Raw genomic sequence first — 143,515 nt, 5'->3', positions numbered from 1 at the left:
TATCAAGTTACTACTCGTTCCAAGTCAGGGATTCATAAACCCAATCCTAAATATGCCATGCATTTAACTGTTGACACGTTACCTGTTGAACCAACGTGTTTCAGTCAAGCTGTTAAGTATCCGGAGTGGAGAAATGCGATGAGTCAAGAATTTAATGCATTGCAGCGATGTGGAACTTGGAGTTTGGTTCCCCATCATTCCAACATGAATTTGCTTCCTAACAAGTGGGTGTTTAAGTTGAAGAGACGTGCAGATGGTACGATTGAACGACATAAAGCAAGGCTTGTCGCCAATGGGTTTCATCAACAGGCTGGAGTGGATTACAGTGAGACCTTTAGTCCTGTTGTCAAGCACAGTACGATCAGGCTTGTTTTAAGTCTTGCTGTGTCTAACAAATGGCATGTCAGGCAGCTTGACGTGCAAAATGCGTTTCTGCATGGGTTTCTGAAGGAAGAAGTTTACATGCGCCAGCCGCGGGGGTTTGTTGATCAGCAATTCCCAAATCATGTGTGTAAACTTCAACGTAGTCTTTATGGTTTGAAGCAAGCGCCCAGGGCTTGGTTTCAGAGGTTCTCCGATTTTTTGCTCGAACTAGGGTTCCAGGAATCCACATGCGACTACAGTTTATTTGTGTTCAGACACAACGGTGTGTATTTGCTTCTCCTAATCTATGTGGATGACATACTCATCACAGGCAATAGTTCTCACCAAATATCCCGATTGATTCAGCGCTTGGGTACGTTGTTCTCCATGAAAGACTTAGGAACCCTTCATTATTTTTTAGGGGTTGAAGTCAACTATTATGGGACTGCTATGCATCTCTGTCAATCTAAATATGCATTGGACTTGCTATCTCGCACCAAATTCACGGAAGCCAAGCCTATATCTACTCCCGTCTCATCCGGTCAAAAGCTCAGTGCGCATGGGGGCGAACTGTATGACAAACCAGATGTGTATCGTAGTGTGGTTGGAGCACTACAATACCTGACAATTACACGCCCAGATTTGTCCTATGCTGTCAACCAAGTATGCCAGTTTATGCATGCTCCCCAAACAACTCACTGGATGGCCGTCAAACGGATTTTACGATATTTGAAGGCCACGCATACTCATGGTCTACTCTATAAACCTGGACCTACTCAACTCAGTGCTTTCTCTGATGCGGATTATGCAGGGAATCCGGATACTCGTCATTCAACTGGAGGCTTTTGTATATATCTTGGTTCCAACCTTATATCCTGGAGTTCAAAGAAGCAGAAGACTGTTTCTCGGTCTAGTGCTGAAGCCGAGTACAGGCAGTTGGCATACACTGCGGCTGAGCTCTCTTGGTTAAGATCATTATTCAAAGATCTGCATTTGTATTTGGTTCGTCCTCAAATCTGGTGTGACAATATATCTTCCATCGCTCTCGCGTCTAATCCAGTTTTTCATGCACGAACTAAACACTTGGAAGTTGACTATCACTATGTACGGGAGCAGGTGGTTCGTGGGCAATTATTGGTTAATTATCTTTGTTCGCAAGATCAACTTGCTGACTTGTTTACCAAAGGTCTGTCTTCGTCTCGGTTTAAGTTCCTTGTCTCCAAGCTTCCTGTTGTTCCACAACCTGTCAGCTTGCGGGGGGCTGTTAAATGAGATCAGTGCATCAGTATGCACATGCAGTGCAGATTCCTTGTCGGCAAGCATGGGATGACATGCAGTGCAGATTCCTTGTCGACAAGCATGGGTTGAGATCAGTATGCACATGTAGTGCAGAATCCTAGTCCGCAAGCATGGGTGTATATAAAACTAGAGTCATCATTGTCATAAAGGAATGACAGCAAGGAGGACATGTGATTGCTGTCTCAAGGACAGCAGGAGGACATTTTATTATTGCTTGGTATTGCATCCGAGTGCTGCTGCATGTGTAGCGTGCAATTACTTGTAGTTTTAAATTGTAAAGTTTGTATGTTGTAGTGTATATAAAAAGCCTTCCCATAAGGCCTGCCGAAGTAGGATTGATTATTGAAATCAGAAACTTTACAGAAGGTTGACGGAAATGGGAATATGGGTAAGTACGATTATTTTCCCTTTTGTTCTGTCGTAGCGTTCTGTTAGGAACTTAGAATATAGGTTAGTGTATAACAGTAATTTCAAGTTTGCCTCATGATCATGACGACCCACCACCGGAGTGCTTCTGTTCAGGTGATCCAACGGCACCACAAAATCGTCACGATCCACCCCTCCTTGAGGGAGGCTGTGTATCCGTCCATCATCATCTCCCAGAATAGAAATAATATCCTCATCATCAATGGAAACATTTTCGTGATCACCACGGCCATCGTCTTTGTCTGACGGACGGTGGACTCCCTCGGCAAGACTGGACTCTCGGATATCAGGAGTTGGAGGATCGAGATTTTGCTGACTGGCGTCATTAGGCATGACTTCATCATAAACGAGGATGATGATCATCATGAATGAATCCATGATGTGATTGTTTGAAGTGGATTGGAGAAGTTGGATGGTGAAAGAACAATGAAATAATTGAGTTCGAAACTCAATTACATAAACCATGAGAGTTGCGCAAGCTACACAGGGTAAATGACTTGAATGGTCGATATGTTTGTTCGTCTTAGCTTTCACCATGTTGGGTTATATAGGGAGGTTGGGATGAATTCTTGCTTGGGAAGTGACGACGGTAATTTCACGAGTTTTGTCACGAAGAATACTGATTGGACCAACGAAAGAAGCCAAAAGCGGGAAGACCATTATGTTTTGATAAGACCAAATCCGTGCGTTATTGAGTTCATAAGGAAAAAGAGTAATTGAAAAATTAAAATCAGGTCATTATGTTTCGATAAGACCGAATCTATACGTTTTCTTGAGATGCCGGTACAACAACAGTGTCACGAGTTTTGTGCAGAGAATAAAGATTGAATCAATGAAAGATGCCAAAAGAGGGAGGGCCATTATGTTTTGATAAGGCCAAATCCGTGGGCTTTAAGTTCATAAGGAAAAAGAGTAACAAAAAAATTAAATTTTGATGCAATTTTGTTTCGATAAAACCAAATCTATGCGTTTTTTCAAGAGGGGTTCACGAGTTTTATCAATTAATACCTACTAGTCCAACGAAAGATGCCAAAATACATAATGGTCCAACGAAAGATGGCAAAATACATAATGGACCACATAAAATGTCAAAAGAGGGAAGACGTTTTGATAAGAATAAATTTGTGCGTTATGAGTTCATAAGGAGAAAGAGTAACTGAAAAATTAAAATAGGAGGCTATTATGTTTCGATAAGATCACTAAATATGTGCGTTTTTTGGGAGGGTACAGTAGTAAATTCACAAGTTATATTCCATATACAATAGAGATTGAACCAACGAAAGATGCAAAAAGAGGGAACGCCACTATGCTTTGATAAGATAAAATCCGTGCCTTTTGAGTTTATAAGGAAAAATAGTAACTGAAAAATAAAACTTGAGGCCATTTCAATAAGACCAAATTTGTGTATTTTTTCAAGAGCATAACTGTAATTTCATGTGTTTTACTACGGAGAATAGAGATTGAACCAACAAAAAAATGCCAAAAGAGGGAAGATCATTATGTTTTGATAAGACCAAATCCGTGTGTTATTGAGTTCATAAGGAAAAAGAGTAACCGAAAAATTAAAATTAGGTCATTATGTTTCGATAAAACCGAATCTGTGCGTTTTCTTGGGATGCTGATACAAGGGTAGTGTCACGAGTTTTGTGCAAAGAATAAAGATTTAACCAATGAAAGATGCCTAAAGAGGGAGGGCCATTATATTTTGATAAGACCAAATCCGTGGGCTTTCAGTTCATAAGGAAAAAAAGTAACAAAAAAATTAAAATGTGATGCAATTTTGTCTTGATAACACCAAATCTATGTGTTTTTCAAGAGGGGTTCACAAGTTTTTTCAATTAATACCTACTGGTCCAACAAAAGATGCCAAAATACACAATGGTCCAACGAAAGATGGCAAAATACATAATGGACCACATAAGATGTCGAATGAGGGAAGATGTTTCGAAAAGAATAAGATTATGAGTTATGAGTTCATATGGAGAAAGAATAACTGAAAATTTCAAATATGAGGCTATTATGTTTCGATAAGATCACTAAATTTGTGCATTTTTTGGGAGGGTACAATAGTAAATTCACAAGTTATTTTCCAGAATAGAGATTGAACCAATGAAAGATGCCAAAAGAGGAAATGCCACTATGTTTTGATAAGATAAAATCCGTGCCTTTTGAGTTTACAAGGAAAAATAGTAACTGAAAAATAAAACTTGAGGCCATTTCATTAAGACCAAATTTGTGTGTTTTTTCAAGAGCGTAACTGTAATTTCACGTGTTTTACCACAAAGAATAGAGATTGAACCAATGAAAGATGTCAAAAGAGGGAAGAACAAATCCCTGTGTTATTGAGTTCATAAGGAAAAAGAGTAACTAAAAAAAAAAATTTGACATCATTATGTGTCAATAAGACCGAATATGTGTGTTTTCTTGGGATATTGGTACATTAGTTTCATGATTTTTGCGCGAAGAATAAAGATTGAAGCAATGAAAGATGCCAAAAGAAAGGAGGCCATAATGTTTTGATAAGACCAAACCTGTGGGATTTGAGTTCATAAGGAAAAAGAGTAACTAAAAAATTAACTTATTGTTTTTCCACAGATAATACCTACTGATCTAACGATAGATGCCAATTACATAATGAACCACAAAAATGTGAAAAGAGGGAAGACGTTTCGATAAGAATTAATCAGTGGATTATGAGTTCATAAGGAGAAAGAGTAACTGAAAATTTAAAATATGAGGCCATTATGTTTCGATAAGACCAATTTGTGCATTTTCGGGAGGGTACAATAGTAAATTCATGAGTTATTTTCCACATAGAATAGAGATTGAACCAACAAAAGATGCCAAAAGAGGGAACAACACTTTCTTTTGATAAGATGAAATTTGTGCATCTTGAGTTTACAAGGAGAAAGAGTAACTGAAAAATAGAACTTGAGGCCATTATGTTTCAATAAGACCAAATTTGTGTGTTTTTTCATGAGTGTAATTGTAATTTCACGTGGTTTACCACAGAGAATAAAGATTGAATAAACGAAAGATGCCAAAAGAGGGAAGACCATTATGCTTTGCTAAGACCAAATCGTGTGTTTTGAGTTCATAAGAAAAAAGAGTAACTGAAAAATGAAAATCTAAGGCCATTATGTTACCATAAGACCAAATCTGTGTGTATTTTCAGTAGGTTACTACAATAATTTCACGAGTTTTCCATAGAGAATAAAGATTGAACCAACAAAAGATGCCAAAAGAGGGTATACCATTATGTTTTGACAAAACTAAATATGTGTACGTTTTGAGTTCGTAAGGAAAAAAAAAAAGTAACTAAAAATTAAATATGATGCCATTATGTTTTGATAACATCAAATTTTTGTGTTTTTGAGTTCCTAAGGAAAAAAACTAACTAAAAAATCAAAATTCAGATGCCATTATATTTCGATAAGACCAAAGTTGTGCGTTTGTAGTAGTATATTTTGATACCATATGGCAAGCAAGAAGAGATCACTGTTAAGTATTCGAAACCCGAACGCAAAATCACTGTAAGTTGAAAACCACCAAGCAGGCTCTTCACCTGCAGTGAGAATACTTTCCATTCTGGAATTGTTATTGGCAGAAGCAAAAGCCATGGCCATTGTATTCACAGCAGTGAAGACAAGGTCGTCACAGACTGCAGATGTTCATTTTGAATTCTAACCAATGTGGATGGAGTCGCGCTCGCGGCTAAAAACTATATTCAACAAGTTCTTGCCAATAAACATGATCATAATTCAGGCCCTCCCTACAAAGAGAAGACAAAGGAGTAGGGAGGGTAGCGATAAGTCCAATTCGTACAAGATAAGCCACAAACTTCATCAGCACCAACAGACTAAGCAAACGAAAATGTTTTCATAACAAACTTTATCATTCATAACAAGAGTTACATACATAAAGCATTTACCGTTTTATCTAAATCATTGCCTTACAAAACCAAAAATTGGTAAACTAAACACAGACTGACAAACAGGAAACAAGCTAGCTACTACTGTGACAATAAATACACCTTCGCTGCAATACAAATAACGGCGGTTCAACCTTATCTGGTATATGGGGATGGACTTGGTGGAACAGGCACTTCGACAACTCCTTCAAGCATCTGCACAACCTTCTTCATAGTAGGCCTAAGAGATGGATCTTCCTGAATACACCAAATCGCAACCATCACAAACTTTTCCAGTGTCGTTCGATCACCCAAGGCCTCAACTTCACAATCTACAACAGCATCTAGTCCTCCTTCAACGTAGCAATCATAAACCCAGTACGTTAAAATTGCTCTCTCTTCACAGTTACCTTCCATGTCAACGCTTCTCCTACAACAAATGATTTCCAGCAGCACAACACCAAAGCTGTACACATCAACTTTGGTAGTGATTGGCAAGTTCCTGAACCACTCAGGTGCAACATAACCTTTTGTTCCTCGGATGGCGGTATGAGTCTGGCTCTGATTCATCAGCAAAAGTTTTGCCAAGCCAAAATCAGAGATCCGAGCAGTGTAATAATCATCGAGAAGTATGTTCTGCGGCTTTATGTCACAATGGATAATCTGCGTGCCGCACTCTTCATGCAAGTATAAAAGCCCCTGCGCAACGCCATAAGCGATTTCAATTCGCTGTCTCCAACTTGGTTTGATATCAGAAAAAAGAAAGCTTGCCAATGTGCCATTTCTTAAGAACTCATAAACTAGTAATCTCTGTTGCCCCTCGTCACAATATCCAAAAAGACGAACCAGATTCTTGTGATGCGTCTGACCAATTACTTTCAGTTCTGTTTTAAACTCCTTCTCGACATCTTGCATAACATAGTTTAGCTTCTTCACCGCCACTTCGACACCAGAACCAATTTGCATCACCCCTTTGAAAACCACTCCAAAAGCACCCTTTCCTAATTCTTCATTGAACCCATTTGTAGCTTCTCGTAGCTCTTCATAGCTAAAAGAGCGCAAATTCGAGTCCAAAACAATATCGGTACTAGGTCTTACAGGTTTCTTCCGGAAAATGAAGAAAAACCCAAGACAGAGAGCAGAACTTAAGACAAAATTAACAAAGATAGAGGTACCTAATAATACTGATTCCACGCGTATCACAGATTTCCGTCTCTTCTCTTTATCATCTGGAATTGGCTTTGGAAGAGACTGCAGAGTGGCATTATCCTTTCGGACTTTTATGAAGGTCTGTGAATTAAGACTGACATCCACTCTCCCATTCGAGAGAGGTAACTTCTTTTTCCAGCAGGTTTCAGACCGGAAAACAGCAACAGCGCACAAACAATCTTGATAGCAGGACTCGTTGCACTCGTCTGAGGTAAAAGAGTTTAGCTGCACATAATCTGAGTTTGGCCAATCAGTATTTGTCAGCACTTCGACATCATACAAATCTTTTCTGGGACTTTGTAGCTCATCTTCTTCACAGCCTTGTATAAAATCGGGTTTGCAGCCTCGGTATATATCATTCGGATCAAGAAAAGAAAACCCTTTTGGGCATTCGCAGGTTGGCCTATTATCTGGTTTGAGCTTACAGACACTGTTATATCCGCAAACACCAACGCCGCTGTCTTCAAGAAGTGTTCGGCAAATATCATCCGGCCTATACCACAGAGGATTACTCCAGCTTGCATTTCCAGTGAAATTTTTCGGGTGAGAATATAAAGCGAAAATCCCATCAAAATCAAGAGTTGCCCTTATGTAGTTGTCCCTCACCGAAACTCCCTGTGTCCCTGGAAGAGTGAATCTTCCACCATTTTCTCTCAGAACAAACATGTCCCCTGAGCTGTTGAGCACCAATTGTTTACCTTGACTACCTTCTACAGTCCCTGCGGTGGTGCCCGTGGCGAAGTAAGGGTTGTTGGCATAATCTGTTGGCAAGTTGACGGTGTTGAGCACGAGGTTTCCATCATCTTGCAAGCGCAGCTGGAACCGCCCTTTTGTGTAGTTTGTCTCCGATTGTCTACACGAAAGCTTCCCATTTTTCTCAATTGTCTGTCCAGGCAAAACGGTGTCTGTAGGATTGCTGAAGGTCTCCCACAAGCTCCCCGAGTTTTGGTCTTGAAGGACAAAGTTTCCGGTGTCATTCATGACCCCGTTCTCAACAATCCCGAAAGTTGTTTCGGATTTCCATATCTCTCCACCCTGAGGATTGTTAAGAACTAGTCCATTGTTGGCAGTCAAGTTCAAAACTGATCCCCTAGGTGCAACGATGGGGTTGTTACCGTCATATGCATACCAAACTACGGTTTCGTCTGGGATTTTCGCATACCATATCGAAAGCAAGAAAAGATCATCGCTTCCGAGGGGTGAAAATCCAAACGCGAAATCACCGGATGGAGAAAGCCATGATGAGGAGTTGCCTGTAGTTGCAGTTAGAGAACTCCCAACTGCTACTCTTCCATTATTTTGGGAAAACACATAAATTGGTAGCAAAAACAATGAGGAGAACAAAAGCATCCGTACAGAAAAAGCCATTGCCATTGCAAAGCACCAATTCTTCAACCTAGCTTAATTAACTATATATCTTAATTAGGCTTGACTAATCTCCATGCCTGTCAATGTCTTAAGTTTTTTCCTGCAAGTAAATGCGTGTACCACATTTCTTTACGTAAATATTAGCTGTCAACCACGACATGGCCTCCCCTCGCTAGAGTCACACACAACAATTTCTCCGAACCTACACATATATTACACATTTAATCCTTGTTCAAAATACAAGAATTCCACTTTTTGAGAAAATAATATAATGAATAGTTCTATATGTAATGACACTGATACCTACTCCGTAATTATTTTGCTAACCGGTGGTAAGAGAATGCAAGTTGGGGCAATATTGATGTGATCAGCAATGGTCTGCTGACTTGTCTCTCTTAAATCTTTTTTCATCATATTCTCGTCTCTCACTCATTTTACAACTCTACTTACTTAAGCACTTATGGATGTTTCAAACTAGCAAATGACTTGTAGCTTAAGTAGTTAAGAATATTTACCACTGTACTCGTAGTTTTAGGTTTGACTATACAATATTATATTAATATATATGTGTGAATGTTTCAAACCAAAAATACTATAGTGTGTGTGTGTATATATATACGTTTCAAACCAAAAAACTATAATAAATATAAGCATGACTGACACATATGCTGACCATTCAAACCTACCAGAACAAAAGACAAGCAGCAAAATTCAGAGATTGGTAAGAAGACTTTGAGTTCGGGTGGTTGAAAGCATTTACCCTTGCGTTCGAGATCAGAGTTTGAATCCCGTCTTCACTCTACCTTCCATCGTAGCCGAAAAATGTGAAAAGTAAATGCAAATTAGAGGACGGAAAGAGGTGGTGTCAAAGCTGAAGTTCATGTTTTCAGTGGGGCAGGAGTAGGACATAACTGGGGAAAACTTGGAAAACAGACCTCCATGATCGAACAAAAACTACCAAGTCTTCAAGTGATAAGACTTTTGAAAAATGCAAAACATCTCTGTTCATTTATGTATTCACCAAAAACTAAGTACTAACTAAAGTTTTTAAACTTGTATGATATACGCTGCCGTCGGGGTAATACACCGGATGCCGAGCTGAGATATCACCGGTTTCAGGCATGGTTCGACGAGCATTCGAAGCCTGTATAGATCAAGACAAGGCTGATATGCCATTTCATCTCATCAGGTCGGGCCAGCCATTTCGTACCAGGTTAGACATTGCCTACCACTCGACCCATATTCGATACTACAGAGGAAGGTAAGAGATGAGGTAAAGGTAGAGTAAGCTCCAAGTCATGTGGAGGTCACTCAAGATTGAACACTCGTGCATAGAATCATGGTATGAAATTCAAGTCCAAATCAGAAAACCAAATTTTAACAAATCTCAGACAAACGATGACACTACGAAACCGAAAAACATGAAACTCAGAAAAAGCATTGTTTTAGTTTAACAGCCCAAACCTCCTCAAAAAACTAAGACGAAAACAACAACACTAGGAAACGGAAAAACATGCAACTCAGAAAACCATTGCTCTATTCCAAATGAGCTTCCTCACTGCCTCAAGCTTTTTCTAAACACCATAGAATTCGCTTAGAAGCCTGAACCTTTTCCTTTGTGCATTCTTTGCTTCACCATTAACGTTCTTAATGAGCTCCTCTTCAAATCTGGGACGAGAAGGCATTAGGTTCAGGTTGCGCATAAGGCTGTGCATGCCCCTAGCTCTTGCCACACCTGAGGTGTGTACACGTGCATGTCCCGCCTGAGTCATCTCATTGCGTGCGCAGTTAGATCTTCCCATATTGACATCCCTGCTGCCTATTCTCCTGCGAATCCTTCTGCTGGTGACTTCATCCGGGTCTACCTTCTCGCTCCTCAGTGCAGGTTCATCTGCTTTTCCATGTTAATAAATTAAGAATCCAACAAGAAACGGCATATGACGAAACAGAACCTAATAATAACAAACACTTGGCTAATTTTCTTGCAATTTCACATCTCGCGGCCTTTGAGAATCAGATCACAAGAAGCTAAAGTATTTACTTCTTAAATAAGTTTCGAGTGGATGACACATAATAAAGCAAGAACAAAACTCTAGAAGAAGAATAGGCGGACCGTCTATATGCATCATTATTATTAGCAAAGACACTAAGTAGTCTGGTAATATGCATATTTGATCCACAAAATCATTTCAATATATGAAAATGGTGCGATGGTATTATAATACGTGAATGTCATGAAGTACAAAGCAAGCCAACACCAATAATCTTCCTCCTCAAGACTAAGCAAAGTACATCCTAGATACAGTACAGTATCTTATAACAACAAAACAATCTGCAGAAGTTATTAGAAAAGAAACGATACGTTGGGAAAAGGCTTAAATATCAATAAAATGTGTTTTCTTGACAAAGTTCATCCATTGAATAAGATATCATATCTGACCTTTATTTCCATGCTTCTTTTACTTTGGGAGCTAAGGGAATCTGTATCTAACCTGATTTGCAAATCACCATTGTAACATATATACGCTGGTTCGTGGCGGGTTGTGGAAGTTTCCCAACGACATGGCTTTCTTTTTGGCTGTTGCATTTTGAGAATATCCTAAAAAGGAATGCTAAAAATAGTACTGATAGCGGGTAGGCTATTCTTTGGAGGAGCTAACTGATGCTTTGAAGGGTTTTACAGAAAGAAAGGAAAAAAAAACAGTTTTCGATAATCTGAAGAATTTCTTTTCAATATTCCGAAGAATTATCACATCTTTATAATGCTACTAAATGACGCAGACAAGTTCACGTAGTTTACCAGTCATTAATCCTCTCTGCATTGAGAATTTTGTACAAAGATGTTCCCAAAAGCATTCTCTATATCTATAGTGCTTGATACAAAATTTATTAATTTCCTGATAACCATTATTTGAACTCTTTAAAGAAAGTGAAAAAGGCGTACCATCATCAGAAGATATTACGATTACATTCTGTCGGGCAGGTACAGCTGCATTGTAGATGTTTCCCCTCCTTCATGATCACCAAAAAGGAAATCCATTTAACAATGTGTACAGAGTCATTCAAATGTTCTCACAATCATGATAAAACAACTAGTTTCCTTCAAAGTATCAGTTTGAATTTACTACTTATGCAATTTAAATTTTAGGCGCGTACTGCAGGAGTACGCGGGAACCTTATTTTGATATTTTATGAAACACATTGAGTAGAGATGACCCCCTCTTATTAAATCAGATGGACACATGAAAGATGACGATACTGTGTAAGATGACGATACTGTGTCTCCTGTCAACTTCAAGCCTACAAAACATGGTGATGTCGCCCTGCTCAATTAATCCATGTAATTACATTAAGAAAATAACTTACCTTTGAGCAGCACAGGAATCTGAGATCACCTTATCTTCAGATACGCATCCTGCAGTGTTCTATAAAAAAGATTGTGGAACAGAATTAGTGCATAGCAACAAAAAACAGATGAGACTACGGGTGTTACACCAGCCCGAACTTCAGAAAATATAGCGTTGCCTGGATCTGAAGATGCAGGCAAGGATACCTAGATCTGGGATTGTGGAGCAGAATTTGTTGCATGATAACAACAAACTGAGTGGATTTTGATTTAGAATTTTAAGTTACACCTAGATCTGAGATTCCAAAGAACAATGAATTGTAGAACCAGTGAATAAAATTGGAGATGCAGTAGGAGGTAGTAGAAAACAATTAACATAAAAAGAACTTAAAATCGCAATAGTTTGCACATCCTGAATCCTTCTTTACCTGTGATTTGATGTTTGGTTTATTCAATTAACATACACTAAATTTAAATCGCAACGGATTTTCACATCCTGAATCCTCTCTTTACCTATGATTCGATGTTTGGTTTATTCAATTAACATAAAAATAACTTAAAATCGCAACAGATTTGCACATCCTGAACCCCTCTTTACCTCTTTAATGGACTGATCATGCAGATATCTTTGGTAGGACAGAAAAATCGCACCATTGAAGGGCAATGATGAAACCTCTTGCTCATCTTGCTGTGCTGGAGGATCTTCTGATGAACCAACTGAGCTAGTTAGAGGAGGAGGTGGTTTGACGATCCGTCTGCCCCTGATTCTCATTTTCAAAATTATCCAAGAGTACCAAAATATGACCTCGTTGTATACACTCAATTCCTAAAAGATCGTTGTTTGAACTAATGAATCTGAAGGAAAAATCAATGTCTAGCAAGAGATGAGTAAAAGGGAAAAACCTAGAAACTCATGTACAGACAGAAAGAAACAGAAAGATTGGACTTATTAGACTGCATTTTAAGCTAAAATTTCTCCATGACTTACACCTGGTGGATGGTCTGACGGCTGGCTCTCACCTTACTAGGTCACACGGTGCCCCTCAACCCGTAAAGAGCAAAAGAGTAAAAGTTAAATGTGAGACTAGATGTCATTAAATTTTGATATTTCTAATTTCCATTGAGAACATAGAAGAAAATCCTAGCACATATAGTCATAAATTTCATATGAAATGGCAATTCTACATATTAGGTAACCTAATAAGGGTAGCATGTAACTTCCCTGTAAGAAAATCAGGCTGTTTCAATGAAAATGTCTACGCAGAAAACAAGGGACAAGTCATACAGGAGTTCAATGCAGCAAAACTAAACAATTTTGATGCCTAAATTGGCCATACAGGTAAACACGAGATTGCTTACACAAAGAAGACCTGTGGATTAGTAATGCTTTTGCTGGAAAAAATGTACATGGATATATAACTGACATGACGCTAATTTTCTGGTAAAAAAAATGTTCTTGAATATATTCAGGATATAAAAAATATAGCAGCTTTTTTTTTTTTTTTTTTTTTTTTTTTTTTTTTTTTTTTTGTTATATGAATATCCCGATATACTCAAAAACATTGTTTTGATCTATGCCTACCATGTATCATAGGTCACAGGTATACAAATGAAACTGAAAAATGTGAGGCACAATCTGTCAATTATAACAAAACGAAACTGAAGGTGATGCATTAAATTCCCACCAACAATATTTTGTTACTTTTATAATCAGGATAGAGATATAATGATAATAGCCTATTGCATTGACACATTGGTAAATACGCACTACAAATACAAGTTTTCAGCTTTCACTTTGGTCTCTTCTGTTATAGACCATAAAACATAAATCCTAAAAGTTTTAAGGCATAGAAATATACTTGCAGACTATGGAGTCATTTATTGCAAGAGAAACTCTACCAAAGTCTTACAATGATATACGACATCGGAGTCTCTATGTTTTACTTTAACTGGCTGGCTGGTTAATCCTTCACCCTCTTTGGCCTCCCCCTCTTAGGCTTTGGCATTTCAGCATTCCTGTTTTATTAAATCTTTAGCTACAGATTTCTAACCCACATAGAGAGAGAGAGAGAGAGAGAGAGAGAGAGAGAGAGAGAGAGAGAGAGAGTACCTATTGTTTGAATCAGGTGATTCCTCTGTGCTCCTCCTGGGGTGACCCCTTCTTGTCTTCCTATTGTTTGAAGAAGACGACTCCTCTGCATCAAGAGAGTACCTAGTGTTTGAATGAGGTGATTCCTCTGTGCTCCTCTTGGAGCGACCCCTTCTTGGCTTCCTTTTGTTTGAATAAAAGGACTCCTCTGAGTCCTTCTTGGAACGACCTCTTCTTGGGTACCTATTGTATGAATGAAATGATGCCTCTGTATCCCCCTTGGAGCGACCTCTTCTTATGGCAATATCTACACACCTTCGTAGTGAAAGTGTTGTTTATTATGTCCATAGGCAGAGGATATATGCATGCACACAACACACATAAATTGGATCCGAAACACATGTTCAAATACACATACAGAGCATATGGGGAGGGAGGGATGTGAATATACCCTTGATTTGCCTCAACTGGATCTTGCATCCTCTTTGGCCTTCCTCTCTTTAGTTCCCGCCTTCCCCTGTGTGTTCATGGTCAGATTTATTAATTTTCTCCAAACCCACTAGAAAACCATACACATAGATCTTTGGCCTTCCTCTCTTTAGTTCCCGCCTTCCCCTGTGTGTTCATGGTCAGATTTATTAATTTTCTCCAAACCCACTAGAAAACCATACACATAGATGACCATGTTTTTGTAGATGCACATACACAGCGTGAGAGTATCATGAGCAAAATATAATTAAATAGACGGAGATGAAGGAGCAAGTGAACATCTCATGGATATACATGGTCGCCTTTGCATTTCAAAATGTACTGTCTCAGAACATTTGAAAATACAACAATGTCCTTAAGTGAACGCATTGCAGTAGATAAAACCATAGATGATATTATATATGAGCTCTTTTTAGACTCTCTTAAAGGATTGGAAGAACTTTATGTGGCGATTATATACCTACATACGAGTCCATCAAAGAAAAGGTCAAGAACATAAGCTCTGTGAACCATCAGGGGAAAAAACAGAACATCCATAGCAGTGAAAGTCATACCATTTCTCATGCTAGAAAGCATTAATGGGAGTATTTTGTAGTCATCCGGGGTACTTACATACGAGGCTCATCGCTGCTAGAGCTAGCACCAGATCTGCGCCTCTTCCTTCCCGTTCTTGGCTTCTCATTTGGTTCACCTGCTGTCTCTTCTAGACCAAGTTCTTCTTTTTTGCTGTCCTGCTGGTTCTCATCAATGGCCAGATGAGGTACATACGACCCACAGGTAACAGTGCGGATAATGCTCCGAGTCCTCTGGAAATCTTCATCTTCATTGAAGAGTTCAAGCCCACCCATTTTTTTTGTCTCCTCCTCAGTTTCCTCTCTCAGTTCCCCCTCCTCGAGTGATTCATTTTCCTTGTCAGCTGTTGCATCGTCAGCCTCCACTTCTTTTGGCTCATCTTCCTTAACTTCTGCTAACTGATTTTCCATTTCAACTTCTACAAGCACCCATCTTTCTTTTGCCTCCATTACCGCATCTTCCACTTTTACTTCTAGCAAGCCATCTTCTACTTTCTCTCTTTCCATCTCTACTTCAGTCTCTGTGTAGTTATAAGGTCTTCTTTTCTTAAACGGAAGTTTGTTACCTGATTCAGAACATCAATCAATAATTCAATAGATAAAGTTAGAACAACAAATTTTCCATGTCAACGAAACAAGAAAATCTTAGAGCCAAAAAGACATGTAACGAGATGCAGCTTCAGTCTCAGAACCTTTTCTGTTAGTCCCTTGCACATGTCACCTCTAAGGGTTATAATCGATTTTGATTGATACCTATATAAACTATAAATGCAACAAGAACAGTTGAACTGAAATACATCACATGCCGACTGATGTAAGAAAATAGAAAACCTCATGTTTACCTAGTAATTACACACACAAGATGGCTTTAGCTATCATTACATTTCCCATATGCTGGCATCATATGACTCTATATATTAGATGTATAATCATTTACTCCACGGTGAACCCCTAGTACTGGGATTCCTTTCAATTCAACCCAATCATAAGAACTGATATGACCACCAAATCTCTTAAATCAACAAGAAATTCACTGAAAAATTACCCTCAAGACTTGGTCTCCATGAGGAATCTAATTTAAGGGTAGCTTACCTAGGTAAGAAAAAGAAAAAGGATGAGCGATCCCAGCTGTAACTGGAGAAGTTACGCCTTCTCCACCCCTGCAGCAAAAACATAGTTATTTCAATTTTATAGATCTCAAGTTGCACTTCTGTGTAGAAATCAATGAGTAAATGGAAAATTTTACTTTTACCATCAATTTATGACTATTTAAATTACAAATAAACAGATCTGGAATTTTTGTTCTATCACAAGAGAATGTGAAAAGGGATGTGTAAAATAACTATGTATCCATCACAGATCTCAAAATTGCAGATTAGAAAAGAATATATATTTCCCCATTAGAATGTATAAATGGCGATTATAAATTTCAGCAGGTTCAAGAGATGAGAAAGGACAAGAAATAGTTACCCCTGAGAACCAGCACATGCAGTAAATTGTTTCCCTTTATCTGCTTTTCCTTCACTCTGCCCTTCTGAGGCCTAAATGCATAATAACATTTAAATCTCAAGTGTCATGAACCTTGAACAAGAATACACTAATTAAACAATAACAAAATTGATCTTCAGCAAATTCAACAAATCGCAAATTCCTAAAGTGAAAATGGGATGAGTAAAAGATTAATTACCGGATTTGTATTCATTTGCATGCAATGTTTCGCATCTTTCCCCTTATCAAGACAGTTCAAAGGCCCAATTTCTGTACTGCTTGCTGCCTCCAACTCATCGTGCAATTGATCCTTACTAGAAACTTGAGCAGGGAATTCTTTTTTTGTATAGCCGGACCATCCAATGTGCCGATTCTCTTCTTCAATTACAAAGCGATCATCTGAACCATGTTGTGAACGAAGATGAGTAGCCGCAGGTGTGGTGTCAGGTGGAGTCATCTGAGAGAAATTTGACCAGCTATTTCGAATTCTCATCTTTATCTAGGAAATTTCAAAGGAGAAGCAAGAAATTAGAGCTAAGGCTGAAGTTTGCAGAGGAATTCTACAGGGCGAATACTACGAGGGTAAGGGTATATAATCCTCAGGAAGAATTGGTGAAAATCAGTGTAACCGGCGGATTTTCTTGTTCATTCGTAACGTGTACATTACTGAAACGCATTTACTACACGTGTAGAACCATCTTTATTTCCAGTAATGCTTCATATAGACGCCGTGTACAAGAGATGACCAGATTAGATAGTGTTTTTCATATAATCAGAGCGAATGGTCAAACTGTAGTACGTAGAGTTTGCTTTTCATTGTCGAGTTTGGGACCTGGAGTAAGATTTTCCAATTTTGTAAATAATTAACACACTGACAAGTACAGCATTAATCTTAAAAACAGTGACAGCAAAAACTCAGCAATAAACAAAGTATGCTAAAAATGAACAAGTGCATTAGCGAAAAAGGTAGAACATGAAAATAATATTGTTAAAATTAAAATAAAGCCACACATTCAGACTCATGTTAACATGGAAGAATTTTGTTTGACATAAAACACATTTTGAGATACAATATGTGCTGAAAATTATGTAATTTCTAACATAAATGTATTCACTAAATCTTTAACCATAACAAGACTTTAATTAAAATTCTTTGAAAAACTGAGTTATTGATTAATTAAATAAAAGATTTAATTCTGAAAAATCTTCAATGCGTTTGAAAAGAACACGACTTAGACTTAACAGCAATTGTACTTCAATAGTCAAACTACAATAGCAAACTACTAAAAGAAATACCATGTCAATTCAAAGAGCTAATGACGCATCAAGACATTTTCCAAACCAAACAAAGCAAGGGTGCTCAAGGGACAGAACTAGCAGAACATTAGACATTTAGGATTTCAATGGTTAAAAAATTAGTTAAAATACTTACCATGTTAGGACCTGTATTGTGTAAAAAGTGTGGTACATGGAAAACTATTACACACTTGTTACTATCTGCCTAATTTAGCTGCATTCGTCGGTGTTTTATTTCATTAGAAGTAAGGAAATTTACATTATTCAGAATATACATACAGGTATGATCATGGATTCCTTAAACCAGTGGTAGAGTTAAACTGAATGGTTGTCAGCGGTTAGCATTAGTAACTCAACAATTGCAGTTGCAGTACATTTCCATTTTTATATGTTTATGCAGGGTTGAAGGTTGAGTTTGGAGTTTCAGGTTATTGTGCAACTAACGTCCAAATATGGTAAGTATTTTAACTAGTTTTTTAACCATTGAAATCCTCAATGTCGAATGTTCTACTAGTTCTGTCCCTTGAGCACCCTTACTTGCTTCGTTTGGTCTGGAAAATGTCTCGATGTGTCACTAGCTCTTCGAATTGACATGGTATTTCTTTTAGTAGTCTGCTATTGTAGTTCGACTATTGAGGTACAATTGATGTTAAGTCTAAGGCGTGTTCTTTTCAAACGCATTGAAGATTTTTCAGAATTAAATCTTTTATTTAATTAATCAATAACTCAGTTTTTCAAAGAATATTAATTAAAGTCTTGTTATGGTTAAAGATTTAGTGAACACATTGATGTCAGAAATTACATAATTTTCAGCAAGATATACAAATCCAGCAATTTTCAAATCAATTGGTTCAACAAACAAATGAATGGAAGAGTATAACACTTACATTGTTTAATCGTCTTTGGCATACATTTGTAACCTCATTCAGTTTCCCCATTGTCTGACGATACTGAAGCAGCATCCTTCCACACAAGATCACTATAACCAAATTGTCTTGCAAAACAAGAAATCAACTGGTCCTGAACTACTTCTTCCGAAGGAAGCGCCAAGCCCGTCTCCCTTCTCAATGATGTAACGTCTTTATTTGCAATTCCACAAGGCACAATATGCTTAAAGTAGCTCAAATCTGGATCAATGTTGAATGCCAACCCATGAGAGGTGACTCCATATGAAATCCGTACACCAATGGCTCCGATTTTTCTCTCTCCAACCCAAACCCCTGTTTCACATTTATTTCCAGGGCAAGCTTTCACACCATACAGAGACACCAAGTCAATCATAGTCGACTCAAGTTTCTCCACATATTTACGAGCACCAAGCCCCATATCACGAAGAGCAATAATGGGATACAAGATGGCTTGATGTGGACCATGAAATGTAATGTCTCCTCCTCTTTGTGTGTAGTGCAGTTCAGCTCCTATTCTTTTGAGTTCAGTCTCCGGACTCAACAGATTGTGATCAGTTCGTTGTTTGCCAAGGGTATATGTAGGTGGATGTTACAGGGACACAAGGGTATCTGGAATCTTATGACTTTTTCTATCAGCTACCAGCTTTTCCTGCAGCTTAAGTGCTTCCAGATAGCCGATAATGCCCATTTTCAAGACCTCAAGATTTCGCGAAACCCTCATTTCCTGCAAACCACTGTATAACCAATTATGCATCTTAGTTTTATCATCGCACGGAATTAACTCAGCATAACATGTTCCGACTTCATATCACATGATGTATATAGACTCCAAAGAAATTATTGGCATGTTACAAATTCATAGATCAGAAAAACACAAGAGAAGGGTGAAGTCACTCGGGACAAAGAGCAATCATTCCAAGTCACGAACTTTACAGTTAAAGCATGATATAAGTCGATAAGAACTCAACTTCCAGGTATAAGCTGATAAGGCATGATATAAGTTTTCCAAAGAAAAGTGAAAAGACAATTAACTTCAGAGTATACTGAAGAGACGATATACGAATTTGAGCACACTTGTTCTCTACCTTTCTATAAATGGGAGAATAAGTGTTGGCACATTGTAAGATACTGGAGAAATAAATTTAAATCACTCGAAGTTTGGCGCTATAAACGGAAATTCACGATGGTTATCGATGCATTTCCCAGAATATCGATACATGTCCATTCTCCGCACATAGAAATCCTGTTTAAACATACACAGACAGACTAAAGCTTGACTATCGGGGTGCCATGGCAGCTCAATTTGGATAGAGCTACAACCAAAATGCAAACTGGATTAAACCCAATACGCTTCAAAGGCCATTGTGTAAGCGGCATTTCATCAAACAGCTGATGGGCATTAAATGTTAAGCTTGAGTTCACAGATTCAACGTGGCCAAAGATTCAAAATTTACACTACCAAATACCAATGATACCAAGTTCAAAGAAGCATTTCATCGAACGGTTATGGGCATCGAATGTTAAGCGTGGATTCATTGATTCAAGCAATAAAAAGAACAAAATTTAACAACAAAATTAAGAGTCTTAAGAAAGCTGAACCAGTCACTGCAGAATAAGAGAGAGAGCGGTTCCGAGGCACCCGGACTTTGCTGGCTGTGACAGCACTGTGCGCAATCTAATCTGCTAAAGTTGAACGCTGCGTGTTACTGGTGCGTAATGGTATGGAAGTGATTTTAAAATGACTAAGTGTTTTATTAAAAAATGCTTTTAGGATCTAAAAACACTTAAATGCTCTCTCTTTTATGAAGCACTTCAAGTAATTTTTCAGGATTCACTTGTGTTTTAACTATAAAATGGTTCCAAAAACATTTTCACAAGTAGTGATTTTGATTATTTTAAAAGCACTTCTTAACGAACAGTCATACATGTTTTTTTCTTAAGGGATAATCGATTTTAATGTGAAACTCACTTATTTTCTTTACTCCTGGTGTGTTAATGAACCCATGATTGGTCAAAAATCAGTATGAGCAAGAATACGCATTCTTAGAAAGTATCCATGCTCGGGAGATTTGAATACAAAAGTACAGATAAAATAACCGTTCTTTAAGTCTTAACCACTTGAGCTACAAGCACAAGCTGCTTCGCAATAGTTTGAAATCTTAATCAAGGAAGTTTATTCCGCTTTTAAGTTTTTGGTTGATTTAGTAACCGCCGATCATGAAATTTGAACTGACACCAATACAAATTGTATCTTCAATAGTTCTTTCCTATTGAAAAACTCATAGCCAATCTTTCAGGAACATGTTCCCTTTGAGCTGGTTCTTCTTGCATTTCTATAAGCTGTATCAATTGTATAGAAACATGAATCGTACAACATCGTCACTTTTTTTTACTGTCCGAGGTAAACGAAAGAGAAAAAACCCAAATCTGACTATTATATACGATAACTTACTAAGACATGACGAACGATAAAACTGTCGAGGAAAAACAAAACAAAAATCTCTGTGCCATCTATATAACATGGTAATCAGATAACCATACTCATGAAGAGCAGGACAGCATGCAAACTCCAGGCCTATAAGCCCACGCAGGGGGCAAGCGAGCGTATTTCTCCATTCCCGGTTGCTCATCATATGGTCGTTCCATTACTTTAAGCACCCTCCGAACCTCCTCAAAATCACCTTGTTCAGCTGCATCGATGGCACTCTGGCACAAGTAGTTTCTGAGAACATATTTAGGGTTCACCGCATTCATTGATGACTTCCTCTCCTCATTTGAGATGCCGCTAGAGGCCAGCTGCACAAGCAACAACCATAATGTGTAAGAAAATCATATGATATATGTTGCTTTTGATGAGACTAGCCACTGGACGAGTTAAATAAATCTTCTGAGCAAAACAATTTTTATGATGAATACAATGTTGGTAGCAAACCAATATACTTTTCCGAGATAGAAATCATAAGAAAACCAGAGTTCAGCGTACCTCCTCTATGTAGATTTTCACCCATCTGATCCATGCCTCCTTTCGCTCCTGCCCAATATCTAATAGAACAGCCTTTAGTGGGTTCAACAACTCATCTTCGGGAATGTTAGGATCAGCTTTGATATTGGATAGCAACCGAAAAAAGTTTGTGTAATCCACTTTGTCGATAGCCATGTTATTCAGAAGTTTACTGATCAGCTGTTTAATGTACTTGGGGAGACCAAGTTTTTTGGTCATTATAGCTTGATAGTCATCCATGAATTTGGTTCCATATCTGCAAATGATCCCCCAAAAATAAAAAATTTAGGTAACTCCTACTTCAACATACATTTAATTAGGATAAAGTGTAGGAACGACAATTACCTTTCCATTGCATAATTCGCCTCCTTATCATCTATCAACTTGGCAGCTACAAGAGTTCTAGTGAATTGTGCAATATTCCACAAGCCAATATCAGGCTGATTTGCAAAACAATATCTCCTCCCAGGAAGATCCGTGGTATTCGGCGTGTAACTTGGATCAAATGCATCCAGAAATCCAAAAGGACCATAATCGATGGTAAGACCCAAAATGCTCATATTGTCAGTGTTCAACACACCGTGGGTAAAACCTACCCCCTGCCATCTGGCAACCAAGGAAGCCGTACGCTACGCAACCTCCACCGCCCAAGCTGTTAAAAAAACCATGATCAGAGCAAAGCTCAGAAAAAAAAACTAATTAAGTATGCCCGAGTGTAAAACTTCTATCAGAAACTATTTTCGGAGTGGCAGCAAGGGTAGATGAGAGAAAAGACCAAGGTTCAGCAAATGTGAGATTGCCAATCTCAATAGTAGTAACCACATTGGCAGAAATCTTGCACTAACAAATCTATCACTAAAAACTATATAAGCCAGATAGAAAATGGCAATGCATCAAATCATCACATTCTGTGATACACAATGACACCAACACCTTTACTCTAAAGGAAAATTAGAAAAAAGATTACCTGCATACTTGTTAGATGTCAGATCAAGAACTTCTTCATTGCCTGTGTTGAAAGATAAACTCTCGCTTCTACTCATGTTCTCTATATGAGGAAAGTGATGCCTAATGGCATAGTCTGCAAGAGTACGAACAATTTCAAGGTCCTCTTTTTCTCTAGCAGCGTGTATTTGGTATGACCCAAAACGCAGAAATGATGGAGAAACCCTGCAAACAATTGCACCGGGCTCCTCTTTTGGATTGCCACTGCAAATGAAGACATGAGGAATTTCTTTTCATAAGAGAACATGAGAAACATATATTCCTAAAATTTATTCCTTTTCAAGCAAATAGTGATAGTTTAGCATAAGATCAAACCAACAAGCCTAATATATCTCAAAAAACAAAATGGTGTGTGTGGTTCTCACAGTAAAACATGATTGGGTAGAAAAATACTCGTTGCATAGAAATTTAATTAACATACTCATAGAACATGTCACGCGTGACAAATTTTCCTGTGGTCACAAGACAGAGAGCTCGAGTTGTTGGAATTCCAAGATTATGCATTGCTTCACTGCAGAGGAATTCCCGGATGCTACTGCGAAGCACAGCAAGGCCATCTGCAAACCGACTGTAAGGAGTCTTCCCAGCACCTTTAAGCTGAAGTTCCCATCTCTCAGACTTAGAATTAAGAACCTCCCCAAGAGTAATAGCCCGCCCATCTCCCAACTGCCCAGCCCACATGCCAAATTGATGTCCACCATAGCACTGAGCATAAGGCAACCTGCATAAATAAAGCATCCATCTAGGATGCATGAAAAAAAAAAAGACAACAAGCCCAAATTCGAGTCTCCTAACATAATATTCAGAGAAGAACTTACGATCCCACTAAAGGAGACGCCCCAGAGAATAAAAGAGGGAAGTCTGGCCTTTCAAATCTGTAACTCCAAACAAGGTGGCTAATTAGTCCCATGAAACATGGCATACCACACGTGCAAAACATACTTACTCGTGCATCATTCATCAAAGTGAAGTACTATGGTATATCAGTCAATGGTTCAAGGCACAGCAGTAAACCAAAGCAATCATCTGATACACAAGATGAAAAACACATGTGCATAGGAAACAATAATCTCAGGAAAATATCAGAACTCGAAGAAAAGGAAATTTCAATCAATAACAGGAATCTTGGCAAACCATGTGAAAATGTGGTGACTCCATATGTATAAATATCTGGAGACCAATTTACCATATTTCGACATACGGGTTATAATAGTAGGTCATGTTATTTACACAATGATCTAATTTCCTAAAGCTCTATTCACAAGGTTCTTGTGCACAGGTAAAAACAGGTCCACATTCGAACATCAAAGGACCATCAAAACCATTATCCATAATATATGCTGTCAAACACAATTTTTCCCTCTTTCTTATTCTACTAAACTCACTCTTAAGATGAAGTTTATTTTCTCATCCATGTTCTAGAAAAGCATTAACACTTCCTGGGAGCACAAGAAACAAATACTCACTCTTTAGGATCCAAATCAAGAAACTCGGCGACTGATTCTGACCATGCAACAAGCTGAGGATTTTCGACTTCAGCTGATGGGGACACTTTCGTATAACAAGCATGCAACACCTGATAATCAAAACCCAGAATGCATAACATCAGATTGCAACATAACACCCCTCAGCTAGAAAAAATTTCAAAGTATAGCTCAGAGCAAGAGTCCTATCAATAGCACAGTTCCATAGCCAAATTACGGGAGCTCAATAAGGATCTATCTGTCTTTCAGGATTCTAATCACAACATAACACCCCCCTCAGCTAGTTATCATCAAACTGGAGCTTATCATCAAACTGGAATTCAAAGCAAGAAATCAAATCACAATCAAACCTATCAATGGCACAGTTCCATAGCCAAATCAAGCTAACCCAACTAACAACACTCAACCTGTAAGCCACTCAGCAATTTCTTGAATGAGTAGGTACAAATTTCTAGATTGAGTATGTACAAATTTCTAAGCAGTTATGTATAAATTTAACAACTTTTCCAATTTGGGGCGAAACAATAGCGCAAGTGAAAGCCTTTAACGAGTTCACAAACATACACGCCACATATGTTTCATTTTCATTTTGGTTTTTCTCCACTTTCTCAGCAACCAAACAGAACCCAATTCACAACACACAAATCGTAAGTCACTTGGCCATTTCTCGATTGAGTAACTACAATTTTCAAAGAATTTATGATTAAATTTAACAAATTTTCCAAGTTGGCACAAATCAAAAACGCAAGTCGAAGCCTTGAGCTAGTACCACTTTCTCAGAAACCAAACAGAAAATACCAATTCCTAATACACAGAAAAAATCAAACTAACCTCTCGTGGAATCGTATCAGTCCGGGGATCGCCAGGTAGCTCTCTGGTAAACGAGTTATCCCAATTTAGATCTTCGAGCTTCAACCTTACCCTGTGAGTGTTACTTACACCATTGCTCTCGCTCTTGCGAATCTTCTCATCGCCGGCCAAGCTCTGATTCTGCAAATCGTGCGTCACGGAGTCGACCGACGCGGCGGTGGCCTCCGGCGGGGGTGAGTCCATGGGAACTTGCTGTTGGCTGCGGCCGGAGCTGAGGTTGCATGCGAGGAGGGGCAGCCTGGGAATTCCAAAGTTGTTGGAGGGGTAAAATGGGAATTTGGAAGGGCGACGGCGGAAGTTGAGGGCGGTAGACAGAGAGGGGCGTGGGAGGGAAAGTGAGGAGAGTGTGGAGGAGGCTTTAGAGGAGAAATGCGAAAGGATTTGCATTTTCTTCTGTCTGGCTTTTTCGTCTATCTAAATAAAATTTGAGTAAAATTGATATAACCATTGTTCTAAAAAATTTGTACTAACGCCACATAGGTCTCGTGTAGGTGTTAAGTGATTGGCACCATTTGATTAATTTATTGGCGTTTAAAAATTAAGAAAAAGCGTTTAAATCTGCCTAGACGTCTGTCTAAACTCTCTTCGGTCATGATTTTTAGTTTGACAGAACATTGATAACTTTCATTTTGCATGTTATTTTTACAATAAATTGTAAAAAACTTGTTGAATATTTAGATGAACACTCATTGTATGTTTGTTTCACATGTTTTCAATATGCTCTTATACTTTATAATCTTTATGTCATTTTATTTTACAATTTATATATCGAATACAATTATGTATTTTTTTTAATATAAATAGATATTTATTTGTATATTATATGATAAATTTAATTCAAAATTTAAAAAAAATAACTGTCTTGGCTGCCCCGCCTAGACTCTTAAACGTTATATCATTACTCACCGCCTGACTAGCGCTTAACACCTTTTAGAACTTTGAATATAACTACAATTTTGTGAGCCAATTTTATAAATAATCCACTTTATTTGTTACGATTGAAATAGGTCCGATGAGCCCCCACATCTTTATTTCTATACCAAATTTATCACACAAGTATTTAATCTCCTGATTTCAGGATTATTTTTCTTTTTCTTTTCTGAAACATTTAAAGAATAAAATAATACAAGTGTAAAAATTTAATCTCCTAAATCATTGCAACGTTGATGGATTCGCAGTGGCCTTAGAAGCAAAAAATTCCTGGGCTCCCATCGTCTGCATATATACAAGGATTTGATATTTCAAGTTAATTGGGGCTATTCATCTCCTAATTCTTTTTCTTTTTCATATTTTCCTTCTTTATTTCTAATTATTTATTGTCTCGATTGATTAAGGTTTCTTGCATATAGGAATAGTAGAAAAATGCTAAGCAGATTCTCTGAAAGTGGGACTCTCCATGTATTTTCTGTCATTTCATAGTTTAACGTCAATTATAGTGACCACATTATAAAACACTGTGCAAAAAAAATGAGATGACAGAGAGTCTATGGAGAGTTTCACTTTTGAGAAAGTCTATTTAGCATTTCTCGCATAGTAATCTGATTAGTGTATTGTTCGCCGTGGAAATTTGCATATGCATTTCCATGTCGTTTTTCTTGATGGCAAACTCATGCTATTACCACCATAAGTTTTACGAGAGTGTTGGTAAATTTAACCTAGTTCATTATTATGTAAGGATATTTTATGAGTAAGCTTGCAAGATTAGGATTTGGATTCATTGCCTATAAAAATAAGAGTTTGCTTTAGATTTCTATATTTATACGAGTGATTTTTATTTTTTTAGTCAATGCTTAATTGTGACCTTTTTTTTTGTCAAAGGATAAATTTCATTACCACAACCATATGTACAACCAACGCTCAAAACAAGTTAAGCACAAACAAAAATGGGCCACAAACACACAAAAGACAAAGCCCCAAGACCACCTTTAGAGCCCAACACACACAAACTAAACAAATAGAAAAACTACTAGAAAACTAGTCTTCATGCTGCTGCTAGAGAACCACCCAACAATCTTCATGAACCGCCTCCCAACACGATCACCTTAGATCACACCATCAAGAACCCCAGAATTGGTGAAGCAAGAGGCCGCAACATCCTCAAAGAACCAACAAGAATCGCCGCCACGAGAACAATGAAGCACGCTGGGAGAGTCCATGAGCAACATCACCAACAAGGGTGAACAACAAGTAGGACCAATAATGGTCAACAAGGGTGGTAGTTCGAGCACCCAAGCAAAATCTCTAGACACCCTACTAAAGATGCGTGACAACTCGCAGTAAACGAAAACGATAATCGACCGAAATTGAAGATAGAGGTGGCGGAACCAAAAGATGAAGATGATGGAGGGGGATGGGTCAAAGAGTACGGAGGAAATAGGGGGATATAGTTTAAGTCTCAAAAAGGTGAAATCAAAGGCAAAAGGAGAAAATATAGGATGAGATTGTGAAAATTGTAGGGGATGGGAGGAAAATTTGCAAGCAACATGAAGAGCAAGAAAGAACTTAACCAAGCAAACCATTGAAACAAAACACGCATAAAAAACATGGGACTAGTACCAACCCTAACCAAAGTTAAGGCTGGCACCAACGCAGATTAAAGAAAACGAAGATCATTCACACAACGGTGAAAAAGTCTCTCACGAGGAAGAGAAAAGCTCTCACAGAGGAGACCGTGGCCCGCTATTTCTTATATTTGTATGAGTGTTTGTATCGTTATTCCAGCTCTAATACCAGCACTTGTGAGCAATGGAAGGTTGCAATGCTAAGTTCTTCTGTGGAAAATTGGTCATATGAACACATTTTTCAATTTCTTGCAATTGGAAATTGTCAAAATATTAAGATTATGGAAAATAGGAGATAAGCCAAAACTAAAATATTATGAATGAAGATCCTCTTCAAATCCTCTTTGTGAGGATCTCGAAGATCCCCCAATTGTGTCCGTTTATCGTACATCGTGTGGCCAGTTTTCATCAGATACTGTTTATATTCGATTTTAAATAAAAGTATTTACAATGACTTCTGATTGCACGATGTACGATAAACAGACATGATTAGATGATCCCCCAAGATCCTCACAAATAGGATCCAGTGAGGATCCTCATTCAAATATTACAACTTAAACATTAACTTTTAACACTATCGTCATTAAATAATTGATTTTTTTATATAAATAATATTAAGTGAGAAAATTCCTACGTACGACCTAGATAAGGCGCGCTCGTAACCATTTGAGCTACAAGCTCAAACTGCTTAGTCAACTTATACATTAAATTATTCTTATGTAAAAGAAGAATTATTAAAGGTGTCACATCTCAGTCCGCATAGTAAGATATTGTCCGCTTTGGGCTATGCCCTCACGGGTTTATTCTTGGGCTTCCACCCAAAACGCTTCTCTTTATATGGAGGTGGGCATGTACATATAAGGCATATCACCTCCTCTCCCTCGGGCGATGTGGGATCTTACAATCCACCCCCCTTAGGGGCCCGACGCCCTTGTCATCACACTTACGCCCGGGGAGTGGCTCTGATACCAAATTGTCACATTCCAGTCTGCATAGTAAGATATTGTCCGCTTTGGGCCACGCCCTCACGGGTTTGTTCTTGGGCTTGCACCCAAAACACATCTCTATATAGGAAGGTGGGCATGTACATATAAGGCACATCACCTCCTCTCATCCGGGCGATGTGGGATCCTACATAAGGTGCTTATGATGTAAATTTGAGTTACCCTAAATTAATAGATACTAGCCTTCATGCACGCACTCAGCAGAAGATATTTTTTGAATCACAGCGTGCTACGCGCGACTTACATATTTAAATGTATTTATATGTGTAAATTGACAAAAGGAAAGTCAAATATTTGAAGTAAATGAATAATCTTAGATCATACTAGAAGAAACCCCTCATAAACCAATCAAAGTAGCTGAATTCAAATAATAAAATCGATCTCTATTGAATTTACATTAAGAATAGAAAAAAATAATATTTAATAAACAACTGATTGAATCACATTATTGCTAGCCCGTTGTGAGGCTAAGCACACCCCCTCATTCTTAGTGTAGATAATATCGTTTGTTCAGAAGAAGAAAAAATATATCATTTGACAACTAATTTAATCACATTATTATGCGCATGCGAAATACCTTTTTATAACCGGTATTACACATATCTTAAGATGTTTTGAATGTGTTTAAAATATAGAAAATAATACTTAAAGAACAACTGATTGAATCACATTATTTTTAGCCTATTGTGAGGTACTAATTATTAAAAAAAATTATACAAACAAAATTAATTATTTAAAAAATACTATTAAAATGACAAAAATACCCTTGCCACATTTGATGCATTATTTTGGGCTGCTTTTGAAATTTTTTGTTTGAGGGGCATTTTTACCCACTTTTTTTTGTGAAGCTTATGACCCCAAAAGGGGTTGTTACCTTTATATATAATTAGCCTTTATGCACGCACTCACATGCGTGCGTAAGATATTTTTTGAATCGCAGCATACTACACGCAACTTACAAGTTTTAAATGTATTTATATGCGTAAATTAACAAAAGGAAAGTCAAGTATTTGAAGTAAATGAATAATCTTAGATCATGCTAGAAGAAACCCCTCATAAACCAATTAAATCAGCTGAATTCACATAATAAAATCGGTCTCTATAGAATTTACATTAAGAATAGAGAAAATAATATTTGATAAACAACTGATTGAATCAGATTATTGCTAGTACATTGTGAGGCTAAGCCCACCATCTCCTCCTTAGTGTAGATAATATCATTTGTTACACTAAAAAAAAAAAAAACAATCATTTGACAACTAATTTAATCACATTATTATTCGTGTGCGGAAAACCTTTTTTTATAACCAGCATTATACGCCTCTTAAGATGTTTCGAACGTGTTTAAAAATAGAAAAAACAATATTTAATGAACAGATGATTGATCACATGATTACTAGCCTATTGTGAGGTACAAATTAAAAAAAATTGTACAAAAAATTAATTATTAAAAAATACTGTTAAAATGACGAAGATACTCCTGCCACATTTGATGCATTATTTTGGGTTGTTTTAAAAGTTTTTTATTTGAGAGGCATTTTTATCCAATTGTTTTTTGTGAAGCTTGTAACACCACAAAACATTATTGCTCCATTGTGAGGCTAAGCTCACCCCTCCCCTTAATGTAGATAATATTGTTTGTTAAAAAAAAAATCATTTGACAACTAATTTAATCACATTATTATCCGCGTGCCAAAGACCTTTTGTATAACTGGCATTACATGTCTCTTAAGATGTTTTGAACATGTTTAAAAATAGAGCAAATAATATTTAATGAACAATTGAGTGAATCACATTATTGCTAGCCTATTGTGAGGTATTAATTAAAAATAAAAAATAAAAAAAAGCTGTACAAAAAAAATTGATTACTAAAAAACACTGTTAAAATGACAATGTATAGAACAAAAGTAAATAAAATCTTTCAATAAAATCTTATTTCAACAAACTTCTCTGTGCACATGGCGTTTTATTGTATTTGTAATGCCCATCCCCAAAAATTATGATTTTTATAATTTTAATACGTGAATTTACGAAAATGTCTTTCGAGGAAAATATGACTTATGTTGACCACCTTGTCATGTCAGGTAAAATTTATTTTCTTGGTGTATTCTCGTAATATTTGTTGCTACTAACGCGTGAGCGAAAATGGAATGTGATTTGGAGTTCTAACGAATGAGATATTAACGTTTAAAGTTAGGGGCATTTTAGTAAATTGATCATTTTCTAGAAGGCTCCAAATTTTTGGAGCAAATTTTGGAAAGCCACGTATATGGCTGAGATTAAAAGAAAGGAGAAATGGACGATTGGGAAAGAAGATAAATGAAAGAAATGAGGGAGTGGTGTGAACCAATCAGGAAATATGAGAGAGAGAATGACCAATGAGAAGTGAGAAAAAGGAGGGAAATGAGGGAAGAGAGAGGGAAAGGAACCCAGACCTCCCTTGATCCGTGCTTTATTTTCGACCCAACCCTGTGTATCTTCCAATTCCGACCACCGTCAACGATAGGACCGGTGCCAAAATGATCCTTACTTCGAACCCATTCGTTCTCTCTCTCATTCCCACCCAAAAAAACTGATAAAATTAGATTGGTTTTAAGAGAAACCGCACAGTGGGTGCGGCGAGTTTGGCTTCGATTCATCAAAACCTGAAGCTAACTCTATCCATCTCCACCACCATTAGACTCCACTTGAGGCCTGGAACAAAGACCAAACGATTTTAGAGGCGGCGGAGCCTAGGGGTGACGGATCGAAGCCACCCATTTCTAGGGTTTCTGGTGGTTTCATGGCAAATTGAGGCTTTTTCCGGCTAAATTGGCCTTAATCGTATGAAAGTTGTTCCTTTCATCGAGATATTCATTCCTGTAAAATTTGGGAATTTTGGAGTTGTTCAATTTTCCGGTGAGTCATGGTGGCCGGCCACCACGCGCGGCGGTGCGTGAGAGAAAAACCCGAGGTCCCTCCTTAGGTTTTTCAATGTGCCAAATCCGAATCTACCATTTGTTTTCCCAAATTATAACATTTTAGTAGAGTCTTATTAAAAGGTTCCTAATTGTGTTTAAGCGCTTTGGTGGGGAGTGATCACATTCTCGATAGTTTGAGCGGCTTTCGGGCAATAGAAAACTAGTGAGTGGACCCCTTCCTAACTTATATGTTTTTATTAAATATTTGCCTAGCAATCATCTCATATTTCATGCATAGAATATGATTTATAATATGTTTTACAGAGTTACATTCTTATAATTTATTAAAATAGCTAGCTTTTACAAAATAATTATGATTTATCGGATTTACATATTACTAAAGGTCATGAATCGTTGGATTTCGTTCATGAATTTATGAATTCACGCATAAGTTTAGATTGGATTTCTATAATGATGGTTTACAAAATAAAATATTCATGTTTTATAGAATTATGTTTTACTAAAGGATTTCAAATATGCATTGTTGGATTCTCGTATATGAAATTCTATGACTTTAGAATATGATTTATTTATGGATTTACGGATGTGCATTATTATGGTTTACGAAATGAGATTTTAAACTCTTGAGCTTTGGTGATTTGACTTGAGATTTCGAGATATGTTTTTGGTACGTATTTAGTGGGTTATCATACAGCACATCCACACAACACTGGTATAAATGTCTATAGCCATAGGACACATATGATGGAGGAGTGAGATATGATGTATGTTATACCCCCTAGCTTCATCGCCGAAAGCGGTGTTAAACATCTTCACTAGCCACGGCTAGTGTGGGTGTGGATGTTATGTTATTTGATTCAGCTTCACCTACGGGTGATAGACAAGATATTCAGCTTCACCTACGGGTGATGAACAGGTTATTCAATTCACCTTTGGGTGATAGACAGGTTATTCAGCTTCACCTTTGGATGATAGACATGTACTGCCTTCGAGCGATTATGATACCCCTAAAGAGTATAGTATCGATGAGATTTACGGATTTACCTTCGGACGACGTTTTCACCATTACTGAGCAAGTTTTACACATACTTGTTTTACAAATGTTTTTCATGGCATGCTAGGGTTTTTAGAAAATCTATTATGTAGTATTATATGTGTTTTCAAAATAGGGAGTTATTATGTTCATAAAGCAAATGGTTTCCTATTATTAGTACTATTATTATAAAATTGGTCCACTCACCTTTTTTGTTTTGCACCCCTTCAGGAGTTAGGATTTGAGGCACACGATCCCGACATCAGGACTCTACAACATAAGTATCCTTGTGTCTTCTTAGTATAGGTATCAATTCCTTGTTAGTATCTTTTCATAGTCATTCTTTCATATTATTCTTAGTTAATTGTATACTCTGAACACGTTTCTGCTTTGACATATTCCATTCTAATATCACACCTTTTATTGGTAAGCATGTTTAAAATGGCTTCATCACCCTCGGGTGTCGGCCAGCACGTGCCTACCTCGGTATGTGGGGATATTGGGATTGGGGCGTGTCAGCATTGACGGAAAGTAATAATGCCTATGCACTCTAGTGTGGTTTCGACCTCCACTGGTTGCCCTCTTTCTTAACAATTAACAATTTAACTCACTTACGGTATATGTGATTTGAGAAGTTATATTGTGTTGGGAATCTAATTGCTATAAAAATACCCCTTAAAATTCATAAATTGTCATGCAAGTAAATACACAATTTAAAACACGCACATGATCAAACAAATGTTAAATAAAAATATTAGACTTTGTCCTTAAAACAAGTCATTTATATGTGCGCGACGTGTATTGATACAGGAAAAATGCTCTTACGTATTAATATATCTTATATCATGTTTAGAGACTAATAAAAATGCGGTTCTCTACTATGATATTTCATGTCTTGAAACTTTAAAACCATCAAATTATAAAGCAATATAAAATCCCAATTATGATTAGTTTACGATTTACTACACCTAATACATGTCCACCTCGCACAAGTTGTTTATTACGGAAAACTAAACGTTGAAATCTATGTGCTACATTAAAATAAAATTTGAACATCACTCTCAACAAGGTTTAAATATGCTTTGGCACCCCTGTTACACATAACTGACACTTTTGTTTTTGTTTTTTTTTTTTTTAAATAACTGGATTGATCATTTTTTGACATTTGATTGCAGAAATAATAAATTTTTAGCATGCAGTTATTATATCATCGTTTGATGGTCGTAAAAAGTAAAGAGATGATTTGAGATAGTTTTTTTTATTAAATTTGAATTCATTATGTTAGTTTTATGTCATTCATATATGATTAACATGTCACCGTATCTTGTTTTTCAACTAAATGTCAAAAAGTAATCAATTCAGCTAATTGGGCATTTTTCTGCAGCTTGTGCGGCTGCCCATAATTTCAGTTTGCGGGGTTACGATTTTAGTTCACTCAGGAGCTGCGATCCAGCAAACTTTCCACGTCAAAGAGTCAAATTAAAACTTGTAAAAACATACAAAGTGAAAGTAAATTTGCCTTTTCGACTTCATAGGCACCATTGATGACGATTTCTTCCTCCATTGTACTTTTTCGTCAAAATAAAAGATAAAAAGGGTAAGTGCAGGTGTAGGTGTGAGATTAACTTAATAACACCCTAGTAAGTGTTTTGCGATAATCATATATATATATATATGAGTATAAGTTTTATTTTATTTTATAGAAAATTGAAGACTTGGGTGTTAAACAAAAAAACATTCTGAAAAATTAGAGGGGTCGGTCCTGGGCCAAGTCCAAATGATGAGCCTAAATAGAACCAGACCGAATATAATGGTGGGCCTGATCCAAATACAACTAGACCGACCGTGATCAGAGCCTAAATAAAAACTAAAACAAAATACTACATGGAATAAAGATGTAGAAGGGAGTCCCGCTTAAGGGCCTCAGGCCATGGAATATAAGTAAAACTTGGTGCTGCAATAGGATGCTTACTGAAATATAAGTCCCGGTTTACCTCTAACAAGGTCGTTTGTATTCACTTTGATCTGAGGACATAGAAGAGGATGCTAATGAACAATAACTATGACAGGAGTTTATCCCAAGATAGACTAAAAGTTGCTTACCCAAAACACCACGAATACGACTAGGAGTGAAAACTTCAACTGTCTAATCCAGACTAAAGTAGAACGAAAAATGCACAAAATAATAAGGGCTTACTTTTAAACTTCACATGTATTACTCTAGGTGATTTTGACACGACCGGGAGATTTATATTTTTCTAGACAATCTTGCATTTCTACTTTGTCTTTCAAGATGACTACGGAGGGGCACACTCTTATCATGATCCCTTCAACATATTGCACGAAATTAAGCCTATCATGATAGCGTGAGTTCAAATTTCGTCGGTGGCTAATTTAATATCTAATCTAACAAAATATGTTGTTTGACAAAAAAAAAAAAAAAAGCCTAGTATGAGCCTTTTTGCTCCATAACTATGGTGTATTGTTACCATATGCCTAATCAATTGACATGGGTCCTTTAACCTAATTCTAATTAAGTTTCACATTAAATGTTACTTTTTCAATTTTGAAAAAAAAAAAAACCCAAGATTAAGTGAAATGATTGATTATGTGTATTGTGAGCATACATCATAGTTCTATCAGAGCTTCTCAAAAAAAGATGTCAAAATCCTAGGTGGAATGTCACTATGCATATTGACATCAAAAGTCTCTCTAGCCGAAGTGTTATTTGCTGACTGGATTTGAAGACTTTGTGATTTGAGATCAAATTATCAATGTCAAATTTATTTTTAATTCATTTTAATAGTAGATCTCTTATTCCACTAATATTTTAACCAATAAAAATTTTGTTTCAACATTTTTTTAATAGTTAAAACCATATAAAGTTCTATTTAAATAATAAAATAACATTTGATAATTTGATTAGTGAAGTACAAAATTTAACACAAAACTTAATTGACACATTAGCCATCAATTATAATTTGAATCTTAAATTTGAAATTTTCTTTAAAAATGATCTCAGATATCTTATTAAACCAGGTGACTAATTGGAGCCAGATGGCAGGTAACTACATAAGTCACCTGTGCTGAGTCCTCTCACAAACGATTTGAAAAAGGATCAATCATGGCAGATATTACACTTGGAGATTTGCCATTTGAGTAATGGATGCTATCTTTTTAAATCTTAAAAAAGAAACCACAATTCGATGCATCATTCCCACAGTGTCGTAGGCTGTGGCCTTTCGATAAAATATATAAACAAAGCACCTTAAAAACAATGCTCATAGGATTCATCATGTACCGTTAGATTTTTATCCAACGATTATAATCATTATAACTTTAAAAGGACTTTCCTGTTTGTAACCATTGAATAAAGTAAATAAAGCACATCATGGACCGTTAGATTTTTATCCAACGATTATAATCATTATAACTTTAAAATGACTTTACTGTTTGTAACAATTGAATAAAGTAAATAAAGCACATGAAGCTTGAAGGAGTCAAACAAGACGGTTTCCAAGTAAAGCCACCGAAATTCAATCAGTCACCAAAATGAGCTCATTGCTGACGTTGTTGTGGTTTGATCCTGTAATTTAAATACGAAGAAATCACCTGGTCGTCCAGCAACTAAGTTTTTTATTTCATACTTGAAGAGGATGAAATAAAAAATTGCGAGTGATTGAAACAGAAAATATAGTTTATTTGAAAACCTTTGTAATTTTGCCATGGCCTGTCCACTGAAAAATCTTCTCTTCTTCTTCCTTTTCACGTTTCTACCATTCCCCACCACTGCTCAAACTTATAGAAACATATCTTTAGGCTCATCCCTCACTGCACTGAAAGATGATAACTCGTCCTGGCTATCACCATCTGCTGAATTTGCTTTCGGTTTTCGACAAATCGCAAAAGATGGGTTCCTGCTAGCCATTTGGTTCGATAAGATACCAAATCAAACCATTGTCTGGTCAGCCAATGGGGATAATCTAGTGCCAAAGGGATCAAAAGTGGAGCTTACGGTCGATGGCGAGTTTATTCTCAATGATGCAACTGGCAAGCGAATATGGTACACTCAATCTGCCGGTAGTGGAGTTGCCTATGCATCCATGCTAGACACCGGAAATTTTGTGTTGGCGAATGGAAATTCATCCAATGTGTGGGAGAGCTTTAGTTATCCAACCGATACAATTCTACCCTCACAAACTCTAAATCAGAATGGCATACTCTATGCGCGCTACACGGCAACAAATTACTCGACTGGTAGATTCCTGTTTTCACTAAAACCTGATGGGAATCTTGTACTTGCGACTACAAGGTTCCCACAAAATACGCCCAATCAGGCGTATTGGTCGGTGAAAAATCCAAATATTGGATTTCGATTCATCTTCAACGAGTCTGGCTTTATGTACGTCACATCCAAGAACGGAAGCTTACTCAGTACCATATCATCCAATACGGTTTCAATGCAAGATTTCTACCAGAGAGCAACACTAGAGTATGATGGAGTATTTAGGCACTATGTTTTCCCAAAAAGCACTAGCTCGAGCGCCCGAAGATGGCCTAAGGTTTGGTCCACTTCCTCATCCCCATTCGTACCTCCAAACATCTGCACGTCGATTATGGAATCAACCGGCGGTGGGGCATGTGGCTTAAACAGCTTTTGCACGATTGAAGATCAAGGACCGACTTGCCAGTGCCCAAATGGTTACTCCTTTATTGATCCGGAGGATGAGCGCAGAGGATGCAAGCAAAACTTTGCTCCACAGAGTTGTGGTGAAACGTCAAAGGAGGAGACGGATCTATTCGAATTTCAAGAGCTGAATTACGCAAATTGCTGGGGCGGAGACTACACGCTTTTTGAGGGGGTACCTGAGGATTGGTGCCGACAAAATTGCCTAGATGATTGTTTTTGTGCTGTGGCAGTTTACAACAGCCGTGGACAGTGTTATAAGAAGAGACTCCCTTTCTCGAATGGGGCAATTGACCCCAATATTACTGGAAAAACTCTGATAAAAGTTGGGAAACAAAATTTGACTGTGAAATGGGGTGGAGGTTCCAACACAGAAAAGAAAGACAATAAAACTTTGATCCTTTTCGGATCAATCATCCTGAGTGGCTCTGGGGTTCTAAACTTCCTCCTACCATTGATAACCTATTTGGTTGTTTCCCGAGCCTATTCGAGAAAAGCGAGGGTGTGTCAACCTTATCCAGTCATCTCTGGTATGAATTTGAAGCATTTCACTTATGAGGAGCTAAACAACGCTACGAACCAATTCGAGGAAGAGCTAGGACGCGGTGCTTCTGCAATAGTCTTCACAGGAGTTCTAGCCTCTGATAATGGGAAGAGCGTTGCTGTCAAAAGCTTAGACACTAGGGTCAGAGAAAATGATTTGGAATTCAAAGCGGAAGTGAGTGCTATTGGCCGAACAAACCACAGAAATTTAGTCCAGCTACTTGGATTTTGTTATGAGGGAGAGCACCGAATTCTTGTGTATGAGTTTATGAGCAACGGATCTTTAGCGGGCTTCCTTTTTGGAGAGCCGATGCCAAACTGGTATCAAAGGAGGAAAATCGCCTTGGAAATTGCAAGAGGGCTGTTGTATTTGCACGAGGAGTGTAGCAGCCAAATCGTACATTGCGACATCAAGCCTCAAAACATTCTTCTTGATGACTCTCTCACTGCAAGAATTTCTGACTTCGGTTTAGCAAAGCTTTTGAGAATCGACCAGACTCTAACCACAACCGGAATCAGGGGAACGAAAGGTTATGTGGCCCCTGAATGGTGGAAAAGGTTGCCTATCACGGCAAAGGTTGATATTTACAGCTACGGAATTTTGTTGTTAGAGATTATTTTCTGCAGGAAGCATTTCGAGGCAGAGGTAGAGGATGAAGGTCAAATGATACTAGCTGATTGGGCGTATGATTGCTATAAGCAGAATAAGCTGCACGAGCTATTCAAGAATAACGATGAGGCAATGCATGACATGAAGATGGTGGAGAAGTATGTGATGATTGCAATATGGTGCATTCTGGAGGATCCATCGCTTAGACCTACCATGAAGAAAGTCACATTGATGCTCGAAGGAACTGTCGAAGTCTCAGCTCCACCCGATCCATCTTCTTTCATAAGTTCAGTACTTTAAGTTCTTCCAATAATAATCCATTTCTTATGTATATCAAAATTTGTGTATTTTTATTTTCCAGTAGTCTTTAGCTCTTAACATACTATACGGTATTGAATGTATGATAATTCTCTTGAACTGTCCGAATAAATAGAGGAATTATCAATGGTATAAAACCTGATCCGTCATTTTCCATGTCTTAATAAATAGAGGAATTATTGATGGAGGAACCTTAACCATTTTTATGAGCAGGTTGGCCTATGTGTTAAGCCTAACGACAGCACGTACTCCACGCCACACAATTTGTGTTGTCTGCGTGCTTGACTTGAAAATTCGCCATACATAAGGGAGCATGTGAGGATGTAAAGGTAAAAGAGTCACATCGGTGAAAAGATAAACCTTGAAATTGTCACATCCTAGTCTGCATGGTAAGATATTGTCTGCTTTGGACCAAACCTTGAAATTGTCACATCCTAGTCTGCATGGTAAGATATTGTCCGCTTTGGACCATGCCCTCACGGGTTTGTTCTTGGGCTTCCACCCAAAACGTGTCTCTCTATAGGGAGGTGGGCATGTACATATAAAGCACATCACCTCCTCCCCCAGAGCGATGTGGGATCTTACAATCCACCCCCTTAAGGGCCCAACGCCCTCGTTGGCACGCTTTCGGCCGGAGAGTGGCTTTGATATTAAATTGTCACATCCCAGTCCGCATGGTTTAGGGTTTAGTCCGCTCTGGGCCACACCCTCATGGGTTTGTTCTTGGGCATGTACATATAAGGCACATCACCTCCTCTCCTTCGGACGATGTGGGATCTTATAAAAGGATGGAATCCACATTCCTATTTTTACCTATCACACATCTTTCTTAATTTTTGACCATTAGATCAAATGAATTGAAGAAAATCAACAGACATAAATCAACAAGTGTGTGAAAAGTAAAAAAATGTGTATGAATAATAGTACTCTTATTAAAATTAAAACTTAACACTTTACAAGTCTTCATCAACACGTCTTTGTTTATCAATTATAGCTTGTTCACTTATAAAATAGGAAAATTTGGAAAAATAACTAAAATTTAGACCGCATTTAGAATTATAACCACTCTTCTAAGTTTATGATAATTATAATCAAAATTTGATATGAAATTACTAATTTACCCTTAAAGGACTAAAAACCTATGCGTTATGCTCCTAACCGTGAAAAAAGTTGTTGGCAGACGTCGCCTCGCAAGCCACTGAATGCAGACCACGGCTGCTGCCATGACTACGACGTCAAGCCCAGTTTCCGTCTAATTAAGTCTCGCGGTTCTTCTTCGCTGCTACCTCCCCAACGTTGAGCTTCCTCCCTGCCATGACCACCATGCAGGTTCTGCAAGCTCGACCTCTCTGTCTTCGACACTTACTGTAGCTCCACCCTACCCCACTTTCCTCCATTTTTTCTCCAACGCACACTGTAGCTTCGCCCCCCACCCCACCATGTTCCAGATGGCCACATGCCCCCTAAAATCATCCCAAAAAAGTGGCCACACTTGAATTATTCTTCACCCAGCTGGAAAAATTGATCAGAAGTCCTCACCCAAAATTATAAATTAAAGCAAACTAAAAAAGTTTGGAGACAAAAGGAAGAAGATGGTGATGAAGAAGCAAGTCCAGCAGCTATCCAATGCCAGAAATGATATCAGAGACAAAACCCAATTGGAAAAATTTGAAAGATTTAGAAGAAAACCCAATACAACTCAACAATCATTTAATTCACATAGGAGATAATGAAGTTAAATTGATAATCTTATGTTCTAATTGTACCTATTTCTTCTTCCTCCTCCTCCTTCTTCCTTTGAATACCCAGAAGCCAAAAGTTTGAAGCTTTTTAAGACTAGAGAGAGAGAGGAAAAAAGGCAGAGAGAAAGAGAGAAAGGCAAAAACGCATGTGTAAAGTGAATGAACCAACAATCGAGGGGAGTCATTCTCTCCCTGAGTGAGAACAGCAACAAAACTAAGCTTTCTCTTCTGCCGCAAAGCCTATTTCCGTTTAGGGTCGGTGCCAATCCCTGCTTTTTCTCTTTGCGTTCTATTTCTGCTTTTTGTTGCTTTTTCCCTACTCTCCTTCTTGTTCTCTTTACCTATGCACCCCAATTGCCAATGATCTTGCTGCCCTCAGGTCAGATCTTCCTTTTCCCTATCCATCTATCTGCATATCGCATCGGTGGCACTCTGGCACAAGTAGTTTCTGAGAACATATTTAGGGTTCACCGCATTCATTGATGCCTTCCTCTCCTCATCTGAGATGCCGCTTGTGGCCAGCTGCACAAGTAGCAACCATAATGTGTGAGAAAATCAAATGACATGTTCGCTTTTGACGAGACTCTAGCCACTGGATGAGTTTAATAAATATTCTGAGCGAAATAACGTCTATGATGAATACAGTATCGGTATCAAACCAATATACTTTTCCTAGATAGAAATCATAAGAAAACCAGAGTTCATCTTACCTCCTCTACGTAGATTTTCACCCAGCTGATCCATACCTCCTTTCACTACTGCCCAATGTCTAATAGAACAGCCTTTAGTGGGTTCAACAACTCCTCTTCGGGAATGTTAGGATCAGCTTTGATATTGGATAGCAACCAAAAAAAGTTTGTGTAATCCACTTTGGGGATCAGCTGTTTAATATACTTGGGGAGATCAAGTTTTTTGGTCATTTTAGCTTGATAGTCATCCATGAATTTGGTTCCATATCCGTAAAAGATCCCCAGAAAATAAAAAATTTAATTAATTCCCACTTCAACATACATTTAATTACGATAAAGGTGTAGGAATGAAAAGTACCCTTACACTGCATAATTCACCTCCATATCATCTATCAACTTGACAGCTACAAGAGTTCTGGTGAATTGTGCAATATTCCACAACCCAATATCAGGCTGATTTGCAAAACAATATCTCCTCCCAGGAAGATCCGTGGTATTTGGCGTGTAACTTGGATCAAATACATCCAGAAGTCCAAATGGACCATAATCGATGGTAAGACCCAAAATGCTCATAATGTCAGTGTTCAACACATCATGAGTAAAACCAACCCCCTGCCATCTGGCAACCAAGGAAGCAGTACTCTCAGCAACCTCCACCACCCAAGCTGTTAAAAAATCATGATGGGAGCAAAGTTCAGAAAAACAGCTAATTAAGTAAGCCCGAGTGTAGAACTTCTATCAGAAACTATTTTCAGAGTGGCGGCAAAGGTAGATGAGAGAAAAGACCAAGGTTCATCATAAAGTGAGATTGCCATTCTCAATTGTAGCAACCACATTGGCAGAAATCTTGCACTAACAAATCTTGAGAAAACATGTGGAAATTTGGTGACTCCATATGTACAAATATTTGGGGGACTAATTTAGCATATTTCCACGTACGAGTTATAATAGTGTCATGTTATTTACAAACTGATCTAATTTCCTAAAGTGCCAACCACAAGGTTCTTGTGCAGAGGTAAAAACAGATCCACATTCGAACATCAAAGGACCATCAAAATCATTACCCATAATATATGCTGTCAAACACATTTTTTTTCTTCTTCTTTCTGATTCTACTAAACTCACTCTTAAGATGAAGTTTATTTTCTCATCCATGTTCACAAAAAGCATTAACACTTGATGTTTCCGGGAGCACAAGAAACAAGAATACTCGCTCTTTAGGAGGCTTTATCCACCTTTGGCACAGTTCCATCAAAGCAAGAGATCTATCACAATCAACCCTACCAATGGCACATTTCCATAGCCAAATTACGGGAGCTCGATAAGGATCTATCTGTCTTTCACAATTCTAATCACAACATAACACCCCCCTCAGCTAGTCATCATCAAACTGGAGCTCAAAGCAAGAAATCAAATCACAATCAAACCTATCAATGGCACAGTTCCATAGCCAAATCAAGCTAACCCAACTAACAACACTCTGTAAGCCACTCAGCAACTTCTAGATTGAGTAAGTACAAATTTCTAAGCAGTTATGTATAAATTTAACAACTTTTCCGATTTGGGCACGAAACAATAGCGCAAGTGAAAGCCTTTAACTAGCCCAATGGCTCGGACCGTCGGTGTTGGGCCCATAAGATCGCCTAACTGATGGGCGTGGGCTACTGATGCTTTTGTTGATTTGCGGAATTGAGTCACCCAATAACTCCATTTGGGAGGGGTGGAATTGCTCTAACAGATGAACCACCGTTAACTTATACATTGAATAATTTTTGTTATACAAAAGAAAAATTATTAAAATTAAATATATACCGACCATTTGACTGGTTGACTTATAAAAGTCTGAGAAAGGAGCAGAGACATGGTGAACAAAAATTATAGAATGGCAAGGGTAGTGGGAAGGAAAGATGAGAGAATTCTGACAAGGCTGGCAGATGAATTTGAACAACTGGGCGCTCAGCTGAATTCTCCGGTACCAACCATGGAAATTGACAAGTTCACTCAATCCTGCCATCTCGTTTCTCCTCTCATTCGACACTTAGGCGTCGCTATGAAGTTCGCCGACATCGAGTACTCTGCTAAGGTATTATTCATCTCTTACACTTGATGAGGAGTTTGATGCTTTTTGGCGATGGGTAGATTTGGCTTGATACCTTGTCATTTTCTTCTACATTAATTTGAATCAAATTTCTAAAGTTTCATACAAAATTTGGGTGTACTTTAGGGTTTTGGTGGATTGTGATTGATGAGGGGTTTGATTTCTTAAGTGTTTTTAAAACATCTGAAATCGTTTTTGATGAAAATATTTTTAGAATAAATCCTTAGCAAAAACGCAACTGAATTCGGAAAAATCACTTCAACTGCTTGTTAGAAGAGTGTTCATTCCAGAAAGTACTTCAAGTACTTCTAGAACTCAAAAATATTTTCTCTAAAAACAATTTTTGTCATTTTAAAAGCACTTTCAAACCAGCTCTTAAGTTATATAACGCTCATTTTAAGACATTTTACATATTTCAAAGATGATTTTATTCATAATTTTCTTTTGATTTTGTTCAATACTTCCCTTTGATGTGAGTGTTTCTTTGGGTTTTGTAGTTATATTTTGATTAATGTGGATGTGGTTATCAGGTTAGTGGGGTTGTAAAGGCAGGAAAGTCAGTTAATACTCTAGAAGACTTGCTTGACCATGACATACAGAAGAATACCATTAAGCACTTTAGTAGTAGCTCGAGAATGCTCATCAGAGTGAAGCGTTCACTTGAGATGCTTAAGATAATATTCGAGAAAATTATGGCCTCAAGGTTTTACTTATCTCAACCCTAGCCTCGATCTTCTCTTAGTTCATTGCTTCATTGACATGTCTTATAAGATCATTTTCATTTGCAAATACAATTTCATCCGTAGTTGTGCTGCTACGTCCACTCATATGTTATATTTTCTCATATCCACTTGATTTATATTTCCGTTCACATGTTCTTCTTCTTTTTTCACTTGGACAGCGAAAATACTCTCATGGATCCGGTTAACACAGCATATAAACAAGTTTTTTACCCCTACTACGGATGGGCTAGTAGAAAGACTGTTGCGGGTGCACTGCAAAACCTTCCTACAAAGTCACTGTTCTTCAAAAGGCTAAAAGTAGATGGTAAGACTATTCTAGTATGTAACTCATCATTGTCGTCATACTATCTGCTCCCAAACTGGGTTTCGATAGCTACCGTGGCCAGTTGCAGGTTCTTTCTTTCATATCCAATATAGAGAGGGAAAAAAAAAAAAAAAAAAAAAATCTTAGGTTGAGATATTGAGCATAATTAACATGAACTTACTATGAATGCTATATATGTAAATTCTAATATCAATGACAATAAATTATGCCGAGAATATTTAGTAGGCTAGATGACTGGTTTACAAGACATTAGACTCTCAAGGATTCTCGGTGCCCTAATGAAGTAAATATATTGGAGCCTTAACCCTATACAATCGATGAGGACCCTTCTTACGTAAACACAAGATATAGAATCATTATGGGACTCTAATTGATTTAACAGAGTTTGGGCTGAAGTCTTTTTCGTTAATAGGCTGGATTTGATGAAAGCCCTAGCTATAAAACAAGGTAGCAGTCCCTGCTTCCATACCAGTCGAATCTCACAAAACTACAAACCTATTTCGTTACTAGAGTTCATAAAGGATATAGGAAGTAGAAGGCTACTTCTGTTTGTACCGAGAATGGCCATGCCTGCATGTAAGTGCTTCTGCTTTGCACTGCATGCATGTCTTGGTATACTTGTTGCTTATTTGCTATAACTGTAACCCTAGTTCTATATTGATCCATGAGGGTTGGACTTGATTGGTAACACAGTTTGTTTGGTATTCTATTTTGTCAGAGGTATCGGCTTTTGTTCAGATGCAAAGGACAGTTACTGCGTTGGATCCTCTGATACACTACATTGATAACTTATTCCATTCAAGGGAGTCAGTTCAAGAGCTGCTACGCTTGCTTTGATCGATTTCATTCTTTCGCACTTTATGCATTTTTACAAATATGCTTTGATTTCCGTATTTCATGTGTATTGTATGATTGAATATTAGTGTGATGAATCTTATAAGGAATCAGATTGTTATTTGATTTTGTTGTAATTATGATATTTTTCTTATCTTCATTGCCCTGCCATTCCATTCCATTCCATACTTCGTGTACTGTTGGTCAACTTTTTTGAACTAGAAGGTCTGGCCACAGTTCAAAGCGTGGTAAAAAGTCACATTTTCATATTGGCCACGGGTTCTTTACCTTATTTTCCCTTTTCTTGTAGTGCACTTACACATCACATCTTAGGTATATGGGCTAGATTATTTGTTTTAAGTATAGGCTAAATTGGATGAATAATTTTTGTGGTTATAGAGTATTTAGAAGATAACCTTGTATAAAATAATTAGAAATTAAGCTCTTATGGATAAGTCCGTAAGAATTCAAACCCAAAATTAAAAATTTCATTAATAGCTCCCATCTAAGTTTCACGTGTGAAGCTAAAATTGTTACTTCATTTTCCCTTTCAATTTTGGGTTGAGTTAGTGTTATGACTGGTTGTTAAGGGTTGACGTTTGATAAAAGAAAAAAAGGTTAAGGGTTGGCTGTGTGCGGAAAGCAGGGAAGGTTCATGTCCCTGGTCCCATATCGTCGGGTTTTGCAGCAAAAAGGAAAGAAAATAACAAATCCAACGTTGAAGCATGGGATTATAGATATTAGCCCACACTCTTTTCAAATTCTATCCGCCGCCCTTATATAATGACAAACGCTACGTCAATTCACGGCATGTTTTCATGGACGTTTGTGTTCAACTTGATAATTGGAAAAAGTTGTCGCTCTTTCATATCAAAGCACACCCGGAACGACCAATCAAAACAAGGACGACGCAAAACAGGGGGAAGCCCTCAACAGCCGCCAAGCGGGTTGGCAAGTTTTGCATGCACCCCTCGGGAAACTACGTGGCGTCTTGATCCAATATAGACTGATATGTGTAAATATCTCTTTATATGGTACTGCATTATTGAGTTAAAATGTTAACATAGCGACGAACTCGGTATAAATAAGTTCTTGTCAATTATAGGAGTAAGAAGGGATGCCATTGGATGTGGTTTTGTTCAGACAACATGTCTTGTATTTTCTCCCAATTGTGTCAACCATTTACGACGTGATCCTGTGGATGACGTAGTTAGCCTTTCTACCACATCTTTGAATTTCAGAGTAGAATTTCATGAATTTCCCCTTCTGCCCAGGCCATGTCCCCAAATCGGTTGTCCTGTCTTCTGGGCCAATAGGGTCTATATTCCAGAAGTTTTTGTGATCAGGGGCATGTGGAATGACTACTCGTAGCGGAATAGCTTGTAGATCACCATCTAGCAAGAATGCGATGAAAGGGCCTATTCTATATTTAACTCTAAGTTACATGGGCGTTTTTGCCTTTTTACACCTCTTAATTTGAGTTTAGTAATTAAATTAAATTCTCTACCCCAAAACAAAGTAGACAGCCTATAAATGTGGAACTGGATCCTCTCTGAGGCAAACCCTCGGGATCTTGCTGAGCGACAAACATGGGCTGTTGGATTTCGATCCAACGACTATAACTATTATAACTTTAAGAGGGATCCTCCTGTCTGTAGCCGTTGGATCGAAATTCAACGACCCATGTTTCTCGCTCAGCAGGATCCCGAGGGTTTGCCTCAAAGAGGATCCAGGTCCTATAAATGTCTGAGCAACTATAGGCTCAATAGTGGAGAGGATTTTATGCTAACTATGAAAATAAAAAGCATTTCTGAATTTTGATGCATAGGGTCCGTTTGGCAAAGAATTAAAAATTTTGTTTTAGAAAGAACGTACTAACATCCAAAGTAGGGAACAAAAATTTAAAAGCATACAAGTCTATCTAGATGATAGTCGGGTGGCGAGATAAGACCTAGCGTCAAGGTAAGGCTAGACAATTTTGTGTAAATTATATATATATATATATATATATATATTATATCATTTAATTCAATTTATTATATAACATGTATTTTTTATTTTTTATTTTTTTAAAGAATGTATGTTTAAGGTGAGAGTTTTGAGTCCATATTATATGGTGTGGTCTAAAAAAATTCATTAAATAATACCTAGAAAAGAATAAAATAAAAATAAGATCATAAAATGATTGTTTTGGTGAGATAGGATAGGAGTATAAGAGACGATGACGAGGGGCTAATAAATTAAAAGAAAATAAAAGAAGGAAAAGAGAAGATGGGGGGACCATCGTAAAGAGGTAAAAAGGCAGGCTCTTCTTCGAGCGAACACCGAACGGAGCCTCTGCAACAAATATTTTTTTTTCCAGATTTCGGCGTTCTCCATATACGTCCTCCCAGCCCCTGACAGCTCCGCCTATTCCTGTCCAGGCGTCCGTCTAATATACGTTCCGATTTTGTGACCGAATTTTAGAACAGTGAGTCCATCTAGAGCTCTACAACTAGATAGAATTATGTGATGAATGAATAGCTGTGCTAACACCCCACCCCAACAGCAACCTAGTCGAAGTTGAACTGGACGGCCATGGCGGCGGAGTCTAGTTGGTGAATCAAATCTCAGATCATCAAGTTGTCAGGTATAAATAGAAAACGCAAATGTACAACCTGTTGGAAATTATGTATTTAATTTACTTAGATTAGATATTGAGAGTGAATTACGGATGTCATTTTATTTCTAAGTTATTTTCTTAACTCTCTGTCCAGAAGAGGAGATTTAAAATTACTAATTAATTTCAAAATGACAGGATTTGAAATTATGGATTTTAATATTTTTAGAATTTGTGAGCTTTTTTATTTGTCTAATAATTTAAAATGATAATGTTAAGGAGACTAATTTTTTAAACCAAATTTACAAACCAAATTATATGTCACTAATAAGAAATAAACACGTTAAACAACACTTAAGTAATAATTCAATCATCAACATCTACATCATTTGCTTTACAAAATTTGATTTAGAAATTTGATCTCCCTAACATTACACAATTTAAAAGTATAATAAAATTTAAATACAGAAGGTGCAAGTTGGTAAATGTGCTAGGGGCCAGGTGATAGTCTAGTGGGTGGTGAAGGCTGTTTGATGATTGGTAGCGGTGTATATAGTGAAAGTCATAGTTGTGGTGTTTTCAACAATGGTGATGGGAGTGGAGTAACGGTTGCAGTGGCGGCACAAACGACGATAATGGTGGGCGTGGTGCAGGTGGTGATGGCAAGGTGGTTGTGGCATGATGGTGGCAGAGGCTTGGGTAGTGGGTGTGTAAGAGTGAAGGAGACTATAACTATGAATTGTAAAAATTTAGAAATGAAACTATTTACTTGAAATTTAAAGTTGGAATTTAAAGGCCCAATCCTAAACATAACACGCACTAAGTCTTTACCATCTTAAAAATGAACTCTACTAGTTCCTTGTAAATAGATTATAGATATCTTTTTTAATGGTCGTAAATACTCAAAAATAGTAATCACGCACTCCAAATTACAATCACTAATAAACATCTTTTGTTTAGTTATATAGGCCGCTACTTGTTGTAACTCTCAGAAACTAGACATCATAGTATTCTTTTTAAGGATAAATTCAATATAAAGCCAATTTTGTGATGTTATTATTAGGAATAGTCCACTTTCTAAAAATAGGTCCATTGATTATCTTTTTGTTTAGTCTGTGATAAAACTGAAAATTTTAAGGAATTGTAAAAATAAATTCCTTCAACTGTAGAGCATTCAGTCTCTTTACTAAATACTATACTAATGCAAGTGATCATTTACCACAGTGGTGGAAATGTGTTATGCCCTTGCATGACGATGTAGTTTCGAACCCCATCGGTAGCTAATCTAACATCTAACTAACTAATGCAGTACTGCTATTGCTCAACTCAAAAAATATACTGATATCATAACTTTTTTGTCGATAATCTACGTATATCACAGATAAATCGATTTTAGTTGCATATATTATAGATATTTTTTGCTTATAATCTACCTCTTTATAATTAGTTGTATTCAATACTATCTTAAATAAATTTCGGTTGAAACATTTTATAGTCTTATTATTATATAAGTATGTGACAAGTAGACTCAATTTTGAAAACAAATTAGATTTTTGGACTGAATCTAAACACACTCTTTTTAATTAGCAGACACCTAGAAAGTCTAAAGTATCTTTTTTTAATTAACATACAACTAGAAAGTCCAGTTGAAGTTTAGCTAAAATTTAATTTAGTTGCTGTTGTAGCCTATTTTATCTGACAAGGGGAAGGGGGTCAGCTGCAAGAAGAGAGATGTGTTTGTAGAATTGTAGAGGAATGTGTGTTGAGAGATATATTATTTCCCCTACGTAGTGCCTTTATTTATAGTAATAAGGTAGAGAAGAAATTCTTCTTCTCCAAGGAATACAAGTCCTAATAGGAAAGAATAACTAGAATAAAATCTAATCTATGATTTATACAATCACACATAAACTAGGAAAGTTTACAACACTCCCTCTTGAGTGTGTGAATACTTAAGTGGATTCAGCATCATGTAGAGGTTGAGGAAGTCGACTCGTTGACACTGATTATGGGAACAATGCTTATTCTCAATAAGGTAGGAACTTGAATAAAGAAGTAAGTATCACAAAAAATCCTATGGCTATGGTAAAAATCCAGAGTAGGAACAAAATCCTTAGTCTAAGGAAAAATGAGTGAGAAATGCAAAGTAAAAAGAAACGTCTACGGGACGTCATCAGGAATATGACCAGTCCAAGGTGGGTGCCTCGTTAAAACCTCATTAGGTAGTAAAAGCCCAGTGGGAAAAATGCTCTTAATCGTAGAGAAAAAGAGTACATTAAAATCAAGCAAGTATACTTCAGGATACTGCCCTTGAGTTTGACACAATTCTAAAAAGAACTAATAATGTTACAACTCAGAAAGTTTACGCATGTTAATTCCTTCAACAAGCTTCTGAAACATCGTCTTCGACACTGATTTGGTGAAGAGGTCGACCAGATTGTATTGCGAACAGATTTGCGTGACTTCAATCTTCTGATACTCTTGTTGTTAATGTGAGAAGAAGAACTTCAGCGTAATATGCTTGGTGTTGTCTCCTTTGATATAACCCTTCTTGAGTTGTTTGATGCATGCTGCGTTGTCTTCATAAATCGTCGTCGGGACATCTACAACGGGGTAAAGATCGCAGAAGCTTCAAATATGGTTCACTACTGCTTTCAACCAAAAACATTCCTGAGTTGCTTCATGTAAGGTGATAATTTTAGCATGGTTAGACGAAGTGGTAACTAAGGTTTGTTTAATTGACCTCCAAGAGATTGTGGTGCCTCCAACGGTAAAGATATAACCCGTTTGAGAACGCGTCTTATGCGGATCAGATAAGTATCATGCGCCGGCATAACCAATAAGGCGAGATTAACTTGAGAAGCAGAGAGTGTGACATCATTCAAGGATCTGTAGGGATAGAACAAGCCTAAATATGTAGTACCCTTAAGGTAGCGAAAGATGTCTTTAACGCCAGTCCAGTGTCTGCATGTTGGTGCATTACTGTATCTTGCCAAAAGATTAACAGAGAAGGAGATGTTAGGTTTAGTGCATTAAGTTAAGTACAATAAAACACCTATCGCACTTAGATAAGGAACTTCAGGCTCTAAAATCTCTTCATCATCCTCATTCGGATGGAAAAGATATCGTTTTGCATCTAGTGATCGAACGACCATATGAGTACTTGAAGGCTTAGCTTTATCCTCGTTTAAGCGGCGCAACACCTTTTGGGTGTAGTTCGATTGATGAACTAAGATTCCATCCGAACAATGCTTTATCTCAAGACCGAGACAATATCGAGTCCTTACTAGATCTTTCATCTCAAATTTCGACTTCAGGTGCGCAGCAGTTCTCGCGAGCTCTTTAGGAGTTCTGATAAGATTCATGTCATTGACATATACTGCAACAATCGTAAATCTGGAATGTGACTTCTTAATGAACACACAAGGGCATAGTTCGTTGTTCATATATCCCTGACTAGTTAAATACTCATTCAGATGGTTATACCATATTTTTCTGGATTGCTTCAAACAGTAAAGTGAATGCCTTAGCTGAATTGAGAGTGTGTTCCAAGATATGGAAATATTTGACCCAGTCAACGTAAGTCCTTCGGGAACTTTCATGTAAATTTTCGTATTAAGATCCCCATAAAGATACGCATTTACTACGTTCATCAGCTGTATATTCAGTTTTTTCAGAAACTACCAAACTGATAAAGTAGCGAAAAGTAATCACATCCATAACGAGTGAATAAGTTTTGTCATAGTCAATCCCAGGGTGTTATGAGAAGCCTTGCGCAACAAGACGAGCTTTGTAACACACAATTTCGTTCTTCTCATTACGTTTTCGAACGAAAACCCACTTGTAGCCAATGGGCTTCACATGTGGAGGAGTATGAGCTGCAGGTCCAAACACCTTACGTTTCGCAAGCGAATCGAGTTCGACTTGGATTACTTGTTTCCAGTTTGACCAATCAGTTCTACATCAACATTCATCAATGGCATGCGGTTCAATGTCATCGCTCAACATGATCTCAGTAGCTACTGCAAATGCTAATGCATTGTTGACGATCATCTTATTTCTACACCATACATCATCTAAGCTAGCATAATAGACCGAAATCTCATGATTCTTGGAAGAAAGTTTCGTCTCTTCAATGACACTTCCGTAATGTAGAATTTCCTCATGAGTTGGATATAATGAGTAAGCAACAGTTGGATTCACGGTCGGCTCTTCAGGTGCTTATGTTGTGGGTTTTCTTTTCTAGGGGTGTGAATCCTTTGAACTAAGAGTTCTGCCATGCTTTTGTGTAGGGGCAGATGATTGGCTAGCCGCTAATGTACGTGGATTAGCCAAAGTGGTGTCCTGGGCCTCCAGGAAGGAAGTCTGTCGTACATTTGGTACATCCATATTCGCAGCTGGAATATGTGATTTTGTCACTCGCGCTAGATTGTTGAAAACATCTGGCATGCTCTGAGCTATCATCTGGAGATCTAATATGCACTGCACTTCAATTTCAGACTGAGCGATGTGGGGATTTAAATGAGACAAATTGGGAGTCGTCCACGATATTTCACATCGTTCTTCAGGAACGTTGACATTCTTATCTCCCCCTAATGATGGGAAGACTGTCTCATAGAAGTGACAATCAGCAAAATGAGCGGTAAACAGATCGCCTATCAAAGGTTTTAAGTAACGAATGATCGAAAGAGAATCATATCTGACATAGATTCTCATTATTCGCTAAGGCCTTATTTTTGTATGTAAGGGCGGTCAAATCGGCACATAGACCACACAACCAAAAACGTGCATATGTGATATGTCGGGTTCGTATCTGGTAACCAACTGAAGGGCGCTATATGATTGTGTCGCAACATAGCTCAGGCGGATCAACTTAGTTGTATGCAATATTGCAAGGCCCTAAGCAGTGATCAGGAGCTTGGTACATATGACTAATGATTGAGCAATCATTTGTAAGCGATTAATGAATGCCTATGGTAGGCCGTTCTCGGTGTAAACATGGCGTACTGGATGTTCAACTTCAACCTCAACCAACATGCAATAGTCATCAAAAGTTTTAGATGTGAATCTCCAGCATTATCCAATCGAATATATTTGATCGGATAATTAGGATGGTGAGCCCTGAGCTTGATAACCTGAGCCAAAAGTTTGGAGAATGCAGCGTTCTTTGTGGATAACAAGCACACATGTGACCAACGTGTGGAAGCGTCAACCAAAATCATAAAATATCTAAATGGTCCGCAGAAATGATGAATTGGTCCATAAATGTCCCCCTAAATCCGTTGTAGAAAAATGGGAGGATTCGAACGAATCTTGTTATAAGAAGGCTTAATGATAAGTTTTCCCATGAAACAGGTTTCACATGTGATTCCTTGAATCGAACCTAAACCTCGGGTTAGTGGATGCCCGTGTAATGATTTGAGGATACTGCACATCGCTATTCGCTCAGGATGTCCCAAACTATCATGCCAAAGTGTAATTTCGTGCGCAGTCCTAGAGGTAAGGCCGACCACATAGTGGCATTCTATGGGGTGTATGGTTGTAGTATATAGACCACTCGAGATATGCTCAATCTTTTTTAGAATATGCTTCTGGTCATATTCGTAGAATACTATGCATAGAAATTCAACTTTGTTTTCTACGTGGTAATTGTTTTCTCTAATATCCTTGAAACCTAACAACGTTAATCCGAAACGTGGAGAATAAAGTGCCTCATCAATGGTCAAGATTATACTATTGGACAACATTATACATGCCTTACCGTATCTTTCAATCAGGTTGGATGAGCTTGAGAGGGTTGTTAGATGTGCATTCTTAGGTATAAAGTTAGTGAAATAGATGTGTTCATGCAAAACGGTGTGCGTGGTTGCACAATCTGCCAGACAACTAACTTCCCCACTAGTCATACCTAGAATGAAAAATTAATTTGAATCGGTCACATGCATAAAAGTTCTTAAAAACAAATATCCATTCAAAATAATTTCATTTATTCAAGGATGGTAATTAATTAAAAACTTAATATCCAAAAACAAACCACCAACAAATAATCCAAGCATAAAGGAAAAAATAGTTCAAAATTTAACCAAAAAACAAGGGGGGTTCAGCAACATCCTGCGGAATTCGACCCCAACGTCTTATTTCAACTAAAAAATAGTTTATGTTTAAGATTCTAATCTTCCATAGGGATGGTATCCTCTTGAAAGTCAGAAACCTTCATCATTGTAGTCTCCGGTTTGTCCACTTGCATAAAGTGTGATTCAAACTTCTTACGACGAGAACGATATTTAACTACAACCTTCTGGGGAGCTCGGAAAACACGGGACCAATGGTCTTTTGAACCATAGCGATAACATATATCCGCAGCCATGGTTTCAGGTGTTTTACCCTTATTTTTGAAATTCAGGGCCTTGGGAGCAAGATTTGGGCACTTCTGGGCTTTGTTTCCTCACTTAAGTAGGCATTGACTCTGTCGACCTCGGGGTGGCTTCTGGCCGCCCCTACCACGCCTCTTTTGGCATTGTGGGCGTTGGTTTGTGCTATAGTGTGCTTCAGGCACAACAGTCGCCCCAGTAAATCGAGCTTGATGATTCTTCATTAACAGCTGATTTTTCTTTTTAGTGATAAGTAAAACATAGATCAAATCTAAAAACTTTAATTAACTTCTGAGCTCTATATTGTTGCTGCAGGACAATATTAGTAGCAGAGAAGGTCGAATAGGTATTCTCAAGGAGATCTTCTTCGGTCAAAGTTTCGTTACAAAACTTGAGAAGTCATCGGATTCGACAAACTTTAGAATTATATTCATTCACAGACTTAAAGTCTTGGAAGCACAAATGCTGCCAATCATGTCTTGCTTCAGGCAAAAAGATGTTCTTTTGGTGATCAAAACGATCAGCCAAAGCGACCCATAGTGCTCATGGATCCTCCTCAGCAAGATATTCAGTTTGCAGAGCGTCATGAATATGTCCTCGGATGAAGATCATAGCGGTGGCTTTCTCAGCTTCGCCAACCGGATTGTCTGTCTCATCTTCAATGGCGGGACGCAAATCTTTGCAGTGAGATGGAGTTTTACATCTTAGACCTACTTAAGGTAGTTCATTCCAGAGACCTTTAAAGCGGTGAAGTCGAGTTTGTTCAAATTCGACATGTTTCTATCACAAAATAGATGGACAAGATGTGGTTACTCTAATGGAGAAAAATCAATTAATTCACATATGAGTAGAACATTCTAGTTCTAATAGACATGTATTGGTTTAAATTTGCATGAAAAACTTCGGGTTTTCATAGGTGATGTTTTTAATGAAAAACTTTAGGTTTTTAATGAAAAACTTTAGGTTTTCAAACAAGGTAAATTTATAAAAACTTCAGATTTCAAAGTAATTATGAACTTCAGGTTCATATGTTCCTGCAGGCAAACACAAATATATATATACAGAAATATGCAACAAGAAAATTGCAAATAGAACTTCAAGTTTATAATTATAATTAAATTAATTATTCAGAGTTCGGGTCAAATTTAAAGTGTGGCTGAAAAATATAAAAACTCATTGGGCCTAAAATAATTAGGCGATTAAACTCAGGGCCCAAAATAAGGCCAAAGCCCACTGGTAGGCTAATCAAATAGGTGTCGTGCGTCCCAGGCCTGAATATTGGGCAGGTTTGGTCTCGGGCAGAGCATGCAGGTTGGCCTAGCATCACAAAATAAGTGGCTGCATGCGCAAGCCCAAGATAGGGGCCCATAAAGGGCACAGATCAGCTATGATGCAAACACGGGAGCATAGATACTCCAACGAAGCTGGGATCCAATGCTGTACACACATATACACCAGTAGAAACTAAGATTCTGTGTTTCACACTACATGGGAGAAACGGAAAGAGCTTAGATGGGATAAACTGGTTCTCAGGTCAGGTTATCACCAAAGCCCAAAGGGCTGGTGATGTGGGTCAAAACTCTTAGCACAAGCAGGCAAAAAAATAAAGGTGTTGTGCGAATGGATCGAATGGAATTCGAGGCCCGTTAAGGCTCAGGTGGGATCTTCAGGCCACCCTAACGGCGCTGGGTGTGGGCATCCGTCGAAGCTAGTCAGCGGCATCGCTTTAGGCAGTGTTCCATGGTCGGTGCAAGCCGTTGGTTCATCAGAAAACCAAAATTGAACGACGGAAATGGAATCTTAACGTTGGGGGGGGGGGAATCGAAAGGATTCGATTGAATCTAATTAAAAACTCATGAAATTCTTCTGGAATTTCAAAAAATTGTTGGTGAAAACGATGAGTTTCGTCTAAATCACATGACAACCGGTCGTGTTTCGTTGAAAAAATCGATGGGGAAGACTTGCACTACTACAATATATGTTATCACCGGCGGAGGAAAAACCGACGAGAAATCAAATTTCTGTCGAAAATTTGGCACAAATCCGACATTAAACAATGTAATGTCACATTTCAATAGCGACACTATTGCTAGCGTCGCGAAAGGGCTTCAGTGTCGTTTTTTGAGCTTAATCCGCCACTACACAGCGTCGGTTTAAAGCGACACTAATCTTAACGTCGGTTTAAAGCGACGCATACTTACACGTGCATCAGCTATTTAATAATAAAGTATGCAATCTACTGTCTCTTTTAATTGACATTATATTAAAATTAATTAAATAAAATATCCCTTAAACCGACGTTAGATAACAATTAAATAAATAAAATATAAAATCTAGTAACGGTCTTAACCGACACTATATCTGTTAATAATAATAAAAATAGATCGACAACTGCATGCAATTTCAATTAATTCCAACTACAATAAATTATATAATCAAAATAATAAATTTTAAGATCTAAATAAACATTAATGAAAATAAATAACAAAAACAATAGTGCCAAACTGTACATCTAACATTTCACATAAAATCCAAAAAGTTGTCCGTCGTAACAAGCATTAAATCCGACATTACAAACATAACATAAAAAAACAAAAAGATAAAACAATTATAGTGTCGTATTTAACCGACAAGAAAAAGAACCAATTAAACTACCCAACCGAATCTGCGCCTGAACGTCGTCCAAATCCTTCTGCTTGAGAACCTTCTCCTTGAGATCCTCCATCTGATCCAAAAATCCTCGACAAGTCCACATCAAATCCAACACCTGCAAGCATTCCAGAAAACCCCCCAGCTGGAACTTCAGGAAAAGATCCACTAGGAGCAGCCATCTCAGGTCGATATACTGGCACTTGATAAGGTGGCTGCTGCATGTATGGCATGGGCTGCTACTGCATGTATGGCATGGGCTGCGCAGGCATCGGATACACAGGATATGAAGGTTGCTGATTATGGCCAGCATACGGATATGCAGGGGGAGGCTGACTTTGGCCCGACTGTTGAGGAGGTTGACTCTGGCCTGATTGTTGGGTTCCCGGGTTATACGGTGGTTGTGGCTGAAATCTTTGAAAAAACCATGCAAACAACTGATTTTGCTTGTTCTCTAGGTTCGAAATCCGTTTATTATTATTTTCGTCCCTCATTTTCAACTCATTATTTTGAGTCATCAGCAACGCCATTGAACTCTTAGATGATCTCCTGGAGGAAATTGATGTAGAAGATGAAGAAGATGCATAAGACACCATATCAGGAGTCACACCATGACCGTATCCTCTGACTCTATTATGCCTCTCAGGACCCATAGTATCAACATAAACTTGGGTCCTAAGATCTTCACTATCCTCCTGGCCCGACTCAATCAATGTTTGCAGATTGCTCTCCATTGTTGACTTGCATTACAATTTTTAAAAACAAAAATTCAATCGTAAAACAGAAAAATAAGCTAAAGATAATAAATACTAATAAAATCAAATACTAACACGAAAAAATCTATTACCCCTGTACGCTCCGATGTTTCATCAATCCATGTTTTATCTTTTCGTGTATGACATTCACGAAAAAAGGCTACAGGATCTGCTTCTTTCCCATGCTTCTTCCGCTTTATCAAAAATAAAATTTCCTACAGACAATATAAGCAAACCTCATACTAAAAATAAATATAATTATTTAAAATTAATCATTTCTTCAAAATGTACAATCCATACATATTCTTCCCGCACTCTTGCAAAGGATTTTGTACCAGTGGTATGGTTCATTGATTTCAATCCCCGATTAATCTTATTTTTTTTAGCAACCTCCTGGAAAAAAAAAACGAAAGAAAAAAAAAAGATTATATTAGGCAAATTTAAAGTTATAACGAAATAAATCGTGTAAGGTTTACCTTTGTTTTGTCTCTATTCCAATATGTCAACAAATCATCCCACTGGGCAGGAATCACATCAGGAGGAGGCTCGCTGCGCACCTCTTCTGCTCTTTTAGTATAATACTTTTTTTTTAACTTATTTCTAAACTCTTTGTGCGCATGCTCTGCAATCTTAAGCGTCATATGACGGATCAAAGGCATTTTTACTATATCTGCATCTTCAAAAAAAATATTTCCCTACATACATAAAAACAAAAAACAAAAAAAATCACGCTAGTCAATTATTATTACAATCATTGACTTATTCTTCTATTTTCAACTAAAAATAAAAACACCTATACCTTTATTCTATTCCAGAAAGCTTCCTTATCTTTTTCTGTAACCTTACGCCAATCTTTCTCCAACGGCAGATTTCTATAGTCCCTAACCTCCGCTGCTACATGTTTTGAAAAAGCACTAGCATTATCACTAATGCATTTTCCGGACGAATCAAACGAACAAAGCTGTTTCGTCCATTTAGGAATTGAGGGTCCACGCCTCCGTTGAGATGTACCTTGTTAATACAAACACACAATTAAAAACCAGGAAACAAATGTATATTTTCAGTTTAGCAATAATAATAGTTCAAACACACACACAAAAAAATAAAAATAAAAACTGAGATTAATAACAATTCAAAAAAGAACCAGCAGCACCCTCGTCCTCTTCCAAATGACGTTCTTCACAACGTTGATCTTCACGAGAACTATCCATAGCAAAATTTAATGGAAGGAGAAGGAATATGGCTGAAATGGGGGAAAGAGTAGGCCAGAAATGGGGGATAGAGACGAGAGACAGAAGTGGGGGATAGAGACGAGAGTGAGACAGAAATGGGGGATAGAGACGAGAGTACACCAGAAATGGAGTGGAATCACGGAAGAGATAGGAAATAAAGAAGATTAAATATGGATAATTGCATAGCGTCGAAATATGAACACTTTGCGTCGGTTAAAACCGACACAAGGTTTGACTCGACCTAACATACTTTTGACAGAAAGCCTACACACGTAACCTGACATCTTTAGGCAGAAAGCCTGACATACTTTTCAATGGAAGACCATTGCGTCGGTTAAAACCAACGTTATGTGGCACAGTGTCGAAATAAGGACCCATTGCGTCGAAATAAGGACACATTGTGTCGCTTAAAACCGACACTATGTCTGACTCAACATCATTATAGCTTTTGACTGAAAGCCTGACAGTACCGTCTGACTCAACCATCATTATAGCCTGACATACTATGTCAATACCGTCGAAATTAGGCCACATTGCGTCGGTTAAAACCGACGTTAGACCGACAGATTTTTATAACGTCGAAATAAGAACAAGTTTGTGTTGAAATAAGATAAAATTTGCGTCGAAATAAGAACAAATTTGTGTAGTGTCTCTAACAGAAAATCCATTGTAGCAGATAGTCTCGAAAGTGTATAATTTTGCATCGGTTAAAGCCAATATAAGCATAATTTGACATGATAATGACTGACAAAGTCTTCCAACCCATTCCCCCGTGCAAAAAAACGGGGAAAATTCCCGCCCAACATAAAAAAAAAGTTTTAACTTACAAAAAAAAGAGAACAAGGATAAAAATAGAAACAAAAAAAATAAAAAAATTTAATCCAAAATTAAAAAGTAATCAGTTATGTTATCTCATATAATATTTTAATAAATAAATTTATTAAGTTGAATCAATTTTTTTTGCACTGTAATTGTTATTTTAATTTGTTTTTATTTTGATAATTTTTTGTTGTTATTTACTAGAATGGATTAGATGAACATAATTTGAGTTGTTTTGAGAAAATGGAATGAATAATATTTATAAGCATTTATGTTAAATTAACAATATTAAATATAACATAAACTTATAATATTTAGTAATATAAGTATATATTATGGATTAGATGAGCATTTCTCAAAAGTTTAACTTTGATAACATTTGGTTGTTATTTACTATAATGGATTAGATGACTTTGATAACATTTAATTTGTTGTTATTTTGATAACTTTGATAACATTTGGTTGTTATTTACTATAATGGATTAGATGAGCATTTCTCAAAAGTTTAAACCTTGCCAATGTAACTCAAAGCTTGCATTTTATTCTTTTTACAAAATCATCAATTTTCATTGATCATCATCCATTGTATTCATATAGGTTCAAGGAGTGTAGCTGTAAAAAATCATCAAAATCGGGCTTACAATAACCGTTAAATCGTCATTTTTAGTTGATAACCGTCGAAATTTTTTGTCCCATTACTTCATCCCAGAATGTTTGTTTTTTGCGATTTTTTTCGTATACGATCTCCAATTATATACAAACATGTTTGACGGTTGGATCGTTGAAATTAGTTTCGTAGAATGCGTATCCCATCAAAACGATAGATTCACTAAGACTTAAGAGTTTATTCATACTTTCATTAAGTATAACGTAAGATTTTGTGGTATCCACTAGTATAAATATTTTAATTTGAAGATCGAATTCATTCATTGTATTCATATAGGTTCAAGGAGTGTAGCTGTAAAAAATCATCAAAATCGAACTTAAAATAACCGTTAAATCGTCATTTTTCGTTGATAACCGTCGAAATTTTTTGTCCCGTTACTTCATCCCAGAATGTTTGTTTTTTGCGATTTTTTTCGTATACGATCTCGAATTATATACAAACATGTTTGACGGTTGGATCATTGAAATTAGTTTCGTAGAATGCGTATCGCATCAAAACGATAGATTCACTAAGACTTAAGAGTTTATTCACACTTTCATTAAGTATAACTTAAGATTTTGTGGTATCCACTAGTATAAATATTTTAATTTGAAGATCGAATTCATTCATTGTATTCATATAGGTTCAAGGAGTGTAGCTGTAAAAAATCATCAAAATCGGACTTAAAATAACCGTTAAATCGTCATTTTTTGTTGATAACCGTCAAAAATTTTTGTCCTGTTACTTCATCCCAGAATGTTTGTTTTTTGCGATTTTTTTCGTATACGATCTCGAATTATATACAAACATGTTTGACGGTTGGATCATTGAAATTAGTTTCGTAGAATGCGTATCCCATCAAAACGATAGATTCACTAAGACTTAAGGGGGTGTTTGTTTGGCCTCCTTAAGTTTCACTGGATTGGCTAGGATTAATAGTGACTGAAATACCATGTTTGTTAGCAGCCGGGATTATCTTTAATGAGACTAAAGGGGACTCGCCTAGACTAAATGCCTCACTAGGCGGTCTTAGCGAGACCCCCCGAAATTGGGCGGATTGCTAAGACCAGCTCTCCTTCGCCCCTTTCCGCTTCACTCTTCGTCAGTTCTCTACCTTTCTCCTCCCGACTGCTATTTTTTTCCCGTAAGACTCCTATTCCAGCGAAGCCACCATGGATCTGTGGTCAGAAACTCTTCTTTGAGAAACCCATTTCATGGAGTTTTTGTAAATTCATTTCGTGGATCTGTAGCCCTTCCCTTTTCAATACCAAATCCAACTCCCAAAATTTCAACCCAGAAAACCAAAAAATCCAAAAAGCCAAAAACCCAGAAAATTGAGAAACCGAAAGCAGATTCAACCCCATCTCCCCACCTTCGAGCCACTCACGCATGCATCCCGCCTCCAACTCCCAAATTTTCATTTTCGTTCTTGTTCTTTGGTTTGATTTTAAGATTTGAAAGGGATTTTGTGAGAGGAATAGAAGAGGCAGACAAAGATTTGCAGTGAAGAGGAAGAGAGAGATTTGTAAAATCTTCGAATAAAAGAGGCAGAGAAAGATTTGAAGTGCCACAGATAAAATGGCAGAGAAATGGGAGAGGGGAGGGATGCAGTGGGCGGACAAAAAAAATGAGAGAGGAATATGAATCAGAGCTTGATCAAAATAAAAAGAAGGAAGATAGTTCTAGAAAGGAAAATGATAATTTAATAATAAAATATTAGTATATATAGATTAAATTAATAATAAAATGTTGTAAATATAAATTTAATAATATAATATATGAGTCCTGTTTTTAGTCCGATACAACATTAAACGCTTTACTAAATTAGTCCACCTTAGTCTATTCTAAGCCAATCCAGCTTAGTCCCTAAAGCTAATCCAGTCCGAGATAGTCCGGTGCAACAAACGCACCCTAAGAGTTTATTCACACTTTCATTAAGTATAACTTAAGATTTTGTGGTATCCACTAGTATAAATATTTTAATTTGAAGATCGAATTCATTCATTGTATTCATATAGGTTCAAGGAGTGTAGCTGTAAAAAATCATCAAAATCGGACTTAAAATAACCGTTAAATCGTCATTTTTTGTTGATAACCGTCGAAATTTTTTGTACTGTTACTTCATCCCAGAATGTTTGTTTTTTGCGATTTTTTTCGTATACGATCTCGAATTATATACAAACATGTTTGACGGTTGGATCGTTGAAATTAGTTTCGTAGAATTCGTATAATAATTATATATATAATTATTATAGTTTTTAGGGGTGTAAAACTGTTAAATTAATGATTTATATATGTTGTAAAACTGTTAATAATTATAATAATTATCATTTTGCATGAAGTAATGTTTTATATATGTTGTTCCACTCCACCTCGCAAGAGGTTTTTTTTTATTTTTTATTTTATTACGGTGTAGCGCCTCTAAAAACGTCTTGGATGTTCTTCATTCTAATAGCTAAAGCTATACCGTTTACGTATTGTGGCTAATTAATTGCATTAATGTCCAAAGTCAAGCTAACTCCCTTTCATTCGTTTTTTATTTATTCACGTTTTGACTATTGATGGCATTGGCTTCCTCTAAATTTCAACACCAAGAAAACTTCTTGTTTTTGTTAGGCTCTTTTTTCTCTAACGTTTCAGTTACTCAGTACTGAATTGCTTAACTATTTTTCTTTCTATTTTTTTTCCTTCTTTTTAGTATTTCTTCTCCATAGGCAGTGCATCTCACAAACATGCAGGGAACCAAAAAAAATAAAAAGGAACGAAAACCTAACAAAGAGGAAATTATTTATAATACATCCATGAAAATTAAAGAAAACCTTATGAGGAAATTAGAAGTCAAAACTATAAAAAAAAAAAAAAAAAAAAAAAAACAAAGCATCATTATATAAGTAGAGAGTAATAACATGTACCTTTAAATTAGACAATTTACCCATAGCAACACTTTTACTCCAATTGATTGAAGAAGACTGTAAATTAAGTATTTATTCAAGTTTGAGTTAAAAGTTTGTGATCACGTTTATGAAATAACTAATAATGTGATGCTGTACCTTAATCTTCTTCCTACACCCACATAATTGGCTAGTTAGAATATTCATGTGTTATAATTATGAATAATTAATTGGCAAACATATTATAAAGGAAGAATATTGTCAAAGATAGATAGGATATGTAGGAGAGAAGAATGATAGGATATGTAGGATTATTATAGTTTTTAAAACTGTTAAAACTGTTAAATTATATACAATTATTACATATGATTCACAACATTGCGTCAAAATATGATAATAATGTGTCGCATAAAACCGACGTAAGGTTAACATTGCGTCGGAATAGGCTAAGGTTGCGTCGGTTAAAACCGACGCTAAGTCTGACACACATGACATATGCCGTCGGTTAAAAGCGACAGGAAACAAGGAAAAAAAAAAAAAACAGAAATATAATTTTATGATACGATATCATAGCATACAAAATGAAACAAAGTCTAATTAATACAAAAAAAAATTAATATATTTATTCCCTGTCATCATCTGTTAACTCATCGTCGGTATTGGCATGATTAACGAACCCGGTAGGCAACGCTAATGATTCAAGAAAGGGAGTCTCTTCCACGCCAACCCTTGTATGGAAATTTTCATTATCAAGAATTCGATCATCCAAGTTCGGCATGGCATAATCATCAATAGCATCACTATCCTCTAACACGTCAAATAAATCTCTTGGCTGAGTTCGAACAACTACGTGCCAATCTTTTTCAATCGTGTCCTCCACGTAAAATGCCTGTAATGCTTGTGATGCTAGTATGAAAGGATCCTCTTTAAATCCCAATTGATTGAAATTCACCATAGTAAATCCATATTGATCAGTCTTCATTCCTCGTGGACTTTCACTATTAACCCATTCGCACTTAAATAACATCACAGCTCGACCCCTATCTCCTGCTTCAGTAGGACCACAATATTTGACCTCGAACATATCTACAACTCTGCCATAACAATTCACTTGCCCAATTGCTCCAGGAACATTTGCAGGTACAAAGACACCACAATTTTGATTCTTATGCTTATCATCCACAGATTTTATACGAAATCTAAATCCATGAACAATGTGACTTTTGTATCTACTCACAACCCTACTAGGATAATTAGCTAGCCAATGCAAGTCTTGAGATATCAATGTGTCATTAGCATCATATCTTGAATTCATCTGTAATAAGTATGAAGATAAAAATTGACAGAATAACTATAAACATGTTATAATTAAAATGCAAAACAATAAATAAATAATATGATTGTTATATCAACTCACATGTTGCTTAAACCATTCTGGAAATTCTTTCTTGCTTAGCTCCTTAATTTGTCGCATAGTTAACCTTTCTCGACGATGTTTAGTTTTCAAGAATTCTTCATGTTGCCTACACAATTATGTCCAATTTAGATAATTATTTTTTCAAAGTTAAAAAAACCAATAAAACATTAAGACGTATGATTAAACGTTCTTACCTTCTAAATGGGCTAACTTTATCACAATTATTTAGAATGTATCTATGGCACTGATCAAGAACATTTAGATCGAGCTCCACATTTTCTCCTGAACCCATTTAACATCCTTTCGAGTAAAAAATTGATAACCCACCAGATACTCCACGTCCAATACCATCTTCATTTCGGCCTTTACGGGTACGACGAGACTCAACGTCTGTAAGATACATGGAACAAAATGACAAGCACTCATCCACCAAATATGCTTCAGCAATAGAACCTTCAGGACGACCCTTATTACGAACATAGCGCTTCAGTGTTTGCAAATACCTACAATTATAAAACGAAATACAAATTATTATAATTATTAATTAAAGTTATGACTACAATTGTAAAAAAATTATAAAAATTTATTCATTACTGTTCAATTGGATACATCCATCTATATTGAACAGGCCCTGCAAGAGCTGCTTCATCTGCCAAGTGAACTGGGAGGTGCACCATTATATCAAAAAATGCAGGAGGGAATATTTTCTCAAGTTGACATAATGTCAAGGCAATTCTTGAATTCAGTTGCTTAAATCCTTCCTCAGACTCCTTCTTACTACATAACTGTTTGAAAATTACACTCAACTCTAATAAAACCATAGTAACAGCTTTAGACAAAACCGGGCGTATTGCAAGCGGGAGTAACTGCTGCATTAAAACATGGCAATCATGACTTTTCAACCCATGTATTTTTCGTTCATTCACGTGCACACATCGCGACAGATTTGATGAATATCCATCTGGGACCCGAATAGTAGACAATACTTTACAAAACGCAGTTTTTTCTTCTCTTTTCAATGTGAACAATGCTGGAGGTCGAAATGTTCTATTTCCTTCTCTACGTGGGTGTTGACTATGTCTTATGTTCAAGAATTCAAGATCTGCACGTGCCGCCAATCCATCTTTAGACTTTTCTATATCTAGCAATGTTCCCACCACACTGTCACATATATTCTTCTCGATATGCATAACATCAAGATTGTGTCTAATCAACAGATGCCTCCAATAAGGTAGTTCATAAAAAATCGATTTCTTCTTCCACTGACTGTTACTACTTGTACTGCTCGAAGCTCTTCTTCTGCGTTGCCCAACTGAAGCATCTTTGTTTGGTTTTCCAAAAGTAAATCTCAATGTAGAAAGTTCTTCGAGACATTGTAAACCAGTCCACTGCCTTGGTGCACTACGATGCTCTCGACGACCATTAAAAGTGATGGTTTGCCTTCGAAACCTATGATTATCTTCAAGAAAACGTCGATGCCCCATATAACAAATCTTGCGACTCTCTGGCAAGTAAATAGATTCTTTATCATGCATGTAATGTGGACAAGCTTTATAGCCATGTGTACTCCATCTTGACAACATTCCATAAGCCGGAAAATCACTTATAGTCCATAACACGGCAGCCTTCATCGTAAAACTTTGGTTGGAATACGCATCATAAGTGGGAATGCCCACCTCCCACAACTCATTCAGCTCGTCAATCAATGGATGCATGTATACATCAATCTCTTTACCAGGACTGCGCGGTCCTGGTATTAACAAAGACAATAACAAATTTGGTTGCTTCATGCACATCCAAGGTGGCAAATTATAAACAGAAAGCACCACAGGCCATGTGCTATGATCATTCCTTATTTTCCCAAAAGGATTAAATCCATCACTGGCCAACCCTAATCGGACATTTCGAATTTCTGACGCAAAATCCGGATATAAATTATCCAAATGCTTCCATGCGGGAGAATCTGAAGGATGTCTCATAAACTCATCCTTAGGACATTCAGTTGCATGCCATCTCATATGTTCAGCCATATGCTTCGACATAAAAAATCGTTGCAATCGTGGTTTTAAAGGAAAATACCACATAACCTTAGCTGCGACCTTTTTCCTCGAGCTATCCTCTGCATTGGTAATTTTATATCTTGATTTACCACAAACTGAGCACACGGTCAAATATGAAGTATCTTTCCAATAGATCATGCAATCATTGGGACATGCATCAATTTTCACATACGACAGCCCCAAGTCATTTATAAGTTTTTTTGCCTTATAACAGGATTCAGGCAAACAATCCCCTTCAGGCAACATTCTTTTAATTAACTCCAGTAAAGTGGTGAAGATCTCGTCAGGCATTCCCACTAAACACTTGATCTGATACAATCTTACAACTGCTTCCAATTTCTTAAACTCCTTACAACCTGGCCACAAATCTTGATCTTCCTCTTCAAGCAACTTAAAAAAAGTCTGCACCTCTTCTGGACGCCCTTCCCCAATACGGGGTTCAGTAGATGGCCCAACACCTTCTTCTGTTAATGGTTGGACAAATACATCATTAAGAAAATCATGCATGCCAATCACCTCATCTCCTGTTTCTTCTTCTCCAATTCCCACATTTTGCTCTCCAATGTTTTGCTCGCCATGATGTCGCCAACAAGCGTTTTTATAATCTTTATCCATATCATACAATATGAGATGTTCAACAATGGTGTTCCTAACAAAAGTATATCGATTACAACATCTTTTGCAAGGACATCTAAACTTATCAGGACCAACACCATTTGCAACTGCTTGATCCAAAAACAAATTAATTCCAGTTGTATACGCTTCAAAATTTCGGGGTATTGTCAACCAACTCTTATCCATATTTTACCACTTTACGAAGGTAAAATATTACGTTGACACTAAGATGCCTACAATCTTTCAATCCCTATCATGTAGGCATAACTATCAAAATTTTCAATTTCTATCTTTCACCCCTCGAACTCTATCACGATTGCAATCTTTTAATTTTCAACACCTATTATAGTAAAAACAAATTAAAATAACAACAAAAAGTTATCAAAATTATGCTCATCTAATCCATTCTAATAAATAACAACCAAAAGTTATCAAACTTATCAAAATAACAACAAATTCAAATAACAATTAGAGTGCAAAAAAAATTAATTAATATATTCTTATATTCCTAAATATTATAAGTTTAGGTTATATTCTTATATGAAAGGTTATATTCTTATATGAAAGGATATTCTTATATTATAAGTTTAGGTTATATTCTTATGAAAGGTTATATTCTTATATTCTTATATTCCTAAATATTATAAGTTTAGGTTATATTCTTATTAGAATGCAAAAAAAAAAAAAAAATTAACATAATATATTCTTATATTACTCAATATTATAAGTTTATGTTATATTTAATATTGTTAATTTAACATAAATGCTTATAAATATTATTCATTCCATTTTCTCATAACAATTCAAATTATGTTCATCTAATCCATTCTAGTAAATAACAACAAAAAATTATCAAAATAACAACAAATTAAAATAACAATTAGAGTGCAAAAAAAAAAAAATTAACATAATATATTCTTATATTACTCAATATTATAAGTTTATGTTATATTTAATATTGTTAATTTAACATAAATGCTTATAAATATTATTCATTCCATTTTCTCATAACAATTCAAATTATGTTCATCTAATCCATTCTAGTAAATAACAACAAAAAATTATCAAAATAACAACAAATTAAAATAACAATTAGAGTGCAAAAAAAAAAAAATTAACATAATATATTCTTATATTACTCAATATTATAAGTTTATGTTATATTTAATATTGTTAATTTAACATAAATGCTTATAAATATTATTCATTCCATTTTCTCATAACAATTCAAATTATGTTCATCTAATCCATTCTAGTAAATAACAACAAAAAATTATCAAAATAACAACAAATTAAAATAACAATTAGAGTGACAAAATTAATTAATTCGACTAAATTTTTATTAATTTAACAAAAATAGTAGAATTTTATCTAAGTGCTTAAATTATAATTTTTAAATAAATAAACTTGTGTATTATACAATTTAAAAATTAAAGAAGTTAGTGATACAAACCTGATTTGTTGAAGAATTTCGACGTCAACAATTCTTTATGTACTCAACCAGCTCAAATAAATTTCCTACAAAAATAAATTGTAACTAAAAATTAAACATAAGAGGAGAAAATAAAAATATTATAAGCAAGAAAAACTTACTGTTGTGAAGAGGAACAAATGAAATTTGAAAACCAAAGGAGAAAGCTGAAAGAAAGAGAACACGGGAGACTTTGTAAAAATTGGAAGAACGAATAAGAAAAGTGTAAGAGAAGAAAAAGAAAACACAGGGGAGAGCATATAAAGACCATCAATGTGTCGCTTACAACCGACACTGGTTTTCAAAATATATGTCGCTCAAAACCGACGCAGGATTTAAAATATTAAAAACAAGAATTAGTGTTGCCTAGAAGCGACACCCATAGTTTATGTCGCTTAAAAGCGACACTATTTTATTTAAAGCGACGCCAGTACTTAAAAATATTAAAATATATGTCGGTTATAAGCGACACTAAATTTTTACGTCGGTTTAAAAGCGACATAAAAATTTTATGACGCTTATAAGCGACAGTAAATACGACGTCATCTTCAGTGAGTGTCGCAAATCTCTTTTTCGCCACTATATAATATTAAACCGACGCAACAACTGACACTATTAGGTCCTTTTGTAGTAGTGTTGGGCTTCAGGCCGAAGGTTGAGACAGTGGTGCCGTAAACGCACCATTTCGGTTCTAGGCATGTAGCCTTGAGTTTCGTGGTTGGGCTAGGCTTGCCAAGCTGACGTAGGTTGCTGGCCTGGTGTTAATGGTGGCACGGCTTGTGGAAGCCGATGACTCATCATGCAACAGGGAGGGTTTTCTAACAAAACCCTAATTTGAATTTTTTTTTCTTAATTCTAGATTATGGAATTTTAATTCAATACATGCATATTTAATCAAGTAGTTTAATGAACATATATTTGATGCAATTCATGGCAATATCAATTCACATAATTCAACAATTATGAATATAATGCATACACAATTCATGTAGAATCTAAATTTTGAAAAACGTAAAGTTAGGTCATGCATTATGGTGAATCTTTTGCAAAAATATTGAGATAAAAACCGTTGTTTTGGAAGAACCAGATTGCGTGATGATATGAATGAACTGGTTTGGTGCAAAAAAAGCTTCAACGTCAGATTCTTAAGCGTAACGGTAGGAGCATGCTGCTAATGTGTTGTAACCTATTTTATCTGACAAGGGGAAGGGGGCCGACGACAAGGAGAGAGATTGAGGGAGAGATATGTTTGTAGAATTGTATGGGAATGTGTGTTGAGAGATGTATTATCTCTCTACGTAGTGCCTTTATTTATAGTAATAAGGTAGAGAAGAAATCCTTTTCTTCCAAAGAATACAAGTCCTAATAGGGAAAAATAACTAGAATCAAATATAATCTAAGATTTACACAATCACACATAAACTAGAAAAGTTTACAACAGTTGCCTATATTATAGATATTTTGTTGCTTATAATCTACCTCTTTATAATTAGTTATATTCCGTAGGTGTGTGATATCCACACATCCTTTTTTACTTCTCCCACACTTTTTTCGTTTTCGGCCATCGGATCGGATAAATTGAAGAAGATCAACAAACATAAATTAACAAGGGATGTATGAGAAGTAAACATGGGTGTGTGGATAGCACACCCCTATTCAATACTATCTTAAATACATTTCGGTTGAAATATTTTTTAGTCTTATTATGATTTAGGTATGTTACAATTAGACTCAATTTAGAAAACAAGTTAGAGTTTTGGACTGAATCTAAACAAACTCTTTTTAATTAGCAGACAACTAGAAAGTCCAAAGTATCATTTTTTAATTAACAGACAACCAGAAAGTCCAGTTGATTTAGCTAAAATTTAATTTAACTTCAAAATGGGAAGGATGAGAGAGATTTCTAGTGTGAAGAGAAAACGGCTGGTGCACGGTGCTCCAAGTTGAAATGCTATTGGCAGGAAGAGAGTGTAGCCACGTCTTGGCTTTGTCCTTCATAGAGAAAGGAAACAAGCGTAAATGGATTGCTTCAGGAGAGAAACCTCTAATTACGGTGTTGTCACATGCTTCAAGAAAATCAGTCAAATGCATGTTGGGGTCGTTGTTTGGCAACCCATGAAAGGATGGCAAAATGTTGAGGATGTGTTCTGGGTATACAATGCACCTTGGCAGTGCATTGACTCTTGCCACCAATGATTTCCTCACAGGCTGACCTGCAGCAGGTAGGGCAAGTGCGATGGTTGAGATCGGGGCCAAAGGGTGGAAAACAGCTGCGCTGCTCTCAGGATCATGAAACAACTTTTCAAGAAAAGTGTCAAGTAGGCTTGGATCTTGCACTAAATATCTTTCTCTAGCGAACCTCCCCGCAATTCTTTCTGGTTCAGGGTCAAAGGCAGTAAGAGCTTGATCCCGGGACCTTGTTCCAAATACCATCTGCTACTTTTAATTGTGATCAAACAAACCAATATTTTATTTTATTTATTTAGTTTTTTATTATATATATTAAAAAAATTAAAAAAATTAAAAAAATTAAAAAAATTAAAAAAATTAAAAAAATTAAAATTTTACAATTTTTTATTTTAAATTTGTTTCTTTTTAAGTTTTATTTTTATTTTTAGGCAGTAATTATTAATAAATAAAAGTACTTTTTTTTTTAGAAGACAATAACTATTAATTAGTTATCATTCAGTACTACAGTCTAGTGGTACAAATTTGTTGCAAATAATTTGTGTTGAGAATTACAAATTTGTGTTGAGATTCATGATCTCACTCTAGCAAAAGAAATTAGTTACATATAAGTATACAAATACATACAACAATATGAGTACAACCCGTTTTACAAGGTTTCCTCCTGAGCTCTCCTTATTTTTTCTGCAACCTGCAACCAAAAACTCCATCTCTGTACTCTCTTAGCGAGAGCTCTTTGTTTTTTTTTCCCTTTGTATTCTCATGCATCCCTCTCTAATTCTCTTTCATTACTTTTTTTAATTTCACGCACCCGAAGTCTGCTTTTTCTTCCCTCCAGCTGCTCTTTGATTTATTTTTCATTATTTTATTCCTTTTTAGCTGGCCACTTTCTCTCGAATTCGGTTCCAATGCCGAGAGCCCACTCTCTTATCTCACTTTAAATCACTTTATTTTATTCCTTTCATCCTTTTCAGCCCACCTGTTCCTTCGAATTCCATTTCTTTTATTCCTTTCTTTCCATCATGCTAGATTCGCCACCATAGAAATATTAATTCTTGCAACCTTCGGCTACTGGAGTCCAACTGGAGTGTAGGTTCATTATTAAACCGAATGGAACGCATCTTTTTGGGCTACTTGTTTGAGAGGTACATTTGTTCTTCAGTTTGCATATTTTTCCACCAAAATCAATGTCGCGTGAGAGGTAGTCATGTCAATGCAATTTCAAGCTCCTTTAAATTATTATATGTAAACCAGTGAGTTACTCACGGGACAAACAATCATTCACTCGTATTGTAGATTAATGTGTTTCGTTCAAGTGATCTCAATATAGATGCCGCCATATGCTTGTTTGTCCACCTAACTCGATATCAATGATGTTGGAACCAAATTCGTGCACCTCCGTAAGCAGCGGTTGAGCACAAATTCTAGCAACCTGCAAAACAACAAAAAACCTTGAGCAAGCCTAAGACCGAGGGATGTGTGACGACCAAAGGCTCTCCGATGTTCAAAGTAGTGGATGATATGAGACTCAAGCAGTGGGCTAGAGAATTAAAGCGTTTAGATTATGTTACCTAAATGAGCTTAAGAGGGTGTATTTATACCATGGGATAGACATTTTTATGATAGAATTCTCGTTCTAAGTCGGGAGATTCATGGAAGATATCTAGCAAGTTGATATTTCTTTCTCTTAGGAGTTGTGATTACTTGCAGCACATGCCTATCCCTAGATTGTAGGAACTCCAAGACTTATAAGATCTGATTGTGTCTAATTTTGGATCAGATCACATGTCTTGCGGAACAAGCATGGTCATCTGACGGAGTTGCTTGGACTCCGCCTAGTGTCCCAAAGTAGAGTGACGGTGGCACCCTGCTCCGTTTGATATAGCTGCGCTTGGAGTTGGTGAGTCCATGACTGGACTTCTGAGGTAGCAGTATTCGGATCAGCCTACTCCAACCAAAAATCATGGTCCCACAAATGACAAGTAACAACTTAGATCAAAGTTCTTCAACAAGGTTGTAATGAGGTTGAGGGTTAAATAGCTAAACAAGAAAAGTGGTGGAAAACAAAGTCTAAGGAAAACGTAGAGCAATAGAAAATTTCTTCACAATGGAGAGATCCAACGGCATTGTAGAAACTTCGAAGCACTTAGAACATAAGAACATCACCATTTTTTCGTGTATGTGTGTTTTTGTGTGTATATAATTTTTTTTTTTTTTTTTTTTGAATTTCATGGCACAACTTTTGCTCTCTTTTTACTTTTTTTTTTATTAACAGAAATTTTTTTTTATCACTACATTCATCCTTCATGGCACAAATCATTTAGCCCATTATACCTAGGATGTGATGTGTATGTGCACTTTAAGAAAAGGGAAAAATAGCCACGGTGGATATTGTTGGGATGGTTATACCAAAGCGTGGCGATTTAATAAAGAAACCGTGGCCAATATTGTGTAATATTGTGAACTTCCATGCGAATGAACAGAAAAATATTGAAACACAAGTTTCTAAATAAGCAAAGTCAGCAGTTAGTGTCAAATTAAAGTTCGGTAGATTGGCTTTACTCCCTTCATTGTTGCAGCCGCTCTCTTTGACTTGTACAGCTCCTTGCTGAGCTCTTTTTCCTCCCCTTAAATACTTGTGTAAATATTGTAAAGTTCCATATGAATGAACAGAAAAGTATTGAAACTGACTGCTGACTTTGCTTTGCTTTGATGCTCAATAATGTTGAGAGTTGATGGTGTGGGTAGAGTTTGTCCCACATCGGCGAGGAACAAGTTTAGCTAAAGGCTTATATAAATTTGAACTATTTCTCATATTGCTAATTGGTTTTATATATGGTGAAACTACAATTTCATTATAGTACCATAGCAAGTTGTCCCTCGTGTGAAAGCCCAAAGAGTCACACGTGCTCACGCGTCACCCACTTGTTGTCCACGTATAGGCTTGAAAATCGGCCACATGTGTGGGGGTGTGTGGAGAGTTTGTCCCACATTGGTGAGGGACAAGTCTAGCTAAGGGTTTACATGATCTTGGACTACTCCTTATATTGTTAATTGATTTTATGGTGGAACCCTAATTTCATCATTTTGTATATATATTTTAAGGGTAAAGTTTAAGAAACAAGTTAGGGTAAAATTTAAGAAACAAGTTATCTAAAGCTAGTTGGGGAGGGCTAACTGTAGAAAGTGTGACAGTTATGAGAGAATCAGTTAGAGAGAGGGGAAGTTTATAGAGAGATTGAATCTGAAGAATGTATTCTCATTAACCTTCAATGATTGTACACGTGGAGTATAACAATATGCCCACTATACTTGCTGACTAGCAATCTTAAAGAATCTAAAGTTAAAGTGAAATTATGTAAATAAAAGGCATTTCTGATGCTTAGAGTCCGCTTGGCAGAGAATTAAAAATTGTTTTTGAAAGCAGAAAAGTCTATGCATAAACTTCTACGGAGAGAGTCCATCTACAGCCCTTATGAGTGAATAGCTGTGCTAAACACCCTACCCCACAACAGCAACCTAGTCGCAGTTGAACTGGACGGACATGGCGGCGGAGTCGAGTTGGTGAATGAAAGCTCAGATCATCAAGTTGTCAGGTATGGAGAGAAAACGCAGATGTACAATCTGTTGAAAATTATGTATTTAATTTACTTGATTAGAAATTCGCTTCAATTTTATTTTATTTTTTTTAAATTTTATTTTTGGCAAACTTGATCATGATGTGGTATGTCAACATGAGTTCGAGAGGTGTTAGAAAATAGAAAAGAGGAAAGTACTTTTGGGTGAGTGAATTAAGGATGTGATTTTATTTTTTAGGAAATTTTCATGAAAGGGTTTGGGTTAAATTTATTTTAATAAAAAACCATGTTATAACTTTATTTAATAAAAAATGCTTAATTTTAACGAAAAACCCTTAATTTTTAATAAGAATGATCAAAAAACTTAAATTTTAATGAAAAAGACATAACTTTAATATTAAAAAATTAAAATAAAATAAAAAAATCTGATGTGATGACCCGCGCAACCTTACACAAACTATTTATGAAACTTAACAGTACTACACTGTTTATGAACACTTACGACACTATTTATGAAACTTTACGACATTATTTATGAAAACTTACCACATTGTTTATGAAACTTACTACACTATTTATGAAACTTACTACACTGTTTATGAAATTTAATGGTGCTACACTATTTATAAAATTTAACGGTACTACATTCTTCTCTCTTATATTCTTGAATTTTCTTGGCACATTCTCACCTTCCAAACACATTTTCTTCTTCTAATTTTCTTTGATACTCATCAAATTTTCTTTGCATCTCTTCAATTTCTTAACTTTCTACACCAATTACTTAATTTTCTTCCATTGTTCGTCCATCTGCAGCTTCCTCTTCTCCTCCACCTACAATATTAACTTTTTACACCACGTATTATTATGTAAGTGGTGGGAAATTTTATTTTTAAAGACATGAATCTCACTGCTTGTATAGACATGTGGTGCATCATCTCGTGTTCCGAGCACATTGAAAAATCTCTCGTCATCTTGGTTATTATTGGGAAATAACACCACAAAAAATAAAACTGAAAAATGTAATTCAATTTAAAGTCTTTCTCTCATTCTAAGCAAAAAAAAAAAAAAAAAAAAAAAAAAAAAAAGAAGTTAGTGGATGATTTTTTATTTATTTATTAAAATGCAAAGATTTAAAGATATTTTTATTAGTTTTTTTTTTTTCTAAGTTATTTTCTTAACTCTCTGCAGTTTAGAAGAGGAAATTTAAAATTACTAAGTAATTTCAAAATGATGGAATTTGAAACTATAAATAAGGAAGGTGGTAAGTGGTAAATGTGTGAAATCTTGTTCTCGGATTTCACTGTTATAATCTACGTATTTATATTATTGGGATTTTATATTATTTTTTTGAGAATTTATATTAATTTAATTGAAATTAGATTTCAATTAAACTAGTTATGAAGAATGAAATTTGAAAAATTATTATTTACTCGTTGACCTTTTGAGGTCACAAGTAACGTTTTCAAATAGGTCTCGAGGCCACGAGCGCATAGGCGAAAGCTGTTTGCGAGTCCAAATTATAACGGTATAGTTGCAGATGTTTGAAGTTGTGAAACTTTAGATTGTGAAAATTATTTAATTTTCCACTAAAGGATAAAAGGCCCAAATATATAATTGGCTTAAGAGAACCGGCTAGGGGAGGAGAAAGGACCAAAAGAGGGAAGTTGACATTTTCTTTCCCCCATTTCTTGAAACCGTGTACTCCACTAGCCATTTTTCAAAACCGGCCAACTTCAGGCCAATTTCTACCATTTCTCAACTGATTTTCCTATGGGGCTTTTAGATCCAGGTCCAAAAATATAAAGTGTTTTTAAGAGTGAGTCTAATTATCTAATTAGATGTTTTTATTTCTTTTATAATCATTTTATATTTTCTAAAAATATTAAAAATCAATTAAAATCTTTTAATATTATGCATTTTCCAACTCCAAAATATCTTATAACAAAAAAAAAAAACTAATATACTAACATAAATCTATCAGCAAAACATGCTACCCTAACTCAAGTAGCAAGTATATGAATGTATATTATACATATAAGTGAGATGTAAAACCTAACTAAAAGGTAAAAAAAAAAAAAAAAAACATAATATACCTACAAGCAAGACACATTAATTTGTGATAGGTTGACTATGAAAAAGACTCTGTCGTATAGGTAAATAAATACAATTAACCTGTGATATAGGTTGATTATAAAAATTAAAATAAAATCTATAAATGGGTTAATGCAGGAGGAAGAACAAGAAATAACAAAAAAATAAATACAAAGAAATAATCAAAAAGATAATTAGGAAGAAATTTGATTTTTACAATAAATTTTTTTTCATTGAAGAGATAAGTATTGATAATAAAATAATTAAATTTAAAAAATTGGACTTATATCAAGTTTTCCCTTTTCTTATCTCCTTTACCTGCAACCTTCTCAACTACCTTCCTCCTTCCATCTCCACCAAAAATCAAGGGGTTTTAAGGTCTAAATCAGGTAGAACTCCACCAGAGAACCTAGGGGTTCTCGACGGCGATTCGTCATTCCAGTGAGTATTACCATTCAACATCACCCTTAATTAACTTCCCTTAGACCCAGGAACAAGACCCAATTGGTGGTTGGGGCGTTGGAACACCAAGGAAGCTGAATCGAAGGACACTCACCTTAGGGTTTTGACGGGTGCGAGCCAATTTGAGGGCCTTCCAGGCCAAATTGGACTCAGCCATAGGTATAAAGTTTACTCTACTTGTTGAGACCTTCATTCTTGTAAAATTTGAGAATTTTTGGAAAAAGTTGAATTTTCCGATGTGTAACATTCGATTTATGAAATGCCGTTGGTTGAGTATATTTTCGATAAAGTCCGCCACTTGAATATTCTAACAATTGACGATCTTACCATTGAATTGACACCAAATTTTTTAGCATGCTATTGTAGATATTGTTTACGGACCTTAGGGAATGACTAGCGAAAATCTAGTGAGCCTATATTGGTTAGATAGTGACTTGAATATATGAAATATGATTATTATCTTAATTTCTTATATTAGTATCATTAGTGAATATGAATTGGTCTTATAATTATGATTTCAATTGAAATGTGAATTTTATATATTTAACCATAGACCTATGCTAATTAACTATGATTTGGCTTGTGTATTGATGATGTTTGTGATATATATATATGTTTGATTAACTTTTTAATAATGTGAATGATAATTATGATGAATGTTATGACAATTATGGGATCTAAATATTGTTTGATAATTATTTGGATATGCTTGCCAACTGAATACCTATTTGAACTTGGCATTACTACCTAGCATGAGATGGAGATGGAAGTCAGGAGATGAGTTAGGTACTTTATTAGATTTTTAGTAGAAATAGTAATTAAGGGAATTCCTTGTGTTGGGCTTCATATGACTAGATGCTGGTTGATATGTGGAATCGATAGCTTGTATGCGCATAATTATGTTTAATGTGTGATGATGAGATTGTGTGACATCCCACATCGCTCAGGGGAGTGATCCTTATATGTATATTCCCATCCCTACCTAACACGCAGCCTTTAGGGAGCTCACTGGCTTCGGGTTCCATAGGAACTCTGAAGTTAAGCAAGAAGGGGGCTAGAGCAATCCCATGATGGGTGACCCACTGGGAAGTTGCTCGTGAGTTCCCAAAAATAAAACCGTGAGGGCGTGGTTGGGGCCCAAAGCGGACAATATCGTGCTACGGTGGAGTCAGGCTCGAGAAGTGGTCCCGCCCGGGCCAGGATGTGACAGATTGCACCACGTAGTAGTGGTACATGGATGGTCCTGCTTGGTATATCCGCGATGGGGGACCATATGTATTCAGGGGTGATCATGCTTGGTATATCCGCGATGGATGATCACTGCCTGCATGATGAGTTTATTATGCCTATGGTCCTGCTTGGTATATCCGCGATGGGGGACCATACGCATTCTAGAGGTGATGATGATTAGTTGTACATGGTACATTTTTAGGCGATCATATTTGGTTTGGTTCCGTTGAGTGGTCCGGAACTCGAGGTTGTTGAATTTCATGGAGTGGCCTAAAATCCCATTATTTGGAGAAGTAGGCTTGGCTTAACTGTGTCACTCTAGCCTTAGTTTTATATATATATATTTGTGTCAATGGTTTCGAGAGTCTTGTGAATTGAGTTAGAAAAGATGTTGGACGTCTGAGTGACTCCTTCAGGATTTCTCTGATTCGATTATGATTTCATAAGGTATGAATTTAGAAGATATGGGAATGATTGTTATTAATTGGATCAAATTAATTAATTAATGCGGCTAGAGAATGGTTTTGTGTTTCGTTGGCTCTTAAATATGATGTGTGTTGTGAATTGCGATATCATGATGAGACATAATGATTTGTATGTTGGATGGGAGAGAAATCATGTTTTCATGGGGATTGGTTATGTAGCTTGAGTCCAGGAATTGCATGTTGTCAGGTTATAATAAATGATTGAGGAATACTATGCTTTTTTGCTTGAACTTAGTAGAATAAACGTCTGATTTTGTGATAAGTGAACTACGAATGGCTTGATCCCTATTGAGGGTACGTAGGCAGTCTAACGAGGAGGTTAGATGCATCCATAAGGTAAACGAAAAATTTCTTTGCAAATTGATTCTCGAATTGTGATTTGCCATATCCCGGAGACGGGGTATGTGAGATATACGAATATATGGTGACGTCACGTGTCGATCCTGGACGTATGTCGGGATTGGGGTGTGACAAAATGTGCTAGGACCAGTTACGGTGATGATTTGGTGGGTGGTGGAGGCGGTTTGATAATGAGTGGTGGTAGTGGCGGCGGTGAGGGCGGCGGCGGTAATGGAAGCCATAGTTGTGGTGTTGTACAATGATGGTGGTGGGAGTGGAGGTAGCGGTTGTGGTGATGGCACCAACGACGACAATGGTGAGCATGGTGGTGGTTGTAGCATGATAGTGGTACAAACAAGACGAGGGTGGTGGGTGTGTAAGAGTGAAAGTGATGGTAGCTTACTTATAGAAATTTAGAAATGATTCTATTTCCATGAAATTTAAAGTCGGAATTTAAAAACCCAACCCCAACCATACAACATACCAAGTCTCTACCATCTTTAAATTAAACTCCCGTAGTTCCTTATAAATAGATTATACTTATAGATATCATTTTTTTAATGGTTGTAAATACTCGAAAAATAGTTATCCCCCAGATTATAATCACTGTACAAGCTTTTTTTTTATTTTTTTATTTTTTTTTTATTATTGTTCTAACGGCGGCTAGGCACTATGACTCTCAGAAACTAGACATCATGGTATTCTTTTTAGGATAAATTCAATATTTCTAATTTTGCGAGTTATTATTAGTAGGATTAATAGTCAACTTTTAAAAAATAGGTCCAATATTATCCTCCCTCTGTTTAGTTTGTGATAAAATTGAAAATTTTAAGGATTGTAATATCCTAAAATAAGAATTAAATTCCATAAATCATGGTGCATTTAGTCCTTTTACTTATTTAATTTACCTATATCGTAGAGTTTTGGTCGACAATCTACCTATATCACAAATAAGTCTTTTTAGTTACTATATTATAGATATTTTTTGCTTGTAATCTACCTCTTCAGAATTAGTTGTATTCAACTCTATCTCAAACATATTTCGTTTCAAAAATTTTGTAGTCTTCTTATGATATAGGTATGTTACAATTGGACTCAATTTAAAAACAACTTGGATTTTTGGACCTGGATCTGAACCGCCCAGTTTTTAATTAACGAACAACTAACAAGTCCAGTTGAAGTTTAACTAAAATTCAATTTAACTTCAAAATAGAAAGCATGATTGGAGATGCACGAAAGTGTATCGAGTCTAATCCCAGTCCTACTCCAAAAAATACAAACCAATAAAATATTAGTTGGATTCTTTTCTCTGCTGATCCTTCGTCTACCTTTTCTGTTATCAGACATCATCAGAACCAGGCCTAACCATCCTCTCTTAATTGACATTCGTCTAACGTACAAAAACGTTCTCAAAGTCTGTACCAGTTGAAGCTAAGGAAGATCCAGGTTAGTCACCAAATCCCTACATAGTTTTTCTCCCTTTTTGGTGGTACCTATTTTTTTTGAACTTTGCATCTTACTTTTTTCTCTGTTAATTTAAAAAAAAAAGGGACAGGTATGGAAATTGTTAGTTTCGTACTAGAAGTTGGTAAGTTGTTATGGACTCCAGTGAAGCGTAATGTGGATTACTTGGTGCATTACAAGAGCCACATGCAGTCTCTTGAAGTTCTAGTCGAAAAGCTTGAGGCCATGCAGAATGATTACCAGCGAGAAGTGGATGCGGTGGTAATGAATGGAGACGAAGTTAAGTCCGTGGTTCAAAAATGGCTCAAGGATGCTGAGAAGGCCATAATTGATGCGAAAAGACTGAATAATGAAGCCGGAGAAGACAAAACATGCCTCGGAGGCTGCTGTCCGAATTTGAAATGGCGTTACAGTTTAAGCAAGAGAGCCGTTAAGGAGGCAGAAGAAATGAACAAGCTTAAAGAAGAGAAAAGGTTTGAAACAGTTTCGCTTCAAGTTCACCGACCCGTTGAGTTTGAGTCCACCATGTCAACAGGAGATCTCGAAGCATTTGAAGCAACAAGGCAAGCCATGGATGGGGTCATGAAGGCGCTGAAAGACGATAACATCACTGTCATCGGGGTTCATGGAATGGGAGGCATAGGCAAGACAACCATGGTGAAACATGTTGGTGTGCAAGCACGCAGAGACAAGCTCTTTGATCATGTGATTATCGCTGTCATTTCCCAAAACCCGAACCTGCTCAAGATTCAACAACAGCTTGCAGAAATGCTGGCCTTGAATTTGAATGAGCAGACAGAAATAGGCAGAGCAGCTAGATTGAAGGAGAGAATAATGAGAGGAAAAAATATCCTTATAATTTTAGACGACATTTGGAGGACAATAGATTTGTCTCACATAGGGATCCCCGATCACTACGAGCTCCAAAACTGCAATTCCAAAGTTCTACTCACCACAAGGATATCGAATGTATGTCATGCCATGAAGTGCCAAGAAAAGATTCGCCTCAATATTCTATCAGAAGAAGATTCTTGGGCCTTGTTTGTGAAAAACGCAAACAGGTCTTTGGAATCAACCAATTTCTATGACATAGCGAGGAAGGTAGCTGGAGAATGTGGTGGTCTCCCAATTGCTTTGATTACAGTTGCAAGAGCACTCGGAGATAAGGACTTGGAAGAATGGAGAGAAGCAGCTCGACGACTAGAGATGTCCCAAACTACCAACCTGGATGACGAGGGGGATGTGTTCAGATGTATAAAGCTGAGCTACGATTACTTGAATGGCAATGACGCCAAGTCATTTTTCTTACTTTGCTGCTTATTCCCGGAGGACTCTGATATCCAAATCGAAGACTTGCTGAAGTATGGTATCGGGAAAGGATTGTTTCGAGATGCCAATTCAATGCAAGAAGCCAGAAGCACAGCACATTTGGTGGCCAAGTACCTTAAAGCTTGTAGCTTGGTTTTGGATGGTCTACAAGACGGATGTGTAAGAATGCATGATGTGATTCGGGACATGGCAATACGAATTGCTTCATCTGGGGATGGCAAAGGATTCTTCGTAAAAGCTGGCTGCCACTTAAAGGATTGGCCAACAAATTCACTCGAAGACTACTCCGCAATCTCCCTAATGGGGAATGAAATCTGCAATCTTCCTGACGAGTTGGTATGTCCAAAACTCCAGATTTTATTACTACAGTCAAATTTTGAAGTAGAGGAGATCCCAGAAGATTTTTTCCAAGGCCCAAATGCATTAAGGGTATTCGACATAAGTAGTACCCAAATTTCTTCATTACCTTCATCATTTAATCTCTTAACCAAGCTCCAAACGCTGCATCTAGATCGTTGTCAGTCAATAACGGATGTATCAATTCTTGGAGAATTGAAAAAACTGGAGGTTCTTAGTATGAGAGAATCTGTTATTGAGGAATTGCCCGAAGAAATTGGACATTTGACCAATTTAAGGATGTTGGATCTCACTATGAGTACCTCCATTGCAACAATTCCATCCAATGTGATATCGCGGTTGTCCAAATTAGAAGAACTATACATGCAACAGAGTTTCGCTGACTGGGGCAAGAAAGTTGAAGGAGAAGATGCCAAAATTAATGCTAGTTTTGATGAGCTAATTAGCTTGTCTTACTTAAACATTTTGAAGGTTGACATTTCTGATGCAGAATGCCTTCCGAAAACTGTAGGGTTCCGTCGAAATTGGGTAAATTTTGATATATGTATCTGTGGAAACCAATTTTATCGGTCCATGAATGTGCAATTATCAAAGAATACTATTACTCCATTTTCAAGAGCCCTGCTTCTGGACACAACAATCAATATGCTGCCGGATTGGTTTAACAGCACAGTGACGGAGAGAGTGGAGAAAATAATCTACATGGAGCCTAGAAGTTTAACTGACATTCTTGTGGAGTATGATCGTTGGAAGTTACATGGACTCAAGTTTTTGCATATCCAAGAGTGCCGTCAGATGGTAACTTTGATGAACACAGTAACTAGGGTTCCAAATAAGCCTGTGCTCGAGAGCTTGGAAGAGTTGCATGTCTTCTTATGGGACTGCTTGCAACAGTTATGTGTTGGTGAATTACCGCAAGGGTGTCTTGGAAATCTCAAGATCTTGGAGGTGGAGCAGTGTGATGGTGTGGCTGATGCACTTGTTCCATCTAATCTGTTGCGGAGACTACAAAATCTTGAAGTACTTCTTGTAGGTGGAGCTGATATGGTTTATATATTCAGATCTCAAGGGCTTGAACAAAGAGAAACGGTCTTGACAAAATTGAGAGAGATGAAACTGGAGAATCTACCGGAACTGACAAACATATGGAACGGTCCTGCTCAGCCTGCAATGTTTCATAATCTTAAAACTCTGGCAATTTCCAAGTGCAAGAAACTGAAAACTCTCTTCACATTCGACATAGCTCAATGTCTGCTGCAATTGGAAGAGCTTTGGGTGGAGGAGTGCCATAGCTTGGACAAACTTTTCGGCCGAAGCGAGGGATTAATAGAGCAGGATTCCGAGATCATTATTCCACGACTGAAGAACTTAGCATTGCAAAGTCTTCCAATGCTGACAAGCTTTCTCGCTGGACGGGCTAGACTTTTGTGCCCTTCATTGGAATACTTGCATGTGCTGGACTGCCCCCAGTTTTTAACCTCTACTTCTGACTTCCGCAGCCAGATGCAAGTCCAACTAAACAATGAGCAACATTTCCTCCTCCTAAGGAAAAGGTACATCTCTCTCATGCATAAATTTCATCTGTCTTTTCCTTTTCATTCCATTTTCTCTATATCCTTCTTTTAAAGCTGAACATTACAGAAACAGTTATAAATATGTTTGGAGTGCAAAAACCAAAGCAAATTGCTGACTTATACATCTCCTTTATTTTGAATCAACCGAAAGGTTGTGGGAGCAGAGGTAATTAATTTTCCTAGAAGAAGAAGCTGATGAACAAAGAAGCAAGAGAGGAGATTTCTCAAGGTCCACAAGAAGAATAATATTCCACACATATTGTCCTATATATCTTTTAAAAATACATCCATTTTTGTTTCTACTCAAGTAGAAAATTTTTTTTTTTTTTGCAGCTAAGATACATTTAATTTAATTTTTTTTTTTTGTTTGGTTGTTGGGAGATTAATGTTTCTTGGATTTTTTTGTATACGCTTCCATTCATGCCAGAAGCATTTTTTTTTTTTTTTTATCAGGGACAATTCGAATGATAAAATTCAGTTAAACATTTGATTTTGATATATATACTTTATCGTGAACAGTATGTCGCAATTTTGAGCTTTTTGCATCAGCACATATAACATAAACACATTCATTTTCGTCCTCCCTTATAACATCACACTTTAAATAAGCAGTATATTAAATAACTTCATCTTGGAACTTTAAAAATATTGTTTTTGTGTATAAACCATGCATCTGCTTTTCAACTGGAAATAATGTCTTCAAATCATGTTACAAAATCCCATATAGATTGCATTTTGAAACATATTTCTTGAAGAAAGTATGCCCACTTTCAACTCCGTGACTACTCTTGCAAAAATATATGCATGCAATGCAAGATCCCACATCGCCCAGGGGAGTGGATCATGTAAGCCTTATATGTATATTCTGATCTCTACCTAGCACGAGGCCTTTTGGGAGCTCACTGGTTTCTAGTTCCATGGGAACTCTGAAGTTAAGCGAGTAGCGTGCGAGAGCACTCCCATGATGGGTGACCCAATGGGAAGTTCTCGTGTGAATTCCCAGAAACAAAACCTTGAGGGAGTAGTCATGGCCCAAAGCGGACAATATCGTGCTACGGTGGAGTCGAGCCAGAGATGTGGTGGGGGCTCGGGCCGGGATGTGACAATTTGGTATCAGAGCCAAGCCCTGGCCGGAAGTGTGCCGACGAGGACGTCGGACCCTTAAGAGGGGTGGATTGTAAGATCCCACATCATCCAGGGGAGTGGTTCCTGTAAGCCTTATATGTATATTCCCATCTCTACCTAGCGCGAGGCCTTTTGGGAGTTTACTGGCTTCGGGTTCCATAGGAACTCCAAAGTTAAGCGAGTCGTGCACGAGAGCACTCCCATGATGGGTGATCCACTGGGAAGTTCTCGTGTGAGTTCCCAGAAACGAACCGTGAGGGCGTAGTCGGGGCCCAAAGCGGATAATATCGTGCTATAGTGGTGTCGAGCCCGGGATGTGGTGAGGGCCCGGACCGGAATGTGACATGCAAAATGCAGGACCTTATTGCTTACGGAGTTGTATCTTAGGTGCAGCCGTTCGTGATTCTCCAATGCATTATGTTGCAATAATGCATGCTTCCATCTTTCTTCATATTCTTTTAGGTACTGTTTGGTACGACGAGATGGGACATAACGGGACAAAGGTTCTATGTATGTTTAGTACGTGCAGGGACGGAACAGAACGATTGTTCCGCGCTTGCAAAAAACAGAAAACCCCAACCCAAATCAAACAAATAAGAAATGTTTCAGACCGATTTCGAACAAATCGTAGCGAAAAACCAAGTGGGTACCTCTCGATTTCAAAACTTTTTCAGTAAATTTTCGTTCTTTATGGCCTTAAAACCAAATTTATTTATAGCATAACAACAAATGGTAAAGGAGGAGTAATTAAGTAGTGAGCTCATGAGATGTTGTATCTTGCCATGGAAGTGGTGCTTGTTCTTGAAAATGGCGTTGTAGTAAGCGTCCATGCGGACTCGATCAGAGAGCTTCTCCTTCTGGTGGTAGCGGAAGGCATAGGTGCAGAAGTAGTTGGCGAAGTCGACACCTTTCTCCACCAGGGTGCCGCCAGTGTCACCATTGCTGGTGCGGCTTTGGTCCCCGCCACGACCGCCGTTTCTGATAGCTCCTCATGCCTTCGGATGGAAGCGAGGAGGAAGAAGGAGACGAAAATGTTATAATTTTGTGTTTCACGGAAGTGGAACGAGTCGTTCCAGGGGGTGGAGGTGGAACAAAAATTCACCCAAAACTCGTCACGTGGAACAACGCGTTCCACCCGTTTTAGGTGTACCAAACGTGGGACGGAACGCCTCGTCCCACTCTGTTCCGTCCCGTCTCACATACCAAACGGTACCTTATAATCCCGAGCTCGTAGACAAGAGCTTTAAATTGTGGCAGATAAGCAGAAACATTGGGCCAAATATAATTGTCTGGTTGTGATGGTTAACCTCTACGAATGGAGCAAAGATCATACCACACTTATTTGTGTTGTAGGTCGTGTCAAAAGCAACTACATCACCAAAAAAGAAGTATGCTTTTCTTGTAGGGGAATTGACCCAAGAACAACAGCTCAACCTATTTTCCTTATCTCTATCAACTTCGAAATAAAAAGATGGGTTTTTTTTCTTTTTTGAATCAAAATATTCAAGAAGCATGTCAACATCAAGGTACACCCAACATTTGCAATTCCACCTGCATCATTCTCCATTGTTCTGGATTGTTGACTTGTAGGTACGTACATTTGCACTGCTTAGTATTTTCATGTAAAGCTTCTTTGCTTTCGAAGCTCTACGATGTGAAACTAATAGGTGTACCTTTGTAAGAGTTAAAAGTACACGATTATGACATTCTTCAAAGTTACAAACGGACCACTTTGTCTCACACTTGTCACAAAAAATGCTTAACTTTTCCTGATAACCCACATGCGTTGATCCAAGATTCCCTCCTTCGTTGGCTATGAAACGGATATTCATTATGGTTGTTGATGCATTTTCCACAGTATCGATGGATGTCCGTTCTCTTCACACGTAATTCCTGTCTAAACATACACAGATGGGCTAAAGCTTGACTATTTAGGGTACCATGGTAGCTCAATTTGGACAGAGCTACAACCAAAAAGCAAACTGGATTATACCCAGCGCGCTTCAAAGGCTATTATGCAAGTGGCATTTCACCAAACAGTTGATGGGCATCAAATGTTAAGTATGAATTCACAGATTTATAGAAGCCAAAGATTCAAATTTTACACTAGCAATCATACCAAATTCAAAGAAGCATTTCATTGAACATAGGCATCAAATGTTAAGTGTGAATTCATTGATTCAAGCAATCCAAAGAACAAAAATTGACAACAAAATTAGGAGTCTTACGAAAGCTGAGCCAGTCACTGCACACAGAGAGAGAGAGAGAGAGAGAGGTTCCGAGCCAACCAGACTTTGCTGGCTGTGACAGCACTTTGAGCAATCTAATCTGCTGAAGTTCAACGCAGCGTTTCACTTCACTTATGCGAATTCAAAGGATGGGCATGATTACTTAGATAGCATCAGAATTGTACCTCTTGTCTTTATTCCCTGTGTGTTTAACAAACTTTATGCTCCATCAAAAATCCGCACGGGCAAGAATACGCATTCTTAGAAAGTAAACACGATCAGGAGACTTGAACATAAAAGTATGGTGGATGAAATCACTGCTGTTAATTCTTAACCACCTGAGTTACAAGCACCAACTATTTTGCATTAGTCTCAAATCTCGATCGTGGAAGTTTTATTCCGCTTTTAAGTTTTTGGTTGATATAGTAACTGTCGACCATGAAATTTGAGCTCAGCCACCAAAACAAATTGTATCTTTAATACTTCTTTCCTCTTGAAAATCTCATACTCATAGCCTATCTTTCTGCAACATGTGTTGAATGATAATCTTGTCTTGGCACAAGACAATTGATCCAGCCTATGCACAAAGAAAGATTCATGCACATGCTAGAGAATTCTACCAAAGTTTAAGCCGGTGGTAACTAACTAGAAAGTTCTAGTTAGTTGTAAAATAGTGAGGACATTAGGCAAAGCCTAAGTCGGTGTGCATGCTAGAAAGGTCTAGCTGGTTGTAAATTTGTGTGGTTGAAATGCAAAGCCTAAAGGCGGTGGGCAGTAGTAAGTTGGCAAAGTATGCCTATAAATATAGGTATGTGTGTGCGTGTTGTGATGTAAGAACTAACAGAGCAAGAAGTGAGGAAGAGTTAAGAAGTGTGAGAGTATTTGAGTGTTTCCTCTTGTATTAGTTTGTTGTGAGAGTTAAAATAAAATTTTGTGTAATACTTTGAGTGTTCTTTATTTCTTTTGCCTATCAATTTTGATGTGTTACATTATTCTTTGTGAGATAAACATCTCCCAAGTAGTGAAGTCCTTTTAAGACCCAACAAAGTGGTATCAGACCTATGGCTAGCAATGCTATGGCAGCCTTCCAAGTTCCAGTGCTCGATAACAACTTCGATAATTGGAGTATCAAAATGAAGGCCCTTTTGGGTGCACACGATGTCTGGTAAGTCATGGAGAAAGGCTACATTGAGCTAGAAGATGAAGCTACTCTGTCTCAACCCCAGAAGGAGAGTTTGAAAGATTCAAGAAAGAGAGACAAGATGGCTCTCACCTCATCTACCAATCATTAGATGACAATGGCTTTGAGAAGGTCTCGAGTGCAACCCCTGCCAAGCAAGCATGGGAGAAGCTTCAAACCTCTTACAAAAGAGCTGAACAAGTGAAAAAGGTTCGTTTTCAAGTATTAAGAGGTGAGTTCGAATCTCTACAAATGAAAGGGTCTGAATCAATCTCCGATAATTTCTCAAGAGTCTTAGCCGTTTCTAATAAATTGAAAAGAAATGGTGAAATGTTGGAAGATGTTAGAATTATGGAGAAAATATTACGCTTGTTGGACCCCAAGTTCGAGTACATTGTCGTGACGATTGAAGAAACCAAAAACTTGGGAAGAATTTACTATAGAGCAATTAATGGGTTCACTGCTAGCATATGAAGAGAAACATAAGAAGAGGCAAGGGAATGATGAGCAACTCCTCAAGATGCATGTCTAGCCAAAGAAGAAAGAAGAAAGCTTCGACAACGAGAAAAGCCAATACGGGAAAAAGTCATGGCCGAGGTCGCGGACGTGGACATGGGTGTGGAAGTGGTTGGAACTTCAACAACCATAGCAACTACGAGAGAGAAGAAAGCTCAACAAAAGGTCGTGGAAGAGGGCGCTTAAACTGGAGGTATGAAAAATCTTAAGTTCAATGCTACAATTGTCAAAAGTTTAGGCATTATGCTTGGGAATGTAGAGCTTCAAGTAACAGACCTGATGAGAAGGTCAATTATGTGAAAGAAGATAATGGCATTATGCTACTAGCATGCAAGAACAATGGTGGAGACCAAGACTATACATGTTACCTTGACACCAACGCCAGCAACCACATATGTGGAAGAAGAAACATGTTCGTAAAGCTCAATGAATCGGTGAGTGGCAACGTTTCTTTTGGAGACGAATCCAAAATACCCGTAAAAGGAAAAGGTAACATCCTTATTCCCCTAAAAAATGGCGGTCACCAATTAATTTCAAATGTCTACTACGTGCCCAATATGAAAAGCAACATTTTGAGTTTGGGCCAACTCTTAGAAAAAGGTTATGATATTCATATGAAAAATTATAGCTTTTTTCTTAGAGATGACAAAGGAAGATTAATTGTCAAGGTGAAAATGTCAAAGAATAGGATGTTTCCTATGAATATTCAAAATGATGATGCAAAGCGCCTTAAAACATGTTACAAAGACACATCTTGGCTTTGGCATCTTTGTTTTGGGCATCTTAACTTTAGGGCTTGGAGTTATTATCTAAGAAAGAGATGGTGAGAGGCTTACCGTGCGTTAGCCACCCTGATAAAGTTTGTGAGGGATGTTTATTTGGAAACAGTTCAGGAAAAGCTTTCCAAAGGAGTCAACCACATAAGCCCAGAATCCATTCGAGCTTATTCACACCGACATGTGCGGTCCAATAAAACCAAGCTATTTCGGTAAAAATAATTATTTCCTTCTCTTCATTGATGATTTTTCAAGGAAAACTTGGGTATATTTCTTAAAGCAAAAATCAGAAGCATTTGGAGCATTCAGGAAGTTCAAAGCTGTTATAGAAAAAGAGAGTGGTTGTAGGATCAAGGCCATGAGATCTGATCGAGGAAGAGAATTCACTTCGAAGGAATTTCAAGAATTCTGTGAAGCCAATAGAATTCGTCGACCTTTGACAGTTCCAAGATCTCTTCAACAAAACGGTGTGGAGGAGAGAAAAAATCAAACTATCCTCGACATGGCTCGAAGTATGCCTAAAAGCAAGAGGTTGCCTAAGGAGTTGTGGGCAAAAGTAGTAACATTTGCTGTCTATCTATCAAATAGGTCTTCAACAAGAAGTGTGTGGGGAAAGACTCTGCAAGAAGCATAGAGTGGAAGAAAACTAGGTATTTCTCATCTAAGAGTTTTTGGAAGCATAGCCTATGTACATGTACCAGATGAGAGGATAACCAAACTCAACGACAAAAGTGAAAAGTTCATCTTCATCGGCTATGACACAAATTCAAAAGGCTATAAGCTATATAATCTGAACAATGGGAAGACCATGATCAGTCGAGACGTGATGTTTGATGAAGAAGGAGAATGAGATTTTGATTCTCATGCAAGTGATCTCAGCTTCTTTCCTCAGTTTGAAGAAGAGAATGAATAAGGGATGATAGAGCAAGTAAGAGACGTTCAACAAGAATCCACTACTCCACCTGCTTCACCAACATCAACCAATTATGGCAATTCACCAACATTAGCATCGTCAAGTGAGAGTCTAAATGAAAGAGAAGTACCACGCACAAGAAGTATACGAGACCTTTATGACGTAGCTGAAAAACTTGATAATCCTACACTTTTCTGTCTCTTTGCTGATTGTGAACTAGTCGACTTCCAATAAACAATGCAAGATACTAAGTGAAGGAAAACAATGGATGAAGAAATCGAAGCAATGCAAAAAAATGATACATGGGAACTTGCCATTCTTCTGAAAGGACACAAAGCCATCAGAGTCAAGTGGGTGAACAAGACAAAGAAAAATGCCAACGGAGAGGTCGAAAGATACAAGGCGAGACTAGTGGCGAAGGGTTATAGTTAAAGAGCTGGAATCAACTATGACTAGGTTTTTGCACCCGTTGCTCGTTTGGAAACGATACGATTACTAATTTCTTTGGCAGCTCAAAATAAATGGAAGATTCAACAAATGGATGTGAGGTCCGCTTTCCTAAATGGAGTCCTTGAAGAAGAAGTCTACATTCAACAATCATCAGGCTATGAAATCAATGGGCATGAAGACAAAGTTCTGAAGCTGAAGAAATCCCTCTGTAGGTTAAAACAAGCACCATGAGCATGAAATAGTTGCATTGACAAGTACTTCCAAGAAAACAACTTCACCAAATGCCCTCATGAACATGCTCTCTATGTCAAAGTCAAAGATGGAGATATTTTGATTGTGTGCCTGTATGTGGATGATCTAATCTTCACCAGAAGTAATCCAAGCATGTTTGAAGAGTTCAAGAGAGCGATGACCAAAGCATTCGAGATGACCAACATCGGGCTGATGACATACTACCTAGGCATTGAAGTCAAGCGGAACGAAGAAGGCATTTTCATCTTCCAAGAAAGCTACATGAAGGAGATATTGAAGAAGTTCAAAATGGGCGACTGTAAGCCCATAAGCATGCCAGTGGAGTGCAGGGTCAAACTAAACAAGCATGATAAAGGAAAAAGAGTAGATCCAACATTTTTCAAGAGTCTAGTTAGAAGCTTGTGCTACTTGACTTGCACAAGACCAGACATTCTCTATGCCGTCGAATTAGTCAATCGCTACATGGAGAATCCCACAACTACACATTCGAAGACCACCAAAAGAATTCTTCGATACCTTAAGGGTACTATTAACTTTGGCTTGTTCTATTCAAGTTCTAGTAACTACAAACTTGTTGGATATAGCGACAGTGATTCGGCAGGAGATTCCGACGATAGAAAAAACACTACTGGATTTGTTTTCTTCATGGGAGACACTGCATTCACATGGATGTTGAAGATGCAATCGATTGTCACTCTATCTACCTATGAAGCTGAATACGTAGCCGCTACAGCATGCGTCTGTCATGCAATTTGGTTAAGAAATTGCTGAAAGAATTAAGCATGTTGAAAGAAGAACCAACAGAGATTTATGTTGACAACAAGTCTACAATAGCTTTAGCAAAGAATCCGGTGTTCCATGATAGGAGCAAGCACATAGATACCCGTTATCACTACATTTAGAGAGTGCATTGCAAGAAATGAAGTGCAAGTGGAATATGTGAAGTCTCAAGACCAAGTCGTCGACATATTCACCAAGCCACTCAAACAAGAAAACTTTGTCAGATTGAGGACCTCAATCAACGTCACAAGACAAGATTAAGGGGGGATGTTGAATGATCTTGTCTTGGCCCAAGACAATTGATCCAACCCATGCACAAATAAAGATTCATGCACATACTAGAGAATTCTACCAAAGTTTAAGCCGGTGGTAACTAACTAGAAAGTTCTAGCTAGTTGTAAAATTGTGAGGACATTAGGCAAAGCCTAAGTCTGTGTGCATGCTAGAAAGGTCTAGCTGATTGTAAATTTGTGTTGTTGAAATGCAAAGTCCAAAGGCGGTGGGCAATAGTAAGTTGGCAAAGTATGCCTATAAATATATGTATGTGTGTGTTGTGATGTAAGAACTAAGAGAGCAAGAAGTGAGGAAGAGTTAAGAAGTGTGAGAGTGTTTGAGTGTTTCCTCTTGTATTAGTTTGTTGTGAGAGTTAAAATAAAATTTTGTGTAATACTTCGAGTGTTATTTCTTTCTCTTGCCTATCAATTTCGTTGCGTTACATTCTTCTTTGTGAGATAAACATCTCCCAAGTAGTGAAGTCTTTTTAAGACCCAACATGTTCCGTTTGAGCTGGTTTTTCTTGCATTTCTTTAAGCTGTATATATTGTATAGAAACATGAATCATACAACGTTGCCACTTTATTTCATCGCCCGAGGTAAATGAAAGAGAAGGAGAAAACCCGAATTTGACTATTATATACGACTACTTACTATTACATGACGAACGATAAAACTGTTGAGGAAAAACAAAACGAAAATCTCTTTGCGCCATATATATAACTATAACATTGTAATCAGATAACCAAGCTCATAAAGAGCAAGACAGCATGCAAACTCCAGGCCTATAAGCCCAAGCAGGGGGGTAAGCGAGCGTATTTCTCCTTTCCTGGTTGCTCATCATATGGTCGTTCCATTACTTTAAGCACCCTCCAAACCTCCTCAAAATCACCTTGTTCAGCTGCATCGATGGCACTCTGGCACAAGTAGTTTCTGAGAACATACTTAGGGTTCACCGCATTCATTGATGCCTTCCTCTCCTCATCTGAGATGCCGCTTGTGGCCAGCTGCACAAGTAGCAACCATAATGTGTGAGAAAATCAAATGACACGTTCGCTTTTGACGAGACTCTAGCCACTGGACGAGTTTAATAAATATTCTGAGCGAAATAACGTCTATGATGAATGCAGCGTCGGTATCAAACCAATATACTTTTCCGAGATAGAAATCATAAGAAAACCAGAGTTCATCGTACCTCCTCTATGTAGATATTCACCCAGCTGATCCATGCCTCCTTTTGCTCCTGCCCATTGTCTAATAGAACAGCCTTTAGTGGGTTCAACAACTCCTCTTCGGGAATGTTAGGATCAGCTTTGATATTGGATAGCAACCAAAAAAAGTTTGTGTAATCCACTTTGTCAATAGCCATGTTATTCAGAAGTTTACTGATCAGCTGTTTAATGTACATGGGGAGACCAAGTTTTTTGGTCATTATAGCTTGATGGTCATCCATGAATTTGGTTCCATATCCGTAAAAGATCCCCCGAAAATAAAATTTTAATTAATTCCCACTTCAACATACATTTAATTACGATGAAGGTGTAGGAATGAAAAATTACCTTTCCATTGCATAATTCGCCTCCTTATCATCTATCAACTTGGCAGCTACAAGAGTTCTGGTGAATTGTGCAATATTCGACAAGCCAATATCAGGCTGATTTGTAAAACAATATCTCCTCCCAGGAAGATCCGTGGTATTCGGCATGTAACTTGGAGCAAAGGCATCCAGATATCCGGAAGGACCGTAATCAATTGTAAGACCCATAATGCTCATATTGTCAGGGTTCAACACACCGTGAGTAAAACCAATCCCCTGCCATCTGTCAACCAAGGAAGCAATGCTCTCAGCAACCTGCACCACCCAAGCTGTTAAAAAAATTATGATGGGAGCAAAGTTCAGAAAAATAGCTAATTAAGTACGCCTGAGTGTAGAACTTCTATCAGAAACTATTTTCAGAGTGGCCGCAAGGGTAGATGAGAGAAAAGACCAAGGTTCAGCATAAAGTGAGATTGCCATTCTCAATTGTTGCAACCACATTGGCAGAAATGTTGCGCTAAAAACTATATATGCTAGATAGAAACTGGCGATGCATCAAATCATCACATTCTGTGATACACAATGACTAAGTCCTATTAAAAATAAAAGAAAACTAATGAAAAAATCTTGAAAACTTTAAGTTTTAACAATAAGGACAAAATAAAGAGTAAAGTGAATAATACCAGAATTGACTTTTTAGTGTAAAAATGTGGTTTTTCGTTCAAATAAACAGTACTGCAGACTTTTCTTTAAAACTCTCTAAAAATAATAAGATGGTCCCTGAGTAATGTGCTGCAGCACGGACCGCAGTATCAACAGCAGAAGCTGAACAAGCCAATTGCATCTTAATTAGTTCATAGTGTACATTGCAAACAAGAGATATACCATCCCATCTTAATCACTTTCAATGCCCGATATGGGAGGCCACCACACCACTAGGAAAACAAAACTTCTTACAAAACTACTGAACCAAGTAGGACTGTGCACCAACACCTTTACTCCAATGAAAAATTGAAGTTTTAGCGAAAAAGTTGCGGTACTATTTACTTTAACGAAAAATCATATTTTTACATTAAAAAGACAAACCTAATATTATTCACTTTATCCTTTATTTTATCATTATTATTAAAATTCAAAATTTTCAAATTTTTTTATATTAGTTTTTCTACAGAAAAATGGTTACCTGCATATCAGATCAAGAACTCCATCGTTGCCTGTGTTAAAAGAACAGTGACTTGGGTGGATTTTTTAGTTATTTACAAAATTGCCACAGCCTCTTCGCAGCCGTTCAGATTGGAAATTTTAATTTATTTACGAAATTGTCACTGCTTTGCACAGTGGAAGGGCGCCCACGCGTCAATCATCGTGGATTGCTTCGACTGCTATTCCGTCCGTTTCCATCCCCTTTTCTTTCCCTCCATCAAGTCCCCCCATCCCTCCCTTTTCTCAGCAGTACATTCTTGTTACGTTCGTCCGCTTTCCGAATTTTTTGCTACGATTCCGGCGAAGGCCGTGTCGAAGCAGTTCAAAAACGATTCCTCAGTGCATCAGGCAACTTCTATACAGTTTTCCCAAAATTAGATCGTTTCTAATCCCGATCTGTGTTCTTCAATCATGTTGTGTTCGTCTGTTTTTAATTGTTGGTGCAGGTTCTTGACTATTTTCAAGGTATGTGGCCGTGAGCCCACTTCAGAGGCCGGTTCGACATTCCGTTGTTTGTGAGGTCGCAACGAAGAAGCCCGACTCTGCTGTGAAGAGAGCTCGGCAGGCCGAAAAGAGGAGGATTTACAACAAATCCCGGAAATCCGAAATCAAAACCCGGATGAAGAAGGTACTTCTCTTTTCTGCAAGTTAATTTGATTTTAACTGAGGATGGAGAAACCCTGCAAACAATTGCACCAGGCTCCTTTTTGGATTGCCACTGCAAATAAGGACACGAGGAATTTCTTTTAAGAAGAGAATATGAGGAGCATATATTCCTAAAATTTATTCCTTTTCGAGCAACATATTGATATTTTAGCATCAGATCAAAGCAACGTAGGGTATATTAATATTTTCGTATCAACTTTTGATTATAATTATCATAAATTTAAAATTTTAAAGTGATGGTTATAATTTTATTTGGAGTCCAAATTTTAGTTAGTTTTCCAAAATTTCCTATAAAATGAAAGTGTTTGAGAGAGGAGCAGATAGTTGGTGAAAAGAAGCTATAGAATGGCAAGGGTAGTGAAAAGGAGAGATGAGAGAATTCTGACAAGGCTGGCAGATGAGTTCGAACAACTGGCCGCTCAGCTGAACTCTCGGTCACCGATCACCATGGAAATTGGCAAGTTCACCCAAGCCTGTCGTCTCGTTTCTCCTCTCATTCGACACTTAGGCGTCGCTATGAAGTTCGCCGACATAGAGTACTCTGCTAAGGTATTATTCATCTCTTAGACTTGAGAGTTTGATGCTTTTTGGTGACGGGGAGATTTGGGTTGCAACCTTGTCATTGTCTTCTACATTTGAATCAAATTTCAAAAGTTTGATATAAAACTTGGGTGTTCTTTAGGGTTTGGTGGCTTGTGATTGATGAGTGCTTTGATTTCTTTTGTGCGTTTGACTCATGGGAAATATACACACGATTAAATCAGTTACTCTTTTTTTAAATAAATAATAAAACTAGAGGATAATATACAGACAATAAAAAGGAACCAAATTTTATTTTATGTACGTCCTTATTGTTTATTCAGTGTTCCTCAACTTTATAATTGATTTGCTCATATTTCCTTTTGATTCAATGGATTTTTTATATAAAAAAATTATTATTATTATTAATAAGAGGGAGAAGATTTTAAACTATTACAATTATTTAAGAGAGAGAGTTTTGAACTTGAAATGAGTGGAAATCCAACACCATATACACTAAGATATTGAACTACATGCTGATTTAATGGTTTCAGCTAATTCAGTTTCGTAGAGCAACTTCCTGTGCAAGGATGTAAATTTGAGAATATAAATGAACATTTTATAACTCAATTACATCTAACATTTTATAACTCAATTACATCAAACTTTTATGATGAAACCCAACACCATATACACTAAGACATGTTTTGCTCTAGTAGGAGAATATAAATTTCATGATGAAAATGAAATACATCTAACTTTTTTTGTTATTGATTTTTTTTTTTTTTTTTAATTTAATGTGATGAAATATTTATTCATTGCGTTAAAATAATAAAAGGAAGGCAAAAATATTAAATAAAAACTCAATTACATAAATTCCTAAACATTTCTTATTATTCTTAGGAGAATACTTGGGTTTGGGTACTGAACAGTCAGTAACTCAATTTAACTGACCATCTATGTGGCCCAATGATTTTAAGACATTTGTTAATCCCAACACTCTGCTACCTTTGTAACCAAACGCGAACCAACTCTTTAAACCCAATACCAAACAGAACTCTTCCTCTTCGATATCTGCAAATCTTCCAAGCCATCGCTATGGTTTCTTCTTCAGCCCGCCTTCTCTCCTTCATCTTCTCTCCTCAACTGATCCCATCACCGCCCCAGTCCCTCTTTCAACCGTTGATTCAACCGCTACAGTGCGATTGACGGCTACGAAATCTGCAGCTATGTGGGTATGTCGGCGGCACTTTATCTTGGTGAGTGAGATCGAGCTCGGCGTGGCTGTGGAGGACAAGATTGGTGAAAATGAAGTCTATGGCTTGTATCTGGAAGATGATGGTGGAGCCGACGAGGTCGCCGTGACCGGCTTTGAAGATCTACGCAGACTTGTTGGAGAGGAGGAAGACTATTGTTTGGTCACGGGTTTAAAGCATCAATTTGTGTTTGGTTACAGAGATGGCAAAGTCCTCGGATTGACAGATGTTTTAAAATTATTGGGCCACGTAGATAGTCAGTGAAATTGGGGACTGACTGAAATGCATGAGATGTAAAAATGAAAATATATTACTTTATTTTTTCACATCTTCTGGTGAGGGTGAGTAATTTTGTGACGTCCCACATCGTCTAGAGGAGTGATTCTTATATTTATATTCTCATCCTACCTAGCATGAGGCTCTTTGGAAGCTCATTGGCTTTGGGTTGCATGGGAATTCCGAAGTTAAGCGAGTAGCGCGTGAGAGCATTCCTATGATGGTTGATCCACTGGGAAGTTCTCGTGTGAGTTCCCAAAAACAAAATCGTGAGGACGTACTTGGGGCCCAAATTGGACAATATCGTGCTACGGTGATGGAGCGGACCCGGATATGGTGGGAGCTCGGGTTAGGATATGACAAATTTCGATATTGAAATTTTGGTGTATTGGATTTCAAATATATTTTTAAGTTATATAATACACAATTAAGACATTTTACATATTTCAAAGATGATCTTAATTATTTATATTTGCCTTTTGATTTTGTTCATATATAATTCCCTTTGATGTGAGTGTTTCTTTGTTTTTTTTGTTTTTTTAATCAAATTTTGATTAATGTGGTGGTTGCTAGGTTAATGGGATTGAAAAGGCAGGAAAGTCAGTTAATACCCTAGAAGATTTGCTTGACCGTGAAATACAACAGAATACCATGAAGGACCAAAGTAGTGCTTCGAGATCCCTCGTCAGAGTGAAGCGTTCACTTGAGATGCTTAAGATAATATTCGAGCAAACTCTGGCCTCAAGGTTTTACTTATCTCAAACCTAGCCTCGATCTTCATTGAATTCACTGTTTCATTAACATGTCTAAAATCATTTTCATTTGCAAATGCAATATCATATTAAGCGTGCAGCTACATCCACTCATATGTTCTATTTTCTCATATCCACTTAATTTATATTTCCGTTCATCATGAATTTTTTTAATATTTAATATTCATTAAGTGCTTTTAAAATGACTGAAAATGCTTCTAAGAAAAATGTTTTTGGGTTTTAAGAGCACTTAATTAAAGTGCTTCTTACAAGAAGTATCAATTATGTGATTTTTGCATGAAGCACTTCAAGTGTTTTTTCAAGATTCACTTACATTTTTACTAAGGATTGGTTTGAAAAGTACTCTCATCAAACGCATGTTCAGTCATTTTAAAAGTACTTCCAAATGAGTTCATAGACTCCTCGTTCTAAACTCGTGATATCCATTATACCATGACTTAATTATTCTACTGAAGGCACATAATTATTTAGTGACTAATCTTTGAATTAATTATTCACAAAAGAACAAACCCTAAATCAATGACTGCTATCTCTAATTTTCTAATTTTTGTATGTCTCTATAATTTTGCAGCTAGCTGCTATTCTACTATCACAGATTCACAGTTACTTATAACTTGAATTTCTTTTTCTTTTTAATTTTTTTACTTGGGCAGCGGAAATTCAATCATGGATGCGGTTAACACAGCATATAAACAAGTTTTTTACGCCTACCACGGATGGGCTATGAGAAAGGCTGTTGCGGGTGCACTGTACACCCTTCCTACAAAGTCACTGTTCTTGAAAAGGCTAAAATTAGATGGTAAGACATTTCTAGTATGTAACTCATCATTGTCATATTATCTGCTTCCAAACCAGGCTTCTCGCAGACTAGCTCATATCTAGTGACATTAGGCTAGAGATTTGGGATTGATCGGTTTGACTGCTCATGGTAGCGGTAGCTACCGTGGCCAGTTGCAGGTTCTTTTTTTCGTATCCAATATGGAGAAGAAGAAAAGAAAAAAAAATCTTACGTTCAGATATTGAGCATGTATAATTAGCATGAATTTTCTATGAATGCTATACGTGCATGCGTATTTTAGGGTTGGACTTGATTGGTTACACAGTTTGTTTGGTATTATATTTTATCAGAGGCATCGGCTTTTGTTTTGATGCAAAGGACAGTTACTGCATTAGCTCCTCTGATACGCTACATCGACAACTTATTCCATTCAAGGGAGTCAGCTCAAGAACTGCTACACTTGATTTGATCGATTTCCGTCTTTCACACTTACGCATGCATTTTTACAAATATGCTTTGATTTCCGAGTTTCATATGTATGTTATGATTGAATATCAGTGTGAACCTTGTAAGGATTGTTATTCTATTTGGTTATAGTTATGATAATTTTCCTTTTTCCATTGCCTACCATTCTATACTTCATGTACTGTTGGTCAACTTTTTTGAACTAGAAGGTCAGGAGAGTTCGAAGCGTGGTAAAACCGAAAAAAAGTGATGCTCTTATGTCTAAGTGCTTCGAAGTTTCCACAATGCAGTTGGATCTCTCTATTGTGAAGAAATTTTCTATGCTCTACGTTTTCCTTGGACTTTGTTTTCCATAACATTTTCTGTTTAGCCATTTAATCCTCAACCAGATTATAACCTTGTTGAAGACCCTTGATCTGAGTTGTTAATTGTTATTTGTGGGACCATGATTTTCTAGAACTGGAGTAAGGCTAATCAGAATGTTGTTACCTCAGAAGTTCAGTCATGGACTCATCAACTCCGGATGGAGCTGTATCAAACGGAGTAGGGTGCCACCATCACTCTACTCCAGGGCACTAGACGAAGTCCAAGCGACTCTGTTGGATGACCATGCTTGTTTCGTGAGACAAGCAATTTGATCCAGAATTGGATACAATCAGATCTTATAAGTCTTGGAGTTCCTACAATCTAGGAAGAGGCATGTCCCGCAAATAATCACAACTCCTAAAAAGAAGCAATATTTACTTACTAGATATCCTTCAGGATTCTCTCGGCTTAGAACGAGGATTCTATTCTAAAAAATCTCTCCCACGATATAAATACACCATCTTAGGGTTCATCTAGGGTAACGCAATCTAAACGCTTTAATTCTCTAGCCTACTACTTGAGTCTCATATCATCCACTAACTTGATCGTCGGAGAGTCTTTGGCCGGTACACACCTCCGGTCTTAAGTTTGCTCACGGTTGTATGCAGTTTTGCAGGTTGCTCAAGTTTGTGCTCAATCGCCGTTTATGGAAATGCACGAATTTGGTTCCAACATTATTGATATCGATTTTGGTGGACAAGCAAGCATATGACAGTATGTATAATGAGATTACTTGAGCGAGACACATTAATCTACAAATATGAGTGAATAGTGTTTTTCCTATGAATAGCTCATTGATTTACATATGATGATTTAAAGGAGCTTCGAATTGCATTGACATGACTACCTCTCTCACGACATTGATTTTGGTGGAAAAATATGCAAACGGAAGAACAAATGCTCCTCTCAAATGCCTATTAACATGTGTTCCGTTCGGTTTAAGAATGAACCTACACTCCAGTTGGACTCCAGTAGCCGAAAGTTGCAAGAATTAATATTTCTATGGTAGGGAATCTAGCATGATGGAAAGAAAGGAATAAAAGAAATGGAATTCGAAGGAATAGGTGGGCTGAAAAGGATGAAAGGAATAAAATACAGTGATTTCAAGTGAAATTAGAGAGTGAGCTCTCGACACTGAGACCGAACGAATTATGGGGAAAGTGGCCAGCTAGAAAGGAATAAAATAATGAAAAGAAATCAAAGAGCAGCTCCTGGAAGAAAGAAAAAGCAGACTTCAAGTGGGTGGAATTGAAAAAAAAAATAAAAAAATAAAATGAAAGAGGAGGATCCAAGAGAAAAAGAAAAAGAGAGCTCCCAGTAAGAGAGTACGGAGATGGAGTTTGGTTGTTGGTTGCAGGTTGCAGAAAGAATAAGGAGAGCTTAGGAGGAAGCCTTGTGAAACGGGTTGTACTCCCTCTTTGTTTTTTCATGTATACTGTTGTATGTATTTGTATAATTATGTTGGAACTAATTTCTTTTTGTTAGAGTGAGATTATGAACCTCAACACAAATTTGTAATTCTCAACACAAATTATCTGCAACAAATTTGTACTGTAGTATTGAGTGATAACTAATTAATAATTACTTTCTTTCTTTAAAAAAAATGGAAAAAAGTAAAAAATTGTTGTAAACTTTCTTAGTTTAAGTGTGATTGTGTAAATCTTATATTAGATTTGATTCTAGTTATTCTTTCTTATATAGAATTGTATTCCTTGGGGATGAAGGAATTCTTCTCCCTCTTATTATTATAAATAAAGGTACTACGTAGGAGGGAATAACACACATATTCCCCTACAATTCTACAAACACATCTCTCTCTACAATCTCTCCATGTCGCTGGCCCCCTTCCTTTAGTCACGCAATCAAACCAGTTCATCAATATCATCAAGCAATCAAGTTCTTACAAATCAACGGTTTTTATCTCGATATTTTTGCAGTCCTGATAGCATGAACATTCATTATAATAAATGACCCAACTTTACATTTTTCGAATTTTAGATTCTACATAAATTGTGTATGCGTTATATTCATAATTGTTGAATTATGTGAATTTGATATTGCCTTGAATTGCATCAAATATATGTCCATGCATTGAATTATTTGTTTAAATATGCATTGAATTAATATGGAATTAAAACAAAAACAAAAAAAAAAATTCATTTAGGGTTTCATCAAAACCCATCCTTGTCGTTGGGCCCTCGAGCCAAGAACCCATCCTTGACGTCACTCACACTAAAACCACCATGACGCATGGCCGGCAGCCATGCCTAGCTACCGAAAAAGTCAACGGAAAGATTTCGTAAAAAGTCAACGGTTGACCCAAAAAGTCAACCGAGACGCCGAGCTGGTCAACTGAATTAAAACTTTGGAATTTCACTAAATGGATGTCAAAAATGGAGTTAGACGTCTAAATTAGTCTAGGAAGGTTCCTGAGAAAATTTCGTAAAAGTCGATGTAAGGAATATTCCAGTCGTCGGAAATCTGGAAATTTCGCCCGATTTTATGGTAAGTTTTCAAATGACCATATCTCTCTCATTTCTCAACCAAATTCGACTTATAATATATCAAAACGAAGATAGGGAAGTGCAGAATAAGATTATACTTGATTGGAGTCCAAAAAGTGGACGGAGTTAGCCGCAAAATGCCTGCAAAGGCACGGAGATCGTCGGAAACTGGGGAAAATTCAAATGGTTATAACTTCTTCTATACTTAACGAAATTGGGTGAATCAAAAACAAAAATCATACCTCTCGACGAGATGAGAGAATGGTACCCTTCTCGACTTCTAACTAGCTGTAGTTTGGCCTAAAAATTTACAGTCCGATTTTGTTTTGATCCCAACAGTCTGGAAAGAAGTTCGAGGTTAGGTTGGGTGTTTTGGATTCATGAGGATGAGACGAAGCTTGTGGTGCTCTTGATTTGGGCGGTGGTGGTCGGAAAATTTGTGCACCGATGTGTACAGTGACAAAGGAGTGTTTTTTTAGTGGGGAATGGGTCCCACGGTCCACAAAATCCCACCAAAAAATATTATAAAATAATATATAATAAAAAATAAGTAATAAAATAATAAGATAATATTAAAATATCTAAAATAGTAATTTTACAAAGGTATCTTTCGGATTCGTAGATTCATAGTCTCCATCACAGTTTCGAAACCGATTCCACTTGTACCCATATGTTCGTAATGACGAGTCCTACAAGGATACACTAATAGAATGGATTACACGTCTCACAATATGAGGGTCAACAAAAGTCTACGATTTCACCTTAAATGGTATTTTCATAAATTCACACTTTTAAAATTATAAAAATATTGAAATTTTGGTATGGGTTGTTACACAAGGTTTCCAATTGAAATATGAAATTGTAATACACTCCTGGAAACATGATTTCTCATTGTGAAACTTGTTCATTTCAGTGGAGAATTATATATATGCCTAAAGCATATCTCCACAAGTAATTCCCTCAAGTGCACATGGGAGCAAATTGCTCTGTATATGTTCCAAAAGGGTAATGTGTCATGAAGTGTAGAAAATCCATGAAGGATTCAAGTTGCTTAAAGTAAGCCTCGGAAGGGTAAAGCACAAATTATGTACTTAATACCAATGGATGGTATAAATTGCCTTAGTGAGTACTATCATTATGATATTGTTGCAACATACTAAATCTCCTACAAGAGTTGATATTAGATTGAGACTCCTAAAAAGTATAAATATTTAAGTGTTAAAAGAAACATTGTCTCGAGTTGCAGATCAAACAATATGTCAACACTATTCTTATCCTTTTGAAAGGATCTAATGATATCGCTATCGAGAATAAATTTTAAGAACATGTGTATAATGTTAATAACCTGAAGTTCTAACATTTTGTGTGGACATGTATTTATATGATATTATGAACAATCTATGATATTTCATTGTTTCCTCATTGATTTATTGATTATGGAACCAGAAGTTTCCATGTTTTCTATATCTAACAAGCCAAACTAAAAGTTTTTAGGCATAAGAGAGGAAATTTGTATGCATATACATGCAGGTGAGGTACAACTACAAAAACAAACAAAACATGGGGAGTCTTCACAAGGTTGATCATGTGAAGCCTTAGTACTTGGCAAAACTCCAGAAAGAAAAGGCACCAGAGGTTGATTATTTAGAGCCTCAGTACTTGGTAAAACTTCAGACAGCAAAGGTAATTGGTGCCTTTGGAATAAAGCCACGAACCTCTGATGGTCACTTTGAGTCTGACTTTCGGATTCCTGCAGCTGATCAAACTTTCTTTTCTTGTTTGTTAAGTAATTATTTGCAAGCATGTATAACTCTTTGTTCTTGTGCTTGAGCCCTATAATCTATTGTCTAAGGCTTGCCACCTCAGCCATTAATGATTCCACTTGGTGTGTTTGAGCAAGTAGACGTTGGCCCATATTAGATACAGAGCCTGCACACTGAACGTTGAAAGCCAGAGAGTCTTGAACAACTAATTCATCAAACCATTTTGAAAGTATCTTTTTATCCTTGGGAGTGAGAAGATTCCTAACTACCACCATAACGGTTATGTCATTCTTCATCATAGAGTGTCCAACCGCAAGAGGACCATTAGAGGATAAGAAGGATGAGTGCCATATATTATCTTGAAGAGACATGTATGCATCTTCCACAACATTCAAATTAAAACGATGGTCAAATGGGTAAGCCATTTTCATAAATGATGAAGGAAAATGAGGTCAGATAAATTGAAATCTCAGAAGTGCAAAAAAGGGAAATTTCTACAGGCAGCAACTTTCTGAGCGTGTTTTCAAACACAATTGATGTCTTTATAAAAGAAGAGGCAATATGGCCACTTGTTCAAAAATCAAAGAGGCACCGTTCTTCGAATTTCAAAAGCTAGATTTTGCTAAATAATTTCTCAAACGTAATCTCAGCTTTTCGAATATCACGTGCAACTTTGTCAAAGATGTCTGACAAAGTTGAAACGCGTGAACTTTACTGTTCTAACTACACCACTGATGCTAACAAGTGTAAGGGAAATGGTCCCAACAACACCACTACTTGCTATTGAGAAATCCTTATATATGTCGACCTCCGTTCTCCATGGCAAGGCGGACCTGCAAGAATGTCTAACTCTTCCTCTTATCCGAGAGTGCATCTTTAATAAAGCATCTCGAAATACTCAATTTTCCTCTACCCAAGAATACCTCTTCAACCAAGTCACTCAAAATGCTCAACTCATTTCCTCATTAAGATGATAGCTTTGATCAAGAAGTTTTACATCAGCATTAAATTCTTGAAGAGCAAAAGTATCTCATATCGTTAGGGTTGAAGGCAAAAGTTCTCATATCATACTTTTTCCCTATCATTTTCTTTATCCTTGTTTTTACTTGCAAGACAAGGAGAAAGAAAGTAATCAGTCGCAACCTAAAATCAAACTTCCAATTTGGAACTGATTGCCTAGAACCTTTGCCTTATTGCTTACCTTGCATTGCTCTCGAGTAGTCATCTTCAATTGTTGTTAGCTCTCGAATTTCCTTAGCAAATACCTTAGAACAGTTGATATGATGTTGACTCTTTACATTGAAGCTGCCAAGCATGGATGAGTCGCTGAGAAGTAATGTTTTGAAGAATCATTCAAAGGCAAAGGTTGCGCACCAATTCTGCTATGCAAGAGACTGAAGCAGAAGGATCAACGATGAGCCCACAAAACATCAAGCATTGCTTCAATACACATCAGCCTAAAGAATTTGAAATCAGGGGGAGCATCTAAAGTCAATTAAAGACTTGTGGTAATCCAATGGGGAGTGTAATAAAAGTGGATAACCCACTTAAATGAAAAGCCCCATTTGACTGCCAACAATTGTTGGAATTTTGTTGTCCACCTTATGCAATTATGATGTCCACCTTATGCCCTTCTCTATATAAAGGTCCATTAGTTCACACACAGAGTATGTGCACGGACGGAAGAGAGAAAGAGGAAGGAAGAGGAAAGGGAAGAGAGGAGAGAAAAGAGAGGGAGAAGAGGGAGAAAATAGAGAAGGATATTTTTGTACTCCTATTATGCAGATAATGAATAAAAGCACTATTGCTGCCCCGAGGACATACTCCAGTTACACTGACTGTTGAGGAACCTCGTAAATATTGTGTCTTATTTTATTTATTCCACTGTACACATACCGCCAATTTTACAACAATCTGAGCTTTATCATTATTGCAAAATATTAGTCCACGCACTTTTGAAATTCTTGCCTCCGCCCTTATATAATGGCAAATGCTACGTCAATTACGGCATATTTTCATGGACTTTTGTGTTCAGCTTGATAATTGAAATAAGTTGTCGCTTCCTTTCATATCAAAGAACACCCGGAACGACCAATCAAAACAAGGACGAAGGCAAAACAGGGGGAAGCCCTCAACAAACCCCAAGCGGGTTGGCAAGTTTTGCATGCACCCTAGATTGATATGTGTAAATATTTTTTATATAGTGTCGCGTTATTAATTTAGAATGTTAACATAGTGACGAACTCGGTATAGATAAGTTCTTCTTGACAACTACGAGTGATGACTGTGGGAGAAATATAGGAGTAAGTAGGGATGACACTGGATGTGATGTGTTCAGACATGCACGCCTTATATTTTCTCTCAAATGTATCCACCATTTACGACGTGATCCTGTGAATGACGTAGCTAGCCATGGCGTAATAGCTTTTGAATGACCGTCGGACAAGGATTGTCTGCCCTCCCACTTCCGATACCCTCCCATGCTCTTCTGTTTTGTGTGGTCACGGTTAAGCCACATCAACATTTTATATTATTTTTTTATAAAGATAATAAAACAAAAATGAAAAGTAATATAAAATGTTGACGTGGCTTAACCGTGACCACACAAACAGAAGGGTATGGGAGGGCACTGGAAATGGGAGGGCAGACAATCCTTGTCCCTACCATCCAGCAAGAATTAATGCAGAGAAAAGGGAGACAGCCCGTAATTGTCAGAGCAACTAAAGGCTAGAGAGTCGATAGGATTTTATGCTAACTATGTAAATAAAAAGCATTTCCGAATTCTGATGTTTAGGGTTCGTTTGGCAGAGAATTAAAAATTATTGTAGGGAACAAAAATTTTAAAAGCACACAATCTATCTAGACAATACCTAGCGTATAAGCAAGAGTGAGACATATTTAAGTAAATTTATTATCTATTATATAATTTAATTTACTATATAATATATAAAGAAACATTGAATAACATGTTTTTTATCTTAAGAAAATAGTCAGAAATTATTTGGTGGGTGGGCTAAACTAAAATTATTACTAGGAGATCAAATGGTTAAATTTTTTTGTTACTTACATAAAGTTACACAATAGCAAGCCTGAAAACATTAATTTAAAGTAAGAAATTTAACTATGAATGAAGCAAGTTTTAACTAGATTTAACAAAGAAAACATTTGAAGCTGCAACTCATAGTAGAAAGAAACATACATCATCAATCTTGTCATAACAACTTAACAAATAAAAGAAAAAGTACCTATTCAAGTTGTGCCCTTCGATCCTTCACGGAATTGAAATCCTTTGTTATTTCTTCTGAATAAATCTTTTCAACAAGCTCTTTTTCAACGTACACAACCATTGAATCTGCTAGAAATTCACTCTCCATCTTGTTGCGAAGTCTTGTTTTAATAAGATTCATTGCTGAAAAAGCTCATTCAGTAGTAGCTGTAGAAACGGGAAGAGTCAATACAAGTCGAATTAACCTATCAATCAAATAGTACCTTTCGGACCTCTTTGTTTCAACTAATCCTAGACATAATTCCGAAGTAGTAGACATTTTTTGAAACATAGGATGATGCGGTACGTCTGATTCATAGATTTTCAACTCACATCTCAACGTATGTAGTTCTTTTTCAGTGAAACCCAGGGGATAAAATTTCTCTGCAAGCTTGCAAATGTGATCAATGTTGAACACCTTAAAAGCTACTCTTGGTTCTAAAGTTGAACTGAGAATAAGAAGTTCCATTGCCTCCTCACTAAACCTGCTATTTAGCTCTGTTAGCTAAAAATCTATTGCATTATTGAAGATATCAATGTGATAATGATGCTCAAATGTAATATGATCTGTTTGCTGACAAGAATGACCAGTTCCTACTTTGTATTGAGCATTCATATCGGGCATATCAACATCATGTTTCTTGTAGAATAAACTCACTTTATCAATAAAGGTAGCCCAACCATCCAATCACAACTTCTGAAGGACATCTTTTGTAGTAGTGACTAGGTTCATAGCATTCAGAATGTCTTGTGACTTATTTTGCAGTTCACGACAAAGGATATTAGTGATTCCCATGATCTCCTGCAATAGATGCAAGATGAAAGTAAATTCAAAAGATCTGATTGCATTATAAACACTAGTAGCTTCCCCACGCAAAGAGTTTGTAGTTGATCTATCATTATTTATGTTCTTAAGTATTGTACAAGACGCGTCATACATATGTATCAAGTCACACATTGAATCATATTAAGAACCCCAACAAATAGCTCCAGGTCGATGTATAATACCGATTTAATTAGCTCATCTTCCCGTCTCAAGTTCACCAGCACCCACCAACTCTTCAATGTTCACTGTGTGTGCAACCTACAGCTAAGTATTACGCTTTGGAGAAGTAGTAATAACATTTACAATTGAACCTAATGTTGAAAACAATAACCAGATAACAGCTACTTCTTTTGATGCTGTAACTAATCCTAATTGAAGTTGATGAGCAAAACAATGCACATAATAAGCAAATGAACACTCTTTAATAAATAAAGATTGTAGCCCTTTCCACTGACCTCGCATATTACTCGCACCATTATAGCTTTGACCTTGTAACTTGTTTATAGGCAACTCATGGAAAGCAAGGACTTTTTTTATCTCCCTGTGAAGTGTTGGTGCAGTAGTGTCTTCAACCCACACAATATCTAAAAACCGTTCTCGTAGAAAACCATCATTATCAACAAATCTTAAAATAATGGCCATTTGCTCTCTGTGAGCAGTATCATGTGCTTCATCAACAAGAATACAAAAAACACCATCCCCGACTTCTTCACGAATTTTTCTTTGTACTATGTTGGCGAGAATGTTCAAAACCTCCTTTTGGATCATGGGGGAGGAATATTTGGCATTTTTTGGTGCATTTTCTAAAACAACTGCAGCCACCTTATCATTAAACTTGGCTGTATGCTTTACCAATTCAATAAAATTCCCACGATTTTTCAAACCCACTGATTCATCATGTCCTCTAAAAGGACATGCTTGAAATGTAAGCCATCGAACACACTCAATTGTAGCCTGAGTCTTAACCGATTCTTCAAAATTTCTTCTTTTGATTGTCGATTAATAACCTTATCAACATGTTAAGATGGATTCATCAATTCCTCTACACGCGAAACACAAGTATTATGTAATGAAGATGGACCTCCAATATGAGAAAGAAATATACAATTATTTCCGTCGTTAACTCTTTTCCAATTGTTAAACCCATCAATAGTTAGTGTCGGACGACTTGCTGGACTAGTCCTAAAAAGAAAGCATGGGAAACAATATACTCTATCTATTGTCGGAGAATATTCTAACCATGAAAATTGTGAAAACCAAGAATACTAAAATCGACGATATTGTGATCCAAACCGAGACCTAGGATACTCAAGAAGTTTCGGTCAGTAAGGCCTAGCTTTGATATAAGCACGTCGAACTTCATCTTGTCGATTAATAGGATACTCATGTATTTGAATCCGTTTCCCCGGGTCTCGTTCCAATTCCAAAGAAGCATCATCAAAAACTTTTTCTTGAGGTTCAATTATATTATATGTTTGGTGAGAATCATGAGGCTGCTCAGTTCATATTGGTGCGTTATTATTAGATGCAGAAGGTATATCACTTTCTAATTTATCACCATCATTTTTTTTTTTTAAATAATGAATCAATAGTTCTTAACCACTTTATTGAATGTTAACCTAACAATTGAACAACAATAATGCAAGTTTATATAATAAATTATATTTCTAAGAAATTTATCAAACTATCAGAAAAAATATATTAAACTTGAAATTGAATTTTTAAAGTACAAACTCTTAAAATTAAAGCAATAAACAAATAAAATCATCAAGACATAAGAATAAAGTTTCTTAAAAAAGTGAAAAAGAGTTTCTATTGATGAGAAAAATCAATAAAGTTTCTCTTGGTTTCTGTGAACTACAAACGAGATGGGACAACGACTTTCTGAAAAATGAAAAAGAGTCATTGTTGTCCCCCAAAAGTTGAAAAAAATAATAATAATAAACTACTCCTAAGAAACCTAAAATAATAAATAATCTTTTTAAAACTGAATGTCTACTCTTAGGAAACCTAAACTAATCATTATAGACTACTCTCTAGAAACTAATCAAAGAAAAAGACTTATTGGGACGTGTGTCTCAGTATGTGTAGATTTGAAATATAATAATAATAAATTTTGACATTGATTAAAGTAAATAATTTATTTAATATTTATTAACTCTTAATTTTTCTAAAAGTAATCTTATTTTTCAGAACTTTTACTTATTAGGTAGGCTATAACAATTAAAAATAAAAAAATAGTCTAAATTATTAGTATTTTTAATCTTATTATAGGAAGAGGAACCACTTCAGATCCACTTTATCAGTTTTCATTAGATATTATTTTTGTTTAATTTTAAATAAATAATTTAAATAATTCCTGATCACACAATACATAATAAATGGATAAAATGTAAGGATCCCTAAGATCCTCACAATTTATATTCGAATGGGATTCAAATCCCTTATTACATGGCGGGTCTAAAAAAAGTCATAAAATAATACCTACAAAAGAATAAAAAAAGATTAGGAGGCAGAAAATGATTGTTTTAGTTGACAAAAAAAAAAAATGATTGTTTTAGGAGTAGAAGAAAAGATGATGAGGGGCTAATAAATTAACAGAATAAAATACAAAGAAAAGATAAGATGGGGAGGCCACCTTGAAGAGAACACCGAACGCAGCCTCAGCAACGATTATTTTTTTTTCAGATTTCGGCGTTCTCAACATACGTCCTCCTAACCCCCACCCAGCCCCTGCCAGCTTCGCCTAATTCTGTCCAGGCGTACGTCTACTATACTTTCCGATTTTGTGACCGATTTTTAGAGCAGTAAGTCCATCTACAACTCTACAACTAGAGAGAATTATCTGATGAGTGAATAGCTGTGCTAACACCCCACCCCAACAGCAACCTACTCGAAGTTGAACGGGACGGCCATGGCGGCGGAGTCGAGTTGGTGAATCAAAGGTCAGATCATCAGGTTGTCAGGTATAAAGAGAAAACGCAATATTTTCTGATGAGTGAATTACGGATGTCATTTTATTTCTAAGTTATTTTCTTCTCTCTATGTTTGGAAGAGAAACGATTTAAAATTACTAATTAATTTCAAAATGACGGGATTGGAAATTATGAATTTAATATTTTTAGAATTGGTGAGCTTTCTTAATTTTGTCTAATACTAGGAGAATTAAAATTTTAAACCAAATGATATGTCACTAATAGAAAATAAATACGTTAATCAACATTTAAGTAATAATTTAATCATATTATTTATTTTACAAAATTTAATTTAGAAATTTGGTATCATTAACATTACCCAATCTAAAAGTATAATAAAATTTAGGGTAAAGTACAAAAAATTATCTCAACTATTGGTGTCACGACACTTTCATACCTCATCTTTTAAAATTGACAATGTCATACCTCATCTTTAGAAATTGTGTCAATGTTATACCTTCCGTTAGTTTGGTCGTTTATTTCTCAGTTAAATGCTGACGTGGCTAGATCTGAACCCATTTTTTATTAAAAAACTAATAAAATATTATTAAAAAAAATCATTTAATATTATTTAAATATTAAAATAATAATAAAAAGTACATTAAAAAAATAAATAAAGCTCTCCTTTTCGTCCCTCCCTCCTCTCTCTCTTCCCCCATCTTCCTGCAACCCAAAAAGAAAAAGGAGGAAGAAGAAGAAACGGAAAAAAAAAAAAAAAAAAAAAAGAAATCCCAAACCAAACCCAGTTTGTCACCCCTCCCCACACCACAAACCCAACCCCCTTCAACCCAGAAAGAAGGAGGAGGAAGAAGAAGAAAAAAAAAAAAAAAAAAAAACCCAACCCCAACCCAACCGGAAGGAGGAAGAAGAAGAAGAAGAAAAAAGAAGAAGAGGAAGAAGACAAAAAAAAAAAAAAAAAAAAGGGAAACTACAAACAAGACAGGACAACGACTCTCTGAAAAGTGAAAAAGAGATATTGTTGTACTCCAAAAATTGAAAAAAAATAATAATAATAAACTACTTCTAAGAAACCTAAACTAATAAAATAATAAATAATCTTTTTAAAACTAAATGTCTACTCCTAGGAAACCTAAACTAATCACTATAGACTAGTCTTTAGAAACTAATCAAAGAAAAAGACTTATTGGGACGTGTGTCTCAGTGTGTGTAGATTTGAAATATAATAATAATAAATTTTGACATTGATTAAAGTAAATAATTTATTTAATATTTATTAACTCTTACTTTTTCTAAAAATAATCTTATTTTTCAGAACTTTTATTTATTAGATGGGCTATAACAATTAAAAATAATAAAATAGTCTAAATTATTAGTATTTTTAATCTTATTATAGGAAGAGGAACCACTTCAAATTCACTTTATCAGTTTTCGTTAGATATTATTTATGTTTAATTTTACATAAAAAAAATTTAAATAATTTCTGATCACACAATACATAATAAATAAATAAAATGTAACGATCTCTAAGATCCTCACAATTTAGAGTCGAATGGGATTCAAATCCCTTATTACATGGCGGGTCTAAAAAAAAGTCATAAAATAATACCTACAAAAGAATAAAAAAAGATTAGGAGGCAGAAAATGATTGTTTTAGTTGACAAAAAAAAAAAAGATTGTTTTAGGAGTAGAAGAAAAGATGACGAGGGGCTAATAAATTAACAGAATAAAATACAAAGAAAAGATAAGATGGGGAGACCACCTTGAAGAGAACACCGAACGCAGCCTCAGCAACGAATTTTGTTTTTTCAGATTTCGGCGTTCTCAACATACGTCCTCCTAACCCCCACCCAGCCCCTGCCAGCTTCGCCTAATTCTGTCGAGGCGTACGTCTACTATACTTTCCGATTTTGTGACCCATTTTTAGAGCAGTAAGTCCATCTACAACTCTACAACTAGAGAGAATTATCTGATGAGTGAATAGCTGTGCTAACACCCCACCCCAACAGCAACCTACTCGAAGTTGAACGGGACGGCCATGGCGGCTGAGTCGAGTTGGTGAATCAAAGGTCAGATCATCAGGTTGTCAGGTATAAAGAGAAAACGCAATATTATCTGATGAGTGAATTACGGATGTCATTTTATTTCTAAGTTATTTTCTTCTCTCCATGTTTGGAAGAGAAGCGATTTAAAATTACTAATTAATTTCAAAATGACGGAATTTGAAATTATGAATTTAATATTTTTAGAATTGGTGAGCTTTCTTAATTTTGTCTAATAATTTAAAAGAATAATACTAGGAACTAAATTTTTAAACCAAATGATATATCACTAATAGAAAATAAATACGTTAATCAACATTTAAGTAATAATTTAATCATATTATTTATTTTACAAAATTTAATTTAGAAATTTTGTGTCATTAACATTACCCAATCTAAAAGTATAATAAAATTTAGGATAAAGTACAAAAAACTACCTCAACTATTGGTGTCACAAAACTTTCATATCTCATCTTTTAAAATTGACAATGTCATACCTCATCTTTAGAAATTGTGTCAATGTTATATCTTCCGTTAGTTTGGTCGTTTATTTCTCAGTTAAATGCTGACGTGGCTTGATCCGGACCAATTTTTAACTAAAAAACTAATAAAATATTATTAAAAACAAAAAAAATCATTTAATATTGTTTAAATATTAAAATAATAATAAAAAGTACATAAAAAAAAAAATATAACACTCTCCTTTTCGTCCCTCCCTCCTCTCTCTCTCTTCCCCATCTTCCTGCAACCCTAAAAGAAAAAGGAGGAAGAACAAGAGAAAAAAAAAAAAAAAAAAAAAAAAAGAAACCCCAAACCAAACCCAGTTCGTCACCCCTCCCCACACCACAAACCCAACCCCCTGCAACCCAGAAAGAAGGAGGAGGAAGAAGAAGGGGAAAAAAAAAAAAAAAAAAAAAACCCAACCCCAACCCAACCCGAAGGAGGAAGAAGAAGAAGGAAAAAAAAAAGAAAAAAAAAAGAGAAAATGAGAAACTCTCGTGCGCCCTCCCCCCAACAGCAACCTACTCGAAGTTGAACGGGACGGCCATGGCGGCGGAGTCGAGTTGGTGAATCAAAGGTCAGATCATCAGGTTGTCAGGTATAAAGAGAAAACGCAATATTATCTGATGAGTGAATTACAGATGTCATTTTATTTCTAAGTTATTTTCTTCTCTCCATGTTTGGAAGAGAAGCGATTTAAAATTACTAATTAATTTCAAAATGACAAAATTTGAAATTATGAGTTTAATATTTTTAGAATTGGTGAGCTTTCTTAATTTTGTCTAATAATTTAAAAGAATAATATTAGGACAACTAAAATTTTAAACCAAATGATATGTCACTAATAGAAAATAAATACGTCAATCAACGTTTAAGTAATAATTTAATCATATTATTTATTTTGTAAAATTTGATTTAGAAATTTGGTGTCATTAACATTACCCAATCTAAAAGTATAATAAAATTTAAATACAGAAGGTGGTAGTTGGTAAATGTGCTAGGGGCACTGATAAATAATTTTTTTAAATTTACTATTATATTATATCAAATTGTATAAAAAATAAGCATAATATATTTGATTTGTGACATGGGTATTTAGTAATTATAATGTTTTATATTCCTATTCGACTATGTTGAATTAGTAAATAGTTTTATGGATTCAGTACTATTTTTATTCTGATTCCAAAACATTTTAGTAAACAACTTTTATGGAAATCTGGATTTTGGTTCTCTTCAATCCAATTCTTCTTCAATTCAATTCCCTCTCGATCCAATTCCTCCAATTTTGATTACGAATACGTAAACGAGACATAAGTCTCTACCATCTTAAGAATAAACTCTAGTAGTTCCTTGTAAATAGATTATAAATATCTTTTTCAATGCTCCTAAATACTCAAAAAATAGTAATCATGCACTCCAAATTACAATCACTATATAAACATCTTTTCTTTAGTTATATTGGCCGCTACTCGTTGTAATTCTCAAAACTAGACATCTTAGTATTCTTTTAAGGATAAATTCAATATAAATCCAATTTTGTGAGTTCTTATTAGGAATAGTCCACTTTCTAAAAAATAGGTCCATTGATTATTATCTTTTTATTAAATCTATGATAAAACTGAAAATTTTAAGGAATTGTAAATTTAAATTCCTTCAACCGTAGCGCATTCAGTCTCTTTACTAAATAATATACGGATATCATCACTTTTTGGTCGATAATCTACGTATATCACAAGATAAATCACTTTTAGTTGCTTTGCTTATAATCTACCTCTTCATAATTAGTTGCATTCAACACTATCTTAAATAAATTCGGTTGAAACATTTTATAGTCTTATTATAATATAATATAGGTATGGTACAATTAGACTCAATTTGAAAAACAAATTAGATTTTTGGACAGAATCTAAACAAACTCTTTTTAATTAGCAGACAACTAGAAAGTCCACACTATCCTTTTTTAATTAACAGACAACTAGAAAGTCCAGTTGAAGTTTAGCTAAAATATAATTTAACTTCAAAATAGGAAGGATGAGAGAGATTTTTTAGTGTGACGAGAGCGCGACCCGGTGCATAGTGCACCAAGTGTCATAATACAACTAATTGGAAATTTGAAAAAAAAAAATTCTCCAACCAATTGTATTATGACACTTGGTATATCCGGTTGTGCTGCTGGTAAACTGAAAAATTTCTCGAAGAATGATTGGAGATGCTCGAAAGTGTTTAAAGAGTCCGTTCCCTGTCCTATTCCGAAAACTACAAACGAAGAAAATATTAGTTGGATTCTTTCTCTGCTGATCCTTTGTCTACCTTAACTGTTATCAGACATCAGAAGAACCAAGCCTAAACATCCTCTCATAATCATTGACATTCGTCCAACGCACAAAAACGTTCTCAAAGTCTGTATCAGTTGAAGCTAAGGAAGATCCAGGTTAGTCATCTAGTTATCAAATCCCTGCATAGTTTTTCTCCCTTTTTGGTGGTAGCTATTTTATTGTTTGAACTTTGAATCTTACGTTCGTTTTTCTCTGTTAATTTTTTTTTTTTTCAAAGGACAGGCATGGAAATTGTTAGTTTCGTACTACGAGTTGGTGAGTTGTTATGGACTCCAGTGAAGCGTCATCTGGTTTACTTGGTGCATTACAAGAGCCACATGCAGTCTCTTGAAGTTCTGGTCGAAAAGCTAGAGGCCATGCAGAATGATTACCAGCGAGAAGTGGATGCGGCACGAATGAATGGAGACGAAGTTAAGTCCGAGGTTCAAAAATGGCTCAAGGATGCTGACAATGCCATAATCCATGCGAAAAGACTGAATAATGAAGCCCGAGAAGACAAAACATGCCTCGGAGGCTGCTGTCCGACTTTGAAATGGCGTTACAGTTTAAGCAAGAGAGCAGTTAAGGAGGCAGAAGAAATGAACAAGCTTAAAGAAGAAAAAAGGTTTGAAACAGTTTTGCTTCAAGTTCTCCGACCCATTGAGTTTGAGTCCACCATGTCAGCAGGAGATTTCGAAGCATTTGAAGCAACAAGGCAAGCCATGGATGGGGTCATGAAGGCACTGAAAGACAATAACGTCACTGTCATTGCGGTCCATGGAATGGGAGGCATAGGCAAGACGACCTTGGTGAAACATGTTGGTTTGCAAGCGTGTAAAGACAAGCTCTTTGATCATGTGATTATGGCTGTCATTTCCCAAAACCCGAACCTGGTTAAGATTCAACAACAGCTTGCAGAAATGCTGGCCTTGAATTTGAATGAGCAGACAGAAATAGCCAGAGCAGCTAGATTGAAGGAGAGAATAATGAGAGGAAAAAAGATCCTTATAATTTTGGACGACATTTGGAAGACAATAGATTTGTCTCTCATAGGGATCCCCGATCACTACGAGCTCCAAAACTGCAATTCCAAAGTTCTACTCACCACAAGGATATGGAATATATGTCATACCATGAAGAGCCAAAAAAAGATTCATCTCGATATCCTGTCAAAAGAAGATTCTTGGGCCTTGTTTGTGAAAAAGGCGAACATGCCTTTTCAATCAACCAATTTTTATGACACAGCGAGGAAGGTAGCTAGAGAATGCGGTGGTCTCCCAATTGCTTTGATTGCAGTTGCAAGAGCACTCGGAGATAAGGACTTAGAAGAATGGAGAGAAGCAGCTCGACGACTGGAGATGTCCCAAACTACCAACCTTGATGACGAGGGGGATGTGTTCAGGTGTATAAAGTTGAGCTACGATTACTTGAAGGACAATGACGCCAAGTCATGCTTCTTACTTTGCTGCTTATTCCCGGAGGACTCTGACATCCAAATCGAAGACTTGCTGAAGTATGGTATTGGGAAAGGATTGTTTCGAGATGCCAACTCAATGCAAGATGCCAGAAGAACAGCACATTTGGTGGCCGAGTACCTTAAAGCTTGTAGCTTGGTTTTGAATGGTGAACAAGACGGATGTGTAAGAATGCATGATGTGATTCGGGACATGGCAATACTAATTGCATCATCTGGGGATGGCCAAGGATTTTTCGTAAAAGCTGGCTGCCACTTAAAGGATTGGCCAATGAATTCACTCGAAGACTACTCCGCAATCTCCCTGATGGGGAATGAGATTTGCAATCTTCCTGACGAATTGGTATGTCCAAAACTCCAGATTTTATTACTACAGTCAAATTTTCAAGTAGAGGAGATCCCAGAAGATTTTTTCCAAAGCCCAAATGCATTAAGGGTATTCGACATAAGTAGTACCGAAATTTCTTCATTACCCACATCATTTAATCTCTTAACCAAGCTCCAAACGCTGCATCTAGATCGTTGTCAGTCAATAATGGATGTATCAATTCTCGGAGAACTGAAAAAACTGGAGGTTCTTAGTTTGAGAGAATCTGGTATTGAGGAATTGCCGGAAGAAATTGGACATTTGACCAATTTAAGGATGTTGGATCTCACTATGAGTACCTACATTGCAACAATTCCATCCAATGTGATATCGCGGCTGTCCAAATTAGAAGAACTATACATGCAACAGAGTTTCGCTGACTGGGGCAAGAAAGTTGAAGGAGAAGATGACAAAACTAATGCTAGTTTTGATGAGCTAATTAGCTTGTGTTACTTAAACATTTTGAAGGTTGACATTTCTGATGCAGAATGCCTTCCGAAAAATGTAGGGTTCCTTCGAAATTGGGTAAATTTTGATATATGTATCAGCAGAGACCTATTTTATCGGTCCGTGAATGTGCAATTATCAAAGAATACTATTACTCCATATTCAAGAGCCTTGCTTCTGGACACAACAATCAACAAGCTGCCAGACTGGTTTAACAGCACAGTAACGGAGAGAGTGGAGAAAATAATCTACATGGAGGCTAGAAGTTTAACTGACATTCTTGTCGAGTACGGTCATGGGAAGTTACATGGACTCAAGTTTTTGCATCTCCAAGAGTGCCGTGAGATGGTAACTTTGATGAACACAGTAACTAGGGTTCCAAATAAGCCTGTGTTCGAGAGCTTGGAAGAGTTGCATGTCTTCTACTGGGACTGCTTGCAACAGTTATGTGTTGGTGAATTACTGCCGGGGTCGCTTGGAAATCTCAAGATCTTGGAGGTGGAGCAGTGTGAAGGTGTGGCGGATGCACTTGTTCCATCTAATCTGTTGCGGAGACTACAAAATCTTGAAGTACTTATTGTATGTGGAGCTGATATGGTTTATATATTCAGATCTCAAGGGCTTGAACAAGGAGAAACGGTCTTGACAAAACTGAGAGAGATGAAACTGGAGAATCTACCGGAACTGACAAACATATGGAACGATCCTGCTCAGCCTGCAATGTTTCATAATCTTAGAATTCTGACAATTTCCAAGTGCAAGAAACTGAAAAGTCTCTTCACATTCGACATAGTTCAATGTCTGCTGCAATTGGAAGAGCTTTGGGTGGACGAATGCCATAGCTTGGACAAACTTTTCGGCCTAAGCGAGGGATTAATAGTGCAGGATTCCGAGATCATTTTTCCACAACTGAAGAACTTAGCATTGCAAAGTCTTCCAACGCTGACAAGCATCTTCGCTGGAAGGGCTACACTTTTGTGCCCTTCATTGGAATACTTGCATGTGCTGGACTGCCCCCAGTTTTTAACCTCCACTTCTGACTTCCGCAGCCAGATGCAAGTCCAACTAAACAATGAGCAACATTTCCTCCTCCTAAGGAAAAGGTACACCTGTTTCATGCGTAAATTTCATTTGTCTTTTCATTTTCACTCTATTTTCTCTATTTCCTTCAAAGGAAATGGCTAAAATTACCACAAATCAAATACCAATTGATTAACTAATCAAAATTAATTACCTACTACATATCAATCAATGAGAATGCTAGTGGGAATCTCTTAAAAGTTGGACTCTCTCCTGTATTCTGATTTCTGCACAATGTTTTATAATGTTGGCATGAGAATTGACGATAGCAGAGAATCCATAGAAGGTGCACTATCGGTTTAATTATATAAAATTATATAACTACAGTTTACAAACCATCTCTTTTTGAACATCCTTTTTCTCGTCACTTTTCGTACATATACAAGTTTGGATTGTTTTGAATTTTAACACGTATTTATTTAATAATGAAAATTCTTAACTCACCTTGTGAAACTTTGATATTGTGAAAAAATATTGTATCAAGTTTCCTTATTTATAAAGATTCAAATAATTAAGTTAGCCCATCCGGTAAAAAATTTCTAGCTCTGCCATTATTTATCTTTTGCTTTGAATTTCTTTTAATACTTGAATTACACAAATAGTTATAAATTTATTTGGAGAGCAAAGACCAAAGCAAATTGCTAACTTATACTTGTCCATTATTTTGAATTGACCAAAAGGTTGTGGGAGCAGAGGTAATTAATTTTCCTGGAAGAAGTTGATGAGAAACACATTATTGCATAAGGTCGCGCATCTTTCACCATCCAGGTGGTGGCACCTTCTCTCCTTGTGAGAGATTTTCTCTCCTTCTAAGAGCTTTTTTCACTGGTGTGTGTGTCCTCCACTTCGTTCCTCCCGCAGCCGCCGATCCTAGCTATGGCCAAGGTTGGTGGCCGTCCTTCCCTTCTCCTTTCTCTTTTTTCTTTTTCTTTCCTTCTCCTTCTCCTTCATCTTCCATTTTCCGCTGCCCAGTGGCCTGTTTGCCACTCAGCCCCTTGTGCATCTGCTTTCTTTGACTTCAATATCTTTTCCAACTTTTCTCATTTCTTCCTTCCTTCCACTTTTCCCCTTTGTTTCCTTTCGTCTTCCTTCCACCTTTTCCCCTTATTTCTCTCGACCTTCCCCACCCCCCCACCCCCCCCCCCCCCCAAAAAAAAGTTCCCCAATCCAGATTGGCTCCATCCTTCTTCGACTCCACAGGATCGCCTCCCACTTTTTTTCAACGCGATTTATCGCGCTTCTCCCGGAAGGTGAGTAGAGCGTTGGCTCAGGTGTTCACACCACCTCCTTCCTTTGGTTTGCCTTTGTTGGCACTGTTGCTAGTGGGTTTTTTCCCACTGACTTTCTTCGATTTGTGGCGGCTACTGTTGTGGTGCTCTGTGGAGGAGTTTGGGGCTCTGTTTTGGGTCCTGCTGTGGCTTAATTTTCATTTTGGGGCTCTGGTTATTTTGATTTCAGATGGTTGCAGGGGATGTTCGTTCGGCAAGCAGGTTGGCGGCAAAGGTAGGAAGCTGCTAGGGTTTGCTTTGATGTTTTTTTCTGTTTAGGGCTCAAAACTATTTTTTGGGCTGTTGGGTCAATATGGAGGTCCATCTTTTTGTTTGTGTGTTTATTGTATTTAGACATTTTCTTATGTAATTTGTTGACTCCATATGTATAAATATCTGGGAGACTTCCATATTTCCACGTACGAGTTATGATACAGTAGTGTCATGTTATTTGCACACTAATCTAATTTCCTAAAGTGCCAACCGCAAGGTTCTTGTGCAGAGGTAAAATATCCTAAATTATGGGATTAATTGTAAGAATTTAATCTCCTAAATCATTGCACGTTGGTGGATTCACAGTGGCCTTAGAAGCAAAAACTTCCAAGGCTCCCATTGTATGCATATATAACAAGGATTGATATCGCAAGTTAATTTGGACTCTTCATCTCCCAATTTTGTTTCTTTTTTTGTTTCGTCTTTTCCTTCTTCCATGAATGATATGTGCGGCATTCTCCTATTTGCGTATAGGCATGGTAATCTGATTAGTGTACTGTTTTCTGTGTGCGCCTCACTGTCAGCATATAGGAATTTGTATATGCATTTCCATGTCGCTTTTCTTGTTGGCAAACTCATATTTTTTTTTAGGAAATAGATAAAAGTGACTCATTTTCTTAAACTTAGGACAAAAATAGGAATTTTCGAATATACAAACGTCATGCACAACAATATGACAAAAATGATATTTTTCCTCGTATATAGATGGGTTATTTCCTCCCACCCAGAGGTCATTTGCAGAAAATCTCTCTTACACCCTCTCGGTTATCTCTCTTCTCTCACTTTCTCCCTCATGCACTCTCTCTGCCATTTTCACTGTGCACACACGGTGATGCCTACAAAGCAGAAAACTAATGATGCCTAAAAAGTAGCATCATACCAAAAAACCGATCTCCCAAGCACATCCTCCATGTCCATAGAGCAACCAATTTGATCACAAAAGAGCACCATACCAACCAAAAAACAAAAAAAACAAAGAAATTCCTTAAGAAGTGCTGAGCTAATTCTCAAATCTATAGGAAACTATTATTGAATGCAATCTGGAAAATAGTAAAAAGAGATAGAATAAATAAGTGTATATAAATTAGTGGTTTTTTTAACTTTGATCCTTCAAGATGATTGAAATTTAAAATAAATTTGGTGTTAGATTATATATTGATTATAATTCATTGATGTGTCCTTAATTCAAAATAATTAATGTGCATTTTATTTAATGTCTCCCATTAAATATTTAAATTTATTAACATATAATTTTTAATTTATTTTTTGACCAAAAAAGAGTTTTTTATTTTTTTAATTTTATTTAACATTCTTCAAACTTGAAAAACTCGTTAATGTACCTAAATATTAGTACCGAAATGTATTATATTGAACTAATGTATTTAAATGTTAGTACCGAAATATATGTACCGAAATATATGCACCGAAATGTATTATATTAAATTAACGTACCTAAATGTGTGTACCAAAATGTATGCACCGAAATGTATTATATTGAATTATTGTACCTAAATGTTTGTATCGAAATATATGTACCAAAATATGTGTACCTAAATGTATGCACTGAAATGTATTATAATGAATTTAATGTACCTAAATGAAGAAGACAAAGTACATCAAAATATATTGTATGGCAAAAAATAGTTTATCTAAATGTTTACAACAAAATATATTACGATAAATGAAATGAAAATTATAATTAAAATGAAATAAAATTAATATATTAAAAATTAGGAAGAAAATGAGAAATAATTAAAAAATCAAAATATAATTAATAAATGAGATTATTAATGTATCAAGGGACTAAAATTAGATTTTGATCTTACTCATGGTTATAATCTAAAAATCATCTTTACCAAGGATTAAAATGAAGTTTTCTATACCAAGGAACCCAATCAACTTATCATTTTTATTATTTCATATATACACAAACGGCTTCTGTGGTGGTGCTAGATATATCTAACCAAATTGATACTAGATAGTTCAAGTAAATATACAAATTGACAATACAATAACAATAAGCTCACAACCAATTTTAACAATGAAACTAAATCCTTTCTACCCTATTCAAACCTTTAGATCATGAATCATGATCCTTCTCTTTCATTTTTTTTAATTGTATCTCACACTCACTTTTTCATAATTTTGTTGCTGAAGGCCCTAATAATTTCTATGTTATCCTATATCTGTCTTAATATCAAATATTTGAAAAATTATCACACTACGTACCATTGAGCAGTTATAAATAAGTTGATGGACCAAAAAGAAGGTGTCTTATAATCAAACCATTTCGTAATTATGAAAAAGGACCAAAGCATCATAACTTTTAACTAAGTTAATGATCATTTCTAATGTCTCTAGTTAGATTGAGAATGGCAGAGCTTTTAACAGAGCCAATGAGCATTAATAGTTAGAAGGCTCATTGAAAAAGTGTATCAACCTGGTCACCACGGTTCATTTGTTGCGCATTGGGAAAAACGAGTTTCAGTTCTTGCGACAGTATCAACATGTGCCTCAGGAGCTGCAACCTGTGTGTCAGGAGATGCCTCACTTGGTAGATCATTACCCTGTCATTTGATGTGTCACTAAAATTGATTTCACAAATATTCAATATGATCCCAATGTTATTAAATCACTAACCTGATTTTTCATACAAAGATGCACCAATTCTGTCAGTGCTCTGACCCGATTAGTTAAATTGTGCACCTTTTCATCCATTTGGTGATTACGCAATTTCTGTTCTGAAAATATAATATTTCAAGCTTTGCAGGAGGAACACCACCTCCGACTCCTCTTGCACAACCATGGCGCTCAGCACCAGAAACTTTGGAAAGAACATCACCTCGAAAACCAGATGATGATCCATTTCCATATTGCTTAATTTTTTCGTAACGTTGCACATCAAAGTTAAGAACATCAAAGTTAAGACCTCATCAGTTTGCATATCAACAAACAAGAAGAAATAAATGGCTAAAAATTACTTACAATAGTCTCCGCAGCAAGCAAATTGGATGGTCCACCACCCTTCTTAGTATGTGCTGAAATCCAAACATCACCTCTAGAAACTAGAGAAGGGTCTACACTTTTTCTTTTCTACAAAATAGAAACATAAATGTAGTAAACACACAGTAGAACACAGAATAAATTAGTAAATTGTTCTTGTCCTGTAGAAAAGAAGGCACTAGAATCAAATGTAATTACCAAATCCTCCGCCAACCTAGCATATCCTTTGCGACTACATGTGTGCGGGAGTAGCTTAGACTTCATCTCTCTGAATGTTTCGCTTTTGTCCTATCAAAAGGAAACCAATGATTCATATCATGTATCGATTAGCTAGCATGTACCAAATCCATCTTCAAACTAAATTAACATGCAATCAAGATAGAATCACACACATGTTTAACTAACACCAAATTCTTGTGTAGACGGGCTTGGTGTTGAAATAGACTTTTAACTACTATCAATTTGATTTCTGTGACCCAATTTTGAACTCAAACGAAGATAACTAATCTTAGAAATAAAATAAAAGGAGAATGAGCTTACAATTTCATCTTAGAGTCATCTTTGCAAGGAAAGTCTTCCAATCTTGAATTAATTTGACATTATTTGGTATGACCCCTCTTTCTTTTAGTTAGATTCGACTCCTCTGTAAATAGGTCATCTGGTACTTCTTCGTCTTCTTCTTGTAAGATGTCAGGTGCAATTTCAACATAATATTCTTTAGATCAGCCTGAATGCCGCGATCTTTTCTTTCTTGGAAAAATCATCCTCAACTAATGAACCTGGAAAACAAATACTGATAGTACATATTTAGCAGAATTTTGTTATAGAAACCATTGTTATACTCATGATCATAAAGAATTAAAAACTGTCTATACTCATGATTATAAAGAACTGAAAATTGTACAGTCAACGATGCAACCCTTAAATTAGTGAGAGTCATGTGCATTTCATACATGAATCATATCCATGTAACGCACTCCACAAATTTGTGAAGGAAAAAGAATCTTGGGTAATTTGGACATGTAATCAAAATTATGTATAAATATGGAACTAAAATTATGCGTCAGTACGTGCTTACTTTTCAGTATTGTACATATGAGAGTAAACAATGAAAGTATAAAAGCGATAAACACCCCTTCAAAAGAAAATTATAAACGTCAACAGCACCCTGGTACTAGGGTTCTACAACTTTGTCTTGGCCATCTTATCAACAAAACATAATCCACATAAGAACGATTGACTACTGTAATTGGAACACACTAGATTCGCAGCCACCTTTCTTCTCAGTTATGTTCACTATATTATTGAAATCACCCATTAGGCACCACGGTTTTATCCTTTGGATCTAATTTAAGGATATCCTCCCACAATTCCAATTGTAACCGTTTTTTAGAAAAAGCATACACAAACGTAAAAAACTGATCTTAAGTAGAACAAGGACCGTTCACTAAACAAGGCAAATAACAAGCAGTCGAGGTGAAAGCATTAACTACAACCTTGGACGAGTTCCAAACTAAACATAGACCACCAGCCCTACCAGCAGGGCTACAACTAATCATCTTATCAAAAAACTTTCCATAAAAGTTTCCATGGACCTTCTCCACATCTATTTTAGTTTCCATTAAACAAAAAAGGTCCACCTTAAAACTAGCACACAAATAATTAAAATTACTCTTAAAATCAGGTCTTCCAAGACCCCTGCAATTCCACATCATGCACTTCATTAATCTATTTCTTTAGTCAGACTAATGTAGCTCGGTCTTGCTTCTGCATCTCCTCAGACTCCTTTACTTGGACTTAACACTTCGTTACTTAGCCTAAGGGAAGACGTCGCAGCTCCTGCTGCCTTAATGGATGCCACAACATCCCCCACAAGCCTATTTCCCTCCCCCACAATCCTACTTCCTACCTGAATCCCTACATCCTGGCGATTAAGCATACAATTACCAGCAATCATATTTAGACAAGCCAAGTTCCAACTCACATAATTCTCACAACAGTAAACCATTAACACCTTACTAGTAAAATCAATCCATAGTTGATTATTTATCAGCATATTATCCCAATAAAACCAAACAGTATTAAGCTTATTATGCCTAATTAAAGGGTAAGCAAACAAGGAACTATACTTTTTATCAAACCATAAACTATAACACCTAGTACTCACCTTTTGCATACAGTCAGCAACCTTCTCGGTCCTTCTCCAGTCCCGTACCAGCCCCGCTCTCGTAACCCACACCTAACAGGCTGAGGTGAGGATTTCATGAAAACCAACTTCGTCATCACCCCCAAAGATCTTCACTCCTTCAGCGCCCTGCATCTTTACTTGTTCCCCAGATAGCCCGCATAGCACATGAACCCTCACATAGGCTTCTATCTCATGTTCGTCAAATTTATTGAACATCAAATAAGCTACAAACCCCGTATATTTGCAAGGGATTGAGCAATTAAGCTCTAGAAACCCGAAACCACGGGTTTGTGAGGCACCATTTAATTGAATCACAGCCAACCCGAATTGTATTTGAAACAAATGCAAATGCCTCAATTCGACATCCCACTGTTGGTGTCTAAGATTTCTTTGGAGAAGGATCCTCGGACCTTCGCACAGCTTCTTAAGGGATTGGCACTTTGGATGTGTAGTCGGGCTCTTACTTGTGGATGTGCTACAAGAAGAGGACAAAGTTAGTTCTGAAATGTGCCTTTGTGGGGCCTTAGGTGTAGGCCTTGAGGCTCGCAATCAAAACTAACTAAGTGTTAGGCGTGCCACTGCTATCTCAATATAGTAGATGTAGAACAAGAGTATTTTTAGTCGATTACTTGCGCCCCAAGTTACTCAGACTTCTTGTTATCAAAGGATTGTCGTGGATGGGTTAAGTCCACATTAAGTTCTTTTTCTTGCCTTGTAAATGAGGACTTTTAGTTCATAGTCTTGTATGTTCGAATGAAGAGAGTCCAAATCCCCTTAAGCTATTTGCTTAGTTCTTGATTGATTTTAATGAAAACATATCCATTAAACTAACCAGATCCAAATGCAAATGGAACTCTCAGTAGGAAAACTGATGGAAATGACTTGAATACATGCTGAAGAATGCATTAAGTAATAGATCTACAAGTTTAGAAAACAAACAAAGAGCTTCGGGTAAGATTTCACCTTGTCTGTCAAAGTTGAACCTCTTACAATCATTTCTCTTTGAATTAACAGGGGTTTATATGTTAAAAAGGGATGAATGGTAAACAATTTTACACAAGGGAATCGATACTGCACCACCGAGGGAGATAGCAGAGCTTTAAACTGGACAAGAGATAGCTTGTCGCTAAAAAGGACTGAATCTGGGTTGATTTCAGCTTTTGAATGCAAATCTGGCTTGAGAACGGAGTTTGTATGTTTGTTTGTTTGATTGGTTGAGTGTCCTTGTTTCTAGGACCTCTTCCTCCTTTTATAGGCAAATGAGCCCGACTGCTGTGACTTTGTTCTTGCCCAAAAGCACTTTGAGGGTAGTGAGTCATCAGCTTTTTACTTGGAATGCCACTAGAAAGTGTTCTTTGGCTCGTAGTAGGTTAGTCCCCATCACTTGTCACTTCAATGGTAAGCACGTGGCTTATATCTTGGCTGAGAAGGCTTCACTTTGCCTGTGGGCTTGGTGCTGCTGGGCTTCGAGCAAGTCCTCTTTAATTTGGCATCCTTGGGCTTTCTTTCATTTAAGCCCAATGTTCAAATAATAACCCAAATACCCACAATAACCAAAAAAATCTACCCCATATTTTAATTTTCTCCAGTTACCTTCCTTGGCTCCTACATCGTTGCATGCCCAAAAACCTAGTTTTAAACTTTGCCTCTAGGCTCCACTCCCTAAGACCCACCATTGATAATTAGCTAGAGGAAAAATCCTAACTACAACCCAATTAGACACGAAGCTGCTATTTGGATTGTAAATTGCACGAATACTTTCAGCCCACCCATACTTATCGTTGAACAAAGCATTTACGCTAAAGCGATTAGCTAAATTGCAAAACTGAACTAAATAACTGCAATTATCTGTTCTCCAATTAACCTTCAACCCATTAAATAGCCTATCTACTTTCACAAAAATGCAAATTAGAGCAAGAACCAGGGACCAGAATCGAATTCGTACCAAGATACTCGGCCTTATGCGCTGTCAGCGCCTCCACCAGTCTTCAGATAACCCTAGCATCATTTTTCTGTTTCAAAATCCACTCTATATTTCTCTTTCAAGTTTACCAAGAAAATACAAACCCTTTTAAGATTTGAGGGGGAATTTTTTTTTTTAAAAAAAAAAAAAACCCAAAAAAAGAAGCGGCTAAATAAAAAATAGACGGCACGAGAATGAATTATTAAGCGGGCTTCTTTACAACAAAACTTCTGTGCTAAAAGCCATTATTTACTAAGTGTTATGTGTACCATAAGAGGTACGAACCCCAGTATATGGAAAGTCCACTTTATGACATAACGCAAAGCTTTAAAAGAAAAAGGAAATGCTTTGTATAAATTGTCAAATACAACACACAACGCTTAAGTCATATATAATTTTATTTACGACTTACACAAAAGTGACTCTGTGAATGACAGACTATACACAAGTATTATGACATGAGCTTTATAAATGTTGTGAATAATATCATTTATAACATATCAGTATTATACGCCCTATATTTCAAGTCGTAATAAACCCAAAATGTTGTAGTGGTATGAATGAACAGAAAAATATTGAAGCACAAGTATTTAAGGAGAGGAAAAGAGCTCAGCAAGGAGCTGTACAAGTCAAAGAGAGCGGCTGCAATATTGAGGGGAGTAAGCTAATCTACCTGACTTTGACACTAACTGCAAACTTTGCTTTGCTTTTATGTTCAAAAAAGGTTGAGAGTTAATTGTGTGTGGGGAGAGTTCGTCCACATTGGTGAGAGACGAGTCTATTTAAAGACTTATATAATTTTAGGCTACTTTTTATATTGTCAATTAATTTTATAGTTGAATTTTAATTTTATCATGGTATCAGAACATATTGCCTCTCTTGTGAAAGTCTAAAGGGTCACACGTGCTCACGCGTCACACTTATTGTCCATGTGTAGGCTTGAAAATCGGCAGATCTGTCTCTCGTGTGAAAGTCTAAAGGGTCACACGTGCTCACACGTCACACTTATTGTCCATGTGTAGGCTTGAAAATCAACCATACGTATTGTCAATTGATTTTATGGTGAAACCCTAATTTCATCACTTTTGTATATATTTTCAGGGTAAAGTTTAAGAAACAAGTTATCTAAAGCTGGTTGGGGAGGGCTAACTGTAGAAAGTGTGATAATTATGAAGGAATCAGTTTGACAGAGGGAAAGTTTAGAGAAAGATTGAATCTAAAAAAATGTATTCTCATTAACCTTCAATGAATGTACATGTGGAGTATAACAATATGCCCACTATACTTGCTGACTAAGCAATCTTAAGAAACAAGTTATCCAAAGTTAAGGTGCAACTATGTAAATAAAGGCACTTGTGATGCTTAAGCCATTTCTAGCCGAAGGCTGGCTAGATGGTTCGTTTTAGCCAAAGTTCTAAAAAACGTTAGGCGCTAGTCGGATGGTGGGCTAGCGCCTAGTGCCTAAGCAGCTAGGTGGGGTCTAGGCGGGCGCCTAGGCGGATTTAGGTAAATTTCTAGTATATTTTGTAAATAAGTGCATATTGACACTTATAAAAAATTATACTTGTATGAAATCCATGGATAAGATAATAAAAAAAATGATAAAATACAAAAAGAGTATCCAACAAGTCCAAAATTTAAAAACACATTACGCATATATGCCATATAACCATAGTAAGGAATATTGTAGGATAACACATATACAACAAATTCTCAATTTTAAACCACTTAAACTTAGATAGGATTTTTATTTTTAATTTAATTAAAAAAAAAATGCCTAGCTCTGCCTAGCCCCGCCTAGAGCCCATCTGATTTTTCCAACCAATTTGCAAGAAAACGCCTCGTCTTGCCATCGCCTAGCGCCTAGGCAGCTGCCTAGGCTCTTTTTTAGAACATTGGTTTTAGCCCTCTAGCTCTCTAAGAAATTAATATTTTAATGAACAGTACATGGCCATATTTGCCTCCATCTCCAACTGAGGGTCATATGGCTCGTTTTAGCCCTGTTATAAAAAACCGTCTTCAACTGAGGGCTATACGGCCAAACATAATTTATTATTTAAAAACTACAACTTAAATTTAAATACAACGTAATGTTGCTTCATGTTACTTAATTTAATTTAATGTTGTATAATGACTTAGGAAGTTACAGGAAAAAAATAGAATTTAAAAAATATATGAAACAAATTTTGTAAAATAGAAGTTATAGGAAAAAAATATAATTTAGAAAAAAATATAAAACAAATTTTGTAAAATAGAAGTTATAGGAAGTTATAGAAAAAAAATTCAAAAATAACAACTAGCTGACGTCAACTAGCCATTGCATTTGAAATTTGGCCTAGAATTCCTGTTGATTATATCCGACATGAATGCTAGAATTTCTGGCCCAGTTCGAGGCTAGCTGGCTGGATTAGGCCAGCCAGTTGGCACTTTGACCCTTTCAGATTCCGTGGGGCCCATGAGCCCTCTGGCCTAGCTCTCAATTGAAGATAGCTTTCAGACTAGTTTCGGCCCTTTGGACTCTTCGGTTAGAAATGGCCTTAGGATCCGTTTGGCAGAGAATTACAAATTGTTTTTGAAGCAGAGAAGTCTATGCATAAATTTCTACGGAGAGGGTCCATCTACAGCTCTTACGAATTACGAGTGAGTAGCTGTGCTAACACCCCACGCCAACAGCAACCTAGTCGAAGTTGAACTGGACGGACATGGTGGCGGAGTGGAGTTGGCGAATGAAAACTCAGATCATCAAGTTGTCAAGTATGGAGAGAAAATGCAGATGTACAACCCGTTGGAAATTATGTATTTAATTTACTTTATTAGAGATTGGCTTAATTTTTTTTTTTTTGACAAACTGATCATGATGTGGTATGTCAACGTGAGTTCGAGAGGTGTTAGAAAATAGAAAAGAGGAAAGTATTTTTGAGTGAAAAAGGATTCTCCCCGGATTCTCTTTGTGAGAATCTCGAAAATTCTCTAATCACATCTGTTTATTGTGCGGTTAGAAATTATTGTAAATTTTTTTTTTTAAATTGAATATAAACAATACCTAACGAAAACTAATCGTAAAATGTACGATAAAAAGATGTGATTGGAGGATCCTCATTCTTTTTGAATGAGTGAGTTAAGGATGTCATTTTATTTTCTTAACTCTCTGCATTCTAGAAGTGGAAATTTAAAATTACTAAGTAACTTCAAAATGATAGAATTTGAAACTATAGATTTTAATTTTTTTAGAATTTGTAAGCTTTCTTATTGGATTACTAGTCCTCGTAGTGATAGGGTAGTCAAAAGAAAGTCCAAAATTGAAAATTCCATCAACTTTCTGTTAATTATTAGCACGTGAACCACTCATATTAGGTTAAAAGTTGACGAAATTTTTAATTTTGGGCATAAATCCTAGGGGTGTGCTGTCCACACATCCCATTTTACTTCTCACACATCCTTTGTTAATTTATGTCTGTTGTTTTTTTCAATTCATCCGATCAGACGATCGAAAATTAGAAGGATGTGTGAGAAGTTAAAAAAGGTGTGTGGATATCACATCTTTAAATCCTAATAAACTTCACTACAGAGGCTTAAATCCTAATTTTTTTACCACATGCACTATCTTCCAATTACCCTATTACCATGAGAACTATTAATCTAATTAAGTCTAATCTAAAAATATAGAAAACTTTAACGAAAATGATTTGAACTAAGTTTAATTTAACCAAAAATCACTGTGTACTATTATTTAATCAAGAGTTTCATATTTAATCATAAGAACAAACTAATCTATATTAAGCTCCGCAAACATTGAACAGATGTGGCTGAATTAAAAGCCCAAAACGGAATAAATTATTTTCCAGCTTTTGCCCCTAAGGGAAAATCCCATTCTGTGAGGCAATTCTGTTAGAAATAAACTTTTTTTTATTTACAAGTATGCCACTCCCTCATAATCCACCAGACAAAGATTAATTTTGTTATTCAAATTTCCAGATGCAAGCCAAAAGTAAACCATTTTACAAATTTTTAGTTCCTTCTTTTTTCTTAAAAAATTTGAAAATTTCAGAAAGAATTCTGAAGATAAATCTACTGAAATTTTAACCAGATAAATGTTTGAACAAAGTAGATCAGATTCATGAGGAAACTCGGGATCAATTAAACATTTAAAGAAAGAAAATCAAGAATGTGCCGACTAAACTTCATAAAAATACAACGACAAATAGAAACGCAAGTTCAAATTCCAAAAACAAATCAAGAAACGCAAAAACTTGAGAAAATAATTGAAACACAGTAGAGAAAAATTAATTCCAAAGAAACCTGCGAACCTCTCGGAAGAGCGACTCATCACCGAGTGGAGAAGCCAATGCATCCGTCGCCGAGACGCAAAGCAGCCATTTTTGTTTTTTCAAATTAAAGCAGAGAAGAGGAGAGAGAAGAGTGCGGCCGAAAGCCTGAAACCCACACCCATTATTTTTCTTCTTCTTTCTCTCCTGGTCCTGACAGAAATCAGAAAATGAAAGCTGGCATTTTTGTAAGATGGGTAAACTACATTTTACCTCTTTAAATTTGAATGCAATGGTAACTTCACAGAACATGTTTAAAACATTTCAGTCACGTACATTTTTGTAAAATGGATAAATTACATTTCACCCTTTCAAATTTGGATGCAATTACAACCCCATACAACATGTTTAAAACATTCCAGTCACATACATTTACTTATAATTTAATTATAAATTTATACATTCATTAATCAAATCGTCAATTTAACTGTTAAGGGATGACGTGACAAATACAAAACCCACATGTTTTTAATTAAAAATCAATTAAAAAAACTAAACTAAAACAAAATCACTCAACTCATCTCTATCTCCCTCCCTCATTTCTCTCTCTAAAAAACTCCATCTTGCACAGCCCCAAACTCAGTGGCTGCTGCCATTGCTCATCGTCTTCTCCGACGATTTTCCCAACGTACCCAGACAACTTAGACGGTGGTGAAGTCGTTGTTCCCCGTCAACGTCAGACCACCAACATGACCTAATGTTTCTCGTGGAACAAACCTATGTCTCTGCTTGGTGATTTTCAAACCCCAAGCCCTCAAATCGAAGAGCCCCGTCAAGGACGAGGAAATCAAAACCTAAGTCTCTGCAGCAACGCTCACCCTTATCAACGCTAGAAACCGAAACTGCGGAGCTCCCAATTCAAAAGACCCCGAATGCGACGCAATCGCGCTGAAATCTAAGCCGTCAGGGATGAGGAAATCCTCGGCCACCGATGGCAGGTAGAGGTCGTCCAAGTCGTCGAAGGTGAGCTCGAACTTGCAATTTCAGTGGCATCGAACCCAAAGTCAAGATTGGACATAAATGCGTTGTCGGAGGGCACAACGACAGTGACCATGCTGTTGTCAGATGAGAAAAATTCAGGGTTGAGAGGAGGGATCGTGAGGGAACAACGATGAAGCATCACTTTCTAAATTGTCGCCGGAGTCCCATTTTAGGGTTTTAGAGAGGTTTTTTTGAGAATTTAGAGGGAGAGACTAAGACTGAGGAGGAGGAATCTCCTTTAATTGTCAAATACCAAAATCCCCTTCGATTTCGTTGCTGGCTGCGTCTTATGGTTCTGATTAATGCCAATTCGAGGTTAGAGTGAGAGAAGAAGGAAGAGAAAAAAATGGAGGAGGTCGACGGAAATAGGTGAGAGGGCGACAGTGGTGTTTTAGGGGTTGTTGACCCTAAAAATTACAAAACCTACGTGGCGCGCAGGCTGAGTAACTAATAAGCTAATTACGTCCTTCGGTTAAATGCGGGACGTGCCAACTCGTCGGCTGAGCTTAGCCGAGGAGTAAAATTTGTTAATGTTGCGTTGAGCGCGTTACTGACTTCTGTATCTTATGACTGCAGCCGAGGAAGGAATAGATCTCGACCTTTGGATTCTCGAGCCTGAAGACAAGGCTGCTAGGTCTGCGAAGTTCACAAATTGTCGACGCCCGATTCGGTCATAGTGATTATATTCATAAGGGTATAAACACGTCGAATCAATACCAGACTATATGAACACAAGTACTCAAAAGTGATGTATGTCTTAATGGTGAATGTGGTTCGGCCGTTATAATGCTAAAATCTGAAACTCACTCGTGAATATCCAATCATAAAATCACTCGGCGTCTAATACACCGAATGTCGTAACTCGTAACACCTTACTTTGCCGAAAAGGCTAATAAGATAATCTCTGCCAATAAGGATTCGAAAACCCTTCTCAACCGAGACTTGGATAGGTAACCAGTAGGCTTCGACGCAGTGCTGTTTATCCAAACTGAAGGTGCTCCTCGGTCAGCTGATTCTACAGCAACAATGCTGTTTATCCAAACTGAAGGTGTTCGCCGGTTGTCTTCACAGTGCTGTTTATCCAAACTGAAGATGTGTCGACGGGAAAAAGAAAATAAAAATCTCAAGATGTTTGAGAGGTTTTGCACAGAGCAATTGTGTGTTGAATTGAAGGTCCAGAATTGTTGCATGATGTCTTGTATTTATAGCACCAACTCCTTCTTGAGATCGAATTAAACTCATATATGGATTGGGAGTTCTTGTTTCGTTCCAACTTTGCTTCAAACAACCCTACTCCCACTAGGACTTTGAACTCACCCCTTTTTAGGGCTTTATTCATTGTTGGTCGAGAATCCTAATTGCACTAAGACTTCCTCGACCCTTTTGCTTATCTGAACTACTCCTTTTTGTGATAGGACTCGACCATCCCTGCTGAATGGCCCGGAATCACCAGACAACCCATAGTACTTTTGACATGGCTTTGGGCCGAGCACAAACAAACACTCGGCCTAACAATATTATTTTGGACCCAAATAGGGGTATTTCCTTTTTTTCTTCTTGGTAATCTGTTTCAGAGAGTTGATTCTTCGGTGTGTGTGTGTGTGTGTGTGTGTGTGTGTGTGTATTTACATATAATTTTTTTGGTTGATTCTTGTGTTCGAAAAAAAATCTGGGTATTTTGGGATGTGGGGGGTTAGGTTGCAGACTTGCAGGGAAGAAGGTTGAAGGTGAATAGTTGTAGTGGTGGACCCATTATGTTTCAAAACTTTTTAAATTTTTTAAATTATTTTCTTTTTTCTGTGGCATGTTAGTGACATTCACATCAGCAAAAATGTGAGCCGTATAAGTTTCACGTCATCATTTAATGGTGAAATTGACGGTTTGACTAATAAATGTATGAAAATGTAATCAAATTCAAATTTGTGCACGAGATTGAAATGTTTCAAAAATGATGTATGAAGTCGTAATTGCACCTAAATCTGATGGGGCACAATGCAATTTACCCATATAAAAAAAGACACCGTGTCCAGAAAAATGAAAGGAGAAAGCCGAGAGGAATAAATTGTACAGGAGATAGACTCTGAACTTTCTCTCTCTGAGTTTTTTTTTTTTTTTTTTGCTGACGTGCACACTAACAGCGACAAGGCACTTGCTTATAACTGATTAATTATACGTAATTAATTATGTTGCGTAATTATGTGAGATTTTGCTAGATTATCAAATATTTTTGTATACGTAATTATGTTGCACGTGTCCTCATTTTGTTATTTTTGTTGTTGGGTTTGATTGCTTATTATCCCCTTTCGTAAAGTTTGGCATGGCTACAATCGATTTGGATCCTCTCTCTTGAGCCTAAGGAGAGGATCCTACTGACTAAACAGTGTGCGTCGTTGAATTTTCATCCAATGATTATAATTAATATAATTTTAAAAAGACCTCTATGTTTATAGTCATTAGATAAAAATCCAACGACCTACACTACTTGGTGTTAGGAGAGGATCCAAATCCGACTATAATAACAAATTGAAATAGTGATTAATATACAATTTTTTTTTTTTTTGAGAACGTAAAATATTACAATGCAAATGTAACATTTTATTGGATACCTCCTATATTTGAAATAAAAAATAAAAAGTCTTGGATTAAAATTGACAACATAGTGGCTCATGAGATGGCGAATTTCAAATTATATAGGTTTTATCACTTGGATTACATAAGAAGAACCTCCTTGGTTGAGCAAAGCTTCCTTCTTGGAAATTGTGGGGACACTGTTAATTATGGCTCCACTGCCCACTTGGGTTGGGAACGAGGTATGTAATTATGACATCACAGTGTCATTGCTTTAACATTTTTACATAGTAATCGCATCATACGATTGGTTTGAAATATCTGCACCTTGGCGTTCTTGCATGTAAGCATTTTTGTGCTGGGAAATTGAGCTTTTGTGTGAAAATTTTGTTCCTGTTTGAAAATCGAGTGGAGAGAATTGACTTTCATGAATTTGGCACTACTCGTTATTGAATTTGGATGGTTAGGAATTGGGATGGGAAGTTGGTTTGGCATTTCTTGTACATGATGAGGCTAAAAAACGCACAAAATAACACACATTATTTTTGAAACTACTGTAAAATAACTCACACTAATTCTAGAATTATAGCAAAATAACTCGTACTATTTCTGAAACTAAACCAAATAAACCACACCATTTCTGAAAGGGAACAAAATAAACACTATTTATGAAATTACATCAAAATAGCGAACACTATTTCTAAAATCGAACTAAAATAACTCACACTATTTCTAAAAAGGAAACAAAATAAACATTATTTCTGAAACTATAGTAAATAACAAACACTATTTCTAAAACTAAACCAAAATAACCCATACTATTTCTGAAACTATAGCAAAACTGCGCATTATTTTTGAAACTGAACCAAAATAACTCATACTATTTCTGAAAATGAAAAAAATAAATACTATTTCTAAAACTACAACAAAAAAATCGAACAACATTTCTGAAACTAAACCAAAACAACCCACATTAAAATTACCCACTAGTTATGAAAACTAAACAAAAATAACATACACTATTCATGGAAGGGATCAAAATAAATACTACTTTGTGAGTTACATCAAAACAGGACGCTATTTCTGGAAGGGAACAAAATAAACCCTAAACTAAACCAAAATAACTTAAACTATTTCTAGAAATGAACAAAATAAATACTATTTCTGAAATTGTATCAAAATAACAAATATTATTTCTAAAACTGAACCAAAATAACTCTCACTATTTCTAGAACTACAGCAAAATTATGCACTATTTCTGAAAACTAAATTAAAATAACTTTGGGTTGACAAGTGGGTTTCAAGGTGTCGTTGTGCATGGGGTAAATAACTTTGGGATTAACATGTGGCTTTGCCAACAATGGTGGAAGCTGGTGGTGTTGATGTAATCCCTTAAAGCCTCACACCCCATGGTAAATATAACAACTATAAATTGAAGTTTTGCATGTTGGACTAGGAAAGAAGCCATCTCATTGTCAGAGACCACCTAGCAAATGAGATAGACTTCAATTGCAAGACTACACCTTGCTAATTGTACTAAACTATTGACTAGGAGTTGACAATGAAGAAAGTTAGATTGTAACATCCCACATCATCCATGGGAGTGGATCATGTAAGCCTTATATGTATATTCTTATCTCTACCTAGCATGAGGTCTTTTGGGAGCTCACTGTCTTCGGGTTCCATAAAAACTCCAAAGTTAAGCGAGTTCGCGCGAGAGCAATCCCATGATGGGTGACCCGCTGGAAATCTATAAGGCTTATTGCCTATTTTCCCTTGTTTGGCCAAAATCTATAAGGCTTATTGCCTATTTTGTGAGCAATCTTCAATTCTTACTTGTTTTGTGAAGATGCATTAGCTTTCTTTCCGGTTTTGGGAGCAATTTGGACCCTTTGCCAATTTTAAGGGATATTTCCCTTTTTTTGCCGAATTTAGGGGAAGTTTTGAGCTTCATCTGCTTGATTTGTGCCATAAGTTAGTGATGACTTGTCCATTTGTGATGAGTCATATGTCACGTGGAGCTTTGTGATGCATCATTTGTATGCAACAAAATTTACATGTCTACATCGTCTCTAGAATTTTTGGGATTATTTTAAGCTCCACATTACCCTTGCTTGCTAATATTAGCACCTTTTAGAACTTTGAATATAACTACAATTTTGTGAGCCAATTTTATAAGTAGTTCACTTTATTTGTTACGATTGAAAAAGGTTCGATGAGTCCCTCATCTTTATTTCGATACCAAATTTATCTCACAAGTATTTAATCTCTTGATTTCATGATTATTTTTCAATTTTTTTAAACATTTAAAGAATAAATATCCTAAATCATAGGATTAAATGTAAAAATGTAATCTCCTAAATTATTGCAACGTCGATGGATTCGCAGTGGCCTTAGAAGCAAAAAATTCCAAGGCTCCCATTGTCTGCATGTGTACAAGGATTGATATTTCAAGTCAATTGGGGCTATTCATCTCCTAATTGTTTTTCCTTTTTTGTCTTTTCCTTCTTGGTTCCTAATTATGTAGAAAAATATGTCTGAATGAATATTTCATTGTTATGGGAATACAATATATATACAATGACATTCCTTGTATGACAAGAAGACTTCCTACAAGTTAGGGATATACTTATAATTACAATTTAACTCTAACTGATTTTCTAATTGTCTAACACTCCCCCTCAAGTTGGAGAGTGTATGTCAAGAACTCCCAACTTGCGTAACATGCTCGAAAATTTCTCCTTCCCGAGAGGCTTTGTAAACATGTTTGCCATCTGTTGTGTTGTATCAACATGTCTAGTAGCTATTGTGCCATCAACAGTTTTATCACGTATAAAATGACAATCCATCTCAACGTGGCGAGTGCGTTCATGAAAAACAAGATTGGCGGCTATATGCAATGCCGCTTGATTGTCACAAAATAAAAGAGATGGACTAGTTAAATGAACGTTCAAATCCTCCAATAGAAAACATAACCAAATCACTTCACAACAAGCTCCACCCATAGCTCTGTACTTCGCTCCAGCAGAATAGATCAAAACCGTTTTCTGTCGTTTTGTTTGCCATGAAATCAAAGAATTTCCCAAGAACACACAATAACCTGTGGTCGAGTGTCGAGTAATAGCCAACCCAATCAAGATTACAAAAAACTATTAATTTGTAGATGGAGATGGGGGATGAAAAAGAGAAGGGAAATTTGGAGAGGCGGTGGGTGGATGGATGGTGGAGATTGTTTGGTGAGAGAGGGGGAGGGGAGATCAAATGCAGGTTGATGATGGATAGGGTTTATGACAAGAAGCATTGATTGCACATGTGATGCAAGATTCTTGTTGTGCACTACTGGTTGTGTATATGAATTATCAAATGGGCAAAAATATTATCCCCCAAACCCCAAGGCCCGACCGTTGGAGGAAGGCGTGGCCTCTTAGCTCGTCCACATCTGCCCAACCGGACTGAGAACCCACCCTTGGTTTTCGTAGCTTTTTTGAAATGGTCTGTCATCCAAGCTTCCCATGTTGCACTTAGTAGCACTTCTGCTATTCAATCATAGAATAGATTCCGATCAAGCGGAAAAAGCCCTATATTATTAGTAAGCTAGCGCGCCCCTTTCTTTCTCATTTGGTTGTCAGAACGGAATAATAAACCTTAACTCAGAGCAGATTTTAAAGAACAAACAACCCGTAATACTACATCCATATGTGGAAGCCATGGGTCATGCATGAAACGATTTAGAACATGTATAGGGTAGGTAATATCTGGTCGATTTATTGTGAGATAAATGATTCTTCCTACAAGAAGACGATATTTTTTCAGATCCTTTAGGAAAAGAAACAAGGCGTGCTCCCAAGAAACCATAATCTTTGAGAATCTCCAATGCATATTTACACTGAGAAATATAAATGCCACTTCTGTATTGAGAGACCTCAATTTGAAGTATTATTTTTAATATATGTAATGTTTATTATAATTTGTTATATTTTAATTGTCATGTTCTAACTGTATCCATGTCCTATTTTTTTAAATTTTCCTTGTAACAGTATGGCCATGTCACGTGTCGCCATATCCGTGTTCATGTCGGTGCAACTTAGGCTACCATGACTACGACGTTAAGCCCAGTTTCTATCTAATTAAATCTCGCAGTTCTTCCTCGCTGCTTCCTCCCCAACGTTGAGCTTCCTCCCAGCCATGACCACCATGTAGGTTCCGCAAGCTCGACCTCTCTGTCTTTGACACTCACTGTAGCTCCGCCCTAACCCACCTTCCTCCATTTTTTCTCCAACACACGAGAGATTTTTTAGTGTGACCGAAATACGAAGTGATACACCACGTGTCACTGTACAAATGGTGGGATATGAGTGTTATAAAGTTAATACCTTAAAAAGTAAAATTTTTCACTACTTATATAAAAACACATAGTATATCATCTGTGGCCACACTAGAATTATTCTTCACCCAGCTGGAAAATTTGATCAGAAGTCCTCGCCCAAAATTATAAATTAAAACTGAAAAAGTTAGGAGACAAAAGGAAGAAGATGGTGATGAAGAAGCAAGTCCAGCAGCTATCCAATGCCAGAAATGATATCAGAGATAAAACCCAAACGGAAAAATTTGAAATATTTAGAAGAAAACCCAATACAACTCAACAGTCATTTAATTCACATAGGAGTTAAAGAAGTTAAGTTGATAATCTTATGTTCTAATTGTACCTATTTCTTCCTCCTCCTCCTCCTCCTTCTTCTTCTTCTTTTGAATACCCAGAAGCCAAAAGTTGAAGCTTTTTAAGAATAGAGAGAAAGGAGAGAGAGAGAGGCAAAAACGCATGTATATAGCTGTTTTTGTTGTGCTAGGATAGCACCAAAATCAAATGGAACCAACTCAAGCTAGCCCACAGGAAATTTATCAAATGAAAATGCAAGAACAAAATATTAAAGACACAAAGATTTTAACGAGGTTCCTCCACAGTCAATGTAACTGGAGTACGTCCTCGGAGCAGTAGGAGCTCACCCAATAATCCACTATCAACCAAATGGGAGTTTACAAAGTGTTGGCAATCTCACAACCCAAAAGCCCAATACACCCAATAACTCTCACACACCAAAGAAACAAATAGAGAAAGAAATATAATGAATAATTTCTTCTCTATACATATAGCTCAAAGCTATTACAACAACAACTACTTTGGTGGATGATTACTAACCAAAGAGAGGAGCTCTTTTCAAATGGGGAATGCGGCACCCCTTCTTCTCTGCTTCTGCAATCAGAAAATACTCTCTGCAAAAAAGAACTCTTTCTTCTCTCTTTCTTTTTGCCAAAACCGAAACACTCAGCTCTCTTTCTTCTCTCCCTCTTTTTCTTCTCAACCGAAACCAATTGAGCTCTCTCTTTTCTTCACAACCAACTTATCTTTTCTTTAATGAAACAACACTCACGGGTGTTGAAGAAGACAAAAAATCTTTTCCCATTTTTCATCCCCAAAACAAGGAAAGGTGTTTCCCACCTTTGGTTTGTTTAATCTAAAGTATGGCCACTTGGCCACTTATTCAACAATCTCCACCTTGGCCAAGTTCCGAAAAACGCCATGATAAGCCAAACAACACAATTAACACACAACATCACTCCCAATCACTAGCAAGAGAACAACTCATGCCGAGCCAAATGCTCCAAAACTCCTACTGCTCAACGCCTTCTTTATATAGGCAAAATGTGAGCCAAGTTCAAGCAATGAACAAACTTGGCTACACCAACAACCTTAGTCAACATATCAGCGGGGTTGTCTTTAGTTGGAATCTTTTGGAGAATAATTTCCCTTTCACCAACAACTTCACGAACAAAGTGATAACGCACATCTATGTGCTTGGTCCTCGCATGATGAACCTGATACTTAGCCAAATAAATGGCACTCTGACTATCACAATGCACCTCCACCTGCTTCTGATCAACCCCTAAATCTCTAATCAGTCCATGTATCCAAATGGCCTCCTTTATAGCTTCAGCAACTGCCATATATTCAGCCTCTGTAGTAGACAATGCAACAGACGACTGCAAAATGGACCTCCAACAAACTGGCCCTTTAGCCATAGTAAATACATAGCCTGTAGTAGACTTCCTTCCATCCAGATCACCTGCATAATCTGAATCAACATAACCAACAGCAAAATGACCAATACCAGAGTCATCCCTCTCAAAGCATAAACCAACATCTCGAGTACCATGGAGATACCTCAATATCCACTTAGCTGCATTCCAATGCTCTTTACCAGGATTATGCATATATCGACTCACCATGCCAACTGCATGAGCAATATCTGGTCTAGAGCATACCATTGCATACATCAAACTACCAACCAAATTTGCATATGGTATATTTTTCATTTGTAGCTTCTCTTGATCAGTTTTAGGACATTGTAGAGAACTCAATTTAAAATGAGGAGCCAAAGGGGTACTAACCGGTTTAGTTGAATCATGAACTCCAAACTTCCGAATCAACTTCTCAAGGTATTGTCTTTGATTCAAACAAACCAAACCCTTCTCTCTGTCTCTAGTGATCTCCATGCCAAGGATCTTCTTTGCTTCACCAAGATCCTTCATCTCGAACTCATTTTTCATTTGCTTCTTCAATTTCTCAATCTCTTCAGCATTCTTTGAGGCAATCAACATATCATCAACATATATCAATAAATAAATGAAAGACCCATCTTGCAACTTCTTGAAGTACACACAATGATCATATTGACTTCTAGAATAATTTTGGCCTCTCATAAATTTATCAAATCTCAAATACCATTGCCTTGGAGATTGCTTCAAGCCATAAAGTGATTTCTTCAACTTGCAAAACAAATTTTCTTTCCCTTTCACTTTATACCCATCCGGTTGACACATATAGATCTCTTCATTCAAATCACCATGTAGGAAAGCCGTCTTCACATCAAGTTGCACAAGTTCAAGATCATATTGTGCAACAAGAGCTAACATAATGCGAATTGATGAGTGTTTCACAACTGGAGAAAAGATTTCATTGTAGTCAATGCCCTCCTTTTGTGCATACCCTTTAGCAACTAATCTTGCTTTGAATCTGACATTGCTTTTCTCAGCAACATCTTCCTTCTTGGCATACACCCATTTGCAACCAATAGCTTTCTTACCCTTAGGCAATTTAGCTAACTCCCAAGTCTTGTTTTTCATGAGAGAATTCATCTCGTCGCCCATGGCATTGCACCAATTCTCCTTTTCTTCACTCTCAATGGC

At 36.7% G+C, this 143,515-nt stretch overlaps 10 protein-coding genes, 2 long non-coding RNA genes and 6 pseudogenes across 28 annotated transcripts; 5 read left to right on the top strand and 13 right to left on the bottom strand.

Moving 5' to 3' along the window:
* Nucleotides 1-5,964: 5,964 nt before the first annotated feature.
* On the bottom strand, nucleotides 5,965-8,681 carry LOC137742217 (G-type lectin S-receptor-like serine/threonine-protein kinase LECRK4). The gene has a single exon (XM_068482012.2). It carries the CDS (start codon nucleotides 8,579-8,581, stop codon nucleotides 6,155-6,157), a length of 2,427 nt encoding a protein of 808 aa, XP_068338113.1. The 5' UTR covers nucleotides 8,582-8,681; the 3' UTR covers nucleotides 5,965-6,154.
* Nucleotides 8,682-9,889: 1,208 nt separating this feature from the next.
* On the bottom strand, nucleotides 9,890-13,524 carry LOC148692636 (uncharacterized). Its single transcript, XM_088680129.1, has 4 exons — nucleotides 12,520-13,524; nucleotides 11,942-12,000; nucleotides 11,520-11,587; nucleotides 9,890-10,466 (listed from the first exon to the last, which is right to left on the bottom strand). Exons 1-4 carry the CDS (start codon nucleotides 12,691-12,693, stop codon nucleotides 10,150-10,152), a joined length of 618 nt encoding a protein of 205 aa, XP_088536255.1. The 5' UTR covers nucleotides 12,694-13,524; the 3' UTR covers nucleotides 9,890-10,149.
* Nucleotides 13,525-13,645: 121 nt separating this feature from the next.
* LOC137743239 (uncharacterized) lies at nucleotides 13,646-16,896 on the bottom strand. Its single transcript, XM_088680128.1, has 7 exons — nucleotides 16,759-16,896; nucleotides 16,542-16,652; nucleotides 16,164-16,231; nucleotides 15,112-15,637; nucleotides 14,429-14,527; nucleotides 14,032-14,325; nucleotides 13,646-13,937 (listed from the first exon to the last, which is right to left on the bottom strand). Exons 4-7 carry the CDS (start codon nucleotides 15,576-15,578, stop codon nucleotides 13,883-13,885), a joined length of 915 nt encoding a protein of 304 aa, XP_088536254.1. The 5' UTR covers nucleotides 15,579-15,637; nucleotides 16,164-16,231; nucleotides 16,542-16,652; nucleotides 16,759-16,896; the 3' UTR covers nucleotides 13,646-13,882.
* A 22-nt stretch (nucleotides 16,897-16,918) lies between these two features.
* Nucleotides 16,919-20,590, bottom strand: LOC137743273 (octanoyltransferase LIP2, mitochondrial pseudogene; annotated as a pseudogene). The gene is made up of 3 exons (XR_015953512.1): nucleotides 20,363-20,590; nucleotides 18,743-19,497; nucleotides 16,919-17,058 (listed from the first exon to the last, which is right to left on the bottom strand). The product of XR_015953512.1 is annotated as an octanoyltransferase LIP2, mitochondrial pseudogene (transcript).
* Nucleotides 20,591-21,093: 503 nt separating this feature from the next.
* On the bottom strand, nucleotides 21,094-25,545 carry LOC137742211 (uncharacterized; annotated as a pseudogene). Its single transcript, XR_015953463.1, has 8 exons — nucleotides 25,085-25,545; nucleotides 24,236-24,345; nucleotides 23,588-23,644; nucleotides 23,191-23,490; nucleotides 22,732-22,973; nucleotides 22,110-22,416; nucleotides 21,747-22,020; nucleotides 21,094-21,559 (listed from the first exon to the last, which is right to left on the bottom strand). The product of XR_015953463.1 is annotated as an uncharacterized LOC137742211 (transcript).
* A 10,741-nt stretch (nucleotides 25,546-36,286) lies between these two features.
* LOC137743469 (G-type lectin S-receptor-like serine/threonine-protein kinase LECRK3) lies at nucleotides 36,287-38,937 on the top strand. The gene has a single exon (XM_068483364.2). It carries the CDS (start codon nucleotides 36,368-36,370, stop codon nucleotides 38,780-38,782), a length of 2,415 nt encoding a protein of 804 aa, XP_068339465.1. The 5' UTR covers nucleotides 36,287-36,367; the 3' UTR covers nucleotides 38,783-38,937.
* A 4,121-nt stretch (nucleotides 38,938-43,058) lies between these two features.
* Nucleotides 43,059-45,385, top strand: LOC137743711 (accelerated cell death 11). The gene is made up of 4 exons (XM_068483646.2): nucleotides 43,059-43,314; nucleotides 43,860-44,032; nucleotides 44,231-44,376; nucleotides 45,116-45,385. Exons 1-4 carry the CDS (start codon nucleotides 43,093-43,095, stop codon nucleotides 45,232-45,234), a joined length of 660 nt encoding a protein of 219 aa, XP_068339747.1. The 5' UTR covers nucleotides 43,059-43,092; the 3' UTR covers nucleotides 45,235-45,385.
* A 2,084-nt stretch (nucleotides 45,386-47,469) lies between these two features.
* On the top strand, nucleotides 47,470-121,381 carry LOC137742188 (disease resistance protein At4g27190). 6 transcript variants are annotated; one of them, XM_088679692.1, is made up of 7 exons: nucleotides 111,130-111,349; nucleotides 111,428-111,508; nucleotides 113,288-113,406; nucleotides 113,485-113,565; nucleotides 116,344-116,449; nucleotides 116,577-119,724; nucleotides 121,160-121,381. In XM_088679692.1, exons 6-7 carry the CDS (start codon nucleotides 116,579-116,581, stop codon nucleotides 121,206-121,208), a joined length of 3,195 nt encoding a protein of 1,064 aa, XP_088535818.1. In that variant the 5' UTR covers nucleotides 111,130-111,349; nucleotides 111,428-111,508; nucleotides 113,288-113,406; nucleotides 113,485-113,565; nucleotides 116,344-116,449; nucleotides 116,577-116,578; the 3' UTR covers nucleotides 121,209-121,381. The 6 variants fall into 6 exon arrangements, 5 of the variants coding, with proteins under 5 accessions (XP_088535819.1, XP_088535817.1, XP_088535820.1 ...); XM_088679693.1 differs by lacking the exons at nucleotides 111,130-111,349; nucleotides 111,428-111,508; nucleotides 113,288-113,406; nucleotides 113,485-113,565 and adding exons at nucleotides 47,470-47,701; nucleotides 47,780-47,860; XR_015953315.1 differs by lacking the exons at nucleotides 111,130-111,349; nucleotides 111,428-111,508; nucleotides 113,288-113,406; nucleotides 113,485-113,565 and adding exons at nucleotides 47,471-47,860; nucleotides 120,382-120,586.
* LOC148692635 (uncharacterized) lies at nucleotides 54,445-55,413 on the bottom strand (annotated as a pseudogene).
* LOC148692634 (uncharacterized) lies at nucleotides 57,090-59,371 on the bottom strand. Its single transcript, XM_088679502.1, has 6 exons — nucleotides 59,146-59,371; nucleotides 58,405-58,616; nucleotides 58,082-58,300; nucleotides 57,906-57,998; nucleotides 57,698-57,799; nucleotides 57,090-57,590 (listed from the first exon to the last, which is right to left on the bottom strand). Exons 1-6 carry the CDS (start codon nucleotides 59,369-59,371, stop codon nucleotides 57,090-57,092), a joined length of 1,353 nt encoding a protein of 450 aa, XP_088535628.1.
* Nucleotides 63,816-64,667, bottom strand: LOC148692633 (uncharacterized). Its single transcript, XM_088680191.1, has 2 exons — nucleotides 64,611-64,667; nucleotides 63,816-64,508 (listed from the first exon to the last, which is right to left on the bottom strand). Exons 1-2 carry the CDS (start codon nucleotides 64,665-64,667, stop codon nucleotides 63,816-63,818), a joined length of 750 nt encoding a protein of 249 aa, XP_088536317.1.
* Nucleotides 64,801-67,471, bottom strand: LOC148692632 (uncharacterized; annotated as a pseudogene).
* LOC137743692 (disease resistance protein At4g27190-like) lies at nucleotides 74,339-84,368 on the top strand. Of its 2 annotated transcripts, XM_068483624.2 has the most exons (4): nucleotides 74,339-74,539; nucleotides 80,472-80,574; nucleotides 80,678-83,831; nucleotides 84,004-84,368. In XM_068483624.2, the coding sequence occupies exons 3-4, from the start codon at nucleotides 80,686-80,688 to the stop codon at nucleotides 84,020-84,022; spliced, it is 3,165 nt and encodes a 1,054-aa protein (XP_068339725.1). In that variant the 5' UTR covers nucleotides 74,339-74,539; nucleotides 80,472-80,574; nucleotides 80,678-80,685; the 3' UTR covers nucleotides 84,023-84,368. The 2 variants fall into 2 exon arrangements, with proteins under 2 accessions (XP_068339725.1, XP_068339726.1); XM_068483625.2 differs by lacking the exons at nucleotides 74,339-74,539; nucleotides 80,472-80,574 and having other exon boundaries at nucleotides 80,592-83,831.
* On the bottom strand, nucleotides 86,352-87,934 carry LOC148692631 (uncharacterized). 2 transcript variants are annotated; one of them, XR_015953316.1, is made up of 2 exons: nucleotides 87,206-87,934; nucleotides 86,352-86,941 (listed from the first exon to the last, which is right to left on the bottom strand). It is a non-coding gene; the product is annotated as an uncharacterized LOC148692631 (long non-coding RNA). The 2 variants fall into 2 exon arrangements; XR_015953317.1 differs by having other exon boundaries at nucleotides 86,352-86,874.
* LOC137742187 (accelerated cell death 11-like) lies at nucleotides 95,212-99,973 on the top strand. Of its 3 annotated transcripts, none has more exons than XM_088679710.1 (5): nucleotides 95,212-95,713; nucleotides 96,072-96,300; nucleotides 98,376-98,548; nucleotides 99,229-99,374; nucleotides 99,704-99,973. In XM_088679710.1, the coding sequence occupies exons 2-5, from the start codon at nucleotides 96,097-96,099 to the stop codon at nucleotides 99,820-99,822; spliced, it is 642 nt and encodes a 213-aa protein (XP_088535836.1). In that variant the 5' UTR covers nucleotides 95,212-95,713; nucleotides 96,072-96,096; the 3' UTR covers nucleotides 99,823-99,973. The 3 variants fall into 3 exon arrangements, with proteins under 3 accessions (XP_088535836.1, XP_088535835.1, XP_068338077.1); XM_088679709.1 differs by having other exon boundaries at nucleotides 96,054-96,300; XM_068481976.2 differs by lacking the exon at nucleotides 95,212-95,713 and having other exon boundaries at nucleotides 95,722-96,300.
* On the bottom strand, nucleotides 107,697-108,656 carry LOC148692630 (uncharacterized; annotated as a pseudogene).
* On the bottom strand, nucleotides 108,807-110,448 carry LOC148692629 (uncharacterized; annotated as a pseudogene).
* A 2,131-nt stretch (nucleotides 121,382-123,512) lies between the features above and the next one.
* LOC137741410 (uncharacterized) lies at nucleotides 123,513-132,903 on the bottom strand. 6 transcript variants are annotated; one of them, XR_015952848.1, is made up of 8 exons: nucleotides 132,704-132,896; nucleotides 128,379-128,431; nucleotides 126,413-126,908; nucleotides 124,786-125,038; nucleotides 124,444-124,533; nucleotides 124,228-124,335; nucleotides 123,883-124,118; nucleotides 123,513-123,809 (listed from the first exon to the last, which is right to left on the bottom strand). It is a non-coding gene; the product is annotated as an uncharacterized LOC137741410 (long non-coding RNA). The 6 variants fall into 6 exon arrangements; XR_015952850.1 differs by lacking the exon at nucleotides 126,413-126,908 and having other exon boundaries at nucleotides 124,786-125,024; XR_015952846.1 differs by lacking the exon at nucleotides 128,379-128,431.
* Nucleotides 132,904-143,515: the final 10,612 nt, after the last annotated feature.

The sequence above is a fragment of the Pyrus communis genome, chromosome 11, assembly GCF_041283825.1.
Source record: "Pyrus communis isolate YQ-2024b chromosome 11, ASM4128382v1, whole genome shotgun sequence".
NCBI classification, from domain to species: Eukaryota; Viridiplantae; Streptophyta; class Magnoliopsida; order Rosales; family Rosaceae; genus Pyrus; species Pyrus communis.
This window is presented reverse-complemented; position numbering and strand designations above follow the sequence as displayed.

Bases quoted from the DNA above. Each gene is read 5' to 3' on its own strand.
- LOC137742217 (XM_068482012.2), bottom strand. From the start codon at position 8,581: ATGGCAATGGCTTTTTCTGTACGGATGCTTTTGTTCTCCTCATTGTTT.
- LOC148692636 (XM_088680129.1), bottom strand. From the start codon at position 12,693: ATGAGAATCAGGGGCAGACGGATCGTCAAACCACCTCCTCCTCTAACT. The intron at 12,001-12,519 runs GTAAAGAGGGGT...TCTTTTTTATAG, and splicing joins ATGATCAGTCCATTAAAGAG to AACACTGCAGGATGCGTATC. The intron at 10,467-11,519 runs GTACGCCTTTTT...ATGGAAAAGCAG, and splicing joins CGTAATATCTTCTGATGATG to ATGAACCTGCACTGAGGAGC.
- LOC137743239 (XM_088680128.1), bottom strand. From the start codon at position 15,578: ATGGAAAGAGAGAAAGTAGAAGATGGCTTGCTAGAAGTAAAAGTGGAA. The intron at 14,326-14,428 runs GTATGTGTATTT...TTCACTACGAAG, and splicing joins CCTCCCTCCCCATATGCTCT to GTGTGTAGATATTGCCATAA. The intron at 13,938-14,031 runs GTACTCTCTCTC...TTAATAAAACAG, and splicing joins TCACCTGATTCAAACAATAG to GAATGCTGAAATGCCAAAGC.
- LOC137743469 (XM_068483364.2), top strand. From the start codon at position 36,368: ATGGCCTGTCCACTGAAAAATCTTCTCTTCTTCTTCCTTTTCACGTTT.
- LOC137743711 (XM_068483646.2), top strand. From the start codon at position 43,093: ATGGTGAACAAAAATTATAGAATGGCAAGGGTAGTGGGAAGGAAAGAT. The intron at 43,315-43,859 runs GTATTATTCATC...TGTGGTTATCAG, and splicing joins ACATCGAGTACTCTGCTAAG to GTTAGTGGGGTTGTAAAGGC. The intron at 44,377-45,115 runs GTAAGACTATTC...CTATTTTGTCAG, and splicing joins CAAAAGGCTAAAAGTAGATG to AGGTATCGGCTTTTGTTCAG.
- LOC148692634 (XM_088679502.1), bottom strand. From the start codon at position 59,371: ATGTGGCCTAATTTCGACGGTATTGACATAGTATGTCAGGCTATAATG. The intron at 58,301-58,404 runs GTATAGGTGTTT...TTATGTATGTAG, and splicing joins CTTTCTGGAATAGAATAAAG to GGAAATATTTTTTTTGAAGA. The intron at 57,591-57,697 runs GTAATAGATTTT...TTGTAATGCAAG, and splicing joins AAACATCGGAGCGTACAGGG to TCAACAATGGAGAGCAATCT.
- LOC148692633 (XM_088680191.1), bottom strand. From the start codon at position 64,667: ATGCGACAAATTAAGGAGCTAAGCAAGAAAGAATTTCCAGAATGGTTT. The intron at 64,509-64,610 runs GTGAGTTGATAT...TACTTATTACAG, and splicing joins CAGAATGGTTTAAGCAACAT to ATGAATTCAAGATATGATGC.
- LOC137743692 (XM_068483624.2), top strand. From the start codon at position 80,686: ATGGAAATTGTTAGTTTCGTACTAGAAGTTGGTAAGTTGTTATGGACT.
- LOC137742187 (XM_088679710.1), top strand. From the start codon at position 96,097: ATGGCAAGGGTAGTGAAAAGGAGAGATGAGAGAATTCTGACAAGGCTG. The intron at 96,301-98,375 runs GTATTATTCATC...GGTGGTTGCTAG, and splicing joins ACATAGAGTACTCTGCTAAG to GTTAATGGGATTGAAAAGGC. The intron at 99,375-99,703 runs GTAAGACATTTC...ATATTTTATCAG, and splicing joins GAAAAGGCTAAAATTAGATG to AGGCATCGGCTTTTGTTTTG.
- LOC137742188 (XM_088679693.1), top strand. From the start codon at position 116,579: ATGGAAATTGTTAGTTTCGTACTACGAGTTGGTGAGTTGTTATGGACT. The intron at 119,725-121,159 runs GTACACCTGTTT...TTTTGATTTCAG, and splicing joins TTCCTCCTCCTAAGGAAAAG to ATGGTTGCAGGGGATGTTCG.